The 144,179-nt window shown below is 38.2% G+C and overlaps 4 protein-coding genes across 10 annotated transcripts; 1 reads left to right on the forward strand and 3 right to left on the reverse strand.

Annotated features, from left to right (window-relative positions):
* Window positions 1-1,817: 1,817 nt before the first annotated feature.
* On the reverse strand, window positions 1,818-16,735 carry efhc2 (EF-hand domain (C-terminal) containing 2; the record flags this gene model as incomplete). The annotated part of the gene is made up of 15 exons (XM_079820709.1): window positions 1,818-2,050; window positions 4,497-4,599; window positions 4,694-4,786; window positions 9,112-9,306; window positions 9,836-9,969; window positions 10,139-10,335; window positions 10,421-10,563; window positions 11,324-11,489; window positions 12,578-12,716; window positions 12,871-12,978; window positions 15,232-15,480; window positions 15,549-15,772; window positions 15,863-16,013; window positions 16,106-16,294; window positions 16,706-16,735. The coding sequence occupies 15 exons, from the start codon at window positions 16,733-16,735 to the stop codon at window positions 1,940-1,942; spliced, it is 2,232 nt and encodes a 743-aa protein (XP_079676835.1). The 3' UTR covers window positions 1,818-1,939.
* Window positions 16,736-17,382: 647 nt separating this feature from the next.
* fundc1 (FUN14 domain containing 1) lies at window positions 17,383-20,905 on the reverse strand. 2 transcript variants are annotated; one of them, XM_079821696.1, is made up of 5 exons: window positions 20,610-20,905; window positions 19,349-19,511; window positions 19,162-19,237; window positions 18,931-19,059; window positions 17,383-17,980 (listed from the first exon to the last, which is right to left on the reverse strand). In XM_079821696.1, the coding sequence occupies exons 1-5, from the start codon at window positions 20,617-20,619 to the stop codon at window positions 17,903-17,905; spliced, it is 456 nt and encodes a 151-aa protein (XP_079677822.1). In that variant the 5' UTR covers window positions 20,620-20,905; the 3' UTR covers window positions 17,383-17,902. The 2 variants fall into 2 exon arrangements, with proteins under 2 accessions (XP_079677822.1, XP_079677821.1); XM_079821695.1 differs by lacking the exon at window positions 20,610-20,905 and adding an exon at window positions 20,088-20,143.
* Window positions 20,892-93,138, forward strand: kdm6a (lysine (K)-specific demethylase 6A). Of its 5 annotated transcripts, none has more exons than XM_079821677.1 (31): window positions 20,894-21,373; window positions 21,511-21,574; window positions 39,540-39,648; window positions 39,733-39,782; window positions 43,820-43,878; window positions 46,822-46,866; window positions 57,487-57,607; window positions 67,486-67,540; window positions 67,993-68,027; window positions 70,420-70,513; window positions 72,181-72,307; window positions 72,724-72,822; window positions 72,918-73,137; window positions 73,429-73,563; window positions 74,844-74,984; window positions 75,072-75,149; window positions 75,265-75,369; window positions 75,527-75,913; window positions 78,694-79,466; window positions 82,094-82,223; window positions 82,494-82,599; window positions 83,804-84,009; window positions 84,434-84,495; window positions 84,584-84,658; window positions 85,699-85,847; window positions 85,971-86,085; window positions 86,182-86,369; window positions 89,225-89,366; window positions 89,486-89,612; window positions 91,870-92,040; window positions 92,168-93,138. In XM_079821677.1, exons 1-31 carry the CDS (start codon window positions 21,204-21,206, stop codon window positions 92,198-92,200), a joined length of 4,371 nt encoding a protein of 1,456 aa, XP_079677803.1. In that variant the 5' UTR covers window positions 20,894-21,203; the 3' UTR covers window positions 92,201-93,138. The 5 variants fall into 5 exon arrangements, with proteins under 5 accessions (XP_079677805.1, XP_079677803.1, XP_079677804.1 ...); XM_079821678.1 differs by having other exon boundaries at window positions 74,847-74,984; XM_079821679.1 differs by lacking the exon at window positions 46,822-46,866 and having other exon boundaries at window positions 20,892-21,373.
* On the reverse strand, window positions 92,871-103,151 carry dipk2b (divergent protein kinase domain 2B). Of its 2 annotated transcripts, none has more exons than XM_079821694.1 (5): window positions 102,874-103,151; window positions 100,841-101,105; window positions 99,026-99,199; window positions 98,382-98,670; window positions 92,871-93,981 (listed from the first exon to the last, which is right to left on the reverse strand). In XM_079821694.1, exons 1-5 carry the CDS (start codon window positions 103,131-103,133, stop codon window positions 93,635-93,637), a joined length of 1,335 nt encoding a protein of 444 aa, XP_079677820.1. In that variant the 5' UTR covers window positions 103,134-103,151; the 3' UTR covers window positions 92,871-93,634. The 2 variants fall into 2 exon arrangements, with proteins under 2 accessions (XP_079677820.1, XP_079677819.1); XM_079821693.1 differs by having other exon boundaries at window positions 93,503-93,993; window positions 102,874-103,135.
* Window positions 103,152-144,179: the final 41,028 nt, after the last annotated feature.

Here is a 144,179-nt window from a genome sequence, read left to right on the forward strand (position 1 = left end):
TTTGCTAACAAATGAATAACTAAAGCAATATGACTGGCTTTGACTATAATACACTAATTAAAATGTTTAGCAACCACCAATAGACCTTTAAAAAATTCATTGGCGATCTTTTGCACCAGAGACTTTTATTACATTTTCCTGTGCAGGAACTTAAGGAGACTCGACTAGAGACTGAATAAACATCAGTTAAACAAGAGCCAGGAAACATTAAAATGGCGAACACACTATTGGTTAAAGCTCTGAACGACTGTAGGTTTAAAAACTGTAGCGAGTGTTCCTTAAGGACGGTCTTACTACTATGAAGCATGACACTTACCTCAGTTTGATTTGGGTGAATTGTCCCTATAAATGATGCACTGATGTTTATTAATAATTTGTACTAACATTGGACATCTCAATAATTTAGTCTAGGGGTTCTGTAGACGTATGCCACAGAAATGACTTATGAAGTGCGGTCACATTTACCGTTGCTCGTGGGAGAAATTAAGCAATTTCTGGAGGAATCCAAGAGCTCGGGAGTTTCATGCGAGGGCGAAGAGGTTCCAAACGCAGATTTCACTCATGTTCAAGTTGGTGCTGCTGACACACAGAAAGCTGCTTGATTTGAAAGTGATAATGGAAAAGCTGAAATATCATTAATGTGACCTTACCCTTAAAGTCTCAGAGGTAGCCTAATAAAGATAATCTTATAGGCTATGTGGCGTTTTTTTTATTTGGAGTTTTATATTGTTAATACAATATATCTTATTTTTATGATTTCACCTGTTCAGTGACATTAATATTTGATGCTTCAGACAGACATCAAATAAACCGCAATGATGATATGGTAATACTTTACACCTGGCAGTATCTTTGTTGATGGGAATTTTAGTCTTCGTGCTGATATGCAGTTATTTTAGTTGATTAAATGAACATGTGCTTTATCTACATGTATTAATTTACCAGACTTTGTTTTGCAGACAATATCTGGCTATTCCTTGTTGTTGCCTGTGACGCATTAACATTTACAATAAAAATACATTGTGGTCGCACGATTTCTGACTATTTCAGAATGTGGTTTGAGTGATCAGATCCCAAAACAATTTGGACCCAATTTTATACCTGTATTAAATTCTGACCACAGCAATGGATGTTAATACCAGATGTAACCGGGGTCATTGTTGCATTCTAGGATGTCAAAGTGTGGCCTCATTCCCCATTCACTGGAGCCAGACTAAATATGTCCTAGATGCGTCAGCCTTTGTGTTTCAGACAGAAGCCTGCTAACTCATGAGGCTAATATTTTAGTAAGTGTGAAGGCTAGGAATGAAGACTTGATAATGCCGGTGTGATGTAATGCACTTCTTCTGTCTTGGCCAGGAACTGAGGCCTTGAACGCAAAAGCTCTGATTACATACACGCTTAACCTGTCTTTTTATATCAGAATTTATCAATTGCATAATGTGTCAGATCAGAGTGTGAACAGCCAATGCAGGTTATAAAATGAGGATGTTGGATAACACTCGCTTTCCTTTAACTAAATCACGAAAAGGCCTTTGGGAAATATGAATTGAATGGGTACTGTATAGCAGGCAGTTATTTCTCTCATATGGCCATGGCATGTTGTCTTATTATATTGACAGCTTTATCCACGCAATCACAGCAAATGTGCATGTCTGTCTGCCTGTATATGAAATATGGTTTGATTTAGCGGCTCGTATTTTTAACTGCTCCACGCTTAGTCCCGAGGCACATAAGGCACTTCCAAGCAGCTCTCTCATTCCAGCATGTTTTTGATTTTAAGTGGAATAAAAAAAATACACATAAACGGTATTATGACATTCATGCAGCACAACAGAAACAACAACGTGCAACAATGTGAATTTAATCAGAGCAATAAACAAAGTCGAGCGGATTTCATGACTTTTCTCATCTTATTGAGGATCCCATCAGGCCGTTCTCAGCTGTCATTAATGTTTGTGGCGCTGCCAAAGACATCCTCCAGAAAGAGTGAGTAGTTGATGGTTTTAACTGCAGGGTCTGCAGCTTCTCCCCTCCAGTCTGCGTCAAACTAAAAACAACAGCAAGACAGGCTTTGAGAAACAGTTCGCAGAGTTTCCTGGAGCACATGTGTTTAGCTGGCACTCTCATTTCATGTCTCTGCAAATTAAGGCGCACTGAAAGATAGATTTATCAGGCCGGATTGACTTTAGCACATGGTAAATGTCTTGTACTTGCTATTTAAAAATGTATGAAAAATGTTTAACGACTATGCGTGCTTCAGTAAATCAGACCCGTAATCGTCTTTTAAAAAGAATTGCTGCAGATAAGATTTTTATTGCTCAATATGTTAAGATGACCGGATTTCTGAAATGAAAACTGGGGACATTTCTAGTTCAGCAGTCTATATATCATTAAAATATCCAATGTAATTATCAATGAATTCAAAAAGGGGGACAGTTTTGTGTGTTTTGACCATGGTAAATGTAGTACTGTGATAAAATATGGTATATCATACTCTAACATACTACCATAAATTAGTGTAGTCATCAACACGCACTTATGAACTATAATAAACAGTTTAGAGTAACTCGCAGCACCCTCATTCTCACAAAGATCTCTAAACCTAAAACAATTAAAAATCTAATTCTAATTCATATTATTAATAAATACTATATTTAGTATATAAATAGTATTAAAATAATACTGGATATGAGGGCATTTTATATGATATATTTTAAACAAGCATGTGCAATAGGCACTGAAAATCATCTGATCACCCTGTCATATGTAATATATACATAATTCTTATGCACAGAAACATGGCTCTATCCGCTTGTTAAGTCGTGACGTAAGGAACGCCGTTTCTGGGTCCAAGCCTCAACTCGTTTCACTTGAGAATGCCATCGACGGCCGTTTATGAGCACTATATTATTCCTATTAAACATCAAACATTTAAAAAAGTTAAACATTTTAAATGCTTACAGTCTACACAACAGTCACTGTGCTCACAGCGTCACAGATATTAATATTTTATCGATTTATAAAAGATTAATCACTGTCTGGCCATCTGGAATTTTGGTATAGAGATAAAGGTTATGATTATAATTTTTTTTGTAGTATTACACCACATTGTGTGTGTATATTATTAACACAGTTTGTTGTTTTTCTTGTGGTATGAGATAGAGCGTTTGGACCCGGAAGCGTTACCGTGTGACGTCAGACTTAAAGGGTTAGTTCACCCAAAAATGAAAATTCTGTCATTCTGTCAATTCTGTCAAGAATAGTTTTTGTGCGCAAAAAAACCCTAAATAACGACTTATAGAGTGATGACGATTTCAAAACACGGCCGCATGAAGCTTTGAAGCGTTATGAATCAGCGAGTCGATTCAGCGGTTTGAATCGCCAAATTTCAGCAATTTGGGGGTTTGACAAGCGATCCGAATCATGATTCGACTCACTGATTCATAACGCTTCGAAGCTTCATGAGGCCGTGTTTTGAAATCGTCATCACTATATAAGTGGTTATTTAGGGGTTTTTTGCGCACAAAAACTATTCTCGCCGATTCATAAAGTTATTTTAGAACCACTGTAGTGAGATGGAGTTTGTAACAACGTCTTTAGTACCTTTTAAGGGTCTTGAGAGTGAACCGTGCCATTGTGCCAATGGAGGCCTTTCAGAGCCATCAGATTTCAACCAAAATATCTTAATTTATGTTCCGAAGATCAACGGAGGTCTTACGGGTGTCGAACGACATGAGGGTAAGTAATTAATGACAGAATTTTCATTTTTGGGTGAACTAATAACCCTTTAACAACCGAATTCACTAGACTAACCCGATTAGACAGATCAATCGATCCTTACAGTTTCAATGTGCAGAGGCGCATATTCTTCTTTCTTTTATACTAAGAAGTGTTTGATGAATGCAGGGTAATTCACCATTGTGATGGCTGCTAATTTAGGTTCAGCGAGGGCCAGAGGAAATGGCTGGAAACTGGCAAATTTAACAGTCAATAAACAACATGAAATGAGCTATGAGAAATATGATCAAAGCAAAAGAATTGCACAGTCTGTCTTACTTCTTCACATTACTATGTATGCAAGCCCTGATTAAATAGAAAAGACAGCAGAGAGAAACTAGAGACAAATCGACTGCTAACTCCCCCTGCTGGTAGAACTGGAAGTCTTCTCATTGCGAGTCAGTGAGCAGATGGTTCTGCTTAGGCTCCAAGCAGGCATGCTAAATTACTGCGCTGTAATAAAAGCTCCACTTCAGAGTAGTTGTTGAGTGGGTTTTCCCAAGGCTGATTTACTTGAGATGAGGCTTGGAGGTGCTCAAAGCTTGTGGGGCCCACAGGTTACCATGGCCTGGACCCTGACACAAACACTCTCATGTGCATGTGGCGGCTTTAGCAAACGACAAAGAATGACGTCTCAAAGTATGTGTTCGGTGACAGAACAAATGGACTATTTTTCTTGAGAGTCGTCATTGCATCCAGACCACATTCAAACTCACCTTCACGGTGACATCTGGAAGCACAGCAGGGGCGGGGTTTTCTCTCCAGTTGATACCTGATAGGAAGGCGTGATAGTCAATCTTCTCAGACTCGTCTTGAAACCTGGATGCGAACATGAGAGATGCAGGAAATATGGATGCTCTGCGTTGAAATGTTTAATGGATAATAAATGGGAGTTTTGCTCTTTTGACCCTACTTCTCGAGAAGGGCTCGTAGTAGGTCATCAGCAAAGGGCAGCCGGAAGGCTTTACAGATGATCCATGCTTCTTTAGAAGAGAGGTGTCCAGATCTACAGCAAAACAGAAATGAGACAAAATGATGAATAAGCAATTTGTGTCAGTACATTCATTAATAAATATAACTTATATATATCCTTCCGAAATCATTCTAATTTGCTGATTTGGTGCCCTTATCAATGTAGAAAATAGTTTCACATTTTTTCTGCTTAACATATTTGTGGGAACAGTAATACATTTTTTGATGAATAGGAGGTTCAAAACAACAGCATTTATTTGAAATAGAATTCATCATTTTGTAACATTATAAATGTCTTTACTGTCACTTTTGTAGTTTGTAGCTGTCTGTCATGAACTCCAATGTTTTATCAGTTATATATTACTGTATCTTATAATATATACCATATTATAAGATACAGTAAAATGTAACTGATTAAACATTGGAATTCATGACAGGCAGCTACAGACGTTCTAGGTTCATTATTTTCAGAACATTTTGAACATCTTAAAATAACTAAACTTTCCACAGGGTGACATAAACAGGACAAGCACGTTGACCTGCCGGCATTCTTCCTCATCTATTTCCTCTGCCTGCAACATGCCACAGGTCTTCATCTGTTTCCAATGCTTCACTTGAACCGCTGGAACTAATCGCACCCCCTCAATCCAAAGCAGATTGATGGTTATTATACCTCACTGTGGTTGTTAGTGGGCCACATCAGTGCCTGCATGAGAGCGTGTGTCTTTAAAAAAAAGTGGGAAACGGTTTTGTGGTTCTGTATGAATGCATGTTTATGTCAATGTTGATTTCGTATTATAAACATTTGGTCATGTAAATAAACTGCAACAGAGTGCTTAATACAAGAAGAAAACAGAAGGAAATATATACTTAGACAAAGTAAACATGTTCATTTATGAGATTATGTTTAAATACAGTGGTGTGTATATTTTAAAAAATCTAGTATTCAAAATTTTAATCTGGAAACAAATGTAAAACAAAAAAACATAAAGTAATGTGCATCGTAAATAATTAGGACAGACTATTTTGAGGTTATTATTTGTAAAATTTAATTCAGATTTTTATGCAGATAATATGACTTGTGAATATTTCTGAAAGATTTTTTATTTTAAATGTAAAAAATACAAAATAGAAGTGGTGGTCTCAGTGTCACATTTTAATGTTATCAATGGTAGGAGAAGAAAGCCCACGGGATGACATATTACTTTGTTTCCTTTCCTTAAAAGAAGAACTGAATGCACAAAAAAACGCATCCCGTTTTAAAACTATATATGCAGAAAAATCTCCATTTAAAATGAATCACGCTATCCCACTAATAAATCATAAGAATACATATTTTAAATATTTTCTCTGACAGCCCTATTTGCACAATTAACCCTTAAACAGGCACGACTGGAAAATGATCAGCAAAAAATCATTTCATGTCACTTCTTATTTCATCTGGACTTAAGTAAAAGATATCCAAAGGAATTTTTTAAATATTTGAAGTAGTTTTGATTTTATGAGTTGTAACTCCCAGTTCACGTCGCTTGTTTAGGGTATAAAAAGGGATTATCCACAGTATTGACAATGAATGGTGTTTCAAGGTAAACTGGACTCCCTGTACTGATTATTACGAATTTCGGGGTGACGAGTTAGGGGTCGGCTGTGGGTGGTGGGAGGGCCAGTAGAAATCTCGTTACAGGACCCTTATAGGGCCTCTTCTCAATCTATGTATTTTGAGTAAAACATTTTTTGCTAATGTTAATATTCACATGTAAAACTGATATTATTACTTTTTGTTGACTACATCTTTGCATTATTTTTTTTTTATGTTGTTTTTATTTTCTTGCAACTGTGCAGGAAGGTAGCCCTCCAGGAGCAGGGTTGGACACCCATGTTCTACTATAAAATGAGTGTGTGAAACTCTGTAGTCAACTAAAAGTAATATCAGTTTTACATGTGAATATCAACACTTAAATATGGGCAAGTTTCACAAAAAAGCAACGTTTTGAAGAAAAAGCTGAGAAAATCACGTTTTTGTTAAAGACTACATCCTGATCAGATTCAGAACGATGATCAAACACGGAGTAGATCGAGTCCATCAACACCCCTAAAGCTTGCACAGTCCTACAGCTCATCCTGGGTCGACACATTCAGTAACATTAGGCAGTTTTGATTTATATGATGTTTAACGTTGATGATCACGTTATTTTACATATGCCTCTGCTTACATACGCTTGTTTTTTTTGCTTCTTCCTCGCTTCTGTTTAGATCAGGAGATTCTGTACTCTTTCAGAAGATGCGTAATAGCGCCCCCTAGCATCTAACAGTGTAAACACGGAAACCCAGAAAATTCTGTGTTTGGCAGGCAAGCGTTTTTCAACATCAAGATGTTGGGTCTGGGAACACACCATTGGCAGGGCTCAATCCAAGAGGCGGGATAAACGGTTGTCTTTCAAATTCCCTCTGCACGCAATAGGATATCGCTACAACCAACCAGAGCGCTATCAGTGGTGACAATAATCACAAGCGGGTTGTGGCTGAGTCCCATGCGTTTTCCCACCAGCGGAGCTAGTTGATAGAATAAACTTTTGCTCTATCCGGTCGGCAAAACGCAGAACACATCTTCCTTTTTTAAGAATGACTTCAGTGCCGTAACGTTCTTTGTTAGCAGGGAAGTAGCAGGGATTTCACGCGGAACCGTCACAACCCTGTCGTCATTATGTTAAGCCCGCCCACCAACTCTATACACACTCTGATTGGCCTGACAAGAGTTTGGTTTTTCAAGCTCTTAAGTCTATAGAGAGTTGCTAGACGACCCTGGCTGCATCTAGATTTCTATGCTAGAAAATTCTGTGTTTGGTGAGGAAAGAGTTCATTAACACTTTCAAGGTCTAGAAAGGTAGTAAAAACATTGTTTTTACAATAGTCCATGCGACTCCAGTGGTTCAACCTTAATTTTATGAAGCAATGAGAATACTTTTTGTGCGCAAAAACAAACAAAAATAAGGACTTTATTCAACAATTGCATTCTAGACTGTGCCAGTATTCTACGCAGTTTACATTGTAAACAGTGCAGCGCTTTCAAGTTCTACGGCAGCCGATGCTGTTCGCGTGAGCACCCCGACGCATGTGTGTGATGATGACGTGGAAGCTGCACTGTACTTACAAAATAAACTGCATAGGAGACTGGCACAGGCTAGAACGAAATTATTGAATAACATTGTTATTTTTGTGAACAAAAATTATTCTCGTCGCTTCATAAAATTAAAGTTGAACCACTGGAGTCACATGGACTATTTTAACAATATTTTTACTACTTTTCTGGACCTTGAAAGTGTTAATTACATTGCTGTCTATGGAGGGATCAGAGAGTACTCGGATTTCATCAAAAATATCTTGATTTGTGTTCTGAAGATGAACGAAGGTCTTGCGGGTTTGGTACGACACAAGGGTGAGTAATTAATTACAGAATGTTCATTTTTGGGTGAACTAACCCTTAATTACATAAGATTAAAAATAAATATATTAAAATAAAATGGTATGATATAAAATAAAAAGATAATTAAAGCTGCAAGCAGTGATGAAAGGGCCCTCGCACCCCACCACCCGGTGGCCTCAGGAAAACAGCGAATAGTGAGCAAGATGCATTTAAGCGGGTAAATATAGAAAAATACAGCAAAGTCATTTTGATGTGCCACACTTCCTTCTGCCAGCAGGTGGCACTATGACTGTAACTGAATATTGGTGTGTAGATGTGTTCAGGACATGACTCTAATAAAACATGTTAAGTGTGGGGCAGATTGGACATTGTATACCCGAGTTACAACAACTTCCTGTTTTATGGCGAAACATCAAACTTTGCGAGGCTGCCACGAACACGCACTTCAGGGAAAACTCAAGATCTTCACAATTTAACATAGCTAAGGCCTTTAGATTAGACTGACCAAATATGATGATGATCTGATTAAATCTCTTGGAGGAGTTTGTTAAAGTACAATGTCTGGAAATGGCAAAAACTGCAAGAAATGTACAGAGAAAATTCAAAATATCTCACTTCCTGTTGGGTTTTTAGATTTTGCTCCCATGTGCTTTTTTGTAGGTATTGGGCTGTTACATATATCTACCGAATTTCATACTCGTATGTGAAACGTAGCTCGAACGGCACTTAATTGAAATTTTGTAGGTGGCACTATCGAGCCATTTTGCCATGCCTAATTCTGAAACCCTTATCAGACATATATTTTCACCCCTTCTGACGCGAGAAGAATAATAATAGGTTGAGCAATTCCAATAGGGTCCTCACACCATCGGTGCTCGGGCCTTAATTAATAAAAAAAAATATGATTGATTTGAGACTGAAATGGAAAGCTCTACCTGCCCCGGTCCTCATGTGTGAAAGCACGGATCATATCTGAGAAGTTTTCAAAGTTTTTCTTCTTTAGCTGATCCTGAGCCACGGCAAGCATGAGGCCCACGTCCACCTCTGGCTGTTCCCGCACTGAATAATTGCGACCCAGCATCATGATCTCGTGTTCAGACAACTGAATGTCCATATCTGCCAACAGAGTCCTGTAAAGAACACAGTGAGGAATTTAAGTTTGTGTGCAATTTCAAACTAAATTGTTTAGCCAGTACTTTTAAGGCCAATGTACAACAATGGCAACAGACACATTCGTTGAGTTCTGTCGAATCAGTGTGTTACTGCTGTTGTTAGCGTTGGTCAGCATTTGTTATTGCTGATTGAACATGTTGCATCGTTGTTTGACTGGTCTTGGAATGTCTGAGAAGTGATGTAGACCTACTGTAATCTGGTGACTATCTGCATTGGTCAATTGATTAGTGTAAATTAGCCTTTACTGCTTCTATTTGACAATATTTGTTTTTATAACAATGTCTTGCAGGGGCAACGACCAATAAAAAGTCTCTTCTTTTTTTCCCCCAAATCTGCCATGACTGCAAAAGGACATTTTGCCAGTCAGTTCTATTTCTGCAGGTAATCCCGCCCACAAATCTCATTCAGTTTAACTGTATAGTATATGGCAGGCTAGAACAGGGTGTTATGTACCTTTTATCTGTGAATTTTTGGCCGGCTCCTTACCTGAATGACTCATATGGAATGAAGCCAGTGCTGCTTGGGTCAATCATCATGAAGAACTGTTTTACTTTCTTCTGCTGTTCCTCACTGATGGATTTTACCTTGCTGATAATGGTGCCAATATTGGCCTTGGGGAACTAAGTAATTGAGAAACATAGGACTTTCAAATAAAGTTTCTGTGTAGACTCATATCTTGGCACGGCTTAGCAAAAAGTTGGGTGATTTATTCATTAAACAAAGTTAATCAGAATAGGTTGTGGAAAAGAGAAGAGACAAAATGATTTTGTGTGTGTGTGCGCGTGTTACCTCATCAGCATGCTGCTCCATATAGTTGAATGTAAATTCATCAGCATCCAGCAGCTGGAAAGGCTGATTGTTCAAATCCAGTCGTGCTCCCACATATAAATCCTGAGCTGTGAAATACTCAGACATCTCACTCTTAAACAGCTCCTGTCCTGGCTTCTTCACTTGACCTCTCTCTAAGAACTTGCCCCCAATCACACCTTAAACACAAGAACAATGGAATAAAATTAGACAGAATCTTAATTATGTTTTTTTCTGATCTGAATTTCAACAAGATGGCAGTACCTGAGTTTCTCTGAGGAGGTTCAAAGACAGCTATGGTGTCATCACTGAGGTAGACGCATATGATAAAAATGCGTTCCTTGTCGATAGGACTGTCAGTCAACATTTTCCCCACAAATCTCAACACATTGCTCACCAGACCTTGCCTAGAAGTTGAGGAAAAAAGCTAATTTATCATCTGGCCGGAGAATGTTCTGTTACTGTTATAGAATATTCACTAGTCTTTTAACTTTTTACATTCCCAAAATCTATGAGCATCCTAACGTTTACTAGAAAGTCTGAAGAGCTGCCCTCTTTCCAACTTGTTATGGCTATTCTTTAAATATTTAGTCACCAGGCTGACAAGAACAGGATGGGTCTTGGTTCCTTACTTACATTCAAGATGTTTCCTTGCTTATTCAGTGTGGGTTTAGTCCTGTCACTTAGCTGCTTTGAGGTTATTACTATCTATAAAAGAATCCTTTATTTAGAAGATTTTTTTTTCTCTCTTAAAACTCTACGCCTGCCAATGTATGACAATGTATTGTCCAAAACAAATTGAGCAAGAGAATAATTTACAGCATGATACTGGTTCTGGGATTATATTTGGAAGTGAAGCACTGTGAAAGCAATGTATAATAATAAACTGACTTGCAAATGTGGGTTTTAAATCAGAAGTATCATGAGATTCCGTTTGAGCCTCTGATTATTTATGAAGGCACTTTCGTCCACTTCCTAGTGCTGTACTGCAAAGAGCTGCACTTAACTGATGAAGGATGACTTTAGTAGAACAGACAAGGGTCTAAACCCTTCTGTCAAAATGATCAGGAACCAGTAAGGGTCTGTTTTGAAATAATATTAATGGTTTTAAATGGAAGGGAAGTATATACTCTGGACGTCCTAAGGGAGATTAGTGCCACTGGTTACCTGTCTTTCTCCATAAGCTTCTTGAAATCTTTCTGTGGAGGTTTAGGCAGCAAACCCTGACAGGAGCAGAGCGAATCTTCCTCAGATCCAAATCCAGTGTAGGGTGGCACCTGTTTGGCTGGTTTGGGAGGGGACGGGGCCTTGTATGAGACAGGTGTGAAGTCCTCTATGAAGCCACACAGGAAGAAAACATCAAAAACATCTCCCACACACACAGTTAAGCAGACATAAGGCATGGAACACCGGAAGTGAGGCCATACAGAGTTGCGTTTACCCTTATGAAGTCAATCTGTAACCTCTTAAAACGAACAAGTGCTTCATCAGAGCCTGTGTCAACCTGGCTCCATTAGGCTCATGTGCAACTAATGCTATGATCTCTTCAGTCGGCATAACGCCGCAGCAGACAGATGCACGCGCACCCGTATTGTGTTACTGTTGGCACGGAGCTTGTGTGCTTCTCATGTCCGGGCTTTTGAAGATAAAGAGGCCGGGCTGGCCATTGCTCATATCTGCTGTCCAAAAACTGAGTCACCTTGAGGTGTCAATCAGTTCTGCTCCTTTAGTCTTCTGCTGTTCAATGTGTGTTATTCCGACAGTTATTCACAGGGATGAAAGCACACCGGGGAGCATTAGTCTCTCATAGAGACATGGGATTTACGACAGGATGACTTTGAAAATAATGAACAGCTTGTCAGACCACACAGATGAGATGCGTGCTGAAAATGAGGAGTTGAGGTATGTACATTTGCTTTTTACTTCACTGCAAAAAGCAATTGAGCACAAGAAGCACATGTTGTAGAGAGTTTGTTTGTGGCAAACAAAATAAATGCGAGTTCATTATAGCTTCAGAGTAAGAGATGAAACTCAATACTGACATCATGTGGTCATTAATAGCATCCGGAAAACAGTCCTCCCTCTGAAAATCTCCAAAACGTATAATAATATTAACAACAATCTATCAATTCTCCAAACCATTTGTCCTATATAGGGTCTTGGGAATGCTAATAATAATAATTATCATTCCTGCGGCCCTGCATATTATTATTATTATTAAACATTTATATTTTTGTACTATTAAATAAATGATAAAATGGAAAGAATGGCTCCTTTGACTAAGGAATTCGATTATTTGCATTGACACAAATTTATTACAAATCATGAAATATGATAGATTAATCAATATAACGTTAAGCCAATATCTCAACATCTTTAAAAGCATACTACTCCGTCCACTTGAGTGATGATGTAACTCACCAATACCATATTTGGAGCGATAATACTCTTTGGTGAAGTTGTCGCAGTCGCATAATAACACCCTACGACCCCACACGTTAATGACGCCTCCAATCGTCAGGTCACAGTCTTTATAGAATTCTTCATCTACAGCTCCAGTCTGTAAGATGTAAGGAGACATTGACATACTAGTCCATTAAAATTGAAACATTTGTCCACTAAAATTATAAAAAATGGTATTGGTAAAAAAAAAAAAAAAGTAATATGAATGTCATGGGGTGTTCACAATGGTCTATTTTTTAATCAGTACTTACTTTGAGGCTATCCAAAATGTAGCGTCCTCCTTGTCCAACTGGTCCAAATACATTGAGGACTGTGCGGTCTGTTATTTCTCCAGGGTGACGTTTGGGAATAGGAGCATTCTGTTTGAACAAAAAATAATTGCAGTTTTTCAATACTTGAAGGACATACGAAATTAGCAAATGGGTTCATTATTATTTTCTCACTGGGGGATTCCTGCAAACCTTGTCAAATGACATGTAGTGAAAGGCAACAGAAAACAAAACAACATGACAACAGACGAAAAAAAAAAAAAAACCCTGAACAAATCCATCCTTCATAATGAAATTAGACTGAAAAACAATAGCAGAGAGGAAACTGAAAAGTGCTTTAGGGAAGTTGGATGTTCTTTCAGCCCTGTCAGTCTAGATAAAAGCTTGGCATGGAGGATGGAGAAATTTGTCCAAGCGAAAGAGGAGAGAGGAACTGATAACCACTTAGTCTCGTCTAAAGGTGGAACAAAGAGTAAAAACTCATTTTCATTCAATTTCACATTTCATTCCCATTAAAATCAACACCTCTGTAGCACATCAGCTTTAGTATTTTTACCATTTGTATTACATACAAATTGACTTCCTGTTTTAAGTTTAAACCTTATGCTTATACACTACTGTTCAAAATGTTGGTGTCTATACGGTTTTTAATGTTATGTTAAAGGGATAGTTCACCCAAAAATGTAAATTATCCCATGATTTACTCACCCTCAAGTCATCCTAGGTGTATTTGACATTCTTCTTTCAAACGAATACAATCGGAGTTATATTAACACGTCCTGGCTCTTACAAGCTTTATAATGACAGTGAATGGCTGTTTCTGTTTTGAAGTCCATAAAAGTGCATCTTTCCATCTAAAAGTGCTCCACACGGCTCCGGGAGGTTAATAAAGGCATTCTGAAGCGAAGCGATGCGTTTGTGTAAGAAAAATATCCATATTTAAAACTTTACAAAATGTAATCTCTAACTTCCGCTAACTGTCATACACGCGTTCAAGAGAGACTGGCGTTCCAGCGTATGATGTAGGACACAGGTAAGTAAGTTCCAGGTAAGTTCCGGTGACAAATGCGGAAGCGCAGAAGATACAAAACAAAACTTGGTTCTCGCGAGAATTTGCATATTCTCACCAGAGCGTCCTACGTCATATGCTACGGTCAACACCTCAAACTCATTGTTGTGCTCCTCCAACCATTCTTGAACAATTTTTGCTTTGGCAGGGCGCATTATCCTGCTGAAAGAGGCCACACCCACCAGGGAGTACCATTTCCATGAAAGGAAGTTCTAAAAGAAACAATGCTTAGGTGGTACGTGTCAAAGTAACATCAACTTGGATGGCAGGACTCAAGGTTTCCCAGCAGAACATTGCCCATGGTACCAGGAGTGCCCCAGGTAAGCGACGCACATGCACCCGGCCATCCATGTGATGTAATAGAAAATGTGATTCATCAGAACAGGCCACGTCTTCCATTGCTCCGTGGTCCAGTTCTGATGCTCACGTGGCCACTGTTGGACAGTGGGTCAGCATGGACACCCTGACTGGTCTGGTCCCATACGCAACAAACTGAGATGCACTGTGTTTTCTGACACCTTTCTATCAGAACCAACATTAACTTCTTGAGCAATTTGAGTTACAGTAGCTTATCTGTTTGATCGGACCACATGGGCCAGCCTTTACTCCCCACGCGCATCAATGAGCCTTGGCCGCCCATGACCCTGTCGCCAGTTCACCACTGTTCCTTCCTTGGAGCACTTTTTATAGATACTGACCACTGCAGACCGGGAACACCCCCACAAGAGCTGCAGTTTTGGAGATGCTCTGACCCTTGTCTAGCCATCACAATTTGGCCCTCGTCAAACTCGCTCAAATCCTTATGCTTGGCCATTTTTCCTGCTTCTAACACATCAACTTTGAAGACAAAATGTTTACTTGCTGCCTAATATATCCCACCCACTAACAGGTGCCGTGATGAAGAGATAATCAGTGTTATACACTTCCCTTGTCAGTGGTCATAATGTAATGCCTGATTGATGTATATTCGAGTATAAAGGCTTCATCAAACAAGGAAAATTTAGGGCAGGACTTGATTTTTTCCATTGGGAATTAATCGAATCGTTGTGTTTTGCTATTGCTGTGATCTGAGAATAGAAGATGTTGTTGCAAGAGGGAGGGTAAGTTATTTTGATTAAAGATTATTTTGCAAGGATAAATCGTTTATAATAAATACTGCAATATTCCATTAAAAAAAACAAGGATTTGTCCATTTTGATTCATGGTTACTTTAATAAAAAAAATAAGAATATGCTAAGAAAATTTTTTTTTCACTGTGCTGATTTTTAACTAACCTTGGGAAGCTTGCCCCTGTGCAGGAATTTAGGGATAGCATCTCGACCGGTGTTTGGAGGGACAACTTCATAAATTTCCATGGTGTCATCTGCCAGGAAGTAATGCAAGATCATCTCTCTGGAGTCTCCAAACATGCTCTCAGTATCATCCCAGTAGCAGTAGAAGCGCAGGACTTTGCGGTCAAGTTCCAAAAACTGCTTCAGGGTATCCAGTCTTTCATACGGCCGCAGTGGCTTCATGTTCTCCATCTGCAAGGGGTAAAGAAACATTATAATACTGAAGTATTGATTTGGCTTTTTAGACACGCGGTGCTTACCTCTTGTCGAAGTGTGGTATATGGATCTGTTGGTGCAGAAGCAGGGGGGTTTATGCGCACCCCCATTTTTATCAGGAAGTTGCGTGTGAAGGGGTCACAGCCCGTAATCTTAAAGGTCCTAGAATAGAGCACTATTTCCTGATTGATGTTAAAATGGTGCACATTGTAGAAGCAATCATCTTTAGGAGCTGGCAGAGGAATACGGTGGCGTCGAATCAGAGTTCCTACATGGAAGGAGAACAGCTGGATTTAAACGGGATGTTTTTACTGGCTTCTCATTTATCATGATGCTATGTATGATGTTGATAGTTTACCCTGTGGGATCCCACTGTTTTTGAATTCTGGCTCCACTACTTGTATAGTGTCATCCTCCAGGTAGAAGTAAATCTTGCACTTCCGTACTCTATATTTTTCTTCCCTCCTCTGAGGTACAGTTTCTTGGAAATAAGCATCAAAACACAGGACCTTCAGGTAAGAAAATAGTGGGGGGAAATTAATATACTTTGCACAACACTAGGTAAAAAGGTATATTATATTCCCTTATAATGATGACAAACCTGTTTGTCAAAGGCAACCCATGCCGGAGCATCACTTCCTTCTGTCTTTAGAAAAAGTGAATTCTTGGGTTTTGCGCTCTGCCCCAGAAGCAGTTCTCCTCCAATGCCTGGCTTCTCTGTCCCAACCATCATGGCTACTCCATTTGAATAATCAAAATGCTGAGATTTGTGAAATTTTTCTTTTCCAAGCTGGAAAATAGTTCATCAAAAATAAAATAAAATGTACACTTTTCACCATTTCTTTACAATCCTGCTTTCCACACTATAAAATGTTTTCTTCAGCAGTAGCCTAATGTATATATATATATATATATATATATAGGAGGAAAATAGTAGTGTATGTATATTATATATATATATATATATATATATATATATATATATATATATATATATATATATATATATATATATATATAAACCATTAAACTTATAACGTTATATATATATAACAGTTACCTAGTTACACGCTCTAAATGTTTTTAAAAGTAAACCGCTCTAGCCGCTAACATAGCTAACAATACAGATACAGCTTTTATTCACAACATTTTGTCCTCAACACATACAAAACATTTGTATATACTTAACATTTCTGTTGACTGAATTTCCAGGAAGCATTGGTAACGCCATGTTTAGTAGCAAGCGATAATGTAATATTTCCTCAGTGCGGGACGAAACCAGACTGCACAACTGGTTGCCAAGGTAATAACTTGTTTGCGTTTGCAAATGTCATTGCTAGGCAACCAACACAGATCACGTGATAATGCATTAAATACGTCTTCATGTGATGAAACTGTTCTGGGTTAATCTATTATGTTTTAGTTTAAAATAGATCAGGAAATTAAATTAATCATATTTCCGGTATCTCAACACATTTGAATATCACCGTTTCGATTTATAACGCAAAACGTCAATAAATAAAGTCAATTGATAAATTAATTTGAGCTAATGACATACACTACTTCTCACTCTTCAGCCAAGTTGTTGTTACATACTGTAAACGACGTGATCTATGGTTATTGCTGCGTGCAATTCCTCATCAGTACTTACCCTGTAAAAAGTGTTAGGTAAAAGAAGTTCATGCTTTTGTCTATATAGCTACATCACTATAAACATCTACTATAAAGATACACCTAATTGTTTTTTAAACCTTTTAAAGTTTAGATTTTTTCCTCCTTGCACCACTGGAGAAAAAACAGATTAAGGTAAAAGCAACAGGACAGATGCACTTAAAACTAAAAAAAAATTAATATGAAAAGACCGCAAATAACCAGAAAGACATTCGTTTTTTTTTTATTTGCACAAACATGTTATTGGTGGGTAGTATATATATTAATAAAATACATCACGAAAGTAACTCTCAAAAAAAAAACAATGCATGCTTTTTGACAAGTATATTAAGGAAATTATACAACTAAAATATTGTACAGTCAAAAACAAAATAAAATAAGAAACACTTTAGTAGTTGTATACGTAACAGAAGATGTTAATGTCTTACTGATTAACAATAAGCAAAATAATATTAAAAACAACATAATAAAAACCACACCACCAATGTTCCATAAAGTTATTGGCATAATATATCACTCTCTCTCCTTCCGGTTGTTTAGGCTATGTACAGCTACAACATTTTAGAGGAATATGTTCAGAAGAACAGTTCAGCAAATGTCCCTTGAACTGACTGCTTCTGACAATACATCAGGTTCCAGTGCTGTATCGCTGTGATACCGAAATAAGGGAGAACATTACAGTGCAAACTACTTATATCAGTGGCAATACAGTAGATCCAGGTTTCATTTAGGAGGCCAGGCCCAGCAGAAATCCTCCAACAAATCCACCAGAGATAACAATATTCCTCTTCACAAATTCTGTGGACTGTAAAGGATAAAAATACCATTTATATAATGTAGGTTGTTATATTATATAGTAAGAACTTAAAGTTTATTTAAAAGTGAACTAATCCTTTCGCTGATAATTTACTCACCCCCATGTCATCCAAGATGTCCATGTCTTTCTTTCTGCAGTCAAAAAGAAATTTAGGTTTTTGATGAAAATATTCCAGGATATTTCTCCATATAATGGACTTCAATGGGCTCCAAACGGTTCAAGGTCCAAATTACAGTTTCAGTGCAGCTTCAGAGGACTTTAAACGATACCAAACGATACCAGACAATGAATAAGGGTCTTATGTAGCGAAACGATCAGTTTCTGTGAGAAACCGAGCAGTATTTATGCTATTATTTTACCTCTTATCAGACGAACGTGATGATCTCTGAGCTCCGTCTTAACTTCCGCTAAGTGAGGTCAAATACGAGCGTGGTCATAAAAATATCGATTGTAGATGCCTCAGTCTATTGATCCGTGCAGGCGCTAATGAGGCATCTACAATCGATATATCTAGGACCACGCTCGTATTTGACCTCACTTAGCGAAAGTTAGGGCGGAGCTCAGAGATTATCGCTAGATAAGACCCTTATTCATTGTCTGGTATCGTTTGGTATTGTTTAAAGTCCTCTGAAGCTGCACTGAAACTGTCATTTGGACCTTGAACCATTTGGAGCCCATTGAAGTCCATTATATGGAGAAATATCCTGGAATGTTTTCATCAAAAACCTTAATTTCTTTTCGACTTTAGAAAGAAAGACATGGACATCTTGGATGACATGGGGGTGAGTAAATTATCAGCAAAAGTTTATTTAAAATTGAACTAATCCTTTAAAGCATTATTTGCATTCACTAAATAATAATACACAATGTTTTTTTTTTTTGAATATTTGTATACACTGGTATATGATTGTATGAATAAAGTATGACAGAATACTTACCTCTTCTATAAAGGAATTCAGCTCAGGGGCTGCTTTGTTTGCATTTTTCTTCAAATGCTTTTTAGCTTTATTGACATCCTTTTCCACTTTCCTCCAGTCAACCTGCACATAGCCACTGTGGTTGGCAATCTGAAATAAGAAAATATATTTCCCCCCATAGGTAAAATGACATTGAAGCGTAATCCTTAAAATGGCTAGGCTATATGATGTATGCATTTTAATAATCCATACTTGTAACAAAAGGAATCCCCCTCCAACAGCAGTAGCCACAATTTTTCCAACTCTCTGAAAGAGATAACCAGCACACCTAGAGGACAGAGATCTATGAGTGGACTGGACATACTAATCAATGCATTTATTAAGTTATTTCATGCATGTAGAACAACCTAGAATATTGGTTGTCTATATTAACACTAACCATCCGGTCACTCCACCCATCATGATCTGTGAAGCCACAGAGTACTTTTCTGCAATGGGTCCAGTACTGTTCCCAAAAACACGACTCCACCATTGATGCCTCCTGGCATAATCTGTGATGTTAACCACCTCATACAATTCATCTTCACTCTCTGCATCTACATCTGAAAACAACAGTAATTGTCATTATACGTAATAATTTTATATTCACGGTCTAAAATCACAAAACAGAGATGCATATAATTCATTAGGATGGTTTGCATTGGTAAACAGTTTCTATACATATTATTTATGCATTTCCTCCCAAAAAGCAATTGTAGGTCCAAAACCTGTTTCACATCCTTTATTAATTTAGATTAACCCGTTTATGATCTGATACAAAAACAAAATAAGTGGTGAGAAACGGCAAGAACCATTCTTTAACTATTAACACTGATAATAGCCAACCATAACCATCGCACCTTATTGAAATATAACCTGCGAGCAGAAGATGTTTTAAATGTATTCACCGACGTGCAATTAGAAAGCCACGAATGAAAAAAAAAGTAGGCTATATGGTTGAATCTTCCACGAATTAGCTACATGATATCTGTATCAGTTAGTCTGCTGACACAATAAGCGAACACCATGCTACTCATTGGAAACACTTGCAATGTCGTTGCATATAACCCATGTAGTTAAATAAACACGTTGTCAATCAAGACAATTCTTTCTAATGTTTGGTTAGCCAGTTTATTTACCTTCACCGCGATCCGCCATTTTATGAGGCTGTGTTCTCAATGTTCGCAACCGCTGCAGCTCTACGCAAAAATCCTACGTAATTTACGTGCAATCACTGCCCACATACCCATACGATTGTTTGAATGTGTTATTCTCAAAATATTTGAAATACTTTGCAAATAGTTTCAAGTGAAATGTTAGAATATACAATATTGTTTAACTACACAATCAAAGGTCTGCTTGTCTGAAACTGGCTTTATACAATAAGAAACACGGTAGTATAATAAGAGCCTAATAATAATTATCTTAATAATTTCCTAAAGTTATTGGATAATCTCTCCCTCTTTCGGGATTTTTTAAGAAAGAAAGAAAGAAAAATATAATTAAGAAAGAAATAATGGAAGGAAGAACGATAGGATTATGGGATTTGATTTGCATAATGGTATTTATTATCTGAAACTGAGGCATTATACAGCATTATACATTAATCATAAATAAAAATAAATGCAATACAATAATGTACGGTGTATTTGTATACTTACATAAATACATACATAGTAGCAATACGTAGTGGCAACGTTCTCATTACATCCTTAAAACCCTGGGTTGTTAAACAGACAGACGCTTGAACCAATAATGCGGCTTATGGTTGTGTTACGTAATCATAATAAATCCAGGTGAGCCAATCACAGCAGGCGAAGACATGGCGTAAAGTTGAGGGGTTTGTTATTTACCCTCCCCCTTGAAAGTTTATGTGAAAAAAAAGGATCCCAAGACAAGGCCGCTCACGTGGTCCTCGTCGAAAGCAGCGATTGGCCAAAACCACAGAGAAGGCGTTCCGACGGCGGCGGCGTGGGTTCGCTTGAGTGACACAATTATAACAAGTTTGAGCTGGCGACTAAGGGGGAAGTTTGAGACATTACTAAATAACAATTTAAACCGTTAAACCTTGCATTGCTCATTCTGCATGCATTTTGGTGTACCTGCTACCTGCGACTCATTTATGTCGAGGACAATGTGAAAAAGGGGGTGTTGAGAGGAAATTATTTTCCGTCTATTCATTTTTGCGTGTAGATCTACGCAAAAAAGGTCCTCGGCTTGCGGTGCGTAAATATTTTCGCTGGAGTTTTTTGTCTATGAAATCGTGCGGAGTGTCGGTGGCCGCTGTAGCTCGCGCTGCTGCTGCTGCTGCTGCTGCTGGTGGTGATGAGGAAAAGAAAATGGCGACGGGAAAAGCGAGTGAAACCGAGGAGGACTTTCCGAAGCTTACGCCGCAAGAAAGGGAGCGCTTAGCCAGCATAGACAGGTCAGTTAAAGCCCCTTTACCTGCACCGATGAACCTCCGTGCATTTTTATGAGCCTTCTCTGCATGTTAAAGCGGTGCAAATGAATGCGGTGCAGGTAAAGTAACACGGAACCGCCTGTGTTGTCCTCTATTTGCAGCACACTGTTTGGATTTCAGAGGCTTCATGAAGATGGCGCCAGAACGAAGGCCTTGCTGTTAAAGGTATGAGTGTATGACACTGATGGGGGTCTATAGACACACAACTCTGCTAATCATATAAGGGAAATTGCAATGCAACATCGGTCTGCACAATATAATCAAATTGTACAGGAAAAAACTATACACTGACACCTCTCTATAGATGTAAATGTATACTTTATTAATCAGCAGCCATATACAGCCAGCATATGTACATATTGCACAGAGACAAACATTGCATAGTACAGAATAGTGCAGTGTGCGTGACACTTTTATGATGCTGTAAACAGATATTTATAATGTAACAAGAAATAGAAGCTGTATGCGCAGTATTACACGTTGTACTATACAGCCATAAAGTCTATATATAAATATAAACCATATTATCGCCCAGCACTATAGTTAAAGTTGGATATAGTAACGTTACATCCGACGACACCCGCATTTTCCGTATACGTAAAGCAATATCGCAAATCTGCGTGATTATTTACATCGTTGCACAATTACACTAAATTATCACTTAGCTCTAATCTGCTAAATGCGACTAGGTGTTATAGTTTTTACCATCATGACTTCTGTAAATCTGCTCTGAAACCATGCGTATTATATTTAAAGCACTATACAATTAAAATGGATTTGCTTGCTCTGTGCATATCATTAATACGGATCTGTATTGCTTATTTCAGTTGCCTAAAGCAATCATAGTGTCATTATATTAGTTTGGGGACTGACTTATCGAGTCCTTGCGCATTTAAATTGCAGTCAGACTTTTTTCATGTTGTGCTTTTTGCACTCGCCACCCGAGGAATAGACTGTTAAGAAAATGTATTTATTTTTGTCAGTCCATATTGCATGTTATTCGCCTATTGTGACCTCGTTCCCCCCATTGCCACTGTTGCTGTGAAGTGTGGCAATGAAGAGTTGAGGGCAATGAGGGTGTTTGTTTTTATTTTTTTGCATACATTTGAATATCAGTTAAACAGTCGAAGGTTTTTTTAATTTTATTTTTATAAATTGATCGTCTTAATTATGGAGAATTGTGTCTTAATATCTTTACATCGAGCCAGACGGTGCATCTGTCGTCTGATGATAATAAACCCTCTGAAGTGTGTAAGTTTAGCTAGCTCATATGTTCATACTCGGTTAGGCCAGAGTTGTGAATTATTGAATTTATTTGCCTATCTTAGTCCAGTCTGTTGGCTATTGTAGTGTTTAGAGATGAACTGGGAAGGTTAAATCTCTGATCCCACCAGTTTCACCCGGCAGTGGCTACATGTTAGCTGGTTAGCATGATGCTAACCAACTGTAACTGCATGTGAGGTGAACGCTGGTCACATTTCAGTCTTTTATCAGCAGCCAGGCTTTCAGTAAAGTAAACAAGTTGCTTACGAGCGCTTGTATGTGGTTTAACAATGCATTTACCAGATAATAGTGTTTTTCATTTGGCTAAATTAGTTGACTTATGTTTCTTTGCTAGGTTGCATGCCTTTTCCTGCATTTGCAAGCATTTGTTGCAGTACGTCAGTACTGGATATTTTCTCATCAGCCATCCATTTGCTTTAATGGTTGATGTTTTATTTATATATGTGGCTGTTGTTACATATGGACAACATATTTGTATTTTTAAAAATTAATTGTCATTTTGCAGGACTCTTAATATAAACATGAATTGCAGTAAAGTTGATTGTAATAAAGATGGGGAAAAAACGTAAAATATTTTGGTTTTCTTTTAATCCGAAGAATGGAAGTGAGCTTGTATTGTCAGCTGCGCAAATACAACTTTGATGCTTCAAAAAGTCAATATAGGGACCATAAAACTAATCCATATGAATCAAGCTGTTAAGTCAAAAAAATTTAAATAAATAAAAAATGTCTGGGTTTTTTTTTTCAGCTGAGGAACGATAAAAAAATTGACTGAAAATTTGAATCCAGCAAACCTTAAAGCCTTGTGGTTTGGCTTTTTGTATGAATATGTTAACCATAAGGTAATTTGTAAGCTAGTGTGCTCCTATCACTCTGCACTTCAGCTTCTCGTCAGATTTTCTGTCCAATCAAATTCTCCCTAAAATCTAAAGTGTCCCGCTCTCTAAATGCGACTGAAATCGGTCACTTTTCTATATGGTAGGGGTGTGACGAGACTCTTAGCTCACGAGACGAGACACGAGTTTGGGTTCACGAGACAAGATTTCTGCAAAGTATTTTTAAGAAATCCTCAATGACAAAATTCATGACTGGAAAAATGCAGGTGCATTTTGAAACGTTTTAACTAATCATCTTGTAATGTAATTTCAGTTCTACTTTCTGAGTATGAATGATCAAATACATTGATAGACATCAATACTCAACCGACTGGCTTCTCTCCTGTATGTTTTGAAATTAGTCTCTTCAGACCTTACTGTACATGAATTATGAGCTTCCAGAACTTCTAAGGCTGTGTGTGACCTCACAATTGAACTCATTTCCACAAATTGAACATAGAAATAAAAACAGTATAAATAACAAAAAAAGACAAAAAAAAATGTTGTTTAAGTGCAAGCAATAAGCAACCATAATAAAAGTACACTCTCAATATTCAAAGTGCAAACAGAGACCAAAAAACAGAGCAGAGCTAAGAGGTGGTTACTATAACTACACAGCCCAGCCTAAGATACCTGATATTGGGAGACAGGCTATTGTATGTCACCTAATTTGCGCAAATAAGGCGGCTCGCGTTTACTTTCACTTTCATGTGGAAATATCCCTAGACAGCTTTTCACTCGACGAGGAATCTCGTCACATTTTAATCTCACACCCTTACTATATGGTGAATGGGACATAGTGCGCTATATAGGGGATAGGGAACAATTCAGACAATGTAAATATGTTTTCATTTGGGCAAATGAAGTCTGGTTTAACGTTATTGTCGTACAAACTGCCACAGCTCGCACACAGTCTGCTCCGGTCCAGAGACACGATAGAATAGAGCGGATCATATGCGTATGTCGGCGCAGACCACAAAGTGTATCGTACCCATTTGAATTCTACACAGAATGCCATATTTTTAAAGCGATTTGGAGGAGAGCCGGTTAAATAGACTTGGCATTAGAGTAGAAGAGAATACTTACCGTAAATGACACACTTTTTAAACTACACATCCTCAGCAGTTTCATATAAAATCTAAAAGGGGAATCTTTGTCAAATGCAGCTTTGCCAAGCTCTATGGTTCTGGCCGAGCTGTTATATAAACAAAACACTATTGGCTATTTTGAAAAGGGGGAGGAGCTGTTTGATATGTGCCCTGTAGGGATGTGACGGTGAGGAAATTTTCCCATCGGTTAATCAACGTGTGACAACACCGGTAATACTGGTATCACGACTCGGCTTTTAAATCAATAATTCTATCTAAACAAAAGTAACATGCACACGACCGCTCAGGCATTCATAACGCAGCGGAGCAAAGTGAGTGGTTTCAATGAATTCCTATGAAAGTTAAGCTTCCGTTTGCATGAACTGCAAACATGCCAGTGCGCACACACTGTGAATGACAGTTCGTCCGTAAATAAGGGTGTCACAATTTCGTTTTTAAATCGACATCGACCGAAATTAAGTCACAATCTCGAACTTCTAATTAAAAAATGGAATCGTCGATGCTGCCACGCCCCCATGTCACGTCCTGTTGCTTGCCAGCCAAGCGGAAAAAAACAATCGTGGTAAAGTGCTGCGAGTCAACCTCCGCTACAGCCACTCAAAAGATAGCATGGCAACAACAGATGCAGGAGACCCATCGACAGAACTTGAACCCTGTCCTCTTTCACTGAAGTCGCCAGTGTGGAAGTATTATGGATTTCTAGTGAGTTATGTTGGCAACGCTCGCGTGCAAATGCAATTACGCGCGCGTTACGAGTATTCATAGCCGCAGACATGCAACCTTATTCAGTGGTGGAAAACTCCGGTTTTAGGCATTTTAATTTGCGCGCTAGAACCACACTACGAAATCCCAAGTAGAACGCATCTCACAGCTACGGTGATTCCCTCCATGTACAATAATGTAAAGGAGAAAGTTATTGAAGGTCTGATCACCACACATTTAGTTGCCTTTACTAAAGTATTTTAGCAGTTCTCTTTCCATATTCTTCTTTAAGAAAATTGTTACAGTTGTCTTGTCTTGTCTTGTTCTATTATAAAAAAAAGTGTTTGACAACTCAAAGAGCAGCTCTAAATAACATATCTGTCTTTAGGAAGAACATGAAAGAATGAAAAAATACAGTCATCATTCTCAAGGGATAAAAAGTAGTTATCAGTGTGGTATATGTTCAACTGTTCGGAAATAGTTTGTTAAGACACTTAATTGTTCAGAGAAGACTATGGACATGGCTGTTTTATTGTCTTTGTTTGTTTTGTTGTGAACTTGAATGTCATCTGTGAAGAAGACAGCACTTACAAAAGAGAAACTAGATGCAGGTTATTTTGCTTAAGTTTTCAACTGAAGATATAAGTTGTTAGATTGTTGTTAATAAATGTTAACTAAAATAAATTTGACAATGTAGTGTGGTACATTGCGAACAAAGGTCAGATATTATATTGCATAAAAATCTAGTGTAAAAATGGCAGCAACCTGTGCTTTAAAAAAAAAGAAAGAAGTAAAAATCGAGAATCGAATAGAACCGTGACCTTTAGGATCGAAAAATTAATCGAATCGAGGATTTGGAGAATCGTGACACCCCTATCCGTAAATGCGCACTCTGTGCGGCCGTGCACATTATAGTTTCAGTTTTGAATTGGCACCAGTTCGGGGGCGGGTTGCTTGAATTGTGGGTTCATTAGCCTATTATTCTTAATGAAAAACGCAACAACAAAACAAATGACAAACTCACTTAAATAGGAACTTTTACGTTTCGCTTTGAAATCAAATCTTCTGCAATCATCTCAGTCAGCTTCTCACTCTTGTGATGAATGAGATCTGACTCCTGCTGCATTTGTGCTGAGACTCACGGTCAGACACGTTCAGTTTTTATTTGTATTGTCTGTTCTCTAACTGAACTAAATTATTTTATTACTATAAAAAAATCTAAACGACGGTGGGGGGCGGTGCCACGTTGGGCAATTGATGTAACACCGGCAACACCGACTATCGTTGCAAGCCTACCGCCCTGTCTTCCTGTTTCAGTGGAAATTACGTCAACACATTGAGCAAAGCTGTGCGTTTCAAAACACTTCAGTGGGCCTTTAAAGAGCTCAAGTATTTAAAGTGTAGCGCAACTTATAATTAACAATGTTATTGTGCATTGGTGTGAATGCTTGTAGTTATCGCTCTTGGTGTGAACAGGCCTTAACAATAGTCATCTGTGATGTATCACACGAAATGTTTTGCAGCAGACCCATTTCTACAATTTCATCTAGACTGTTTTTCACATCTTCCTTTGTAAATCACAAGTCTGCATGGCCAGGCATTTTGAAGTTCTGGTGGCTCTGAAAAGAATGAGATGATTAATTTTGAAATAGATGTGCGCATCCCTCTGTCACTCGGCTCAGCGCTGTTGGTGAGCATTGCTTGCTGTCTGTCTGCCTCTGTGCAACTCTTCCCACAAACTATCCATGTCTGTCAAAACGCGGTGTCCCAGATACAGGTCTCTTCAAAGACCAGAGTGCAGCGGTTAAATGAACGCTTCCTTTTAGTTTAATCAAAACATGTATTAGTATGTTTAGTACTAACATTATTGGCCAACATATTCTGAAGTTATTTTGGTTCCTAGATATTGTCTGTCTAAAAAGATTTGCACAAAATATTTTCTGGTAAACAATTATTTAAATGAACCGAATTCTCTCATGATCTCTGTAAACAAGTCATAAATCGCGTGTGTGGTGATTTCTTAATCTCCAGCCTAATGTATGTTTTAGCAATTTAACACATCAAGTGAGATAGTCCTAAACATATAACCAAGAATACAAACTAAAACCTCCTGAGCTGCTTGTGTCATAGAAAATGACCAGTGTATTTGTGACCCCGTCTGTGAAACCCCGGCCAAAGTCGCATAATCTAATGATGAGATATAGAGCGTCAAAGTAGTCATAGCCATAAAAATGACCAAAACAGGTGATTTGTGTTTATTCCTGTAAATGATAGATTATACCAAGGGCTTTGAGATGCAGTACTCAATTTTTCATTTATAATAATATAAATACTGAAATAAATGATTTTATTGACGCTACATTTTATTATTTTGCACCAAAAAATACAGGACGTGGGCTTCTTAAATATTGATTTAATGTTTACTTTCGACGCAGAAACAACTGCTGATTCTTATATAATTCGGTTCAGAAACACATTTTTTACAATTACAAAGTGCAAACAGACCATAATATCAATTCGCACGAGCAACGATCAGGTCAGTGTCGGGAAAGTCAAGAAAACGGCGACTTAAAGGGTTAGTTCACCCAAAAATGAAAATTCTGTCATTATTTACTCACCCTCATGTCGTTGGACACCCGTGAGACCTCCGTTCATATTCGGAACACAAATGAAGATATGTTTGTTGAAAGCTGATGGCTGAGAAAGGCTTCACACAGGCCTCCATTGGCATTCAGTACATTGTCACTTCCAAGATCCATGAAAGGCACTTAAAACCTCGTTACAAAGTCTATCTCACCACAGTGGCTCTACAATAATCTTACAATGCGACGACAATAGTTTTTGTGCGCAAAAAAAAATCAAAATAACACCTTTTTCCAACTTGTTCTCGACTTCCGTGTGTGCCTCCACGACGCATGCGCGAGGATATGACGCAGATCCGGCGTTCGGACACATGACCCAGAAGCGATTTGTTTACGAGCAGAGGAAGACGCGTGTGTCTAAGCTGTTGGATTCTACATTGATCGTGCTTTAGGTCTCGGCGTAGTGCTCAAAATGGGGCTTAAGTGTGTATTTCATGGATTCCCGAACACCGGCGCTATGTCATATTCTCGCGCATGCGTCGTGGAGGCATACACGGAAGTCGAGAACAAGTTGGAAAAAGGTGTTATTTAGATTTTTTTTTTTTGCGCACAAAAACTATTGTCGTCGCATTGTTAGATTATTGTAGAGCCACTGTGGTGAGATGGACTTTGTAACGACGTTTTAAGTGCCTTTCATGGATCTTGGAAGTGTCAATGTACTGAATGCCAATGGAGGCCTGTCTGAGGCCTTTCTCAGCCATCAGCTTTCAACTTAAATATCTTCATTTGTGTTCCGAATATGAACGGAGGTCTTACGGGTGTCCAACGACATGAGGGTGAGTAATTAATGACAGAATTTTCATTTTTGGGTGAACTAACCCTTTAAGCCTGGTTCCGATTTCTGTGTGGATTTCTTTGTGCCATCACCGACATTTCAGGAACAGCTTATTAGTTTTCTAACTACACCTTCTGCCGATATATCCATCTTATTTTAAAGATATTTAATGGCTGCGACGTGTTGAAATAGTTTGGTTTTTGGATGCTGATGCGCTGGGTTTATGAATTCGCTCTCTGACCGGGCAGCCGCGGGCACGCGAAGCGCAAGGGACAGAACAGCTGATAGTTGAATTAATAAGGATTAATATAGGCCTACTGTTTTTTGTAGGCTAAATAAAGAACCCGTATTGTATATTAATATAAAAAAGTTGCGTATGTCCTTCGGAAGCAAAGCTCTTGCGTCTGATGTTTCGGTTTGTAAGCCTATACGAATAGAACATGCATGAATATGAGAACATAAAGTGCAGGACGTGCTTTATGTAAAAGAGTTATTAAGCGCAATGAGCCATGAAAAATCATAATGAATCATAATCTAATCGAAAAGTGAAGATTCACAGTTATCACTAACTGTACAAAGTTTAAGACTGACCTGTTCACTTGGTAGGGCATTAGATTTACTTTACAAATGTTACACAGTGAGATTTTCTATGGATGTTTTATATATTAATGGATATATATAGGCCTATTAATGGCATTTTCTACTGAGATTTCATTTTACTAATAAAGTTATAGTCTACAAATCATTAGAGTGAACTGACTTTGTAAATCAAGCTCTTGTGGTACCCCCATTCGTTTCAATGTTTCACGCTTTTTGGACATGCACATTATAATAAATAGACTTGTTTTACAAAACTCTAAGAATTTTCCCATAAATGTGTCCTATATCACTGAAAATGGGAGAATCTTAGCTTTTATGTGGTATATGGCACGTAGTCAGAATAATAATGGTTAAAATGTTTTGCAATTTTAAAAATAAGCTTGATTTTAAAATTGGAATTTCTCAAAATCATGATTTTCTGAGGCCGAAATTCAAATAATTTTTGACATGGTCTTACTCAGTCAATATTAAAGATATCAAGGTTATATTTTCACAGAATGTTCTTTACATTATGTAGGGTGATTTTATGTATAAAATAGTGAATCACCAAAAAATTACTTTAGCTGGGTTTTCACAGACAGGGTCACATTTAACCTTTTCTGTGACTTTCAGTTCTGTTCAATTCGGGTGATTGATACATTGTAGGGTTATCAGAGCTTTAAAGTAAAATGATGAGGGACAAGCAAACAAAACCACCGGTTGAATTTTGTGTGCTACATTATTCTGTTTACAATGATGGCTCCTTTTTTACTCTATACGTTGCTTTGTCTCCAACATTCTACCAAAGCAGTTAACAAGTCTTTAAAGGAACACTCCACTTTTTTTTAAAAATATGCTCATTTTACAAGTCCTCTAGAGTTAAATGGTTGAGCCGATCTTTGTATCTGGCGGTAGCACTTTTAGCATAGCTTAGCATACATCATTGATTCTGATCAGTCCATTAGCATCTCATTCAAAAAATGACCAAAGACGCTTTCAATATTTTTCCTATTTAAAACTTGACTCTTCTACAGTTAATTCGTGTGCTAATACCAACTGAAAATGAAAAGTTAAGATTTTCCACACCTATATGGCTAGGAACTACTTTCTCATTCCTGCGTAATAGTCGCGGATCTTCGCGGCCGTACCATGGCTGCAGCGGCGCAATGATTCATTGGTATTCTGTGAAACATGGTGGTAGTATACACCTTCGACTTACTATCACAGCCCTTTACAACACACAGAACCATGGTAAATCCACAACACAATTTGTCGGCTGCAAGCCTGAAACTTTCTCTGCAACTACACGAACTTAGTGCCGGTCACATTGAAAGTTACCTAGCTGGGGGCTACTTTCAGGCGCTGTAATATCATTGCGGCCATGGTACGGCCGCGAAGATCCGCGACTATTACGCAGGAATGAGAAAGTAGTTCCTAGCCATATAGGTGTAGAAAATCGCAACTTTTCATTTTCAGTTGGTCTTAGCACACGATGTAACTGAAGAAGAGTCAAGTTTTAAATAGGAAAAATATTGAAAGTGTCTTTGGTCATTTTTTTGAATGAGATGCTAATGGACTGATTAGAATCAATGATGTATGCTAAGCTATGCTAAAAGTGCTATCGCCAGATACAAAGATCGGCTGAAAGGATTAAAAAACGGTAAAACTCAACTATTTAACTTTAGGGGACTTTTAACATGAGCCTATTTTTTAAAAAAATTGGAGTGTTCCTTTAACCCTTTAAGACCTAAGGGTATTTTTACAATTAATTTTCCGCCTGGTGTTATTTACTAAAAAAGCTTGTAAAACATCAACCCTGTTGTGCACAGACAATTGACACACCTCTTTTTTTTCAAGACAAGCTGCACTGTCAGTATTTTTGTGTTGCATTGATGTCACCTGAATGTAAAATAAGTTATGGGACCATAAAGACAAATGAAAACATAAAACGGAAATTGAATCACTCAAATATTTATTGAAAACACACACAAATAAATAAAAGCTAAGCATATTTCCTCTGGAAAACAGTTTGTTCAAGTCTTTGGAGTCCTGGAACTCAGGAATAAACATGATAACTTATACAGAACCAAAACTATTTACATTTTTCCAAAAAAAGTCCAGGCGCTTTTGGCCTCTTTGGATTTTGGATATTTACTGGTGCCAAGCCTCAAAACAGTTCCTATCAGGAACTTCTCCACAAACTTTCTTCTCAAACTTTTTCCTCAAACTTTCTCCACAAAACTGCAGCGCGTCTCTCTCTCTCTCTCCTCAACACTAGCCTGCGTCTCTCTCTCTCCACAATAACAGAGCTGTGGTAATGCGTAATGACGCACACCAACGTGGATGACGGATCAGCCTGTCATTGGTCAAACCCTCATCCAAAATGGCAGCTAGCATCGCGCTAGCAGCAAAAATGACGGAAAATTTATAAATTATGGACATCAAGTGGATATATCTTGGATGTAAGCGTTTTGATTTATTGCTGAACAACTCCAAAAAGATACACATGTTCCAGGCTGGATAGAAAACCTTCTGTAAAGGCTACAAAGACACCAAAGACACCCCCGTGATGGCTAGCTCGTTAGCTTTCTGCTGGAAAAAACGGTAAGAAAATCGATAAAAGTTTCATGAAATAATATAGATATTTATCGGAGGTGCCGTGTGACGTCGTGGGCGATGCCGTCGGGCTCTGAGGGTTAACGTTGCATTAGGGTGCTTTCACACTGGGACTTTTGGTGCGCACCCGGGTTCAATTGACGTCAGGGTTCGGTTCGTTTGGATGATGTGAACGCTGTCTTCCGAACTTGGGTGCGCACACGTGAAATGTACCCGAGTCAGCTTAAAAAGGTGTTCTGGGGTTCGGTTCATGTGAACTCCGGTACGGTTCGCTGCTGATGTGGACGCAATCGTAACTAAATTGCAGAAGTGAACCGCTATTAATGACTTATGATTTGATAAAAAATGTGTTGATGTGAGGTTCACTCATTTTCCTGGCGAGTGTGACTGATGTACTGCAAGCAGAGAGCTGTATTCTCATTTCTGCTTGCCTTCATTCTTGAGAGCATTTGCAGTACATTCGCTGCATATAGACGCAAGTGCCATTACGTACTGAAGCTTTGGTAACAAAAACAACGCTATGCATTTTGCCACCACCTCGCTCGCCGTCGTTTCCAAGAACAGGGGAAACAGCTGCTGCTTTTACGCAAGCGCACCACGGTCCAGCGGGGGCAGGGGGAGGGTGGAGCAATTGAACTCTGGTTCGGTCCAGGCAATCAAACCAAGTATGAAGGCACCCTTAGTCATTCACGTTTAATTTGGATTTAAGCTTGTTAGATGTAATGAAGTAAATATTTGACATGTTAAACGAGTTTGCCTTTTTTAAAGGCACTATGAGGTTGGGAATTATTTTTTTAATTTTTTTTACTCAATAAGGGAGTAAAATATTATTACAATTTAAGGCAGGGCTGGCGATATGGCAAAAATGTCATACCACGTGTTTTTTTTTTTTTTTTTTCAGACAGGATCACGATCCACGATCTTATTATGATTCTTTCTCATGTTGGTTTTTAAGACTATTTTCACCGAGCAGTATAGCCAAACTTGTTTCCCTATTTTAAACATTTTGCCTTACAAGGTTATAAAAAAAAAAAAAAAATGACAGACCATTTAGGACAAAGTAAGGTGGGCAATACAATCAAAATCATATTATTTTATCTTTCTTATTAAAAATAAGAACAAAGATGCAAATGACAAATTATAGGACAAAAACAATATAAGATGCACATGAAATAATGACTGGATTAATATTCCCAGCTACAGTTGGTATATTTACTCTAACAGTAGCATTCAAGTAAGAAATTGATTAAACAAATGTAAAAATAAAACAACGTAGACTTGCATGTTGTAGACAACTGTATGAATGAAATATACGCATATTCTTAAAGATACTGTTCTGAAGTTATTCAGTCAAGAGTGATTTTCTCTTTCTTTGTGTTTTGTTTCTGATTAATGTTAATGACACAGACAGATGCCGGTTTATTAGGCTGCTGTCACTTTAAGACCTGATGCACGGATCTGACATGCATTTAAAATGTTTACATTCGTTTAAGATAATATTATGATCTGTCTTCAAAGGTAGATTGTGGAGACATTTTAATCATTCTCGATCTAAAATCGTACACCCCTAATTTAAGTGTTTAAAAAAAATAAAATAATGACAGCTTAATTTTCAGCATCAGTACCTCAGTCTTCATTGTCGCATGATCCTTTGGAAATCTTTCTAATATGCTGATTTGGTGTTCAGGAAACATTTGTTGAAAATGGTTGAGCTGCTCAATATTTTTGTGGAAACCATGAAAACGTTTAATGGTTCAAAAGAACGGCATTTCCAATTTGAATTGGAATTTTTATAAAAATTATTATTATTATTATTCTATTATAAATGCCTTTATGGTCAGAACATTTAATGTGTCCTTGCTGCTTTCCCTTTTTTGCCCAAAAATCCAAACTTTTAAATGGTAGTGTTGTGGCTGCTGCTAAATTAGAAAGCATGTTAAATAATGCAGATATTAGGCTACAGAATATTTTATAATGTGATGTATGGTTGGATTGAGCATTAGACTTGTTTAAGTGCAACTAACTGCTAACAGAAGTATCTCAGAGTAGATATTTTTTATATCATTATATATCAGCGTTGCTGGAGTATCTAATGGTAAATATGACTATGATAAAGTTGATTGAAAAAATGATGTGACAGGCCCAATTAGTTTGTCGTGTAAAATTGTTTACCAAGTTCAAGACAAAATGGGCTGCATTTCCCAAAAGCATTGAAGACCCAAGTAGATTGTAGAACCATTGCTACAAATGGTCCCTGCGAACAACTTAGCTCGCAGTGCTTTTGAGAAATGCAGCCCTGATCGATTTTTCCAGGTGGCAGGGCTGTACTTTAACTTTTTTTGCACATAGTTTTGTAGCACAGCCCACAAAATTGTAGCACATGTATAAAACGTCTGTTACCATGTCTGAAAAATGCAAAAAGTGCTATACAATACAAATATTTAAGAATAAAAATAACAATTATTATTATATTTTACAGAAAACATAAATCATTAGAAAGGTCTAAGGTTTTATAATAAAATATTAAATAATGATTAAAAAATGTGCCTGTAATGTCTTAGTCCCTCCAGAAAAACGCGATTATGCGATCGCGTGATTTAACGCATAATCAGCCAAAGTCCGCATATTCATGCGGGGGCCGCATTTTTTCAAATACGCCGCACTTTTGCCGCATAAATTGCCTATTTCCGCGTGCAAAATATGCGGGGCTATCATGATTTCATAATCCCCGCATTTTCGTTGCAAAAAAAGTCATATATATTAGCAGAAAGTTGAAAAAATTTCGTTTACTTCACACAAGAGCCGCCATTTCCGCCTATTGCCATGGGAACGTTTTGAAGTGACGTGATTACCCGACGCGAACGTCATCGAAAAGCTTCAAACCCCGTGGAGAAACCATAGATACCGGTGAAACCATGATGAAGCACAAACTCCCATTGGCCAACAAAAATAACAGCAAAAGAGCAAAGCAGTTTCCCTGTGTGCTGACTGATTTCAAAACACAGCTTTGAAGCGTTATGAATCAATGAGTCGATTCAGCGGTTTGAAGCGTTATGAATCAATGAGTTGATTCAGCGGTTTGAAGCGTTATGAATCAATGAGTCGATTCAGCGGGTTGGATCGCCAAAGTCACGTATTTCAGCAGTTTGACATGCGATCCGAATCATGAATCGACTCGATGATTCATAGCATCATGATGCTGTGTTTTGAAATCAGTCATCACTATATAAGTCGTTATTTAGTTTTTTTGCACACAATAACTATTATCGTCGCTTCATAAAGTTATTGTAGAACCACTGTAATGAGATGGACTTTGTAACAACGTCTTTAGTAGGCTACCTTTTATGGGTCTTGAGAGTGTACATTGTGCCAATGGAGGCCTTTCTGAGCCATCGGAATTCAACTAAAATATCTTAATTTGTGTCCAACAACATAAAGGGAAGTCATTAATGACAGAATTTTCATTTTTAGGTGAACTAACCCTTTAAGAGATTGCACTTTGTGCATTGGAAGCACTCAAATGTCTGTTTTGTATAGCGACATCTGTAAAACAGGAAGTTATTTATAAATTTTTTTCACAAGTTGTAGCATATTCCTTTTGTAAAGCTACAGAACTTGATTGACTAAATGTTTTGTAAATTTGAGATGAGAACTTAAATATTCCAGCACTTTCTGTGATGTAGTGCTTTTTTTCTCTTTCTCATCAAACCGCAGTTTTTGCAAGTTTCCGCAATTTTATCGCATAAAATTGCATAAATATCCCGCATTTTTCATCGCATTTTTTAAGAAAACGTGCCGCATAATCAAGGATTTTTGCCCGCAACAATCACAAAAAAAAGCCGCATTTTTCTGGAAGGACTGGTCTTAAGACAAAAATTATTTTATCTTATGTATTCACTGAGAATGAAAAAAAGTACTGTACACGTCTCAACACCGCAAATCTATCACTGTACTACAGAATATAATAAAATAATTTCTGCATCATTCTGTGATGTGAAGCCTTTCAGATTACAAAAGTAGGTTATTTCAAACACTCGATTAAATGTTCTCTTTTGTTGGACAACAGGTTTGTAAACGCTTCTCATTACAAGTTCGGAAAGAGGTTGTTGCTTTTTTCTAATGCACATTAAGGGGGCTTTAACACTGGCCACGTTTGCTGTGGTCATGCCCAATCGCGGTTGTTCCCGGCGCCCCCCCGCAGCGCTGGTCTGGTTTCACACTCAACTTGATTCTATCGAGCCCTGGTGCACTTGTTCATCTTACGTCATCAAAAATGTGCACGGCGGATGATAGAAAACACACTGCCGTAAATATATTTTATATTTTAATTAATTTGGTGCTATTATGCGCAGCTGAGTAAACAACTCTTGGGTTTAGCCTACTGTATGTGCGTCGCATGAAGTTCATTTGTTGCCCTGATGGCAAGCATATGCGCGAATACACTCGTTTCCAAGGTAAATCATCAACACCATCATCCCTTACATGTGTTTTATTGAACTAAATACATTGTAATACGCTAAAACACTTATGCAGGTTACGTTTCTTCCTGAACAAGTGCACACCCGGGTCCGTTCCACGTGAAACGCGGGACAGTTCGAGGTCCACCTCCTCCAGATAGTCTCGGGTACCCCGGTGTGCACCGAGCCCACGATTGACAGCTTTTACATTAGCAATTTTTCATGCAAACCGTGCCTCTTTTCGAACTAAAATACCAATGAATCCATCTAGGGCTGTAACGATTTGACCAAAAATAAAAACCTCGATTAATTGAACATTTGACCTCGATTACGATTAATGAACGATTATTTTGCTTTTCTTTTTTTTTTTGCCCTCACAAGTTTTTTGAGTAAGTTCCTGATAAGGTTTGTACTGTAAATATTTTCTACTATTAAAGGTGGATTTTTTTTTTTTTTCTAATGAAAAAGTGCATTTCTTTGTGATTTTAAAATACTTGAAGGAAACGGTTCACTTTCAGCAGTTATTGTCTATGGAGCAGATTTCTGATACAGATAAAGATACAGATAAATTAACACTGTAGGCCTACATTACATTTATTTGAATGCATTAATGAGAGAGTGATTGTGTGTGTGAATTACTCATACTGTCTCTATTCATTATGAAGCTGTGGTTTGTACTTACTTCAAAGGTATTAAAATAACGGTTGAGTTTCTAAGCTATCTACTTTAGTGACTTTACTTTAGTCACAGGACAGCGTTGATCCTGCGTTTCTGTGCTCCTCTGTGTGCGATCTTCACGTGATGTGCGAGCTTCTGTCTGAGTCTTCGTTTGTCACAATAAATCAGGCATTAGTTCAACATAATACACATCTGATGGTCGAAACTTGCTTTAATGTTCAAACTGACAGGGCTTAAACCACCTACAAATGACAACTTTGCGAGAACGCAGGTGAAAGAGGTCTGCCTTCAGGGCGCGCGCGTTGTCGCGTTTAGACGCATTTACTTGACAAACTTTAAGAGCACGAAAGTGAAAGCGACTTCGGGGCTTGCGCGCGCCGTCTCTGTGTGTGTGTGTGTGTGTCAGCGCGTAGGCTATAATAACAGCAATTAACTGACCTGTATAAACTGTGTAAAACATGCAGTTACTATAGTGATTCTGGGCATCTATAAACACAGATAACTGCTCCTGCATCTCTGTGTGCCTTCAAACTGCACTTGATGTGACTGACGGGGCGGAGTCATGTGAAAACCGAAATATCGGTTTCGGTTATTTTTCGATTAATCGTACAGCCCTAACTCCATCTCACAGTGCATGCAGAGATAGAGCAGCATTTATTGCGAACCGATCGCCCTGAACAGTGCTGCGTATCATCTACACATATATATATATATATATTTATTTATTTATTTATTTATTTATTTATTTATTTATTTAAAAATTGAAGCGGTTTTTCATAATTTCACAAAGACAAATCTCGTTTTTGGTTTAATTTCAGTCAATCGTGCAGCCCTAGATTAACCTCACACGAGCACAAAACAAATTCTCCCTTCACTCAAACAAGCTCTAGTCTCACATGCTAAACTGTATTGCACGCGTGCTACTGGGGTAAATATATTCAACCAGTAAATTTGCCTGCTGTCGGTACTGGAGAAATTAAGAAAATACACTTACTAATTATAATTGATAGATGTTATGTCTGGCAAATTCTATCTTTGCCAGCCGTTTCTATATGAGATAATATTAAACCATTTGTCCGTGATGCATTTTTGCCATTCGCAATCCAGAAGAGAGAGAAAGCGAGCGAGCTCTGTCACGTGGAGCTCCAGCGAACACAACACCACCGTCAGCTTTAATGAGTGAGGATGGCCAAGAGAACTACACAAGAGTGTAGTCTTCTTAAACTTTAGGGATGTGCTGTGATATTAATCTAATTTTATTTTCGATTTTGGCTTTCAAGAATTATAAAAAGATGATATGAGGTAAAACTATTCCTATAGCCGTGTTCCGTCGAGCGCGACATCCTTCCCTTCACAGCCTTGCGCTGTCATTTCTCCTTAAACCTAACGTCAGATTCAGTGATTGTTGTAAACTGCAGTTTCTACTGTTGCTAAACGGCGGGATGTTTGATAATAAAGAGCTATTAAATGCACAATAATCCGCGCAAGAGACGCTGTTTCCAACTTCAAGGCGGTATATGTGTGTATGCTGCGAAATTGACTGATTTGCACATTATATTGTAGGCTTCGTGTGCGCATCTAAACCATCAAATAAACAACAAATAGCCGGTGTCAAAATGACCGGATTGGAGAGTAGTTATTTTAACAGTTTATATCTTAAATGGGCGTAAATAGTTTGGAGAAATAGGAGAATATGATATTAGGCTATTAGTTCTACATTCGATCGGTCTTAAAGGGGCAGCGTCTAATAAACCTGCTGACGATTGAGCCATTAATTCGAATCGAACAAAAGGCAAATAGAAAATATTCACATGTCTTGAATTAATAACTTTAGCTTTTATAAGCATTAATCTATCAATTTATACAGTGAAAACTATGCAGTGTTATTTTACATTTCATTGCTTTATTAGATTTCTTTGTAGGTTTGTTCTTTCTAAGTAATATTAATGTTAGCAGACCTTCCGAATGCCTGCACACTGGTCCATTTACAAATAGATGTTTTATATTTTTGTTCAAACTTTGCGGTTTCTTTTGCTATAGATATTTTACTTTTCAGATTATAAAGCCATGTTAATTATGTTCTTAATTATGTTTTTTTTTTTTATATATAAAAAAAATATATAAAGTATAATAAAAAGAACCGTTAAGAATACTGTTAAAGTACCGGATCGATAAGCAGTATCAGTAAGAGTAGTAATACCATTAAAACCTTAAAGATACCGATCCCTATTAGTAATACAGTGGAAATTAGTAGATTTGGTTAGCATGTTGATTTACGGTGTGCGCCCCTAAAATTTCTGGTTGTGCCCCTAAAATTTTCAGTTGGGGGCCACTGTGCTCCTAGTGAAAAAAGTTAGTCTGGAGCCCTGGGTGGTCATTCTGACTTGTTTCGTATTTGCTGTTCACTTCACAGGCTGTTCGCTGCTATGACGTCTACATCTTAAAAGCTGAAGGAAAAGTGGAGCCAGAGGTGTTTTGCCAGTTAGGGCACTTCAACCTTTTACTGGAAGATTATTCTAAAGGTGAGTTCTGACTTGAGGAATATTTATGTTATTCATTAAAAAAAATGTGACAATCAGTCTTAATCTCTTTTATTCTCTCTTCAGCATTATCTGCATACCAGAGATACTACAGTTTACAGTCAGACTACTGGAAGGTGAGGGATGCTTGATTCTCATTTATTGCACACTGGCACAGTTTACATTTGCTGTTAAATTCCTCTATCAAGTAGACCGCGCTAAATACAGGTGTTGACAGGGTCCGGTGTGTTTTGGAAACTAATTTTGATCCTATCACAGCCACTCTCTAATGTGGTCACGGACAAATGCAGAGTTTCAATTTTGTGTTTTGTTTGGGGTGGGGGTGGGGCACCTTGGGGTATAAATAATTTTATATTATTATAAATAATAATAAAAGAATTTAATAATTAAAGGATTAAAAGGGATTTAAGGGAATACATTAAGAATGGTAAATTAAGTTCTGGGGCTAATTGTAGTAGGCTAATAAAGTAATCTATTTGCGAATAACTTTAAAAAAAATGTGCACATTCACTCTTAATCGTATGTGTAATATGTAGGAAATGAAGCGGGGTTTTTTTGCCTCGTCGTTGTCACATTCATTTATGAATTACATGAATCATGACCGCATTGTTTAATTAAAAACGGTGAAATTCCATAAAAAGTAGTTTGCATCACTACATAACATTTCTATCATATAGAACAGTTGTCTAAGACTTGCATCTACTTACATCTTTCCACAAACTCTTGTTGCGTTTTGAGTCGTGACAGTAAGACCCGCCTTCTTTGATTTAATTGGCCATCTCGATCATTTTTACATTTTAGGTTAGACCACTGAGCAACCTAAAAAAAATTACAAATAATTGTCATCCTAAAAACAATCAGCCTTACTTATTCTACACTAAAAGGATCTAATATTACCAATAAAATGAGAAAATATGAATTATTTTTATATATATATATATATATATATATATATATATATATGCGTAGAGCATAATCATGTGTCAAACAAGGGTTTTAAACTTGAAGTAAGCGAAGTGATAACAATGAATTGATAAATATTTTACACCAGGGCTACTTGCATTCGGCGCTACTGTAATAGATGGTAATTCCAGGTGTCTGTTGTTAGTGAAAGCAATACTGTTTGATGTGTTTGGCTAGGTGTAGCTGTCTGTAAGAAGGTTTTTGAATGTGGAATTAGATCCTGGGGGAGTGTCAGTAATGGCCTCTGACAGTTCTGGGTTCCAAACACAGTTTCCTCCTTGACGTTCTTGGCTGTGAAATTTTCATGGCAGAGCAAACTTTCACCGTGATGGAGTGCTTTTCACTTCAGATACGGCTGTCGACTGTAGAAGTGTCATCTCTCACATATCAGGCGCTAAGCCTCAGCATACGGCTAATAGAAGCTGATTTCCAGCACAGATGGACTGAATGTTCTTTTGTGAGTTTTCTTACCGTTTCTACTAAATTAATTACATTTTTGAATTGACACTATTAAGTTTGGATGGCTGCATGGAAAATTTGCCAATGGAAACATTGCAGAGCGCACCTGTGGAAGTTGAAGATTTATTACTTTCTGCAAAGTTTTTTTCTTTTCCCCTTCTGTTTAGGAGTCAGAATAATTTTTTGTCTTTTAGAGTCAGGGCTGGTTCTAAATTCGTACATGCACTGAAGGGGTTAAGGGTGCTGTCTCAGCAGTCAGACAGCTGTGTATGATTTGTGCAGGTGTGAGGAGCAGCCATGTGCAGTACTGTCAGCCTGTCAGAGTGATGCACCATGCGCTTTGCAGTCAGTTCTTGTCTGGCGCTCTCTTTCCCCGCTTATCCTGATTTTCTCACTGCTGTTTTTTTAGAATGTGAATAAGTAGCGTGTGCTTTCATGCCAGTCATTAAAACCCCAGATCATTGTTGCATTCCTGATAGGATTTGAACAGAGCAGGACTTCATCTAAAATCCAAAATCTGGTTTATACTTTCAAGACAGTCTTGTCATTTGTAGTTGAACTCCACTTGCCTACCGCGGCACTAGATCGTTTTTTTTTATTTATTATTATTATAGTAATAAAATCATTTAGTTCAGTTAGAGAACAGACACTACAATTAAAAACTGAACTTGTCTGCTTAATACAGTGTGAGCCAAACAAGAGTCGCAGCAGGGCAGGAGTCAGATTTCATTTATCACGAGAGCGAAGAGCTGACAGACAAGATGATCGCAGAAGATTTGGTTTCAAAGTAAAATGTTAAAGCGTCTATTTAAGTGAGTTTGTCATTGTACTGTTTTGTTGATGTGTTTTTCATTAAGAATAATAGGCTAATGAACCCACAATTCAAGCAACCCGCCCCCGAATTGGTACTAATTCTAAACCGAAAGTAAAATGAGCACAGCCACACGGACATTCATTCATGGCTGCACTGTCATTCATTCACGGCCGCACATTGCGCATACATTTACGGCTGCACTGTCATTGAACTAAAATGCCTATGGAAGCTTAACTTTCATAGGAGTTCATTGAAAACTCTTGCTTGAATGTTATTCCTTGAATGCAAAGTCGTTTGAAATAAAAGCGTCTGTCAAATTAGTACATCTAGCTACATCTACCCTGTTTTTTGCAGTAATGCTCTGGTTAATAGAACAGGCTGACATATACATTGGCATTAGGGGCTTTCGCACCAGGTAGTTCTAGAAACTAGCCACCAGGGTGCTTCCCTGAGAACTAAAAGTTCCCCATGGAACATTTTCCTGGTTGCATTCGCACCACCAGTAGGATCTCTGAAATGACATAAGCCACACTTGTCGTTGTGACTTTTTTTATTTTGATGGCACGCCGGACCTTTTAAAGCTACACTGTGTAACTTTTTTTAGTTTATACTTAGCTAAAAACACTTAGTTCTTTCAAAAATATGTGCTCATTAATGTATATTTACTTCTTTCAAGTAATAAAGTATTCTCGTAAGTTTATAATATGCCATTGAAAATACATATGGGTGAGGGGTTCGAATGCAGGTCGCCATGTTGCCCCTCCATCTTGAAAGTACATTAGCCAAAGAGGGACATACCCGTAAATTCAAGCTTTGCCTTTCGCGTTTTACCACTGGATGGCACCGTGTCGAATGTGGACGAGGTCGAACTGGAAGCCATGCTAATCTTGGACTAAATCGGCCACCGTAGGAGTTAAAACTAAATCGGAATTGAGAGGAACAGAAACTAATATTCTCTGGATGGTCATATACCTTTTCACCGCTAGATGGGGGAAAATATCACACACTGTAGCTTTAATTTGATGGGACTGAGAGCGCTTGAGCACACAGCTCTCACATTCTTCGTTTTCATTAGTTTATAATCTGTTTAATGGTTCTCTCTAATGCATTATTAGATACTGTTACACAAAGAAAGCAGACCGTATATAAAAAAGTATTAGCGTTTGAGTATGAGCTGTCATTGTTACATCACTGTTAGGGATGGGCGATATCTTATTGTTTGCGTTAAGTTCTCCCCACAATAAGAATGTCTTCCTGCGATAATAATGATAAAGCCTAGTTGATGACGCGACCCATTTGCAGCTCAGGTGCAGAGCGAAAACATCTATAGTGGAAGCTGCAGGGGAGCTTTTTGTTAAACGAGGAGCTATCTCTACAATCTGAAACCTGTACACACTGGGTGACTGGGTTTTTGTGTGTGTGTGTGTGTGTGTGTGTGTGTGTGTGTGTGTGTGTGTGCCCATACAGCCCAGTCCTATTCTACTTGCTAAATTACTTTTTCGTCAACTTACTATCTAGTTTCATCAGCTAGCGAAAGTTCATTTGTGGGGAATACAAGCCGCAGTGGCTTTCAGTTTGAGTCACACTCTGCCTCTAAGCACAGATGATAGGTTAAGACACGATAATGTTTAATTGATCCATATTGTCTTGTGCATTCAGTTATGTAAATATAACCTTTTGTGGTTGCGGGAGATGAAGACTTTCCACCTATAAAGTTGAACACTTGCTCATTAGCCGCAGCAATTTCTATCCCCTGCTGAGTGCAGATGTGTCCTGCTGTGTGGGTAAACCATCTTTACTCATGCTTAACGTGCCATCCTTTATCAGAAAGTCATTTTGCAGGTTAATTCGAATATGATGAATTAATGAATAGTTTGTTTTCTAAGTTTCTAACTCTCAGCTCTTTTTTTTTTCCAGAATGCTGCCTTTTTATATGGCCTTGGTTTGGTTTACTTCCATTACAATGCTTTTCAGTGGTAAGTACACAATTACAATGTATTCTGTGATGCATTTTTATTTGTTTTCTTATGCATTCCATCTGGTTTCTTTTTTCATCTGTAACAGATTGTTAAATTATCATCCCTAAAAGCATTTTTAATGACCTGAAGCATGATGTTGATGCTTTCTCATCATACAGACTGATTTCAAATTCTATATTTTATCCTACCCTTGCTTGTCCTGTTTTAGTTTTTTTACATTGAGCCTTTTATGTTTTTCTGGTGTTAAAGATTGCAGAATGTGTGTGTATTGTTTTTCTGTTGATGAATAGCAGGTTTGTGTAAAGTAGGGAAATGCAACTAAATTGATTTAAAATCATATTTGCGGTATGTGATTAAACCACAAAATGTTGGCAATTAAATATATGGCTTCAAAGTAAAGGGGCTCTCCATTTGTTTATAGTCTTCTACAAATACAAGTGTGTATGTTGTGGCCGGTTTTCAGTGTTTTTAGAGTGGCTTCCAATATGGGCGTGATCCGCAGACTCTCTCTCGGGAGGTGATCTGAGTTTGGTTCACTTTGGGCCGTTATGATTAAGTCAAGCTTAAAGCATGGTTGTTTGCATTCATAGCTTTGCATTAGTGTGTCTTTGTCGTTCTGCGAGCACAAAACTCTAGTAATTTATGGTTTATGACCTTCTCTGTCCTCGGTTCTTTAATTTGAAGCTTAAAATTGCGACACTCTATTGCAGTTTTTCAGCTCCTTTTGCCATGAAAGACATTACTGTATGTGCAACATAACTGTAGTATTTTATAACCAAGTCATAAAACTGGGTCAGGATTGTGTGTTTAAAACATGCAGTATGCATTACGCATGGACAATATCTGTCCATGTTACTATAACATTGGAGATTTACGTTTTTTTGGGATGCAGATTTTCTTGAATCAGTTTAATGTCTTTAATAGTTAACGCAGGTTTTGTTTTGTCAAATATTGAGGATTTATAAGTATATGCTTATACTGTATCTAGTCAGGTGAATTTTAGATTACATTTGAGATCTGCCAAAGACTAGGGATGCACCGAAATGAAAATTCTTGGCCGAAACCGAAAACCGAAAAAGAGGAAACCAAGGCCGAAAGCCGAAAACCGAAACACCGAAATAAATTATGCCAAATATTAGTACCATTGCATTTATCGCTATGAATGTGTACTAACTTTACTAAAATCAAGGCATTGCAATTGCATACATTAATATTAAAGTTTCAAAGAATAAATCAATTACAAGTTATGCCAATATTTATTTAGCACATTGCAACAATGCACAGTATAAAATAAAATTCAAACTAAAATGTTTAACTTGACCCCACTCATTTGTACATTAAATAATAATGTACAGGCCTACAGAAAGGTTTTTAAATTAAATGTTCTCTCATAAAAACAAAGTGCATTTAGGTCTAGTGCATTTAAAATTGTTCTCTGTAGGACTACAAGAAAGTGCATTCAGAACAAGTGCAACTGCTTAAAGATACAACTATTTTCTCTGTAGGCCTTCAACATAATAGTGTATCAAAGCAAAGACTGCCATAGCCCATATGTTAACTGTAGAATAGGGGTGTAGCAGTACACAAAACTGACGGTTCGGTACAGCAGTTTTACAAAATTGCTTTTTATTTATTTTTATTGGTTAACTGAAGAAAAAAAAAGTCTGTCCTTAAATGAATTAAATTATAACTAAAAGTTTATTGAATATATTGCTCTAAACTATATAGGGAGCCCTTACTTGCACATTAATATTAAAGGTTAAAAACAGAGCCCAAACTATTAGCCTAAATTCAGTTGCTATGTATTTTTAGGTCTAATAATCAACACTCAAATAACATAGTACACAAACATGTACACTTCACATAAGGCAGTTTTTGCAATAACTTCTAAATCTAATTATAAAATAGTTTTTTATCCAATTCGTTGTTGAAATATAATCATTTATACACAGTGTCTGTCATTTTATTTAAACATACATGAAATAATCAAGATATCATTAACAGGTTAAGTAGAATATAATGAATATAACGGCTAATATAGGTCATTTATTTAGTGAAAGAGTTGATTTCTCTAGTGAACTAACAGCTGTGGACACTGAGGTGCCTGAGGTAAATGTGATGCTACATGACTGTTTAGTTTACAGCAGTTATATTGAGGTCTTTCCGCCGTTGAAACACTGATTGAGCGATTACACCACATATATACACATGACAGTAAGTTGTAATGTATCCTCAACACACCTTAGATGTTCATTCATGTTTATTCTTTAGGAAGAGATGATCGATCGCGCTCACAGATGATCGCGTTCACGCGCGCGCGCTGCCGCCAGATTGAAGTGTGTTCCGCGCTTAAAACATGCCCACTGTTAAAGATTGCGTTCGGTTTCACAGTGAAGTCTGGTTCTCTTCTCATCGAGAACATGAGCTCTCGCTGTCAGTGCTTGTGCATGAAGCAGACGTGGGTGTTTCTCAGATATACTGAAACACGTCCACACCGCAGACATGTTGCTTCAGACAAGCACGTGCAGGTCGCGGTTTCTGTTTGCGTCATCACAACATTTCGGCCATGTTGTTTCGGTGATAAAAGTCTTTCGGCCGAAAACCGAAAATGCACTTTTGGGGCATTTTCGGCCGAAAATTTTCGGTGGCCGAATATTCGGTGCATCCCTACCAAAGACCATTATTGTGTTCAGCTGGTGATCTTGTACCATCACTGGATGGAGGTCCGGGTCTTAAAAGATAATGGGAAAAGCATCACATTCCCTCATTCATGAATCAGTCAAGTTTTTTTTCCCTCCCCAATAGCTTTTTAAGGTAAATTTAAATATTATTTTACAGTCTATGAAATTATATTAGATATTGGTATTGATTTGGCAAATGTATGTACTGATGGTATGGTGTGATATTTACTACTGGAGGTCCCCTCTTTTCTTGTCTTAGGGCAGTGCAGCGCACCCCCTCAGATGCCCATTCTGGACAGAGAAGGTAGGCATACCATGTTGGTTTTGTAAGGGTATGCCTCAGACATGCTCTTTAGATTTGTTCAGCTTGCTCCAGTGGCAGGAATTGCATTAACTTGGCATATGTGGAAGTACACTGATGTGCATATTGGATAAAAAAGGAATGATGTGTTGATAGCTGATAGAAATAAAGCATCTGCATTTTTAAAGGTGATGTAAGATTTTTTTTAAAATTAATATTAGGGCTTTCAATGTTGACGTATGTGATTTATTTATTTTTGTCATATCCATGTGATTCTGCTCTTTGCTGTTTGCTCTTAGCTCTGTACAAAAAGGGTGATTAATTGCAATTCAAAATGATCTATTGTCAGCCCTAGTTAAAAATATTCTCTTACCCCAGTCTTAACCCAGTTTATTGTCCATTGACTACTATTAGTATGCCATTTATTGGTTTATCTCCCCCAAAATTTTAAATATTGAGCCTCACAGGCACCAACAAAACATTGAGAGCGGTCCCCTCAGATCTGTCAATCTCTTTCCAACTCAACCTATAGTGAGAGTTTGGGGCATGGCTACTATAGCAGGCGGAGCCAGAGGGTGTTTACTTTGATATGTCCAGTGTAAAATGTGCCTGTTGCAGATATATTAGATGGGTTTATTATAAGTGAGACGCTTGCGTTCCCTCTAGACAGTGTACTGCTTACTCATGACACCTAGCGACTACTTTCAATAAAAGGTCAAAATTATTAGGAATACTTTTAGCTACTTTTACCTGTTGAGACATGCCTTCAAATGTACGGGTAAGAGCTGAGTTTGATATTTGAGTTGAGGGAGGTGCAGCAGGCGAAAGGGCCTTTTGCCTGGTTGCTTGTAAATATGGTTTATCTTTATAATTCCGCTAGGTACCACTAGTGTTTCTAAAAAGACGTACCCCGTAATTGTATTTAAAAGTAGAAATTGTGTAGCAGTTGGATTTAAAAGCAGAAATTTCAAGTTTGTATATTGTTAAAGGTTTTACATTATTCTGTAAGTGAAATGATATTTAATGCTGTCAGTGTCTAAATAGTCATTTTTAGTTAGGGATTCATTTTTTAGGGGGGTGTACCTCAAGATTATTATTTACAGATGTAATTTCTTTTGGTGGTGTTTGTGCCATGTAAAAAGTGCTTTATTTATGCTGAATATAGCTTTGCACAAGCATGGTTAATGTTGGTTAGGGTCATGCTAACGCATATGTTAAGGTTTGGGATTGTACTTTTAAAATTGTGTATTTTAACTTTTTTTTATGGGGCTGTGTCTTTTCCCATAGCCTTTTTTTTTTTTTTTTTTTTGATTGTCAATTATTTTTCTATGGTAATCTACAGCATGCCACAAATGCTGTTGATAGAGTGTAACTCTTATTGAATGTGTAACATTCCTTTTAGTTGTCTATTTTGACCCCATGTAGCTTTCAGGGCTCTGAATCAATTACTCATTAAAGGTCTGAACGGCTTTGTCACATTTTTGTCCTGTATAGGTCATATTGTCTGTTACTTAAATCATTAATTTCAGTGTGCAGTGACTGTAGAGCACATGACCCTGTCACTACTTCTTGCATGCTAGTAGCTGATGAGGAAATCTTCCCCTGTTCGATTCTCGAGCAGGAAACTTCGATGACCTGCTTCCCATTTTCTGTCTCTTTCATTCTTGCCCACTCGCTCAGCATTTGGGATTTTCCTTACTTTGACAAGCTCAGTGCATAAACTTGCTTGCAGTTATTTAGGGCTCTGCAAGACCAGATAGGTTGAGAGACAGAGAGTCCATACTATAATAAAATGATCTGGTCAGATTTTTTATGTGTAATCCAAAAGTTTATAAATCTGTTCTCTGGAATTTGTTTGTTGTTAAAGTATTCTTGTGTGCCTTTTTAATTTTCTATTTTTGCTGTTTTGGAATGGAAATAACTAATTTGATTAGCTAGTTGCTTATATGCTAGGTTGGTTGTGGCATTTTTTTGTGGGAGTTTTGACTGCTAGAACTTGTGACTTATTGTTTAGTTTGCTAGTTTTTGCTTCCATTGCTTTTAGAAAATCAGTTATCCTTCATACAAATGGAAATAAATGAAAAAATAAAAATTATTCATGTGAATCTAGGAATGTACTGAAATTTCAGCGGGAGGAAACAGCAATTTTAGGTTTTGGGGACAAATTTGGCTGAAACAGTTACGTTTAGTTAACGCTTCGTGCACACAATGTGGATAAACTACAGGGTCAAAGACGAGATGTAACAATTTTGGTGTCCACATCAAATTAAATTGACAAAGTCATTTTAGATACATAAATTTTTTTTAAATGCAAGTAAAGTGTCTACTTTAGTATCAAATGGTCAAGTAGTCAAATGACTAAAAATGTCAACATATGGGGGAAACGTTCCAAAGTGAAAAAATTAGGGATGGGGCCGATCCGATCCAGTATCGGTATCGGGACCGATACCAGCTTAATTCACGTATCGGATTTTCCCGATCCAACCTGCGGAGAAATCCGATACCCATGAGCCACGTCTGCGCTTTCCAAAAGTGATTCCCGCCGGCTTGTCTGCAAACTATGGAATGGATTTTCTGAACAGAGGCGCGGCTCAATGAGACACAGAGTTATGAGACACGCCCCACTCAGGAAATCCATTCCGCAGTTTGTAGCAGGATAGCATTGAGCAGCATTGTGGCTAGCCAATGTCAGCTGTGTGGAAATACTTCACACTGGAAACACCGCAGAGAGAGCAAGACAATGTTTACTAAACCGTATTTCAGAGAGGTGGAAGCTCCATCGCGTCGTACAACACAACGAACGCAATCAAACATTTAAAAAAGCAGACAAGACTAGGGTGACATTTAAGAGATAATAATTAGGGCTTGACATTGACAATCGCCATCTGCGGTTGTATTTCGGCTGTGTAACACTCACGCCAGCCACTTTGAACTTATTATGGTCTTCTCAAAAGCCATCTGTTATAATCACGTTGCGCATTATAACCAATCACACGTGTTTATATTGAGTTTATTAATATAATAATCAGAGGCGTTCAGATTAGCGGAGTTTTGTTCAGAGCGCGCGGCTCTCACGCTCGCTGAAATCTACACTCAAAGCAGAGATAAACGTGCGATGCACGCAGGAGATTAATTCATCATACAGTGATTGACAGTTTGTTATATTTCAGCACCGAAAATAGTTTCAAACAAAACACAGCAGAACCACAGCGCATTTTACGACTGGCATTAGGTTGGCTTGACGTTCGCGAATCTAGGGACCGTCTCTAAAGTTACATACAACATTGGTAGGCTATACACGTTTCTAACTTAAATGGCATTTGAAGAGAATGACTTAGTCATAAAACTGACTGTAAAGTGTTCATCTAGGTGTTAGGTATGATGCACACCTTTTGGATTTTTGAAATTTAATCAAATAAACTGTCAAATCATATGAAAATGCTTTATTTCACTAGAATACTGTATGGGCTCTTACACAAAATATGCTAGATTTAAATGTGTCATAGCTGATAGAACACTGATGAGAATATTGCTTGAGAATATATTTACAGATATAATATTAGAGATTTATGCATTATACGTTGCCATTGACGACAGCCATTATAAGGAAGGAAATCCCACAGAATCTAGCTTAAAAAAATGCGTAGAGCTGCTTGATTTATTTTTTGTTTGTTGATTTTCAAATATAAATTGATAACCGTGATAATTTGGGTCACTATTATGTTCATATTATACTTGCCTGTTGAGTGGAGTTTATGTCAGCATCATATAAAATCAACAATAATGATAATAATAATAATATTAAAGCAAACACAGCTCTGGTATCGGAATAGTATCGGTATCGGCCGATATCCAAATTCAGGTATCGGGATCGGATCGGAAGTGAAAAAATGTGGATCGGTGCATCCCTAGTAAAAATGTATATAATGTATATAAGCATATAAAATACCAAGTTAAAAAATATATTTGTTTTCTTGGCATCAAATAATTTAGTTAAACGTGTCAGCTGTGTGGACTCAGAGGCTGGGTTGACAGTATCGTTCTTTTAGTCTATGCTGTTTTCTGTCGATGCATTATTAATAGTGGTGGGCATAGATAATTTTTTTTAAATCTAGATTAATCTCACTGTAATCTTGGAATTAATCTTGATTAAAATGGCTCATTTGAATTCTGCTGAAGGCCTTCAGAATATGTGTGCTCGTAAGTGATTGTTTGTTTTTTTTGTAGTTTGAATGATAAATAACTTCTGTCTCTTTAAGACCTGACACATGCATGGATCCCAAACACTGTTCCTGTGAGCTTGTTACGACTGTTTACGACTGTAACTCACCAAGATGGGCATTGAGACATTTTTGAGTGTATTTGACCATTAATAAGATGGAAAAAGGAGATAATTTCTGCACTTGTATGTCAGAGGCGGCTTTATTACAGTATGTGTGTGAATTAGTAGAATTCATGTTATGTGCAACCCTGCGCGAAATTCAGACCGGTCACACCAATACTAAAACGCGGTCATGAGGAAAAATCCAGCAGAACACCTGTCAACTCGCTGTCGGTCGGAGAGGAGAGGAGAGTGTAGCTAATATATCGATACTGTAGAAAATGAGTATCGTATAGTTTCAGATATTTCAGTATCGATACATATCGAAATATCACTATTTTTGACAACACTAGTAGGCATACACACAGGTTCAAAGACTCGTTCTCTCGCCCCCTACAGTGCAATTCGGCTAGGTATACATCCACGCTAAAATATCAAGGTGAAAGTCATCATAGCTTGCGTAGTATAGACCCAGCTCCCAACCCAACTTCGAGAATAGATTAACGGCGATATTTTTTTTTCATCGCCCGATAAGTTTCACGTTAACGCAGCACGTTAACGCCGATAACGGCCCACCACTAGTTATTAACAATGTCACCTAAACATTTTTAGCATGCATACATTCCAGTAACTGCAACAAGCCTTTGTTAGTTTCAAGTTCTGTCAATTTTATCATGAAATGTACATTTACATCTAATCATTTTTGCAGATGCTTTTATCCAAAGCGACTAACGCATGAGGAGAACAATAGAAGCAATCAAACCAACAATATCAGGGCTGTAGACTAACATTTGAGAATAAGCATGTGACGGTCACGGTATCAAATTTTCATGTTGCGATTAATTGCTGAAGCTTATCACGGTATACGGTATTATCACAATATTGAAATAAGGTGCAGAAAAAGTGGTCACATTCTAACCGGTTTAATAACTTTTTTTTACTAAAATAACTGATTATTCAAATCCAGTAAACCAATACACAAAAATCTAGACTATATAGTCAACAGATTGAAGTGAACCAGTTAAATATATTTGTTTATAAAGAAAATAGGTGTCCCTACAATAAGGTCTCATCAGGTAAATCCATTAATAGGGACCTATTATGCCCATTTTTACAAGATGTAATTTAAATCTCCGGTGTCCCCAGAATGTGTCTGTAAAGTTTCAGCTTAAAATACCTCACAGATCATTTATAAATCCATTTCTGACTACAGTCAAGAACAGGCTGTTTTCGTGCATGTGCCCCCTCTCCACAAAGTTCCTGCCTCAATTGGATTCTCTGCCAAAAACTAACAATATCTGCTTGTTTTTTTTTACTAAAAACAAAGCTTATTATAAGCAAGACAAGTTAAGTGTTTATTTAAGAGGATAAATGGATCAAACATGTGTTGTTAACTCACTCAGTCCACTTGGTCGTTACTTTAAAAAACAAAAACTTTAATTTAACAAACAAAAAAATGCTTTAAACATTTTCCTAAATTAACTTAATAAAGAAACGAAGTATAACTACTTTGACATTAAAAACAAAACTCAACTATGTTAATGGCTGCAACGATGTGTAATAGGGAGGAATGTTTAATAAAATAAAAGGTTCTATATGGCACTAAAATCTATATCGCAGTCACTCTCATGGATAGCATAGTTCTTCTTTCATTATTAAAGTTTATTATTTCCATGCGTTTTAAATTCTATATTAGTTTAAACATCTAATGGATCGTTTTCTGAGTGTAAGTCTCAAGTCTCGTGAGTAACTTCTCTTTCTCACAGTAACGTGCAAAAACAAAATTTTATAGGGAAAATTTAAATATTCTATCTAAATATTTATTAAATGTACCATTGTTCTTCTGTAGTATCATACTGAACTGACCGACAGCTTCAGTGATTATAAAGGAGTGCTCTTTAATTACTTTCTGTGTAATTCAGTCATAATTTGTAGAAATGTTTTTTTTTTCATGAGACTTCCATGAGACTTTCCTCAATTTCCCTATATTAAAGGCCCACTGAAGTGCCTTGAAATGCACAGTATTATTCAATGTGTTGATGTAATTTCCCCTGAAACGGCTCCAGCTGTAAGCAGCTCCTCCTTTTTTTTAAAACCGCTAATAGTGTTTCGTTAATATCACTGTTTGACTAGAGCCTTTCTGTTTGGTAAAGCCACAGTTTCCTCAATCATAATCTCTAACCGTTTATCATCATCTCCATATCGCTTTGAAATGCAGCACTCTGTGCCGAATTTAAATGGGTCCAATATGTTTTGTTGTCTGCGCCGACTTGTGCAAATGATCCGCTCTTCACTCTCATATCTCTAGTCTAGACCAGAACCGTGTGTGTGTACTGCGGTGGTGCGTGTGAAACTAACGTGAAACCAGACTTAATTTGCCTCAACTGAAAGCATATTTACACTGTGAATTGTTTCCTATCACATTTATAGTGCGCTATGTATGTCCCATTCACCATGTAGAAAATAGTAAATGTGTGAACAACTGACGATATCAGCCGCAGCTTCAGTGTCTATTTATAATGTAGGGGGCGGGATGCTTCAGATTCTAAAGAGCATTTGATTGGACGGAAGATGTGATGAGAAGCTGTAGTCTGCAGTAATGTCATAAAAATCTGTGCTTGAATTTCACTCTCAAAAGGTTGTACTAACCCGGAGATGAATATTGTAAAAACAAAACATTTGACTATTTGCAGTTGGCTACATTAAATCCATCCATGGTTGTGAATGTTGATGATTTGTGGGCTGAAAAGCCTTCTATAATTTGCTATAATGTTTCTCCTGGTTTCCACATCAGCACTGTTAGATCTGAAATCTGGTCTATAATGGAGAATTATGGAATTCAAATGCTTTCTCACTGGATCTCGCAGCGCTGTGTAGAAACGGTGTTGCATGCTCAAGAATGGCCTGTGAATACCTTTTCTGAGCGTTCGCTGACTGTTTTTGCTCTGAGCTGATAAATGGTCTGCGCTGCGCAGCTCATATGAGGAGTGCAGTTTTGTTTTGTTTCGTTTGATGTTTTTCATACGCAACAGAAATGCCAGCTCTTATCATTTGAGAAACGTGGTGGTGGCACCATTTCAAATTCTCACAAAATTGAGTTGCACCGGAAGAGAAATGCTGCTGTGACTAGTCCTAGTTAATCTAGCACAGTACACGTAGCAAGTTTATATATATTATATTATATTATATTATTATTATACATTTTTATTTATAGGTGCCTTTCATGGCGCTCAAGTGTTAGGTTTTGCTTTTAGTTCTATCAAACCAATTTGAATGTATTTGGCAGCAATGGCTGTAATGTTGTCTTTAAACCATTTCAGTACAAATTCTTAAATATTCAAATAAGATTTTGCTGTATAGCCCTTGTTAGCCCAAAAAACTAAAAAACAATGTTAAATGTTTTGCAAGCCATTTATTGCTATTGTTTTTTAAAGTCAGATTTTTTTTTTAAAGGTCTCAGTAAAATATTGTCCAAAACGAATTGCCCATATGCAAAGATGGCACATTTGAAATCGTAATCTTATCTGGGTTCTTGCTACCGAGCTGAAATTGAATGCTAACAGATATCTTTCTCAAGCACGAAAAAGCTTTTTTACTGTTTGAAATAACAAACCTGTACGTTTTATATCGATAAACAATAGGCTCTGATTGGCTTGTTTTTTTTTTATGAAGCCAGCAATATTAATTGATCTATTGGACACTTGCATTGCATATTTATTGATCTTTTTGTTTGCCTGCCTTATTGCCGGTCTTATATAGCTGCAGCTCATCTGAGAGCAGGGGTGTAAATCGCGGGGGGGACGGGGGGGACCGGACCCCCCCAATCTGAGGGCTGTCCCCCCCCTAAAAACCATGCTGCGTATTGTAAATAATATAACAATATATACTTAAAATAAATGTGTATGTAGTAAAACAATACAAACGCAAACGGGACAAAAAAATGCATTTTAAGTTTAGAAACATTGGAGTCCCCCCTCCCCCCTTGCCCCACAGTGGTTTGATCCACCGCGCACCTCAACTAACCTAGCGTTACCCATAGACCGTAAAAAACTACCACAAGTTTGGGGAGAGAACAAAGCTCTTCAGACAGCAGTTGTGAAACTCCAGTAAGCCTTTAAGGCTATTTTATTCACTTTAAACATCAGATGAAGTGATTATATTCTCTTTAATACAGATTAGGCAAAACACTGTTAACATCACTTGCCCACCGCGGCACCGTCGTTTTAATTTTTATAGTAATAAAATAATTTAGTTCAGTTAGAGAACAGACAACAATTAAAAACTGAACGTGTCTGCTCAATACAGCACGAGCCGAACGGGCAAACAGCTGACAGACAAGATGATCGAAGATTTGGTTTCAAAGCGAAATGTAAAAGCGCCTATTTAAGGGAGTGTGTCCTTGTAGTTTTGTTGCTGTGTTGTTCATTACGAATAATAGGCTAATGAACCCGAAATTCAAGCAACCCGCCCCCAAATTCTAAAAAGTGGCGCTAATTCTAAACCGAAAGTATATGCGCACAGCCGTTCTGTCAGATCTGTGTAGGGTTTTGCTCAATATGAATCTGAATATCATCGTATAAAATACTATGTGGAGGACGCAAGATAATTGTATAATTATAATATGACTGCGTGGTGAACCTTAATTGTGTTGATTGCAATGTAAGTCGCTTTGGATAAAAGCGTTTGCCAAAATGCATAAATGTATTTAAACAACTATCGCTTTGTGTTGTTGCTGTTCTGATAAAATTACAGAGTAAAGAAAAAACGGACATTAGATAATTTTTCAGTACACCAAAAAGCCAAATAAGTAGGTACGAAATGTTGTTTTTTTTTTTTTTTTTTTGTGGTATACATATCCTTACAAGTACGATTTTGGCTGTATTATTTGTGTCCCCTTCAAAAATTGCTCTTGAGAAATTTCATGTTTATTGTCCCCCCCAACTATAAGATGAAATTTACGCCCCTGTCTGAGAGTAATACAATTCACAAGAATAAAGAAATAATGCTAAATCTTTCGTTCTGTCATGCAGCAGAGCACTCACGCACTGCAGTTCTCTGCAGAGAGCAGAAAAGACTGTTTGGAGAGGGGAGGGGGGGTATTGGTGCCATTGGGTTCATTGGGCTGTGGCTCAGTAAAAACACCCTCTGTTTGCCTGAGCAGACACTGTATAAGTAAGCAAAACCCACTGCTGTGAGCCGACCACATGTTGCAATATCAGAGGTGGAGATCATGTGTTATGGTCCACTTTGTGTGGCACTATTATAAATTTGAATGTCCTACACGTGCATATATATATATATAAAATGAGAGAGAGACGGGTTACAACAGGGTCAACCATGCAGCACAATTGTTTCACTAGCCTTTCCATTGGAATTATGCTTCTGCTGCTAGCTTTTCTTTTTAAAGGTCCTGTTCTTCGTGATCCCATTTTTCAAACTTTAGTTATTGTGTAATGTTGCTGTTAAAGCATAAATAATACCTGTAAAATTATAAAGCTCCAAGTTCAATGCCAAGCGAGATATCTTATTTAACAGAAGTTCCCTTTCAAAGCCTACAGCGAACGGCCGGTTTGGACTACATCCCTGTACATCCTCCTTTAATGACGTCAGTAGAACAGTTTGTCAACTAACCTCCGCCCACAAGAATATGCAAAAAAGGGGGCGTGGTCTTGTTGCTCTCCCACGTGGAGAAGAGGAAGTGTTGCGTTTGTAGAGTGTGTTTGTCGCCATGTCGTCCAGACGCCGTTATTTTCATCCCGGAGTCAATTCACCTTTGTTTGGCCTTCAGGGACGCTGTACTTTGAGCACATGCATCTCCCCGTTATGGGAAGAGGCGTGACCTTTCCGGGCAACGTGCGCTAAACTGCTGTAAAATCACAACACGGGGACCGCTGGCACAATCAGAACTCGTTACGTATTTCTGAAGGGGACTTCATAGAATAAGGAAATCTTCGAGCCGTTTTTAGGACAGTGAAAACAGCGGTATGCAGATAAGTAAATTGTGTGAAAAATACTGTGTTTTTTTACATGCGAAACATGAACACATGTTATATTGCACACTGTAAACACAATTAAAGCTTCAAAAAAATCAGGGAAAAACGGGACCTTTAAAGCACATGGACCATTTCATTTTATTTTATGCTGCTTTTCATGCAATTAATTTCACATTTTAATTCCAGATGTTCTTTTTCCTTGAATTATAATTTAATCATTAATTAAGCATTAACCACATTGTATGCATCTATGAATTAAAGTATATCCCTCCTTAAGGTTTCTTTTGTTGTTGTTTTTGTCTTCTGCAGGGCGATAAAGGCATTTCAGGAGGTGCTTTACATTGACCCCAGCTTCTCAAGAGCCAAGGAGATCCATCTACGACTCGGCCTGATGTTTAAAGTCATCACAGACTATGAGTCAAGCCTCAAGGTATGTTTGTTAACAGCTCTGTCTCCCTCTCTATATTACAGTAATGTATTTTGCAGACACTTTTATCCGAAGCGACTTTATTTACAATTTATCAATGCTTGCATTCCCTTGAATTGAACCCTTGACCTTGGCATTTCTAGCTCTGTGCTCTTCTGTTGGAGCTAAAGCTACAGTCTCTGAATATGTATACATTTTATAATTCTGGCAGGGATGTGTTTTTTCCGTATTTCAGTATTTTCCACCCTGTAAAATTATGACCCACGTGAGTTGCGTATATCTAGGGCTGGACCAGAACATTCGCTTGATGGGTTGGTATTCGATTTTCAAATTTGTGATTTGAATATTCGTTGTTGTTTTTTTCTGCGAACACCTTGCATCCCGCTCAAAACGGCTCTCATTCACGCTTGCATATGTTAACACTATAAAATCTTATAATATCTTATAGCCAAGCCATTTTTAATAGTCTCGTTATACTTAATAAATATATTTGCTTCTTCTTAGTGTTCCCTGCACCAGAGCGCACAACTGCACGAGCTTATATGGCAGAAGCCATGTCTGAGCTTGCATTTTGGGTTAAACTGCGTTCGTTTGACATTGTGGAAAATAGAATAATAGAATCAAAATGTATTATCCTTTTTACACGTTAGGGATGTGACGGTGAAAAAAATTTCCCTCACCGTTTCCCTCATTGCTTGGACACTGAGCGGCTGAACGAATGCAGCCGTGCACCGTTTACTTTCGGTTTGCCAATTCAGGGGCGGGTTGCTTGAATTGTGGGTTCATTAGCTATTATTCTTAATGAAAAACATAGCAACAAAACAGTACAATGACAAACTCGCCTTAAATAGGCGCTTTTACATCACTTTGAAACCAAATATTCCGCGATCATCTTGTAAGTTAGCTCCTCGCTCTCGTGAAGAATATGATCTGACTGCTGCTGCTGATGTGCTGAGACGCCCGTTAATTTGGCTCAAGTGGCACGTTCAGTTTTTTAATTGTAGTTAGTCTTAGAGCCCTGCACGGGCCTCAAATCTGACCCTTAGCCCAGCCCTGTCCGACAGCTTACCAAAACTATCGGCCCGAGTCCCGTGATTTTTTTATTTTATTTTTTTTATCCTCCCTATTAGGCCTACACATCGTTGCAGCCATTAAAATAGTTCAGTTTTGTTTTTAATGTCTGCAACGATGTGTAGGCCTAATAGGGAGGTTCTATTAAGTAGTTATATTTCGTTTCGTTTCTTTATTAAGTTAATTTAGGAAAATGTTTAAAGCATTTTTTTGTTTGTTAAATGAAAGTTTTAGATTTTTAAAGTAATGACCAAGCGGCCAACGGCGGACAGTGAGTTAACCACATGTTTGATCAATTAAGCCTCTCAAATCAACACTGGACTTGTCTTACTTATAATAAAATCCATAGATATAAAACACTTCAAGCATCACAATGTTGGTTTAAACATTTAGCCTACTATCACCACCACCACCACCACAGTAAAAAGGCATTTTTGACAAGCTGAGGCAGGCAGATGCTGCTCGCAACGGCGCAAATGAATCAAATAAAGTGAAGTGACGTGTTTTTTTTATTTAATTTATTTTTTTATTTTAGTGCCATATAGAACCTTTTTTTTTTACTAAATAAACTGCAAAACGTTCTCTAATACTTTTATTTCATGCACGGGTTGCTTCTAACAGCGCTGCATGAGCTCAAGACACTATCTGTGGGACACCCATAGCATGTTAGCCAGGGTTCAAAGAAAAAATTGCGAATTTTGACAATGCATGGTGGTGAGAATGTGATATGGCGATCATCAAATAGCAGCGGTTGTGATAAATTTATAGTCAGATGTGCCTCATGTTTCAGAGTACTGTAACAGCACTGTGTTTTCGGTTTTGATTCACAGTAAATGCTACTCTGCAGTGCTGTGTGTTTGAATAGCTTCTAATTTGCATTTGTGAACTTTAAAGGAATGGTTCACACAAAAATGAAAATTCTCTACTCACCCTCAAGTTGGAAGAATGTTTGTAACCAAGCAGATCTCAGCAGCCATTGACTATCATAGTCCCCCCCCCCCTCACTATGGTAGTCAAGGGCAGCCGAAATCTGCTTGGTTACAAACATTCTTCCAAATATCTTTCTTTGTGTTCAGCAGAACAAATAAATAAATACAGGTTTGGAACAACTTGACTAAATGCATGACAAATGATGACAGAATTTTCATTTGAGTGAACTATCCCTTTAACATGTTGTCAGCAAAGAAAAACGAAAGGTCTCTCTGCGGTTTCCCACCAAAATAAAAGTTAAATGATTTAACGTTTAAAAAAATGTTGTATTGTAATTTTACTGAAAATAAGTGTTTTAATTAATAATAATAATAAAAAGTATTATTATTAATATTTATATATTACGACTATACTACTGTCCTTGTATTAGTTAGGGATGCACCGAAATGAAAATTCATGGCTGAAACAGAAAAATCTGGCTGCAATTGGCAGAAAACTGAAAATGTTTTTTTTTTTTTTTTTTACCTATTATCCAAATAATATATAGTCCTACAAAACAATTATAATCAGAGCATGTGAGCAGAGTGTAGCGGAGAGCAGATCAGTGAACAAGAGAGTAGCGTCATTTTACCAGCGTTGCTCTGCTATACCACACCATGTAACAGCACAGTTGGGCTATTGCATACAGAAAAAATACTACTACATAGAAATTTCATGTTGACTTGGCTTTTCTGATGAGCGTGAGCGGTACATGAGTGGAACGTTTGTATGGGCTATTTGCGACTGAGCTCTGCATGTGCATAGAGCGGAATATTAAGCGAATTGTCACACCGGCCAGTGATAACGGTTAGAATGAAAGTGAAACCATAGCGATAGCACCCTGAGGGGCGGGGTAGCATTCTTTTTTTTTCTTTTCTGTCGACGTAAAATGATTTAACACACACTTCCTGCCTCAGACCTACGTTGGTCATCTTAGGGTGATTTCACACCTGAGCGTTTGTTTCAGGAACCTGGTGCGTTTTCTCCCTTGGGTCGGTTCGTTTAGGTATATGTGAACACTGCAACCACGCCAAAACAATCGCTCCGAGACCGCCTTAAAGGATTAGTTCACCTCAAAATAAAAATTTCCTGACAATTTAGGTAAAGTTTTTTTTTGTCTTTAGCTGATCACATGCCAGTTCTGGGTTTTCAGACACAGATGTTTAATCAATTCTATCCATGTACATTTCGGGCCATGTATTGTAATTTTCACTACTGTTTTAATAATATAACTTTATTTACAGTGCAAGTCATTGATTTCAATGTGCTCCAAGAACTGTCTTTTACGAACAGGCTTTTGATGTTGGTTAAAATGGACCTTAATATACAAAACATTGGCCTGCTGAATCTGCTTTTAAATATTGCAATGCTGGTAGTTTAGTTCCGACTGTTACCATTATCAGCAGCTCATTGGTCAGTTATAGTATTGCAAATGTTTTCAATTTGAGATAGCAGGCCTCATTTATACAACAATTTTTAAAGCAGTTTCCCAGCAGCATGACAACTGTTCTAAAAGGATCGCTTGGTTATACTTTGCTGTTGTCATATCTGTGGGTCAGTTCATTGGCTTTACATGTTCAAGACGGGGGTTGAAAGATTAAATATAGCTTTGCATTTATTAAGTTATGTGTATATATTCATCTATTAAAAATTTATTAATTGTATATCATTTATACATTTAAATTGTAGTTAAAGAGTTAATAGGCTATGTGCATGTGGTATTAGGAGTCTTTATGGCAATGAAATTATTTCTTGATTAATGATTATACATTTTAAGGGCAAATATGAAAATTGTAAGTGCATTACTTTTAAACTTGATTTTTTGTTCTTTTTTTTCACAAACTAAGGAAAAGGTTTATCTAATTCCCTTATAATTGTTAATATGCCACAAATGCTATTAATAGAGTTGAACTTGTTGAACCTGGAACATTTCTTAAATGTAATATTTGTTTGTACTTTATTATATGGTGGAGATGTATTTATTGTTTGTTTGCTTATACTAGGTTGATTAGCAGGTTTATAATTAGCTCTTCCTTCTACTCTGGTCAGGGATTACAGTGCTGCAGGCTGTTTTTGGCAGACTGTAACTATTTTGTAGGTCACTGAGTCACCAGTGAATCTTGACCTTACGTTATGTGATTTTTGTTCAGTTTCACAGTCATAACTGTTAATACACTGGCATCGTCTTTTTACTTATTTGTGTTTTGTAGCTTGTGTTTTTGTACAATTTTATTGTCCTTTTTATGAATCTCACTCCTTCTATTGACACCACGAGGGCAGGGGAGAGTGTGGTTTTTACATCTCTACATGCTCTTCTAGTGTGAGTGTGCATGCTGAGTAGCCATCTGGGCTAAAGGGAAGACAACCTCTGTGCAGAGGATTTGATTTTTGAGCTTATCGGCTTCCTCCTTTTTGAAAATGTTTCCCTTGTTCCCAACCTCTCATCTTTTCTTGCTCCCACTCCATGGTCTTAAGGACACCAGCAAGAACTCTGAGCCTTCGGTGCTATTAGAAATGGAGAATGCAGCTGTCAGCTTTGCAAGACTGTTAACCATCACTTTGAAAGGATATCAGTGAAGCTTTTTTAATATTATTGTGTTCTGACGGATTTAGTAAGTTCATAAGGTTTGACATCGAATCTTCTATCGGACATAACTGTAAACATTGCATAAAATCGACTGTGATTGGTTGTTTTGCTTGCCAGTCAGACAGTCTCTTCCTGTCTTAGTGGGAGGCTCCTAGATCAAACTGCAGAGTCTGAAAGTGTGGAATGCAATGCATTAGACATCCTCAACCATCTCTTACTCTTCAGGGTATTGTGAGCCAGAACGAGTGAGTGCTAATAAGTCGCAAGAGCTGCATGTGCAGCACGTCCTCCCTCTGCTCTGGGGAAGGGGTGGCAGGGGCTGCTTACCAGCCAGCTGAATGCTCTCCGGCTCCCTGTGTGTCCCACTTATGGGAACAAAGCAGCAGCTCTGAGGGCATGCTCCCGTGCGGCCCTGTACTCTTTGAGCATAACCCTTAGGGTTACGCCTGTGTTTTAATACATTCTATCTGTACCGTTATGCGTCGTAAATATGTTGCAAAAACACCATGCTTCGTTTACTGCAGTCATCCCTTTTGACATTGCATTGACAGAGATGGACGGATACTGATCAGTGTTTTAAAAGTTTGATCACTGTTCAGGAGTGTTGTCAAATGTGTAGTCAACATCAATAATATTTTTGCATAGTTATTTGTGGGATTTTTATTTTTTGCTTCCTCATATATTGGCTAAAATTACAACCAAATGATATCAGGCTTATTACTTATTACGAAAGCTTAACCTTAATAATGGCCATAACTAAAACTGTTTATTGGCTATAGCATTTAGATTTAAATATTTCAAAATTCCAGTTGATAGGAGCTTTACTTGTATGCTTGTAAGGGGTTTCGGGTCACATGATTCTTCTAATATGCTGATTTGGTGCTCAAACATTTCTATAGTGATGTAACTATTCACTGAACTCACGATGCACGATATGATTGTCTCACGATTTTTTTTTAACTATAATATGCTGATTTGGTGCTCAAACATTTCTATAGTGATGTAACTCTTCACTGAACTCGCGATGCGATTCACGATACTAATTTCATGATATGATTGTCTCACGATTTTTAAAAAAATAAAATGTAAGACAAATTACAAAATGAACGTGTGCTTTTATTTCTCAGACACAATTCTGCATATTTCTTTCGAAAATTTTAATATTTATATTATGTCAAATAATAACTTTATTGCAATTTTAAAACAAATCAACAAACAAAAAGTCCCTTCAAGGAGATCTTCCAATGGTGTTTTCTTGGGAGGAAGATGTTTCAGATTCTTCACCCTCATCCTGCACTGAGGAATTACAGAAATGAAAAGACTAAGTCAAATTTAAGTTCAACACTGACAGGGGTTTCACAGTATTATAAAAGCAAGATTTTAATTATAATTTGTATTTTTACTCTTGCAAGAGTTAGAAAAACAGAACAAATTTAGAAAAATACGCCATAATAATTAACAAATTATTGAGAAAAAAAAATCTATGTACACATTTAGAGAAAGAGAGTCAAGTAAATACAACATCTGGTTCTGCAGCAGAACAGATTTCTCCTTCAGTCTGTGTAATACATCCTCGCGCTGGTCTTTTTCTTGATTAGGAAGAGCCTGGAATCAGTTTACTACGGCAGAAAACAGCCTTGTATCTTTCGCTGTGAAAACACTGATGCACCTTGTGATCTCTGTGGCAATTGCCCTCTACGCCGCGAGTGGGTCTGCAAATACGCCTGTCAGTGAAAAGTCAAAATGCCGCCACACCTCCGATTTGAATGGATCAACGTAAACTATGTGCTTGCCGTCATCATGCTTCTGTTTGACGGTGCGTGCACACCGGTGCGCTCGTGCTCAACTTCCACACTGATTTCACTCTTCTTTGTGCCAGTGTGCATGCACAGTCCGTAATGCTAGCTACAGCTTGCTCGTTGCGATCGTGCCTGTAAAGCGCAGTATATGGTATATGGTTTCAGCGTCCCTGCTGTTTAAAACGTGTATCGCGATTCGTTTAACATCTCAACCGACTTGAATCGTCACACATTTGTATACATTTTCGGCTCAGATTGAATCGTTACATAAATAATTATCAATGTTGAAATAATATTTTTTTGTGGAGAAACGGTGATGCATTTTTGATGACTATAAAGTTCAAAAGAACGACATTTATTTCAGATGGAATTTTTTGGTAACATTATAAATGTCTTTAGTCACATTTGATCAATTTAATGCATCCATTGCTAAATGAAGGCATTTTCTTTAAAAAAAAAAAAACAGAAAGAAATGATAGGGCGCTGCAGCATGGGTTGCTGTTATTTCACTTTTTCTCGACATCATAAACCATGTTAAGATGCTTTGAGTGGCTTTTTTTAAAATAAAGAACTCGTCCTGAGAGCATGTTGGTTCCATAGAACTGTTGTAATGCCTGCTGATATGATGCACTGAATAGTCTGCCTCCTCTTCTGCTTTTTCATCTTGTTTTTTCCTTATTCACTCCTGTCCCTCTGTCCCGATTTCCTGCAGAGAGTGAAAGCTTACGGCAGGCGTACGGCAGCGTGTCATCTCTCAGCTGCTGCCGCTGCTCTCTTGAATAGTAATCAGTATTAGAGAGAGAGAGAGAGACACACTGGTAATCCTGCTGCATTATCTACTTGCCAGTGGAGAGCCATAGAGAGAGAGAGGGCAAACGTGTAGGATGCAGTTGGTCAATGGAGACCCGCTCAGCACAAAGGGCTTGCTATGGTCAGTAATCCGTGTATTTGTTTGCTGGAGGATGTCTGTATGAAGCGGATAGGTGTGTGTTTGTATGTTTTCCTTGTTTCGACTGAGAGCATTGATTCATTGGCATGTAAGTGCTGAGATTGTTAAATGTTTTACTTTGAATGGTAATTCTTAGCAAAATTCTCTCTTGGTTACACACTTTTATTTTTCTATTCTAAAATATGAATTTGGTTCCTTTGATGGTTGTTGTCTGTTAATTTGACTCGAGTGATTGTATTATACTGGACAGGCAGGCTGTAAATGTGGACTGTTGGAAGTCTTAAGTCCTTTTATAATCTGTCTTTGAGGTCTATACGCTGGACATCGGATTCAGGACATTGTAACGCATGGCCACGTTCCTCAGTTGTGGCTTTGCAGGTGGATGGGTTTCCTCTAGGTACCTCTGTGCTATGACGGGTTTCAGTGCTTTATTTAATAAGGAGCAGAGGCTTTGCTTTTGGGCTGGTTCCTTGGTATCCCGAGCAGCTGGTAGTTCATGTCAAAGGGTTCGTGATTGGTGTTGTGATCATGCTGCTCACAGAGGGTGTTTCTATTCCCTGCGCCCATCTTAATATACTACAGTAACTGTCTCGATGACTGCAAGATCACATCCTCTTGACCTTGCTGTTTCCTCTATGTATGCATAGACCTAAAAAAAAATGGCAGTATAATAATGGCAACCATTGTCCCCACTGTCTCATTACTGTAATGCATTTGTTTCTTGTTTTTTTGCTATAGTACAGTAAAAATTTTAGTATTTAAATTTCAAATAAGCATATATTATAATCAGTACAATTTATATTATAATTGAATGTATACAAATATGGTAACACTTCACAATAAGGTCTCATTTATTAACATTAGTTAATGCATTAACTAACATTAACCAACAAGGAGCAATATATTTAAGCATTTATTAACTTTTAATGTTTGTTAATAAAAAATATTCATGTTAGTTCAGTGCGTTTACTAACGTTAATAGATACACCTTTTGATCTTAATTTATTAGGAAATGTTGAAATGAACAATTTTCAATATTGTACAAGTATTGTTTATTGTTAGTTCATGTTAACTAATGTAGTTAATATTACCAAATGAAACCTTATTGTAAAGTGTTACCAAAATGACATGTATACCAAAGCAAAAACTAGTGTAACTCTTTTAAATATTTTGAAGTATTTGAAAATAAATATATTAAATGAGTTCATTATTAATGCTATTAAAATTAGACGTAAATATGTTGAAACATTAGCATGTAAGCTTCCAATATTGTTAAGTTAAATGAACATTGCATTAAAAAGATCAATTGAAAAATTAGTAATAAAATGAAAAACAAAGATGTGCCTTACAGGTAACAGAACATGTGGAAGATCTATTGGACTTACGCTGCGAGACTTAATGTACCGATCTAGTCCCATCTTTTAATAAGGTTGTCAGTCCCAAAACTTTGCTGTGTGTACTTACGAGCATGAAAAATAAAACTTTTATTTAAATTCTAAATTGTTTATACAGAAACCAAGCAAAGAGCACAGCGCAAGCTCGCTGAATCAATTAACTCCCATTATAATAGAGAATCTATCGCTACTGTACAATGAATCTCTTATTTATGTGTTGTTTATACTTTGTTGGTTATAACAAGACATTTCGTGAGCATGCAGAACTCGCACAAACTCTGGCGTATTGAACGGATTCTGAACAACTTAAACGCCTCTGATTTGCCATTGCTTTCACACGCTCAATCATTTTTGTTATTGGACACAATGCTCAATGCCGCTAAAACCAGTGATGCACTTCACAGAGCGCTCGCTCAAATATGCACAGGAGCTTTTAAAAACAGTCACCTATTTGCGGTTAGCAGATTGACCCGATGCTTGATACTACCGGTACTGAAGAGAGGCTAGTTATCATGACCAGTTATGTAAGGATCACCCACGTTGGCAGCTGGTGAATACATAGTACTGAGGCATTTTCTGAATAGAAAAAACTGCAGTTATTTAAGACAGCTGGGGTTCATAAGTTTATGGCCAACATCCAACTGTCCAATGATCATTGTCTCACTAAATGTGGAGCGGATAGTTTGATGGATGGAATTGTGATTTTAGGTTATTTAGGGAAAACCGTGATCGATGCATGTCCTGACTTTGTCATAATTACATTTTATAATGATGTAGCTGAATTTAGTCAAATCTGTTTTTGATGGCATTATAACAATGGAGGTTTGTGTTATTCCCATATGGCTCTTCCCATACTATTAGAGGCAGCAGATTTATTTTTGGACGTACAACTGCATTGGTTTGAGAATAATCAGCACTTTCATTGTAGCCAATTTCGTTGTATTCTTTTTGGGATGGACCGTGGTTAGGTCGGTATTGTTTGGATGTAAAAATGAATTTGGTCATATCTAACAGTAGGACTTTAGAATGGCAATTCTAACACTACAAATACCCAATTTCTTTAAGTGTTACTAACCATATCCAGTCTAATCAAACTTCACCTTGTCTTGCAGCATTTTCAGCTGGCATTGATCGACTCCACACCCTGCACTTTGTCCAAAGCTGAAAGTAAGTACCCTTCTAAGCATGTTAATTTTGATTAAATATCTTTTTATTTGCCAATTGCATTGTCACATTTTGCTTGATGGCTTTTATAGCAGACAAGGTGTTTTCAAAGAAAAAGGTTGGCACTTCTTTGCTGAGTCTTTCCTCAATTAGATTTTTCCTTGTTCCATCTCCATCCTGCCTGAGTCTCCAGTTGCCAGGGAAACTGCATGACTAAATTCAGTCATGTGTTGCCTTGCATACGGGCAGTAATGACATGCTTGAAGTGCACAAAGGGCAAGCTAATATTCTTCCTTCCCGGTGTCTGTACACCCATAAGCTTATTAACGCTCAAGCTGAAACGGTGAAGACAAAGAATGCTGGTTTCATTTTTAACCTGCTAACAGATTTGGATGCACTGTTTCCATCAGAAAAGGATTTCCAGTATTGATCAGTTCCTCTTTTTGTCTCCACAGTTCAGTTCCACATCGCTCATGTATATGAAATTCAGGTGAGTGTTCTCCTGTTTTATCAAAAGATGCAGTGTTTCATTGATACTCATGTTTTGGGGGTATAATGTTCTATCTGTCCTGTATGATAAAGACTGCGACACTAGCCGCGTTTCCATTACAGATTTGCGCAAAACGTTTGCGATTATTTTCTAAATGTCGATAAAAAACAATTGTGAAATGACGCCGTTTCCATTAACCGATGTTATCACGAGAGGGAAAAAAGTTGTTTTAGTCGCATAAGTCATTCAATACAAATTATGCCACATATGTTGGTCGGTTTATGTATATCCCAGTCACCGCACTAGTCATTATTTTTAATCGAAGGAGACGTAGGCATGTTATCCAAGCATTAATGGCAAGGAAAGCACCTTATACTTGGGAGTGGCCACGGATGGGTGTTTGTAGGTGTTTCTCCCTCATATCTGTCTTAATGATTATTGTGGCATTTCTTTGTTGTTTAGAATTACAGGAATACTGGATTCTATTGTCTTTTTTGAGTTTAATAAAGAACTCTCTCGTCTTCTGTCCGACATACGGCGTCATCTTTATAGAATGATTGTCTTTTACGTAGGCCAGGTGACCTGTAAATGCAAAAACTGTTTCCATTACGGTTTTAAAAAAAAAGTACTTTTTTGAATTGCCTGAAAGACCACCTCGCACAAGGGTAATAAACCTTTTGCGATATATGGGAGTTTTTGCAAAATTGACGCGTTACCATTGGCTGTATTTCCGATTCGAAATTTCAATTTGAAGGGTAATGAAAACGCTGCTAGTGAGGGACTGTTTGCTCTGACGGAGACCTTGGTTCCTGAAGTAATTTCCCATCCATAGACCTTAGTCAGAGTAGATGCCATATTTAATTTGAAGGAGATTAAAACAAGGCTGAGGAATAGACAAAGAGTGTTCAATCTGTGACATCAAATATTTGGATGGAAAAAAATTTTGAAAGAAAAATCAAACTTTTTTTTTATTTCAGAAACTTTTTATTAACAAAAACGGTGTATTGATGTGTTAAATTAACCACAACGCATTTCATGATTCCAGATGTTTGAAGAATCGTATGTTCTTCAAATACAAACAATATTGAAGGTTTCAGTTACTCATCTTGTTTTTTTAATTGCATTTTAAAGTAGTTATTATAATCTTAATACAATGTATTATAACCTAATACATTTTTTTTATTTTTTATTAATGTAAAGTATGAAGTAATCCAAACATTGTTGAGAACCACTCATATAATGTAACAATTTAATCCCCAAGGGAATGTTTTTTTTTTTTTAAATCACAATTGAAAATTGAAATTAATTTAAAATTAATTACAAACTCAAAACACCAAATCAGATGTTGTGAGTTTGTTTCAGAAAACACTACATAGCATTACTTAGCTAGCCTCCACTAGTCTGTGAAAACTCCCCACAATCCTACTTGCCCTTATCACAATTTTTATGCTAACATCGGCTTCTCTGATTATTTGATCTCGCAACTACTTCTTCACTTGGAATGTGCGATTAAATATGATTTGAAAAAACTTCCAGCACCCCACAGTTGTGGTCTATAGATGTTGTAAAGGAAGCAGGCCCTAGAGGTTACAGGGCAGTGTTGTTGGACCATGGGGTTTTCTTTTGCTCACAGTTTAGTGCTCCTGCAAACACTCATGATTGATGGATTTGCTTCTAGGGTGCAACCTTGACTGTTTGTGTGTACAGCCAACCAGAACCCACACTGCCTTCCCATTTTTGCTTATGTTCTCTGTTATGGGTGGCAGACTCTTGTCACTCAGTCTGTTCTTTCTATTCAAGTAGGATAGTTCTTATCTACCTGGTCTTTTATATTAAATTCAATTTGGATACAGTTGTATTATAGCAAAGTTTTAAAATCTGTATGAGATTTAAGCAATGACTGCTGCACTAGCCAACCAACCAACCAACACTTCAGTTTTACAATGGGTTGATTTTATTGTCCACCACACACACAGATGAGATTGCTTTCATGTTGTTAGACCCATGTGTGTTTGGAGTCGGGTTGCTCAGGTCTGTCAGCTATGGTGGTCAGCCATCAGCTCCAACAAAGATCTGTGTCAAGGTCGCTAAGAAAAACAAACACTTATTCTGAGAGGGCTTCTCAAGTTACACTGATACAGAGCATGTCTGTGTTTGTCTGACTTGTTAAGTCTAGTCTGGCCTGGACTGACCCTCCCCCTGCGTCTGTCTGTGTGTTTGTCTCCTCCTGCGTCCCTGTGTCTGGCCTGGTCAGTGTCCAGTGTGTTTCCTCTCTTCCTGAGACTGTACATTGTGGTCAGTCTGACGAGGCCCTTTGTGTTCGACCAGAGGGGCCATAAAAGCGCTGACCCTTTTGTTTGTTTAAACATCTCTCCTCTCTGTTTGTCTGCAGAAGAAATACCGCATCGCAAAGGAAGCTTATGAGAGTCTGTTACAAACAGAAAATCTCCCTGCACAGGTGAAGGCAACTACGCTCCAACAATTAGGTAAGTGTGTTTTACTTGCTTTCTGCTTTACAGGGTTCCCACAGTAATGGAATACCTGGGAATATCAGGGAATTTGGGATTTGCATGCCTGGAAAAGTTATGTAAGATAATAAAATATTAAAATCCATGGAAAATCCATTTCTGTCATTAAAATAGTTTTCCGGTTATGCTCTGCTATTAAATATTTCATCAACTGGAAATTGCTGTAGAGTGCAGTGTTTATACAATTATTTCTATTTGTGATCTCTATTCAGTTATCACAAACTGCTGGGAAAGTTATGAAAATTCCTTGGTCAAAATGTTAGGGTTAAATGTTATTCAGTAGTATGTTTCTTATGTAGATTTGTTGTTTGTTGTGATTTAAGTCTTGAGCTAGTCAAATATTGAAATGCGCGCACTTTCTTCATAAAATCTAGATTTGAATGTGTAAAAATGTCCTGAATATGGTAAAAACTACACTGAGAAAATTACAGTCTTGTTAGTAATGTTAAACACAATTAGGCAAAAAAAAAAAAGTATGAAGAAAGAGGGCGGGGATGTATCAAAGTATGTAAATAACTGGATTTTGAATTTTTGTAATTATGCCCTGCTGTCTGTGAAGTTCTGCAACCACAGTTCTGAAGATGTGTAATGAGACATATTTTCTAATAATTGTAAAACCTTTAAAGTAAGAATAAATCAGGTTTTTGAATAACCTTTCAGTTTCGATAATTGTAATACATTAGTGTTCAGACAATCCACACTAAGGCATTACATCATGCTGTATCTACAAAAGATGTTTGTGGCGTTCTCAATAACACCATCCCCAAATGTACTGTCCAGGTTTTCTCAAATGTGTCCCAGTTCTCCAGGGCATGCAAATTTGCTAGATGCATGTGCTAATGTTAAATGTGCAAATTGCTTTTGGGATGCTGTTGTGTGGTTAGAAATCTAAGCTAAGGCCATTCGTTGAACTGGAATTTGGCACAAATGAGCAAAGCTCTCCAGGATGAAACTGTCTGTAAGGTACTTTGAGTAGAAAGCATCAATAAATAATGAAATAATAATTTAAATGATTGGCACAGTGGTGAGTTGTGAATTCTCAAACACCAGCTCCTCGTCACTCCAAGCTTCTTTCGTTTACCAGTCCAAAAAGAAAGCAAAAAAAAAAACAGCTGCCATAAAACCATTGCCACGTTTCCCCTGCAATTGTCGGCAATGGTCTGGTTGCTGTAGTAACGGGTCCCGGGTGCAGGCGCTTGCCACAGGTGTTAAGAGCTCGGCTGGGATCAGTGCCTAGGAGAAGCCAGGCCACATGGGGGAAGTTCTTTGTCTGCACACTGTCTCGTTCTCCTTAACAACCTCTGGCTGGGTGGGAATTATGAGGAGAGGGGCTGTTTGGACAGAGCCATATCTGCTGGGACCTTTTGAAGCGGCTGGTGGTAGTAGACCCCCCCCCCCCCCCCCCCCCAACATCCTACCAACTCAAACTCATCTCCCCACCCTACCCTGAAGACAACAAGCACAAACCATTTGCTCCTTTATAAGCGCCAGTGTAACAGCCTCCACAGCACACACCGCGGCTTAGCGTTGGGTGGAGAGAGTGTTTGGTTATTGATGGTGTTCCAGTTGTTTTGTTAAGAATGCAGTTTTTGGTTTAATCCTCATGTTTCCAATCACTCCCTCAGGCTGGATGCATCACACAGTCGAGCAGTTGGGAGATAAAGCCAACAAAAACAGCTATGCTATTCAGTGTCTGCAGAAGTCCTTAGAAGCAGACCCCAGTTCGGGACAGTCTTGGTACTTCTTGGGCAGGTAAGCAAAAAAAATTTACCTCTTGCAGTATTATGTCTTATTTAAATAAAATTAATCTTCCACATATCAGTGTAATTTTTTTAGGTAGTTTTTTATTTTATGTATAATTTTATTATACTTTTTGTAACGATGCATTAATCAGAATATTAGCTGTTATGTTATTTGACCAAACTTTTTTGCTTGTGTCCTGAGGTAATCCTGCCTAATTGTTTAATAAAACTTCCTTTTTAATTTGTGTTGCTCGAAACGTTAGAGCAACGCATGAAACGATTAAATGTATATCTTAAATCCTTGGATATAAGTGTCTTTGGACATAAGTGTCTGTCAAATGAATAACATATAAAAGTAATTATCTCAAATGTAAGCTTGTGTGCCTTAAAGTGTCTGGATTTGATTAGTTTATGCTTGTAATGCAGGTGCTACTCAAGTATTGGGAAGGTCCAAGATGCCTTCATATCTTACCGACAGTCTATTGATAAGTCTGAGGCCAGTGCAGATACATGGTGCTCAATTGGGTAAGCTCTTAATGATCATTGTTACTGTTGCATTATCATGTGGCAGCTAGTTAGGAACGCCTTTTTTTGACCCCTCCTTTCTGCTGTGCCTGCAGTGTGTTGTACCAACAGCAGAACCAGCCAATGGATGCACTGCAGGCGTATATCTGTGCAGTGCAGCTGGACCACAGCCATGCGGCCGCCTGGATGGACCTGGGCACGCTGTACGAGTCCTGCAACCAGCCACAGGACGCCATCAAGTGCTACATCAATGCCACGTGCAGCAAGTCCTGCAGTAACATCCCAGCTTTAACCGCTCGCATTAAATGCCTCCAGGTAGAGAGAGTGCTCGCACGTGACATTATCAGGAGAGGAAGCGTACATGTTTCATTTGAATGTGCCTGTCATTGTTATTTTTTTTCTTTTTGGAAACCGCTTGTGTACATTGTTCGTTTTTTTTTTTAGTTCCTTGTTTGAGTTGAATCACGTCCCCGTGTCTGACATACTATACACTGAGAATGATATGAGTGTCATTTTCATCTGTGATTTGATGCATACCACCATTGCATTTACTCAAGCTTAGCCGAATCCGACATTGAACATGTTTTCTGCGCAATCTTTTTCTAGGCTCAGTTGTGTAATCTTCAGCAAGGTAGTTTACCAAGTAAAAGTAAAATGCTCCCTAGTATTGAGGAGGCGTGGAGCCTACCAATTCCAGCAGAGCTCACCTCCAGACAGGGAGCGCTCAACACAACACAACAGGTGAGAACAGATCAGCTAGACAAGCCAGTAGAAATTATTACACCATCTAATGGTTTAGACTTATAACAATGTTGTTAGTGGTAGCTTGGAAATTGTGGCGTTTTAAAGGAATGTTTTGAGCTCAGTACAGGTTGAGCTTAATGTCATTTATGGCATTGTTTACCACAAAAAAAGATTTAAATTATTTTGTTTTTCATTTAAAAAATAAGTAAATGTTGCGGTTAAAACTGGGTATTTACTCTACAGTTCAAAAGTTTGGCGTTAGTAAGAATTTTTGTTTTTTAAAGAAATTAAAAGGCCTACTTTTATTCACCAAGGATGCGTTGAATTAATTAAAAGTGACAGTAAAGAGTATTTATAGTGTTAAAGTTTTATATTTCAGATTTCTATTCATCAAAGAATCATGGGGAAAAAATAATTGCAGTTTCTACAAAAATATTAAGCTGCACAATCGTTTTAAACTGATAATAATCATGAATGTATTCGAATGATTCCGATCATTCTAATCCAATCATTTAAGGATCATTTGACACTGAAGACTGTAGTAATGGATACTGAAAATTCAGCTTTGCCATTACATATCAATTAAATGTAATATAATAAGGAAAACTTTGCTGTTTTTACAGTAAAGAGATCTCTTTTTAAAACATAAAGACTTTTGAACGGTGTATGACTGTACATTTGAGACAGTTTAAGCACATAATAATGTTTATAATGCCCAATGAGATGTATAAATAAATATCAATCTCTTCACAGATCTGTGACGTAACAAATACAGTCATTGCGCTTAGCTTGTATTGAACCTGTAACATTCCTTTAATGAAACATCAAAATGTGTGGTAAGGCCTGACTTCATGATTAAGTACCACTAAAAGGTTCTTAATTTCCAGTCATGCAGAACAATGTTGTCGTTAACATTGATTCTGGAGAATAATCTTAAACTGCTAAGGTTTAAAGTTATTTCCTCTATTTCATTGGACCATAGCACTCATCAGCACACATCATCCTTTGTTTCAACATATTTGTCACTAATTTTGGGGAACCATTTAAATCTTCTAATTCTTTATATATATGTCATATATTGAAATGATATAATTGAGAGTGAGAAAGGTGGCATAAACTTTCTCTTGTCTGCCCGTTAGCAATTTGACACTGAAACTTTAGTGTTGATTATTGTCAGACAGTGGTGCAAAGTAAAATAAACAAAAAACGATTTGGGTTACTTTAGTGATATGTTTGTGCAATTGTCCTAGCTGCAATTCTTTATCTGTTGCCTATAGCAGACGACCTGCAAAGCTCATCAGAGCAATGAAGCCCAGTCCCAAATCCCAGGCCAGTCACTTCCTCCTCAAATGCTCTCTGACCAGACAGACGACCAGTCCAGCCCAGCCAAAAGGAAGAGGATCGCTAGTCCAGCCAGGGTACTGAGAGACAGCATTTAAGTTTGTTTAATCTATTACAACTGACAGGAAGTTTGATTATTTACTTTTATTTTCTTGTCTCGCCAGAGTTCACCAGATTCCTGGGCAAATGATCCAGGTCATCATCAAGTCCCCAACTTGAGTTTAACCCCACAGAAACTTCAGGTTGGTAGATTCAAGTTTTATATCTGTAAACAGCTGAATGTGAATGATTTATGTATTTATTATAATTGGTACTAAACAAACTATTCTTATGGTTTGGTTTGGTTTGTTTACATAGCTTCTGGAACAGTTACGGACCAACCGGGCCAATCTGAAGCCATTGCAGCGGCAGATGCTGGAACAGTTGGAAAAGCAGCTCAGTCTAATGCAACAGAATCAGCAGGTATGGGTCTTTTTATAGTGCCGTAAAGCAGGTGTATTAGCAGTTGTAAAAGTGAAATCATGATTGTGCCCTCTCTAAGCCTTCGTTTCTTTACTTTACTAAGATTTTACTATTGATAAAGGTGCCTTGCCTAACGCCCTCTTGCTCACCCCAACAGATGAGACTGAATGCTATTGGTCAGATACGACCCAATGTGTCCAACGGTCCCGTAGCCGACTCCTCACTGCCTATGAAATCTAATTCCATATCGTCCCCTCACCATCCACACATCTCTCTTTCTCGCACACCCTCTGCCCCCTCACGATGCGCTGCTCAGCCAATAGCCAACGGACCTGTCCCTGCAAGCCCCACCCCATGCAGCACGGCTGGAACCCTGGGTAACACAGATGCCGTCTCTGTGGGCAATAATCACCTCCCAGGATTGAGGAGCAACGGAAACGTGCCTTACTTGCGGCAAAACGCACTACCTCATAACTGCACAACCCCCACCAGCAGCAGCATGGATGATGAACCGTGGAAAAGCCAACACATCAACTCCACTCAGGTGAGATTAAATATCCTGGCCGATATGATAAAATCATAATTATTTTCATGTTATGGCCGATATTAAAAATTCTATACCGTTTTGTTTTAGAATTCCTTAAAAATAAAGCATTTTAAAACTAAAATCAACAATTTTAAATTAGATTGTCACAACGATAACGTACACTACTTTAAATTTTTTTTTTTAGAAATAAGTCCCTTATGATCTCCAATGCCTTATTTATTTGATCCTATTGTGAAATTGTTTTAATTAGGGCTGTCACTGTTAACACGTTAACGCATGTGATTCATTTTAATTCCTTAACGCATTAAAATAATCTAACGCAATTAACGCAAACAAATTACAGAAGTACATGAAGCTACATCATTAACGTAATTTCCGTCACGCAGTTAGATGATCTTAACTCATCAGACATATCAGAGAGAATAGAGACTCACATTGCATTTTTAGTTAATTTTTCCAGTGTGTCGTATTCTGCGATTTTGTTTCTGAAGAACGCAATTTTTGCGCCGTTCAGTAAGCACGTGAGAGTCTGGTATATTGATGCATAAAGAACAAACCATGTAAGTGCACGCTCTAGATCACACACAGTACATTTGCTTTGTTTCCACACACTGATGTTTGATTTGTCATGTGTAAGTTGTTGTGTTTAGTAATCGAAGGTTAATGCAGTCAAAGCGGTTAGGGCTGTAACGACGCGTCGACGTCATCGATGACGTCGACTACGAAAATACGTCAACGTGCGTGAAATGCGTCGGCGGCACATTATTTACGTTCTAGAATAGAACAGGAGATCTAGAATAATGGCAGCTTCTGCTCCCGGGCATAGTGAAAATGATAATTTATCATATAAAGCCAGACCGCGACATTCAAAAGTGTGGGAGTACTTTAAACAGAAGCCGATTAAAACTGTGCTTTGTTCACTCTGTAACGCCGGTTTCACAATGCGCGCGGTGGCAGAGCAGAAGCTGTGCGCGCGAGAGCGGGAGCTTTCACTCTGCCAGTCAGTGTTGCCAGGTCCGCGTTTTTATTCCGCGGAATTGGGCTACTTCTACACTGTTGCCGCGGGCTGTGTGTCATGTCCGCGGGTTGAAGCGATCCCAATTATGTGATATTTATCCCCGGGAATGAGAATTTTAGCAGGCAGCCCTGCAAAAAAAAAACACATATTTAATCCCCCGAACGCGAAGTTTACCGGAGAACCTCCCCAAAACGCGATTGGGCATGTTTTGGGCTAGTTTTGAGTAACGAATGGGTGGGTTTTGTTGTGTAAACCTGGCAACCCTGCTGCCAGTGTTCTCTTGCGCAGCTGAACCGTGGCGCGTGTATTGCAACAGACGGTCACATTTTCCGGGGTTCTTCTCCAATCCCAGTACGTCTCGTGCCTTTATTTATTATGGGCTGCATATATCTCCTGTTAATGTGACCTGGTTCCCCTCTGTCCCAAACACATATGCATAATAACATGCTTTATATAGGTAGTTTACCTGATTAAAGTAACATTAAAGTTAAGATATGCCTCTAGTTTTAATCATTTAAATGTGTCTTTGAAGTTTGGGCAAAAACTTCTGGCAGCTTTAGTCGTTGTTTTTGCACATGTATATCTTCAAAATAGACGACTAGTTATACATTAAAACTATGCTGAAAGCTCCTGTATGTGAACCTTTTGCAAATAAATACAAGTGCATTTTCGTTTACTATTGACACAAATCAATAAGTAAATCATACTCAACTACTATAGTAAACAACTTTTCCTAATTAGGCCTACTCTGTATACATTTTATGATGAATAGTATCATTATACATGATGTTTAAAATGCTTCTTGTGTAAATATATTTCATTATAAAATGGCATACTATGTACACCCTTCCTGAAATACAATTAATATTGTCATCATTCATTGATTTCATGTTACAATAATATACAAATTCTCTACCCTCTTTGAAATACAATAATCAGTAAAAAAGAATAATTAAATTAACCCGTAAAAATAATCGTTAGATTAGTCGAATAATCGAAAAAATAATCGTTAGATTAGTTGACAGAAAAAATAATCGTTAGTTGCAGCTCTAAAAGCGGTTGATTTAAGAGTTTTTTTTGTGCAGTCTCCGTTCAGCTTGACTCGTCTAAAATGAAAACAATCTCTTTGTTGTTGCTCTGTGCACACACTGTACACTGTGAATTCTGTAAAGTTTTTTTTCTGTAATGTTTTTTTCATGGGTGCTTAGGTGTGTATACGTTTATTATATAATATAATTATATGGACTCCTTATATTTGGTTATTTGGTGTCTTTTAGAGTCTACACTGATCCTTGAAGCTTGCAGAAATTACAGTTTTCTGATTGTTTATTTTGCTGAATATAGCAAATGATGACAAATAGAATGTGTTTAATGAGATAAATGGCGTATGCTTAATTTTTACGATAAGTGTGCGATTAATAGCAATTAATCACACAATGAGTGCGATTAATCTCGATTAAATTTAATCGATTGACAGCCCTAGTTTTAATAAATTTCTAAATGTAATTTATTCCTGTGATGGCAAAGCTGAATTTTCAGCAGCCAATGCTAGTCTTCATGATCCTTCAGAAATCATTCTAATATGCTGATTTGTGCAGTAAGGTAATTTTTAAAACACTTTTATTCAATTAAATTTGTCCTTGCATAACAGAAGTATTAATCTTACTGACCCCAAACTTTTGAATGTAGTGTGTAGAGTATGAAAAGTTGAATAACAAATGCACTCGTTGATCTAGCATTTCCTTATTCTTTATCACAGGGGCTTCAGAAAAGTCCAGGTTCATATTCAGCAGGTCCTAACAGTGAGCAGCCTTTCTCTTCCGCTGGGACTTCCCAGCCTACCCCGGCAGCCGGCACTGGCGTTCCAAATCAGGTCGGACGTTCGGCCACAGCCAGCGACACGTTAGCGCAGGAGGCCAGTCACAATCACCTCCCCTCCCCTTGCTCCCCTCACTCTGCTACCTCAGGTGGACAGCAAGGCATGGTGCACACCAAAGAGAGCACGCCTTCAGGAAACGGGCATTCCGCAGGGACGCCTAACAGCACTGCCACTGCAGAAGGACTGCCTAATCACGTCCATCAGGGCCAGGCAGACGCTGCTGGGGCGAAACCCTGCTCACCAGGTGTACTTAGTTCAGACAATCCTCAGCTCTCTGCCTTGTTGATTGGAAAAGCCAATGATAGTAATAATAGTAATGGCGGTGGATTGGCGGCTGTCGGCACAAAGGTTAACAACGTTCACCCGAGTCTGCACCCAGGGCTTAAGGCGCAGGAAAACTCGGTGGCCTCCTCTCCGTGTTCTGCCATGTCTACGGCCACACCCTCACCCAAATCTGCAGATCATCACAGCACTCAGAACAGTGTTAACAGCCTTAACAGCCCCACGCTCAACGGCAAAGGTCTGGAGGACTCTCAGAGCCCCTTGAAGGTGGCATCTCCACTGGTTTGTCGGAAACCCACACCTCCCTCGTTCGCCCCGTGGTCCTCTGTCTCCATCTACCCCAGCTCCAGTGATGTGCTCAAAGCATGCAGGTAAGCGACCCCTTCCATGTATGCAGCTAGTTGTCAGAATTCTAAGTAGATATTGTGCTGCTGCTGTTTTTTTTATTTCATTGATGTCTTCAACCACCACAGCAGGATTACCTTTTGGGTTTTTTTGGTTTTTTTTTGCTTGCTGTCAAATGACCCAGACCAAATCCTCACTCTCTATGGTCTAATACAGTGGTTTTCAAAATGTGGGGCACAAGAACATGCCAGGAGAGGCTCAGAGTAGGGCTGGGCGATATGATAGTCAGTCGATAGAGATTATCTGTATGGAAATATATCTGTGCAGCGCAGAACTGACTGGATCCATGCAAAAGCCTCATGTAGGGCTACCTGCTGCTGTCTATGTTGTTAATGCTAATCAAACAAAAGAAAAATAAAATAATTTGCTTCCCTTAACTCAATGTCTTGCATAGCTTTATTAAGAATCTGTGTAGCCTATATGCAATTCATACAGTGTAATTAATATAGGTGGTGTAATTAATACTATTGGGGGGTTAGAAGCGAGGCTCACTGTCTTTGAATTTGAAAACACCGGGTCTAATACTAATCCGTCCTAGTTGATTTAGTTTAAACCTGACGTAAAATGATTTAGGTTGATGACTTGATGTATTGTTCTGAATTGTGAGTTAAATAGAATTGTTGTGGTGTTTAGCTGTTAACTATTTTGATGGTAGTGGAAATATTGCTTTTTTGAGCAGAAAACGGCAATATTTTGTCATATGATGCAAAAGATATCAGCTCAACTCCATGTTGGGGTTGTGTCTGTAAAATGTACAGTTGTGTGGTTGTCTTCAGGATGGTGTGATTGCTTTCAATACACTGCCAATAAAGTAGTTATATACATTACAGTTCAAAAGTTTGGGGTCAGTCAGTATTTTTTATAAATTTGTATTAATACTTTTATTCGGCTAAGGATGTTCTGATCATTGATCAAAAAGCAATCTTACAAAATATATTTTTTTTTTTACAATTTAAAGGTCCTGTTCTTCGTGATCCCATTTTTCAAACTTTAGTTAGTGTGTAATGTTGCTGTTAGAGCATAAATAATACCTGTAAAATTATAAAGCTCAAAGTTCAATGCCAAGCGAGATATTTAATTTAACAGAAGTTCCCCTCAAAGCCTACAGCGAACGGCCGGTTTGGACTACATCCCTGTACTTCCTGCTTTAATGACGTCAGTAGAACAGTTTGTTGACTAACCTCCGCCCACAAGAATACGCAAAAAAGGGGGCGTGGTCTTGTTGCTCTCCCACGTGGAGAAGAGGAAGTGTTGCGTTTGTAGAGTGTGTTTGTCGTCGAGACGCTGTTATTTTCATCCCGGGTCTGATTCCGGCTCAAATTGATACGGTAATATAGACATGTTTACAATAACATTGAGCGCATGCATCTCCCTGTTATGGTAAGAGGTGTGACCTCTCCGGGGAACGTGCGCTAAGCTGCTGTCGAATCACAACACGGGAACCGCTGGCACAATCAGAACTCGTTACGTATTTCTAAAGGAGGGACTTCATAGAACAAGGAAATCATCAAGCCGTTTTTAGGACAGTGAAAACAGCGGTATACAGATAAGTAAATTGTGTGAAAAATACTGTAAACACAATCTAAGCTTCAAAAACAAAGAAAAAACAGGACCTCTAATAAATGCCGTTCTTTTGAACTTTTCTATTACTCAAAAAATCTTGAAAAATAGTGCATCACAATTTCCACAGAAATAGCATGCATAACTATTTTCAATATTGCTAAAAATAAATGTTTCTTGAGAGCTCAATTAGCATATTAGAATGATTTCTGAAGGATCATGTGACATTGAAGACTGGAGTAATGGCTGCTGAAAATATAGCTTTGCTATCAGAGCAATCAATTTATTTTAAATTATATATTAAAATAGAAAAGCAATGGTTATTTAAAATTGTATTAATATTTCACAGTATTATTTTTTTATGTTTGTGTTTTTCTAAAATAAATGCAGCCTTGGTTAGCATGAGAAAAATATTACTGACTTTTTTCCTTTCTTTTTTCTCTCTAAAGGAAAGTATAGAGCCTAGTAATGATAAATTCCTTTTTGCTAAATAAAATTGTAATGTCTCAGCATTTTAAAATGAGCTATTCTATCATTTGAAATTACAGCAAATTGCCACAGTCCCAACAACGGAGAGTCTAAGCAGCATATAATGTCAGAATGTCAAACTTGTACATTTTCACCAGCACAAAGGTTCCTCTTCCAAACAACAGCTCCATCCTCACAGCTGTAATTATTTAGAGACATTTTAGTTACTGAACTTTTAACCCTCTGCCGTGTTGAGTGTACTGTAAAGTGTTTGCTACACTGTTTGTTTTTACTGGAATGACTGTTGATGGGCTCCATCTCTAGTGATCTGGTTTGTCGCTCCATCTGTGTCTAGAAAAGCAGCAGAGAAAGCTAGACCCTGTGTCCCTGTCATGTTGACAAGGATACGTCAGTAATTACGGTCTCCACTGCAACATGCAGTCTATCAAAAGGAGATTTCAATAATATGATATAAAAATTGTGTGTAACAATATTATATAAAGTAGTATAGTATACAGCCATCTGAAAATGTGACAATGAATATCTCGTGAAAATTATTTTCCAGAAACTTGGGGAAGAATGGTGTGTCCAATAACAGCATCTTACTGGACAAATGTCCCCCTCCGCGGTTACCACCTCCACCCTTCCCTCCTCTGCCAAAGGACAAACTCAATCCTCCCACCCCTAGTATTTATGTAAGTAAACGTCATTGGCATCTGACATGGTGCAGTCTGGATGCTCCTCCTCAACTCTTTGAAGTATTGCTGCCGGCATGCTATTTACAAGGCAAAGTACATAGAAAAAAATTCAAGTTTCACTGATTGAAAACACTTTGTTTCCAAGGGAAAGACATTTAAGTAAACCTTATTTAACCTTAATTTATGCTTGCTCATTTACACCCTTTTTCAAATTCCAAGCCGTTATTTCCTACAGTCACCTAAACCTACCTTTTAAAACCTTGACAGTTGGAGAACAAGAGGGACGCTTTCTTTCCGCCGCTGCACCAGTTCTGCACAAACGCAGCCAACCCCGTTACAGTGATCCGTGGCCTGGCTGGAGCACTCAAGCTAGGTGAGTGCTTGTGCACATTTGAGAGCTTGCCAAAGCACTGCGTACATGTGTATCCATCGAGCTATGGTCTGTTTTATTTTAATTTTTGATTGTGTTGTGCATTAGCACCTTTGTTTAAATTGAGTGCTCAGTCATTTGCAAAACTACAGCAGTCAGGAGACCTTTAACTAGCACTGCTACAGACTGAGTTTAAGAACACATTTCAATATGACTTTGCTGCAAATGACAACAGCACCCTCTGCATGCTGAAAGTGTCATTACATGAAAGCATCATCACAGAAAAAAAACGGTTGCACTTTATTTTACAGTATGTGCACTCAGGTGTACTTACAGCGTTCTTACCAAAAAAAAGTACTGAGGCAACTACATGGATTATAAGGTTAAGTTCAGGGTTAGTACCTAGTTATCACACAGATATTGTAATCACTATAAGAAGTGCATAGCATGTACGTGTGGAACAGAATTGAAAAATAAAGTGCTACTGAAAAAACAGCAGTAGCTGGATTCTTCTGAAATTGACTGTTTATGTACCTGCTCTTCAAACCTCATAAATGACATGATGGAATATATAATTTTTTTTAAAGATAGTCTCCTATGGTCAGCTTTCTGCAGAAAGTAGAAGTACGTCAGTAGTTTTATTTGATTCTAACTGACATTGCATGTTTTATTGTGCCTGTCAATGGCTGAAATGGCAACTTGACTCTTCTGTAGTTGCATTGTGTACTTTTCTTGGCCGATATGGCTAGGAACTATACTCTCATTCCTGCTGTACCATGGGTGCAGCAGTCTTGGTACACAATGTAACTACAGAAGAGCCAAGTTTCAAATAGGAAAAATATCGAAGCTCTTTGGTCATTTTTTTGAGCGAGATGCTAACGGTCTAATCAGATTCAGTGATCTATGCTAAAAGTGCTATCGCTAGACCCGGAGATTGGCTGAATGAATTCAAGCTCAACTGTTTAACTCTAGGGGAGTTGGAAAATTAGCCTATTTTCAAAAATAGTGGCGTGTTCCTTTAATACTAAATTTCTTATTTAAACTTAATCATTGTGACCTCTCAAAGAGTGCAGTTGACTCACTTGATCAAAGTGTCAGATCACAAGCGAGAGATGATGTTCCTGGATATTTCATTTATATCCGTTTTACCCTTTGTATTCATCATTTGATAGTTTGTTGGCTTTCTCTCCGCTTCTCTTCATGTCAGACCTAGGATTGTTCTCCACCAAGACTCTGGTGGAGGCCAACCCAGAGCACCTGGTGGAGGTGAGGACTCAGTTATCTCAGCCCACTGATGAGAACTGGGACGTGGCGGGCAGCAGGAAGATGTGGCGTTGTGAGAGCAGCCGGTCTCACACCACCATCGCCAGATACGCTCAGTACCAGGCCTCGTCTTTCCAGGAATCTTTGCGGGTGAGTCGTCATTCCATAATGAAGAAAAAAAACATACATCTTAGATAAACTTGTAGATTAGAGAAATATTTCATTAGTGTCATCAGTTTGACATGGCTCCAGTTACCCTGGTCACCATAATCATTTCTTCATCATTCTACTTGAAAATAATGAACAGAATCTTGCGCTCTTGATTGTTGACAAACTGGCTCCAGTTCAGAGCGAATGCACAATCTACATTTTCTCTTCATGCCAAGAGTTTGGATGTATGTGTGTATTTTTTACTGTCATTGTCATGTTCTTTGGCACTTCAAAACTCGAAGCGTTTGGTCTCAGCCAGCTGTGTTACAAGATCATGACAATGCACTATTGATACTGAGAAGCAGTTCATGATTGGTGCTTTGGTTTCTAATAGTTCCTTTGCACAATTTTTTTTATCCAACAGGAGGAAAATGAAAAGAAAGGGCAAAAAGACCACTCAGACACAGAATCTGCTCCGTCAGAAAAGTAAGCCCTTGTTCCATTAAGGCCTAAATGTTTTAAACACTTTTGACAGAACCATAGTCTTTAACTGGATCCTACATTTGTGTTTCAGTGTGTTGCGCAGAAGAAAAGGTCCCTTTAAGCACATCAAATTTGGGACGAACATTGACTTGTCAGATGAGAAAAAGTAAGTGCTTACTGGTTTTGTTCTGCATCTGGGTGATTTTTTTATTCAAGCCCCAACCATCTAACATGAAATGCATGTTATGCATCAAAAGTCCCAAACTCATTGTAAAGCCACAGCTTGAATAAAAAATAATTTACAGCAACAACATTTGGTTGTAAAATATCAGATTTACTCACATCTGTGATCACGCATCAGTTGTATTTAGTGACAGTGTATATATACGCTGCTATTGAACCAGACAGTTTAATTAATCAAAATACTATTCAAATGGTAATATTGATTATTATTACTGTTTACAATAGCTTTTGCTGTATATATTTTAGCTGTGATTGCAAAGCTCCATTTTCAACAGCCAGTCTACTAAGAAAACTGTTATATAATCCATAAAAATCTTAGTGCTAATTTTGTACTTGAGATTTTTTTTTCTTATTACTTTTCTTTTTAAATATAAGAAACGTTTATTTTGTAGAAAATGATTGTGCTGTTTCATGAAGTGTGGAAACAGCAGTACAGTATATTTTTCTGTTGATGGTGTGTTGAGTGCACTTGCATTTCTTGTACATTTTGGTATTTGCCATTTATTTGAAATAGAAATAATTGCAATAATTTGTAACATTATAAATGTCTTTACAGTAATTCTTGTTGAGTTGAATGCATTCTAGGATAAGGCACCTAGCATAATCTGAAAATAAAATCTTAAACACTTTTTATTTTCTAATGGTCAAACGTCCTTTGAAAAAACAGTAAGCCACTGAAGTTCATGAATTGCAGGGATTTTTACCATGGTGAAAAGAAGTCTTAGGCACTTTGCTTCATGTTGTGCCTAACCTTCTTTAACAAAAATAAAATCACGTTAATGCATGCCTCGTGTGGTTTAGTGCTTCATCAAGGTGCTCTTGAGAGTTTCATTGTGGTCTGAAGGAGGATTGTGTGAGAATGAAATGGACCTCTTCAGACCTCTTGCAGCGTTCAGAGTTGTGATGGAACAGGAAGACATATTAGGTCATTACATCTGACCTCTCTGCCCTGTGGCTTTGCAGGTGGAAGCTGCAGCTGGCTGAGTTGAGTAAGCTGCCTGCCTTTGCGCGGGTGGTGTCTGCAGGGAATCTGCTCAGTCATGTGGGCCATACCATTCTCGGCATGAACACAGTCCAGCTCTATATGAAGGTTCCAGGCAGCAGGACACCAGGTCAGTTTATTGGCACGCAAGCACACACGTCTCGATGTACTTTTACTGAGGCAGCACTCTCAAATACAGACATTGACAGTGATTGTGACTGTGTAAATGTTAAATGTTTCTTTGCTCATTCAGGTCACCAGGAAAATAACAACTTCTGCTCTGTCAACATTAACATTGGCCCTGGAGATTGTGAATGGTTTGCCGTTCCTGAGACATACTGGGGTGCCATGAATGATTTCTGTGAAAAGTGAGCTGTCAAAAATGCATGAATTTGTTGAACCTTTCTGTTAAAATGAGTACTTATCTTGCACATGCACTGACTGATATGTTCTTTGTTATGCAGGAATAATATTAATTACCTAATGGGCTCATGGTGGCCAAATCTAGAGGACTTGTATGAGGCCAATGTTCCAGTGTACCGCTTTATCCAGCGACCAGGTGATCTGGTCTGGCTCAATACAGGCACTGTGCATTGGGTTCAGGCTATTGGCTGGTGCAACAACATTGCCTGGAATGTAGGACCACTCACTGGTAAATTTCAAGCTTCTTATCACTGCTGTTGGACCACCATATCTGTTCTAAAACCTAATGAGCTGCTTAAGGCCTACTGCCTACATATGCAGCTGTTTTCTGTGACAGTATCCAAACCATTATTCATTGTCTTAAAGGGTCATGAAACCCTAAACCAAATTTTCTGAGATTTTAACAGAGTTATGTGTGTTGAGCATCATAGAAGTCAATGTAACCATCCATTCATTTTGATTGTAGGGGAAAACTAGTTAATTTTAAACATTTTTGCGCTATATTCAACTTCCAGGTTTAAATTCATCTTTGTTTCAACGTCACAGAATGTGACGCTTTGTCGTACTATAGTACAGCGGTGACTCATCGATGTCTCATAATTATTCACTAAGTCTGTGTGTCCTTATCCTATGAGAAGAGGCCTCACTTAATTATTCATGAGACTGCGTGTCCTTATCCTATGAGAAGACGTCTTTCTTAATTATTCACGAGTCTGCGTGTCCTTATCCTATGAGAAGTTCCTTGCTTAACACAGCAGCACGCATTGATTGAGAGGCGCTTCAAACAGTGAGATCGCATTCAGTAAGTGAGGGACGCATTATTGGATCCAAAACGAGTGATTATTTTTGCTTTGTAAGAGTTTCTGCGTCCCATAAGTTCTCTTCAGTAGATCCTGAGTCTTCGAAACAAACGCGATTCATCCACACTGTGAGTGTAACCGCTCTTTAAGCCCATTAACCGATCCAACGGCTCATAAGTTATCAATGATGCAACAGCGTGTTTGTATATATTTTCTATGCAGAGAACATGCGGATTGCTGTGCATTTATTTGTGCAATAAATGATAGCTGTCGATATGTACTTTATGTATTTGTGTTATTTAAGGTGAGCTTACACAACCATGTGCAGTCAGTTAATACAATACAATAGCTTTGATGCATACAATAGCTTTGATGCATACAATAGCTTTGATGCATACAATAGCTTTGATGCTTTTAACTCTGACTGACAACAACAGAACAACGGCTTCTGATTCAGTCTCCCCTCGTCCCCCTCCACTCCGCTGCTTAACCACGCCCACTTTTATAGCATTTTTCAAAACTGGTGAGAACTGACGGCTGCTAAAACGGGGTTTCATGACCCTTTAAGTGACTGATTTGGAACACTCTACATTGGAAGCAATTTGTTTAAAAAAATCTTGTTTTAGCTGTATAAAAGTCAGACAACATTAAATAAATATTTAAAAAAAATATATATATTATTGTGTATACATATACATATATGCCTGATACAGGAGATCTCAAAGATCCAGCAATATATTTAACTGTGGACATGGGGTACTTTTTATCCCCGTTTGCACCAAACCCATCTTGTGGTTTTGCTGCCAAAAAGCTTTTACTTTCTTTTTTTTTTGTCTCATTTATTTTTTCATCTGACAATAGAACCCTGTTTGAAGTTCCAAGAGTGTCTGATGACTGAACATGCTGGAGTTTTTGGATGAGAGCAGAAGATATTTTTTTGAATTCAATACTTTAGCTATTTCCTTACAACCACTTTCTATTTTATGAGGCTCAACAATCTTTCAATTGATTTACTTCAATTAAAAGGGTAGAGTTTGTAGAGGTTGACTGAAAGATCTAAAGGATAACGAAAGGCAGATTTATTAATGTGTGTATATAAATTTATTTGTATTTTACATATTTATATTTTTATCAGATTTGTGCCTTTATATTATATGTATATTCATTATTTATTTGTATTTTACGTATTTATATTTTTATCAGATTTGTGCCTTAGATGGTGGTAAAACAAACTTTTGAATAAGAACACGCATGAATATTGGGTGAAATAGTTTTTATGCTTTAAGTGTATAAAGGGGTCATCGGATGCCCATTTTCCACAAGTTGGTATGATTCTTTAGGGTCTTCATGTAAAGTCTGTAACCATAGACCGTAAAAAAATATGGACGACACGACTTCATTGGCTTCTGCTGAAGTAACTGAAGCCTTCGGAGGTCCAAATATGGCGCTGACATCTCGGGACCGGAGTCTGCGCAGTAGAGAGCAGGAAGTATAGCCGTGATATCAAAAGCCCGCCCACACTCTCGCAGATGAAGAACAATTCATTATGTTGGTGTGAAATAAACAGTTATGGAAGAAATTAAAGCTAAAGCTCCAATCTCCTCCCAAAAATCCAGAAAAAAGTCTTAGTGCCTCAGTGACAACTTCACTCAGAGAAGCTGTCAATCTCAGCTGTCAATCATGACGTCACACCCCCCGTTTTTATAGCATCAAATAACTGACTAAAACTAAACTTACTTAAAAAAAACGAACACTTGAAATGAAATCATCGTGATAAAAACTACCTACAATGACAGAAACCAACTTTTTGGAAAACATTTTTTGAAGTAATTTGATTGTTAAGTTTGTTTCGCGTCCATTAGTAAACACAGAGGGGCGGGTGTTATGAGCTATTCTGGGACCAACTACCTGGGGGCGATAGAGTTGTGGAGGATTCAGTTTCTGAGAGGAGTGCTACAGGCTTGTCTTGTTACATACTTTGGCTAAAATTTGGATGAAATAAGGTATCTTGCGAGGCAGGATATTTGTGCTACCTGCATTTTAGCTTTCAGGTCTGGAATATGCCTATAATGCCTTAAATGCTGTCTATTGTCAGGCAGCTCATTTGGTTTTAGAACAGATGTGCATATCAATTTTGAAGAAACTGATGTTTTTCCATCTTTTTTCAGTCTATGTATATGTATACTGATATTTAGATTATTTAACCTGTAGACCTTAAGTTAAAATACAGTTAATCTATTTGTTAACTGACCGGAGGGTCTAATTCTTATCCATCTTCCTTCAGTGCATCAGTATAAGTTGGCTGTAGAACGCTATGAGTGGAACAAACTCCAGTGTGTCAAATCCATCGTTCCTATGATTCACCTCTCTTGGAACATGGCCAGGAACATCAAAGTGTCGGATCACAAGCTCTTTGAGATGATCAAGTGAGTCTACTGATCTACATTTATGATTGTGGTTCTTTGAGTGGTCACGATCATGCAGTTTGTGACTGAAAATGCAAGCAGTTTAATGGAAGTGTTACATATGGTCTGTTCCTCCTCAGGTACTGTTTGTTGAGGACACTAAAGCAGTGTCAGACGCTGAGGGAGGCTCTTATAGCTGCTGGAAAAGAGCTAGTTTGGCATGGAAGGACCAAGGACGAACCTGCTCACTACTGTAGCATCTGTGAGGTGTGTATTCTTCATTAATGTTTTCTAGCACAACATAAACATGAATGAACATCAGAAGGTATGTTGAAAGATACAGTACAACTTACATATAGTAAGGCTGGGCATTGGCACTATTTCTCGATTCGATTTCGATTATATATATCAGGTACAATACATGGCAATTTTTCTCAAGGAAAACAAATCTCTTTACTAGGGATGTTAATGATTAATCGATGATCGATTCAGTGTCGATAATACATTTAATCGATAAAACCTATCGATCATTGATTAATCAGGGTCATGCGCGTGCGTGCTGCTCAATAGCAAAACATGTACTGTAAATCAGACACAAGGAATAAAGCCGCACCATAGACTGTAAAAAGGGTCTGCGCAGTGCGCGAGGGAGCGCACGACAAAAATGATGTCATCATGCACAGTCAGCCTCCGGAGGCTCGCGCGGCGGAGCCATGCAAAAGTATGAACAAGGCTTAATGATGCAAGCGTGCCGGAGCTCTGTTTGGGACCATTTTACAGCTAGAGTGACACCTTAATCTTGACTACAAGTTTGCATGTGCATTCGCAGCCTTTTGCTTTCTGCAAATGTAAGTTGTAATATTGTGTTGATTCTGTGTGGGCCTATCTATAGCTGATTTTTTTAATCTCATATAGGATGCATCTGGCTAAAAATTAATGCAGTAGTGAAGCGTGCCGGTGATCAGCGTCAGTGCATGCAGCTCTAACAGCAATGCACTTATACTAAACTTATAGTGACTATGATTGGGACTGTCATGTTACATATCATTATAAAGAGAACAATATTGTAATACATCGTTGTGAATTTACTGGGTCTAGTTGGCGTTTTTTCAGCGCAATGTTTCAGGAAGAGCGCGTCCACACATTCTGAAGAGCACGCATCTGAGGTGGAGTTGGTGACACGTTGACTTGTATTACTCATATTTGATCATTTAATTATATTACTTATTTAATAATCAATCACATCGATTCATTGTATAATCCTATAGCCCTTTATTTAGATTTAAAAACCGACGATCGATCATGGAAATTTGTGTAAATTGACATCCCTACTCTTTACTAATGCTGTAAACTATGGGAGTCAGTTGGTACTACATTTAGCCTACTATTATATTGAAGGTAAAAATGAACTGATTTCTATGCAAACACTTAAATTAACAATTATGTTTTTTTATCATAATAAAGTTATAATATTAACTTTACAATTACATAATCATATTACTATTTTAAATATAAACATTTAAATTGTGGCTGTCTTAACTTGCCAGATTTATTCGTACATGCATTAAATATTGAAGAACATTAAAAATTATAATGAATAGCCTATGTAATATGGTGCATATATTTAGCAAAATGCTCCTTGAGTTTTTCTAGCTGACTAACGAGTTTATGGACACTGGATATGGTTTTTCGGAGGTAAATGTGACGGTACATTACATTGTTTACAAGCTGTTTTACTGACGTCTTTCCACGTTTGAAACCGATTGAGTTATTCCATGTGACATGATATGGATTCCGGTAAGTTGTACTGTATCTTCTAACACCTTCAGATGCTCATTCATGTTTATTTTGCGCTGTAACTGGTATTAAGGCGGAAGAGAAGATCAGTTCATGTGCGCTCCATGCTGCCGCTTCTCTTGAACTGAACTGAACAGGGTGACTTGGGATTTAAGAATCGATATCGGTTTGTAAAAATGAGAATCGATTAAAATCGAGAAATCAATTTTTTTTTTTTACCCAGCCCTACTGAAATCCGTGTCATGTCACGTAATTGCTCAATCAATTTCAACCGTGGAAAGATGTCACTAAAAGAGCTTGTAAACAATGCCATATAATGTTACATTTACCTCAAAAATATCTATCCAGTGACCATAAACTCTAGTCTGTGAGAGGAAAAGCTCTAAACTTTCGAGAGGAACATTTTGGTAAATATTTATAATAGATTATTATAAAACTATATTATATATTATAGTATATATTATAAAAACTTCCTTGTCTAATTTAAATGCAAGTAAGAGTTTTTGCTCTTTGTCTCGTTCTCGTGAACCCAATCTCGTGTCTCGTGAGATAAGTGTCCCGTCACACCCCTAAGAGGTGAACATTTCATTTCAGTTTGATCAATCTTTGTCTTGACGCTTGACATTTCTAGTTAAAAACTACAATTAGGAGGGGGGTCTTTTCTATCCATGCTTGCTTCATCTTTTTGTTTTTTGTTTTTTATTGATCTTTTCCATTGCTTTCCCAGGTGGAGGTATTTGATCTGCTGTTTGTCACCAGTGAGAGCAACTCACGGAAGACGTACGTGGTGCACTGCCAGGGCTGCGTTCGGAGATGCAGCCCTAATCTTGAGAACTTTGTGGTTTTGGAGCAGTACAAAATAGAGGATCTCATGCAAGTGTATGACCAGTTCACATTAGTAAGTCTCAAAGCCTCTTTTAGATTAATCTCTACATAAACCTTTTATATCAGCTAATATACATACAGTTAATGGTCCCATGTAGCAAGCATTGAGCACGGTTAATGTCCTCTCGCTCTCTCCACAGGCCCCACCCCTGCCCTCCTCCTCCTCGTCTTGACGTTAACATTAACGGTTCTTCGGATAACACCCTGGAACGCAACACATCCCTTTCTGATATTCAGGAGACCTGACCCAGTTCCACACCACTGGTTTCTGTAGCAAACCCCACGAGGCTGCTGGTTCGAAGCTGTTTGTCTATGCAACCTTGCCAAGTATGGAGTTTCGGCCCACTGGAGTGAAGTGGGATCGTCTCCATCTTCAGGACTGTTTCAGCTTGTTCAGCACCACTTTTCTTTGAAACACAAACTACAAATAGACTAATTGCTGAGGAAAAATGGTTTTGTGTATATACCACAAATGTCAAAATCACTCAAAACTACTGACTCTTCCTTTTTACTGTTGCTTTAATCCTTTTTTTTGTTTTTGTTTCTTTTGTGTTCTTCTGTACTTCATGTACGGGCTGATACATGATTTATTTTCTTGAATCTTATTTCCTCTTAAATACTACCGTAGCTGGTCTTTTTTGTTCAACATTTTCTTTAGGTAACAAAAAAGAAATTTGTAATGTGAATTTTTTCTTTTTTTTTCCATTAAAAATAGTTTTTGCCTCTTTTTCTTAAGGGAAAAAGTTAAGTTGGGGGGTGGAGTGGGGGTAGCCAAGTCACAGAAAAATGGGTTGCACATAGACTAAGGAATAAACTTTAATTTGTGTTTTTTTTTTTTCTTTTGTGTTATATTTCTAATCTTGTAAATTTACACTATTTATAAATATTTATTGCTTGAAAATATTTGTTGATGGAATGCTGTTATTTTTTTCCAGAGTTCCTGCCATTAAATTTTATGGAGTAATGTCATTTTGAACATTTCTCTTTTTACATTTTCTATACATGAATAAAACTGCTTAGCAAGCGTTGTACAGATACATGAAGATTGATATGGTTTATGGGTTACTAATCAGAGTTGTCTTTGTAATTAAAATATTCTCCTTTTGTGATGAAATTCCTTGTCTCGGGTGTGAATAATATTTACGCAATTATCGATGTATATAATTTTATTAATATGTCTCAAGGTTTGTTTGCTGGCTATATACGTTAAGATTCACATTCTTTATTCGATATATGCTGATGACATTGCACAATCCATTTTGTATTTGTAAACTGCAGTGCTTTAGAGTAGTGCCAAGAAGATACTACCAGGTTCAGATTGTATCTGGTATCTCTGAACTTCATGCAGTCAAGACTTAGACATACTCCACCCAAAAATGAAAATTCTGTCTTCATTTACTCACTCTCATATTACAAACCTCCATGACTTTCTTCTGTAGCATACACAAGCTATTTGGAAGAACTTTGAAAAGAAAACAAAATGGGCCCATTGACTTCCATTGTGTGGACCAAAAAAAAAAAACATTAAAAATATTTTCTATGTTGCATAGAAGAAAAGAATGTCATGTAGGTTTGTAAATGACAATCTTCATTCATGGTAGTTGTGTCTAGAACTTGTCACTGTAGAGGCATTCAGGATATCTGTATTCATAGAGAGCGCTGCATGCCCTGAGTGTCTGTAAAATGGCTTTTAAGGTTTGTATGGCAGTGATTATTCTTTGGTCAGACTGAGATTGGTCTGCGCAGATAGCGAGCTCATTGGCTGCTGCTTTGGGAAGCTGACCTGACTGCACATCACTAGGGATGAGCAGTTTGTTAAGGATATGTTTGCATAGTAGGATAAAACTCTGTGTGGCTCGGACAGTTTCACATGGGGGAGGTCTCGCACAAGATCCACTCAGACAGGAGAAGACATCGACGTGTTCTGGAAGCAAGTCTTCATCAGGAGGATGTCCTGCCGGAAAGACTAGATTTGGTTAATAAGGAATGATCACTGTCCAGTAAAGCTGCATCATGAATGATTAAATGGGGGAGGTAAATCTCCATTAATTCTCACAAAGTGGTTGCTAGTCATCCTGGGGTCAACTTTAAATTACATAAATTAAAAGAAAAAGTCTTATGCCCACCAAGGCTACATTTATTTGATAAAAAATAAAGAAAAACTAATATTGAGAAATATTATTACAATTTAAAATAACTTTTTTTATAACATATTTTAACCCTCTATGGCATGTGTTGCCCTCAGGCAACAAACTGCCTTTTTGGACCTCACACGCCCCTTTAACTTTTTTATATATACAGGTGCTGGTCATATAATTAGAATATTATCAAAAAGTTGATTTATTTCACTAATTCCATTCAAAAAGTGAAACCTGTATATTATATTCATTCATTACACACAGACTGATATATTTCAAATGTTTATTTCTTTTAATTTTGATGATTATAACTGACAACTAAGGAAAATCCCAAATTCAGTATCTCAGAAAATTTGAATATTATTTAAGACCAATACAAAGAAAGCATTTTTAGAAATCTTGGTCAACTGAAAAGTATGAACATGAAAAGTATGAGCATGTACAGCACTCAATACTTAGTTGGGGCTCCTTTTGCCTGAATTACTGCAGCAATGCGGCGTGGCATGGAGTCGATCAGTCTGTGGCACTGCTCAGGTGTTATGAGAGCCCAGGTTGCTCTGATAGTGGCCTTCAGCTCTTCTGCATTGTCGGGTCTGGCATATCGCATCTTCCTCTTCACAATACCCCATAGATTTTTCACAGATTTTTCTAAATGAAATCTGCATCTCCCTAAAGTTGGTCAGCAGCAGGAAGCATGAAGTGCTCTAAAACTTCCTGGTATACGGCTGCGTTGACCTTGGATCTCAGAAAACACAGTGGACCAACACCAGCATATGACATGGCACCCCAAACCATCACTGACTGTGGAAACTTTACACTGGACCTCAAGCACCGTGGATTGTGTGCCTCTCCTCTCTTCCTCCAGACTCTGGGACCCTGACCCCAAAATGTACTTTCATCAGAGAACATAACTTTGGACCAATCAGCAGCAGTCTAGTCCTTTTTGTCTTTAGCCCAGGCGAGATGCTTCTGACGCTGTCTGTTGTTCAAGAGTGGCTTGACACAAGGAATGCGACAGCTTAAACCCATGTCTTGCATACGTCTGTGCGTAGTGGTTCTTGACTCCAGCTGCAGTCCTCTCTTTGTGAATCTCCCCCACCTTTTTGAATGGGTTTTGTTTCACAATCCTCTCCAGGGTGTGGTTATCCCTATTGCTTGTACACTTTTTTCTACCACATCTTTTCCTTCCCTTCGCCTCTCTATTAATGTGCTTGGACACAGAGCTCTGTGAACAGCCAGCCTCTTTTGAAAAATTCAGGCAAAAGGAGCCCCAACTAAGTATTGAGTGCTGTACATGCTCATACTTTTCATGTTCATACTTTTCAGTTGACCAAGATTTCTAAAAATGCTTTCTTTGGATTGGTCTTAAATAATATTCACATTTTCTGAGATACTGAATTTGGGATTTTCCTTAGTTATCAGTTATAATCATAACAATTAAAAGAAATAAACATTAGAAATATATCAGTATGTGTGTTATGAATGAATATAATATACAAGTTTCACTTTTTGAATGGAATTAGTGAAATAAATCAACTTTTTGATGATATTCTAATTATATGACCAGCACTTGTATTTATAATATCACCTGACATGTCTGCTCAATGAAATGAGGGGCTGAAGTGGGTGTGACTTTTTGTTTGGGGGTGGAGCAGTCCTTTCATGAAGCAAAGCCACATGGGACACAGTGTCATCAATTGGTTAGATAAGTATCACTTTTTAGCATGTTTAAATTGAAATAACTTTTTATAAAAAAATATATGCATGTGCATCAATATTTAAAAAAGTATGTTTGACTGTTTAAATATTTATTTTGTTTTTATTTATATACTAAAATTGTGTTTTTTGTTTGTTTGTTGTCAACACTGTGCAGTTAGACCACTTTTGTTCAGGTAATATCATAGTGTTAGGACCATATGGTGCATTCAAGTTCTCCTGGGAAGTTTGTTTTTACAAGTTCAGAAAACTCAAAGAATGAGCATTATGTGTGTCATTTTTTATTTTTATTTTTATTATTATTAACACCGATCAGCCATAACCCTAATATTGTGTTGGTCCCATATTGATGCCAAAACAGCCCTGACCTATCGAAGCATGGACTCCACTAGACCCCTGAAGGTGTGCTGTGGTATCTGGCACCAAGATTTTAGCAGCAGATCCATTAAGTCCTGTAAGGTGCGAGGTGGGGCCTCCATGGATCGGACTTGTTTGTTCAGCACATCCCACAGATGCTCGATTGGATTGAGATCTGGCAAATTTGGAGGCCAAGTCTACACCTCAAACTCGTTGTTGTGCTCCTCAAACCATTCCTGAACCATTTTTGCTTTGTGGAAGAGTGAAAGAGGCCACAGCCACCAGGAAATACTGTTTCCATGAAAGGCTGTACATGGTCTGCAACAATGCTTAGGTAGGTGGTACGTGTCAAAGTAACATCCACATGGATGGCAGGACCCAAGGTTTCCCAGCAGAATATTGCCCAAAGCACCACACTGCCTCCGCTGGTTTGCCTTCTTCACATAGTGCATCCTGGTGCCATGTGTTGCCCAGGTAAGCCACGCACTCGGCCATCAACGTGATGTAAAAGAACACGTGATTCATCAGACCAGGCCACCTTCTTCCATTGCTCCGTGGTCCAGTTCTGATGCTCACGTGCCACTGTTGGCGCTTTCTGCGGTGGACAGGGGTCAGCATGGGCACCCTGCTGACCCCTCAATGAGCCTTAGTCAATGAGCCATGACCATGTCGGCCGGTTCACCACTGTTCCTTCCTTGGAGCACTTTTGATAGATACTGACCACTGCAGACCGGGAACACCCCACAAGAGCTGCAGTTTTGGAGATGCTCTGACCCAGTCGTCTAGCCATCACAATTTGGCCCTTGTTAAACTCGCTCAAATCCTTACGCTTGCCCATTTTTCCTGCTTCTAACACATCAAATTTGAGGACAAAATGTTCACTTGCTGCCTAATATATCCCACCCACTAACAGGTGCTGTGATGAAGAGATAATCAGTGTTATTCACTTCACCTATCATAATGTTATGCCTGATTGGTGTATAAATATAATACATGAGGTGTTAGTTGTAATTAGTAGTAGGGTTTTTTTATTGTTTGATGTTTTTCAAAATAAAACTTTATCTAATGCACATATTGCTTGTTTTCTCTATTCCACCTATGTTGAAAACCTTGGAGTTTTAGTACCCTTACAGCACATTGTTGCCGTGGCAACAAACTAAAATCTGTTTCATGGGAGGGGGGGGGGGGGGTGACTCTTTTTATGATGGATATATTCTCAAAGATGGGGTGAAATAATTTTTTCCCAAAAAAATTAAAAATCATGCCATAGAGGGTTAAAATGTAATTTTTCGCTGAGATGGCAAAGGAGAATTTTCAGCAGCCATTGTTCCAGGCTTCAGTGTCACATGATCCAACAGAAATCATTCTATCTATATATGCTGATTTGGTGCTCAAGAAACATTTCTTAGTATTATCAATGTTGAAAACAGTTTAAGCTGCTTAATAATTTTGCGAAAACTGACACATTTTTGTGAATGTGTTGTCCTATTGTACAGTTTTTTACTTTTACTTTTGATTAATTCAGTGTGTCCTTGCTGAATGTATCATTTATAATTATAGATACAGATCTCCTGAATTATATAAAGTATAATTTCTGTTTTATTTCTTTTTTTTATTTCTTTTTTTATCTTTACCCCAAACTTTTGAATGCTAGTGTATATAGTGAATATTATAAAATATACTTGAAACTTGAAAAAAAAAACATTCATATATAAATATAAAGAGCAAATAAGAATATATTAACCCTATGCATACACACACACACACACACACACACACACACACACACACACACACACACACACACACACACACACACACACACACACACACACACACACACACACACACACACACACACACACACACACACACACACACACACACACACACACACACACACACACACACACACACACACACACACACACACACACACACACACACACACACACACACACACACACACACACATAAACTGTTTGAAGGAATATGTACTTTTTGTTTGCCTTATTGGTGAAAAGCTTATTCCAAGTGGCAGTTAAACTCTTAAGTTCATATGGTTTGTCTGTGTACATGGTAAAAGGAATATTTTACCACAGAAAACTATTTACAGGTAACCTGTTATTAAGCCCAAACTGACCTTCCTGTAAGTCAATGATCCCTATGGTACTGGCATCCACAATGAAGACCCTGCTATCATCCAAGGTGCCAAACATGTCCTGTGAGACACTGGTGTAGAAGAGGCTGAACCGGAGGCTGTTGGAGCTCAGGCTCTGGGTGATGTGAAGGAGCTGGTAGGCGATGTCTGCGCGGCGCTCTAATGGAGAGGAAAACAGGCTCCTGAGGGGTCTGCTCCCTGCCCACACCATCATCCTTCCACAGGAGCCGTGGTAGCGAAGGAAGGGCCAGCCCTCCGTGCCTGGAAACATCTGTAGGCAGAAAAGTCAAAAGTAGGGCTGAAAACAGGAAGCGAGGGAGCTTGAGCGGGCAATGCCAATGTGTATTATTTTCATTTTCTTTATATATATAGAGGTAGACAGTCCCTCTTCCTGTGTTTGAAAACAATGATATTGAAATGTCTCAGATTCAGCTCCTTTCCCTTGAAAGGCTGTGATCACTAAATTCTATGAAATACATTCAGATTTATGCCTTTATCCAAAGCAATTTGCATTGCATTTTTAATGTAGGTATATATTTTGATCAGTTGCATTCCCTGGGAATTGAATCCATGACCTTGATGTTGCTAGTGCCATGCTTATCATGTTAGCCCACTTGTTATTATACCTGCAGTATAAGGGGCTGTTGATTAACAGCCAGAGTGTACAGAAGTCTGAGTTTGTCCTTTTCACTGAAGTGCTTCATCTGCACACTGCACACATCAGCCACTTCGAAGTAGCGTCGCACAATGCGGTCCAGCAACCTCTGAGATGGGCAGCGCAGCATCGGGGTGACCAGACCCTATAGAGAAAGAGTTTTGATAAATAATACTCATTATAAGCAGTCAAATGTGACGTATATGTTTCTTCAATTATGGGCTGGTTTGATACTGTAGACTTTGTGAATGTAAACACTTTTTATATTCTCACAGTTTAATTTGTCCACTAACAGAGTATAGCCTATAGGCCTACACCACAGATTTAAAAAAAAATAGTTAAGATTTTAGCATTTTTAGAATAAGCAAAATGGCAGCACAGCTGAAAGGTTTGTTTGATATCTACTTTGCAGACGTGGAAAACAATGTTTTGTTATGAAGAAACAAGCAAGCAAGCCCAGCCCAGCCCAGGTGAGAAAAATAAATATAGGTTTTACAATTATGTTTTGCGAAGTAATGCAATTTGTTTTTGTTTTTTTTAGAAAGTAACGCAATATTGTAACATTATTTTTAAAAGTAACTTTTTCTAACACTGTTCATACGGCATTCATCAAGCAAAAGTTTTCAAGCATGCTCTTTGCTGTCATTTCATTGTTAACCAAGTACACTTAATTTGAAGCTTTTATTTGTGTGTGTACATATACACACACTGATCAGGCATAACATTATGACCATTATAATGTGAATAACACTGATTATCTCTTAAAAATGGCACCTGGCCCGTGTGGTCCAATCAAACAGACGAGCTACTGTAGCTCCAATTGCTCAGTAAGTTAATGCAGGTTCTGATAGAAAGGTGTCAGAATACACAGTGCATCGCATCTCAGTTTGTTGCATTTGGGGCTGCTTAACCGCAGACCTGTCAGGGTGCCTAAGCTGACCCCTGTCCACTGCCGAAAGCACCAACAGTGGGCACGTGAGCATCAGAACTGGACCACGTGGATGGCTGGGTGTGTGTGGGTCGCTTACCTGGGAAGACATGGCACCAGGATGGACTGTTGGAAGAAGGCAAGCGAGCGGAGGCAGTGGGATGCTTTAGGCAATGTTCTGCTGGGAAACTTTGGGTCCTGCCATCCATGTGGATGTTACTCTGACACATACCACTTACCTAAGCAGACCAAGTACACCCTTTCATGGAACACACACACCTTCAGGGGTCTAGTAGAGTCCATGCCTCAACTGGTCAGGACTGTTTTGGCAGCAAAAGGGGGACCAACACAATATTAGGACAATATGTGGTCATAATGTTATGCCTGATTGGTGTAACTATACATATAATTTATGATTGCTATATTTTTGGTATAGACTATAATAGTTTTAAACATTTAAAAATTTAAGACAATCTGGGTCTGAGACAAGGGTACAACCAAAAAAATCTATACATTAATGTCAAAATGTAAAAGTTTCTAAGAGTTTTAATGTGACCATCCTTTAAAAAGAATAAAGTTGAGATCTGGAACACTAAAGTGCCCAAAGTTGAAGAAACACCCTTAAAACACTGTTTAAAGTTTGTCTACAAAGGAAGAAGTACACTTGTCACCTTCATCCTCACCAAAACTTGTCTTTAAGAAACACTGACAATGGAGAAAAAATTGCCACCTTATAAGGGGTAAATTGGCACCTAGTTTTCAAATTAATACTGCTTTGAAATTTAATTGTTCAGACCTTAAATCCTGAGCCACTGCTGACCTCAAATAGACATCAGAATACAATGACCGAATGCAGACCTTCACCATGCTGGGAAGCAGTATGTTGGAGCGAACCCAACTTTGGAAGCGTGAAGTGGCCCTGAGGACGGCTTCAATGCTGCAGGATTTCCCTTTGCCTGCTGAGGTGCAAATGCTATTGTCTGATATCTTGTGCAGGTGAGGCGACATCAATTGGGACAGCACCACAGGTCTCCAGCCCGCTGTGCTGTCTGTATAGTTTCCCTCATATGAGCGCACATCTGCTGAGGAGAGATTAGACTGAGCAGTCAGCCATCTTTCAAACCTGTGGTGAAATAATCAGTGTCCACGTTAGCTTCCTGTTTTTGGTTTCACTGTTCATGCTGCTCACTCGGATCAATGATTAGATATTACAAGCTGGCCATTTTGCAGACAAATTTCGCTATAGAAAAAGGTACCCTTCTAGTGCTGTTTAATTTCTCAATAGCATTCAATACACTTTTTTGTGTCTCAATACTTTTATATACATGCAAGCAGATGCTATGAATTTGATGAAGCATGTTTTCTCTTGCTAATTGAGTTTTGTAGTAGGAAATATATTAGTTCTGTATGAGGATATACAACCGTTTTAAGTGTTTTATTTTTTTATTTTTTTAAATCAGATGAGCTACGTAACAGAACATCAATATCTTGACGTTTTTTCGTTTTTTTTATTTGGACATTTGTATAGGCATAGGTATAATTTTTTAGGCAAATGTGATCACGTAGTCACGTTTTATAGAGGCCAATGTGAATAAATCTATATTTTAAATTCAAAGAGACAAGGTGGTCTATGCCTGACCATTTTATTCTGATCCAAAACAAGACGATATGAACATTATAGAGTGGTCACTTTGTAGGCCAACCAGCAGTTAGCATCGCACTGGTTCCCTCGACAAAACTTTTTCCCACAGGCTTTTGGATTATCGCAAAAAAACAAGCTATGTGGTCTATTATGTTTATGATACTTACACATTTTGTCCATCAAGATAATTATCACAGATGAACACATCTTTTATTAATTTTGAAGCCTAAATGAAGTCGTAGGCCTATAAACGAACTAGCCTATACCATGGTCCCGTGATTTCAACATCACCTTCACTAAGCTTCTGATAACTCTTTCAGTTTTTAACCTTAAAAAAAATTTCCCAGAGCGTTTGAGTTATACTAGTTTATAAGAGCACAATTATGAACATAATGAGGCTATAAAAGCGGACTGAGTTTACCTGAGTAGTCCCATTTAGCCACTTGTTAGCAACCACCTTTTTCAAGAAATATCACGAGTAGGGTAATACTGATCTGTCGTAGAATAAAACGTGAAAGTGTCTTGAGCTTGTGTTTACCGCAGACCTTATTTCAGCCATTTAACCAAAATCCCATTTAAAAAAAAACATTGACTTTGGGACAAGGGAACCGGAAGTGTGCCAAAATGCTAACTCGCTTCCTTGTTTTGGCCTGCAAAATGATGTCATACCTGCACCACTTTACTGGAACGCTAAACACTCTCATATAATGTCTATTTTATTCATACTGGAAGCTGGAGGGTGCCCTTGCACAGAAAGTCCACAAGTGAGGCTCATAGAAGTCATTACACTTATGATGTTCCAGGAAATCCCTTATATGGACAAAAGCATCCAGCTATCACTGTAGCGGAATAAAAATATGAAATTGCTTGGCTGATAAAAGACAATAAGCATATGACAAGCCATCTTGGGGTATTTTCATAACAATAAAGTACATGAAAAATGCAGTGCTAATTGACAGCCTTAATTACAGTACCTATAGAAACTTTAAAAACTGTAATTGATAATTTATTGAAATGGCAGAAAAGCCAATTAAAAGCAAGATATAAGAAAAAATAAAACCTGTCTATTAGACAAAGGTCAGAGAATTTTTTTTATTACTTGTCCACCTCACTTCTGAAATGTTGACTTCACCCCTGGACATTTGGATAGTTTGTTTCTACGATTCTATAATAATCTATTGTAATATGAATATCTCAAAAAAAAAAAAAAAAACGATTATTTGCATAAATAGGAAATATCTGAGTTTACCTTATTTCATCCTTGAAAAACTTCTTGCAAATGGATGTTCCAATGCAGGCATTGCATTTATCCAAACCTAGGAGGATCCTTCTGAAGTCATGGGATTTCTCTTGGGGTGCTCGTGATGGTTCTGGAGTACCAAATGCCAGTATGAGGTACAACGTCCAGACCTCTGACCACATCCCTGCCTTCACTGTATCATAAACCCCAGAATCACAGAACCATAGTGGCAGCCCAGCTGCAGCCTTAACACGAGTACACCAGCACATTAAACAATAAAATGGCCCCTCTTCAGTGTTAACCATAGTATATCTGTTATATCCCCTGCACCAAACTCCTCACTTAGACAGGAAACACATGGAGAACAAAGATAACCCTTGTCGTCATGGTGATACTTCCTCCTGCATATACAGTCTAGTTTCAAAGCCGTACATACAAACCCTGTTTCACTTATTGAGTTCTTCTGAAATGGTCAATTTGAATCCATTTTGTGAATATTATTGATTGCACCTGCACAACTTGATTAACCCAATATTACATTTTACAGATTGCATTTTAAAGTCCATATAAATTGATTTGAGGACATTTTATTTAAATGTAATAACATACTAAATATTGCGAGAAATCTTTTACAATGTTTGTTCATATTTAAACAGAGTGTTGTGGGACTATCGTTCAGAATAGCAGCTCTGCAGTATGCACACAGTATGACAGACTGTGTTTTTGTAAGGTATCCTACTAAGGAAAGGTTTCAGACGGGCTTCCAAGGAACCATAACATCAGGTCTAATGATATAGGCCTAGAACAAATTCAAGACAAGCAAATATTTAATGTCTTTTTTTCCCTCTCAGCAGAAAAGGAATCATAAACCAAAAATAACACTTTTGATTTCACATCAATTCATTCAACAATTAATTTACTTCTTTCAACCACTCCAGAAACATTTTAATTATTTCAACCAACAACATATGAGTCGGGTAAAGCATGCAAAGTGACCAGAGCAAAGGCTTATCGTTGCATAACGTGTATTTCACATAGACCTAAAAAAATTGCCCAATTGGTATTGTGCGGTTGCTGTCAGATATTGCACCTTTTCTTCACAGAAACTGTGACACAAAGCGGACAGTAGATGTCAGTCGTGAGACTGAAAGATTCAAGTTTATTCCTCTCGCGTTAGTCACGCGCGTGATTCATAGAGCAACATGCTTGTGTTTTTACTTGCGCTGAATCACCGTTGTAGAGAACACGAGAGATTATTTAAGATAAAAGGAAAATATCAATATGTGGGAGTACATTCTGGAAGTTTTCTTTGGTCTACTCATCCGACCGCAGGAAAACATGGTTAAATTATAGTAGGAAGTGGAGTAAACTTAACAGCCTCTTATTCAAGTCTGTGTGTGTCAACGATGAATCATTTTCTGAAAAAACTTTTATATGAATGGCGGTGTTAACATTGCCCCATCAAAATAAATAATATTTTACGACGTTGTAGAATATAGCTATTGACTTAAATATCCTATAGAATACAATTTTTGGAGGATTTGTTTCTAATTGTGCGTAGTAGGCTATGCTATTACAGTCATTTATACAGTGATTTGCAGTTCACTTGCTACTAATTGGCCCAATCCCCGATTCATCGAGGGTTCAAAACCTGTTACCAGCCCACATCATCACAGCAGGCATATTTATAAAAAATTAAATAAAAAATTAATGAATAAACACATTTTTTTGCGCCTAGGAGTGTAAAGCAGTGACCTGCGCTGCACTGAGAGTGATCGGCTCGCGACTCTATATATAGGGGGCATAAATAGTCCACTGCGCGTTTGACTCACTGTGTATTAATCATCAGTGTTTCAGTCGAGTCCCGGGACGAGCGGAAACGAAGTTTATTGACTAAGTGACTAAAAAAAAACTTACTAAATGAAGCAGTTGCACTTGCAAGCGTCCCTATTACAAATAGACAACCCTCATTGTTTCATAAGAAAAATATAAATATGCTCATATCCGACCGATTCGAAAATATAAGGCTATAGCCATTTTAATCTTAGGCATTTACACCCATTATAAACTTAGTTTACAAACAAATTCTAGTCACTCACTACAGTTGTAGCTTAGAATTATCAGCACAAAATGTCAAAAGCAGCTATTACCAATATGAACGATGCTTAATTTATTATAATTATGGTATAGTTGATGAATAGGTGCCTACTATTCATCAATTTCACTTTATTTTAGCATAATGAGCCTCTTTAAAAGAAATATCCGTGACTTCGGAAATTGAATTGTCCATTATTATAGCCCTGAGCACAAAATTCCCCCAAATACCAGTTGCGTTAGTGTTCATGCTGATGATCTTACTCATGTGGCATCAGATTATATTTCCGCTATTATGTCAAAGTGCAATTAGCTATCATAAACCAAAAACGGATTGTTATGTAAATCTTTGTTATGTTACGGGTTATGAAATACTGACTAATGTCATTTAAAACTTGTTTTGCAATTCTAGAAAAACGATGTGAGGAGGATTTGAGGTTTGAAACACCTTGTATGATCAATGATGTAGGCTAATTGCATATTTTATAGGCTACAAGATTTTAAATTCTTGAAGTAAAAACCAATGGTTGCAAGATTTTTTTTTGTAAAAGTTTGATTCCAGGCTTTGATTCTCAATACCGACTCATATAGTGGCTTAATTACACTCAGCACTAGACTTTTCTCTGGGCTGCTCGAGACAATTAAAACAACGCGGCTTCCGTATTTGAAGCGGAAAAACAAAGTTTGAATGGATATCATTAAGTGGTTCAAACTGGATTAAAAGCAGACTTCTGTGGAGAATTAAAAGAAGAGTAAGTAAAAAGATATTTCAACCCAGTAGGCTATTCGCCTTTGAGACACTGTAAAAAGAACATTGTGGTTTGTCGACATAAAAACCACGCGATGGCGGTGTTTACAACTCCAACTGAATTTAGACAGACAGCTGTACAAACAAGAAGCAACATGCGAATTGTCTTTGGAAACTTATTCATCACAATGATATTGCAGTTTAATTATTTGGAGCAATATTAGAATCATGGACAGCGCGTTGCGTTACATTCAAATATGTTTTACATTATAAAATGAACACATAAAAAATAGTAAAATATAGCCTATAGGCTACATCCTCTAAACTTAATTTATTTAATTGCATTTTTCTTCAACGTGTCATTCCTCTTTCATGAGTAAGCCGGCAGGAAGTTTTGGTGGATGAAAGGTCAATTTTAACCGGAGGGAAAAATTTCAAGCAGCTCACTTAAAATGTTGTAGCCTAAAGAGATGGAGATTTGTTTGACATCCTCTTACATTCGTTTAAAAAAAATAAAAATACATTGACTCTCTTGTAGGCCTACCATCGTTAGTTCTATACTTTTCTGGCACTAATATTCAGAGGATAATAAAGGGTTAGTTGTCACACTTTTTATTCACTGAAAACAAGTACATTTCCATGCTGTTGAACAATTTACACTGTTATTGTGCAGGAAAAAGATACAGTCCATTTCATTAAACATACATTCATTGACAACATGCACATTTTAAATTAATTTTTTTTAACACACATTGACAAATATAACGCACACACATATCTTGTTTTCCCAACAAACATTACTGTAATTGATAAATAAAAGTATAACATTTAAGACAACTTTCCCCAGCCTGACATTAAGAGCTCCCTCGTCCTGAGAACACAGTCCAGTCTCTTGTTTAAAAATGTTAGTTTATTAACCCAACAGTAAAATATGCCATTTTAATTTTAGTTTGAAGGACAGAATTGACCATTTAAAAAAAAAAAAAAATTGAATAGGGATTTGAACTAATTAGAAAAAAAGTGAAACCTATAAAAACCTGATAGTTACTGAGATATAACCCTTGAGACAACATCCTTGTTGAAAACTAACCTCATAAACTAAGACTGCTGGACAAAATGAATTAGTTTTGCAGTAGCTGCAATGCACAAACACTGCATTGACATTCTCCCAGTCTGAAGCAACTTCAACTCAAATTCATACTGTAAATATAAGCATGTTTAGGAACAGATCTAAAAATGTTGATGCATCCGCTGTGAGGAATCAGATCCGTATAGGGTGACGGTTGCAGCCACGAGTTAAATGCTGGGGTTTGTAGGAGGGTTTGGGTTGTGGTACATGGTGAATGAATCAGCATGGCAATTTTGGCAAGCAGACAGAACACCTTCAGGGTCCCTGTGGGCTTCAGTGTGGTCTCAACCGCTCCTGATCCGGTCCACACGCTCTCCACCAGCCCTGGCGGATCTGTCTTCAGTAGAGTAGGTAGAGTGAGAGAGCCCATATTTGTCTGCGCTCTTCCTACTATGCTTGGCTCCATGTATGAGTCATTTCTTTTTCACTCGGTCTAGAATACCCCCCAAGTAAAGTTCAAGGAAAACGAAAGCTTCAAGTTTTACACTGAGAGAAATCTATTAGAGCAGAATTCTTTTATGACTTTTAAACTTTAGTGAGTGGAGTTCATGATGGTCCAAGTTCTTGTGACTCTGTGTTCTTGTGTCAGTGAGTTTTCTCTCTACATCATTTATTAAGTAATCAGTCCGAGTTTGGGGCTTGAAGTAATGACATCATTGGGACAATCCGGCTGTGGCTGATCCCCTGTGTCGGCGTCACTCATCTGACGATTGCCGTTGTCTTTTATGGCTGTGCTGTTATGTGTCAACAAAGCAGAGAGGAAAGATCCTGCTTCTAACAAGTGACACCTGCAGAAATGACGTACCAGGGTGTGTGTTTGTTAGGCTGTGGGGACTGTGTTTGTTTACTCGTGTGACACACGTTTTGTTAGCAAAACTTTCCCTTCTTTGCTTTATATTACAGTTAAGCAATTACTCAAATGATTATTCATAGTTCGGCAGCCATGCTTGATGCTGTATTTGCAGAAGTGCAACCGGTTTTCCATCAGTCTATGGAATTTCCCTTGCACTGGCTATCACACATGGATGTGTTATTATCTATTGTTATATGTTTATTCATCCTTATATATATATATACATATTTTAGTATAAAATTATAATTGCAAAAAATAAAGTAGTAAATGTAAACGTAGAAATAATAAACAAATATATAATACAAAATACAAACGAATAAATTCATAATAAAAACTAATTCTGATGATTATTAATACACTACCATTCAAAAGTTTTGGCTCACTAACACTTTAATTTAGGGTCCAATTCCACTATTAACTAGTTGCTAGTGGCATGCATATTACTGGTATATTGGCTGTTTATTAGTAGGCTACTTATAAAGCACATATTAATGCCTTATTCTGCATGAGTCTATAATCTACATCCCTTAATCCATTCCTGTCCAATACCTTAACTTAACAACTACCTTACTAAACTATTAAAAAGCAGTAATTAGGAGATTATTGAGGCAAAAAAACTTGACCCTAAAGTGTGCTCCGATTTTTAAATGTTTTTAAAAGAAATCTCTTATGCTTACCAAGGCAGCGTTTATTTGATCAAAAATACAGTAAAAACAAACTCAAACATTTCTTATCACTATCAATGTTGAAACAGCTGTGCTGCTTAAGATCTTTGAGGAAACTATGATGCATTTTTTTCCCAGAATTCTTCGATTAAAATAAAGTAAAAAAAAAAAAAATTAAATAGATTTTTTGTTACAATCTTTACTGTCACTTGATCAATTTAATGCATCCTTGCTGAATAAAAGTATTAAATGTACACACACTCTCTCTCTCTCTCTCTCTCTCTCTCTCTCTCTCTCTCTCTCTCTCTCTCACACGTATGGACATTCATTCCTGTTACCAGGCGTTCATTCCTGTTACAAAAATTCACTTTTTTTCTTTAAAAAAAATAGTTAAACCACTGTTTTCATCAGTTTTGTTTGGTCCATCATTATACAATTGTTTAATAAAACCATTTAAAAAAAAATAATAATAATAATAATAAACTTGTGGCTTCAGTCTTCTTTAAAATGATTTTTTTGTTTGTTTTTTATTAAAATACGCAATTTCTTCATATAGAGTGTTTTTTAATCACAAATATTAATTATTTGAACATATAACCAACCATTTCTTTAAAATATGTACTATCTTGAAGGGAAAACAAAGGAATTCATTGACATGGTTTTAAACATGCTTTTTAAATGGCACATGAGTTTTGGTAACAGGACTGAGAAAACATACATCCATCTTCTGCTTAGAAACCTTGTAAATAACTAAATAAAGTTACCTGAGATTGACCAATACACATTTTGAAGAGTTAAATATGTGTAGTATTAGATTCAGTGTTGAAAAAAATAAATAATAAAGTTTAATTTTTAAGAGTTACAACAAGCAAATGTCACCCATTCGGTGGAATGGCTCCAAATCTAACTGACCCCAAACTTTTGTACAATGTATAGCAAAAATCAAGACCAATATAAAACCAAGACCATATATATCACATGCATTCTGAGTCATTTATTTTGAGCAGCCCTCGGTTTTATTTCCATCTAGGTTTATTCATCTTGCGTTTGAGACCAGAGTGGACTCATTGCCTGCTCACTTCTTCCATGTTCCGTCCCTTTAACATTTTAAATGTGGGGAGGGGAGGGAGGACAGATCAGTTTGTGGAGGAAGCACTGTCATATCCAGGAGGAAGTATGACTCAGCCGTTGCATTTTTCAAGGCTGATTCAGCTTTGCCAAGGAAATGGGGTCCTCAAAGTAGTTTGAGTGCCAAGAAAGTGACACCGATCCCTTTTGTGGTCACATTTTGCCGGGTGGCGTATAGCAGTCGTTGCGGTGTCAGTCCAGCGACGCTGTTAATGGCTGCTGAGGAACAGAGCTGTCACTTTTGTGGAGTTGAGCAGCTGAAAGCCTGCGTTGAGAAGAGAGAAACGGAGAAAGACGGAGACTATTCACCCCGGTTCCCTGAAATTCCCCCCATGCCCTCTCTCGCTTTCCTCTTCCTCGTCAGCTCGTGTTTCAATGCTTTAGCACTGCGTTTAACTCTTTAGAGCCCAAAGTCTTGCACTTGAATTAGCCTACAACTGTTTTTAACATTGATAATAAGAAATGTTTCTTGAGCACCAAATCAGCATATTAGAATGATTTCTGAAGGATCACGTGACAGAGTAATGATGCTGAAAATTCAGCTGTGCCATCACAGGAATAAATTACATTTTAAAATGTATTAAACTACAAAACACACATTTTAAATTGTAATAATATCAAGTAAATGCAGCCTTGGTGAGTATAAGACACTTTCAAAAACATTTAAAAAATCTTATTGACCCCCAAAAATACAATGGTTTGTCTGTGAAGAAAAGTTATTTTGCATTCAGTAAATAAAAACAACACACATCAAATATTAATGGATAGAGTTTACTGCCAATACTTGATCCAGACGGCACCTGCATTCATCTCACATGGCCTAAACCTTTAATAGATCATTTTAGCAATGGGACAATGTGTTTTACTGTCCCAAAGCCTGGCATCAATAATGTGTTGAGGGGGAAGATGTTTTCCCAAGAGATTAACCCTTAGGATATCCCTGCACTGGAAAACAGGCTCACAGCTGATTTACACACACACACACACACACACACACACACACACACACACACACACACACACACACACACACACACACACACACACACACACACACACACACACACACACACACACACACACACACACACACACACACACACACACACACACACACACACACACACACACACTTATCCAGAAGTATGTGTTGTAATGCTGTAATGCTGGGTAGTCGCTAGGCAACAGTCTTATTCTTAAGCTACTCGAAACAAAAGGACACACTCAAAATCTTGCTGTGTGCCGAGTTGTAGAGGATCTTCAAATAAAGGAGAGTGAGAAGCACAGATTCAGCTTTAGTAGAGCTTTCAGTGGAGCAGCCATTAATAAAGGGTGTAGTTCATCTTAAAAAATTTATATTTTGTCATCATTTACTACCTTTATGTCGTTCCAAACCTGTATGACTTCCTTTCTTCAGTGAAACACAACATATTAATCATAACGTTCATACGGATGTATTCCAAACAGTGAATGTGGAAAAAACTATTGATTGAATGAAAAAAAGAGCATTGTGTAAAATACCTCGTCATATTTGATATTTCAAGTCATAGGGTAAACGTACCTAAGCTCACCAAAATCTACATTGAGACATTTTAGTGCACAGGGTATTGGTTTGAGTACAAGAAGTTATGTTAAAATAAAATATTAATCTCTCACACAATAATATTTAATTTTAAATGACAAAAGCATTTAAGATATACATCATTAAATGCAAAAAGTCTGGCTGTGCTGAATGGGTACATGTTTGTACCATTTAAGCACACCCCTGTTGCCATTAAACTCACAACATGTTTTTTTGGGGGGGAAATTCTTGTTTATTTTAAACAACATTTACAAAAAAAATGTTATAAAGATTAACTTGAAGTGACAACCATGAGTTAATATTTGAAGTCTGTTTATGAAGTATTTACATAGACGTGTAATGTGGATGAGCTTAAAGAGAGCACACTGAGCTTTATTGGAACAGCAAACCTTTTTTATAATTAATAAATATTATTAAATTACATTTAAAAGGACAATTTTGCTAAATAAATAATCAATAGGTCATGTATTAAGTTCATATATATTTTCATTTGAACAGCTATTATTGAAAATATCTATGAAATTATACTTTTTCTTATCACACTGAAGCTGTGATTTTCATAGGAGAGCACACTTTAAGCTCACCTTACAATAATATGAACTAAAGTCTTTAAAAAATACAAAAAAGCAGTGTAAAACAACACAACATCAATAAACTGTAAATTTATAATATAATGAATTTAAAAGTACAAGCCAGTAATTCCTGTGAAGTAATATATTAGTGTAGCACACAATAATATACAGCTAGTAAGCTAACAATGTTCTGTTCTGCATTTTTTGGATCTAACTGTAAATATTTCCCACATCCAGGTTCCAGGTTATAATAGCTAAACATTAATCTCTTAATTTTGCAGTAAGAAGTTATACTTATTGAAAATAAAGGCTTAAACATAAAAAAATTAAAAAAAGCACATTTAAGGGGCTACTCTTTTGGTGAAAGTTTTCAGACAGCTTTCAAAACAGCCACCAGACAGTGTGAACACATGAATATCCATATCTCAGTGTGCAATGGACTGATTAGCTTGAAATTACAGGAGGTATATAGTAACAAACACATCAATTGGTTAAGACATCAAGTAGGATGATACATTTTTATTTTTATAATCTGAGCTCAAAGATAGTAGTGTGCTTAATGGGTATTTGAGCTTAATAGGTTTACCCTGCAGTTTTAGAAAGACACAAGGTTTGAGTAAATTATGATTAAAATTTTGTTTTTGAAATTTTAGAAGAAACATCTGAAATAAGTGTAAGATGTTTAGTATAAGAGATAAATACTTTCTTTTTATCAAATGTAACACCAGTGATTCATGGTTGTTGCTTAACCATTTTGTTGTTGTTGTTGTTGTTGTTGTTGTTTAGCATTGAAAATTGTGTCTTTTACAACCCATTATGCATGCACATAGGTCTGATTTCCTCTATTAAATCATTGTGCAACACAATGCATGTTTTGTGCTTGATTGAAATGGTGTGGATGAATGAGATTGTAGCTACCCAGAGTGATTAACATCAAATGGATAGCTTGAGTCTCCTGCTTCTCACACTTGTCTCCTGGGACAAAATTTTTTTGAACACGCTCACAATGGTCTCCTTTAAAGTATTAGAAGGGATCTCAACAACCTCACACACTGCTTAGATTTTTCTCCTAAACTAAAGACTCCAGGGGTCTCATATTTGTCTCCTCCTAAGCTTCAGAAGAGACCTCAACAACATCACACACTGTGCTCAGATTTTTCTCCTTAGCTAGAGACTCTGGAGCTTTCACATTTGTCTCCTCTAAAGTTTAGAAGAAATCTCAACTTTACAAATCAAATGTCTCAGCATGAACTAAACACATGTGTATCATATAATATGTATTAATAATCAAATTGGTCAAGGATGAGTTGTAAGCCATTTAATGTACCTTTCAGCAAAGTAAGCTCCAGGGTTACTGTTCCTGTAGTAAGACCTCTGTAAGTCAGTTTTGATTCAATTTCAAAGAACATGCCCTATGCACATAAACTGTACAGCTCTGTTCTCTTATTGTGTCAGCAATTAAGATTAACGTTAACCTTATTTCTGCATAACTTTACTCTTAATATAGGTTTAAACTGTTTTTTTTTTTTTTACTTTAGTACCTCTGAAGTACTTGACTTGGTGTACAATTTGTAAAGTTGTTTTTTTAAAAGAGACAAATGTGAGAACTCCAGTGTCTCTAGCTGAGGAGAAAAATCTTGAGATCTTGTCTGAAACTTTGGAGGAGACAAACGTGAGACCACTGGAGTCTTTAGGGAAAAAAATCTGAACACAATGTGTGATGTTGAGATTTATTCTAAACTTTAGAGGAGACAAATATAAGAGCTCCAGTTTCGCTATAAATCCGAAGTGAAAACATCTTAGTACAGTGTGTGATGAGACCTCTTATGAAACTTTAGAGAAGACAAATGTGAGATTGTTAGGGTGTTTGTCTCAGGAGACAAATGTGAGAAGCAGGAGACTCAAGCAAAAGTCTCCATTTGATGTTAAACTTACCTTATTTATGTCTAGGAGAAACATTTCAGATATTAAAGAGATCTTGTTTTTTATTTGTCTTTGCTTTTTAGCATAAATAGATAAACAAGTGGACCAAAAAGATGATAGATAGGAGGTATACTACTCTTTAGATGGTAAAAAAGACTTTCAGAGAGCGAGAGAGAGAGAGAGAGAGAGAGAGAGAGAGAGAGAGAGAGAGAGAGAGAGAGAGAGAGAGAGAGAAAGAGAAACTTGTAAACCCTGTACGATGGCCTCCTGTCATGTGGTGTTCATTTCTGTCATGCCTTCTTCCTCTTTTTCATCTATCAATGATGGCTTCTCTCCCCTCCTCCTCATATTGCACAACAGCTTCCTTTCTACAGGGCTCAGGGTATGAATGAAAACCTAACCCGTGTCACATGCCACTGGCTGGGGTCAGATGCTCCCTTGACTGCTGAGTTGTGCTGCCTCGCCAGATCTTGTTGTGGACAGCCAGACTACTGTCCTGCACTATAGGGCATCAGGGACCGCACCAGGGTCATGTGGTCAGATTCGGCTACAGCTATGAGCAAGAGCACTGCACAGTTGACAGTCGGACGTTACCTTTAGTCGCTCTTAGTCTGCTACTGTGGAACTGTGACACAAAAATGCATGTCATATTTACTCACACTCATATTGTCTACTCTAAGCCAATGTTATTTTTTACTGTTTGTACATTCGTAAAAAAAATGACATACTGTCTGGAAAAAAAGGTACACTGGGGCAGTACCTTTCAAAAGGTACACCTTTGTAGTTTGTACCTAAAGAGTGCATATTAGTACCTGAAATGTACTTATTGGTAAGTGTACATATTAGTATCTAAATGGGACATATTAGAACCTTTTTAAAGGGTACCGTCCCAGAGTGCAAGGTAAAATAAAAGCGTACTGCGTGGAAGCAATGTGAGGGAGAATAAATGAGTACATTTGGTTGCACTGTTCCTTTAAGAGAAATGGATCTGATCATCACAATGACATAGTTTGCGTTCTGCTACATGAGGGTCAAAAATAACATGATGTCAGAGGCAAGACATCCGCAATGACTCTTGTTAAATTTGACTTTATAGTGACAAGATTGTTAGTCATCAAACCTGGTGCCATATTTGTTTTGAAAACTATAGATTTTGTTTATTGATAAGTGGGCATGTGGACCTTTGTGGTGTTTTTTTTGTCCTTTTAGATAGAACTTGGTCACTAAAAACTGTTGTAGTAAGGAAACAAGCTGTGTAATTATACTAATAATTACATAAACACAAAAACAACAACATATACATTTGAGCAACATGATGGTTAGTAAATAAATAATAACAGAATTTTCAATTTTTTGGAAATATTCCTTTAAAGATTATTTCCTGGGCTTTTCAGACATACTTAAAGGTTCAGACATACTTGGGGTTTTAGCCATGATAACTTTCTCTTATTGGTTTTTAAAATGGCTGACATAATTCATGTTAAATGTTATGGAAAGTGTAGCAATAATTTTTTGTAATTATATGAAACGAGTTAATACTCTCATCATTGCATTTTTTCTTAAGTTGTCTGAAAATGTATATTAATATAAAAAAATCAGACGATAAAGGTTGTGAACACCAATTTGTTTACAAATAAAATAAAATCAGAAAGCAAATATAGGCACATCATTCTGCATTGTTTCCTTTTTGATCATTTACTTTTTTATGTTTAAATGCTATCAAATGCAGGCACAGCTACACTAAAAAAATAACTTTCACTGTTTTTAGATGCACTCAAATCATCCTTGTTCACATTACTTAAAAAACTCATGTAACTACACAAACTTAAATTTACTGAGTTGTTTCTACTAAAAATGAGTATTGTCAGCTTTACTTCATAAGTGTTTGTTCGGTCAACTTAACATTGCTGAGTGAAAAGAATATACTGGGCAGTGGATCTGTAGTTCCCAGCATGCTTTGCTAGGGACTGCATTAGGAGAGTAAATTTAGGGATTAAAGTGTTATTTGATGTGTTATTCAGTAAATGTGTTGTTAGTTTATGTTAGTGTTATGTTCAGTTATGTTGGACATTTAGAGGAGTTTCTGTAATTTTGTGGTTACCATTATGCAGAAGAGTGGTGCTGTATACACATTTATTGGATGGAATTCCTGCCCTCAATTAAATTAAGTTTGTCCAATTAGATATTTTTGCATTTTGTTTCTAAAAATATGCTTGTTGTTCTTTAATAGTATTCCACTTACACTTGTAGAGCAAATAGTTAATTTAAGGCCAATTAAATCAATAAATGTGTTCACCTAACATAATAAACTTTTATAAATTATACATTTTATAACATTATTAAGTAAACTGCACATATAAATATTATGTAACAGTGACATTCAAATGGTTTGTATTTACTCAAAGAAATGTTTTCAGCTTTACTTGAATTTCTTTTGTTCATATAACTAAATTGTTATTTGTAAAAATTACTCAATATAGTTGCGTGGAACCACTTGACGCTGCTAGTAGCATTCATGCAATTTCTAAATATAAGCATCGTTTTAAACTTTTCGTTTTATGAGCATAGAAAACAATCTTAGAGACAGAAGGATAAGGCAGGTTTTTTTTATTTTTAAGGTAGGTTTTTTATTCAATTTAATGCAAAATCAATTGATACACCATGTTCGGCTTTGGCATAGCAAGGCAGTGATGTCAGTTCAGAAAGAGACATGAGGACATGCTGCTATATTAAAAGACAATTAACCCTTGACTGTTGACCTCTTCTCAGATGTCTAGCAGCTAGTCCTGTCTGTACACATATTCACTTCCATCAGCCCCTAACCTGCGGGGTCAGGGATGACCGCTTGAGTAGACATTTGTATTTTTAGTAAACCGTTTAGCAAATGTTCAGCGGAAAGATGTTTGCAGTCATCATCATGCATGGGCTCCTCTTGCACTTTGGGATGTAGAATGACTATATGAACATATTGGGAGTCAGCTATGCCAACTAAGAGGATAAGGATGCCCAGAACTGTCTGTAATCCAAATAGTGTGTGCAGTGATCATCTCTCTTGTGGTTCATGTTTGTCTGTTTAACCTCCCCTTTTTTCCAGCGGCAGGATGCAGTGTGGAATTTGCACACCTTGGATCATGACAGAGAGAGAGAGAGAGAGAGAGAGAGAGAGAGAAGGAAGGAAAGGAGGGAAAGAGGAAGTGAAGCACATCCGCCGCATGCATCTGGGCTTAGGGGATCTTCTTCCTTGGCCGCTGGTCTAGGACCAGGATGCTCATTGACGAATCACCCAGCAGTTTTGGTCTACTTCAAATTGTATGATTCTGACTTTTCAGGTGGGACATATCGTTCAACTTTCATCTATTGTCAATTATAATGCAATAGCTAACTTGAAATAACAATTAACAATTCATTAACATTTATTCTTCATATACATTTTTCACATTTCAAGTTTACTTTACAATCAGGTCTCATTTGTTAACATTTCATGTATTCTTCAGTTCATTTAAATCCAGCTGTTCATAGTTTGTTCATGTTAGTTCTCAGTGCATTAACTAATGTTAACAAATACAACTTTTGATTTTAATAATTTATTAGTAAATGTTGAAATTAACATTATAGATTAATACATGCTGCAGAAGTGCAGTTCATTATTTGTTCATGTTAACTAATGAAACCTTATTGTGTGTGTGTATGTATGTATTATGATGTATTATGAAAAAGTATGAATTAACAATGAACAATATGTATGTGTATATACAGTATACTACCCTTAGAAAGTTTTTAAAAATAAAAATAAATTAATTAATGCTTTTATTCAGCAAGAATACGTTCAATTGATCAAAAGTGCCAATAAAGACATTTTTTTAATATATTTATGTATTTCGGAAGGATCATGTGACACTGAAAAGAAAAATTACATTTTTAAATATATTCAAATAGAAAACGGTTATTTTAAATTGTAGTTTTTTCACCACAATATTACTGTTTTTCAGTTTATTTTGTCATACAAATGCAGACTTTGTGAGGATATAAGACTTATTTTAAAAACATAAAAATGTACCGACCCCAAAACTTTGAAAAATTATAACAAAGTTGTGTAGAAATTCACAGTAAAATTAATAAATAAATGTTTTAAAAAATTGTTCATTATTAGCTCATAATGTAATGCATTAAATAATATATAAAAGCCATAATTAAAATAATGAAGCAAATTTGAATAGTTATATTCAATGTTTTATTTGGTTTTTGAATCTCTCAGTTTTAGTTAGTTTCATACGTAATTTTATTTTCTCGGTTTTATACCTTATGGTGTAAATTATTCCATCTGCCCACAATGAAACATAATGAATGATCATACTTAAAATAATACCATCAGTGTTAAAGTTAAAAGTTTCATACATCAAGTTCATTATAACAGTTTTTCTCACAGTTTTTTAATTTCTTTGATTTTGTCTTTGAAATAGTTTTAGTAGCAATACTAACCTTGGAAGCAACAAACAAAATGTTTTTTTTTTTTTTTTTTCTGACAGTTGAGGTGGCGACAGCCATTGGACCCATAGGCACCGTTTCAACCCTGAGCTCCTTCATATGGTGAGGTCTCATGTATACACTTAACACATTCCCACCCTCCACCTTCTTCCCACCCTGTCTGCCGTGGTCATGAGACTAGCCCATGTGTGTATTGTACACTCTGCGTGATAGCCAGCATTGCCTACAGGATAAAAGTATAAACCCCTACAACAGGACAAGACTTGCAGCGTGTTGATGGAGTGTATCATGTTGTTAAAGCTTCACAGGTACTTAGTACTGAGTAATGCAGACAGAATGCATTCCCACCCACACAGGGGGCCGCCAGAGATGCTAAACGGTCACACCAAACCCGTAGCACAGCCGTTAGGCACAGGTATGAGTCATATCAGGGTTTGGATGTAAGACATCAGTCTGTATGGAGATTTGGTACAGGATAGGCAACTTCCAGCTCCCACGAGATTCTGTTATCATTCACAGCAAATTATCTGCGTCACGTGGCACAAATGTGTCGTTAAAGGAAGTCATACAAATTCTCTCCATTTACTCACCCTTTTGTAGTTGTAAATCTGTATGACTTAAAAAAAAAATTTTTTTTTTAAATAACTTTTTTTGTTCATACAGTAAAATACAATACAAATATCTTTTCCCTTTAATGCATCAGGCATCACGAACTAACAATAAACAATACCTTTACAGCATTTATAGGTTAACCTTTAAATTAATGAATGTTTTGCCAATCATTATTACATATTCGTGACCCGGATATAACACGGATGGATAGCTATCTGTTGCGATAATATAAAACTCTCCTGATATAATTAGAGTAACAATTACAGAAGAATAAAATAAAGCATAGTTGGAGCTTGGAAGGGTTCAGTTTGAGCAGATGTTTTATACCATCATCACTGTCTCGTCTGAGCTCATTTCCCAGTACATTCAGCATCTGGCTCAAACATATTCTCATTTTCAACATCTTCAAAATCAATAATTAGATCGCTGACAGCTTCTTCACCAGATCCACCGTCAAGTGACAGTGACACTAATATTTGATTGCGGTCAGTGCTTGCTCTGCAATAAATCGCTGAGCCATTTCAAGTTTTGCTGATGATACTTCCTGTTCTTTTGTTTGAAACGTCACTTCATCATTGTGTGTATTAGACATTGCCACCGTCTCGAATAAAGGTGAATTGCACTTATTCAGTCATTAAAGATCAAATTATTAACATGCAGAAAAAAAATATACTTGCACTGTTACACACCTCGGGTCGTTAATGATTTTCTTGTGATATTGTTTATAATGAATTGATCGAGGAATCAAAGGTTGATGTCTAATTTAAAAAAATGAATGAGGAAGATGGTGGTGAATAACGTCCCGGGTCACTAAAGACCCGAGGTATGCGTTTAAGTATTAATGTTCTACATATAATAATACATTTTTAACAATTCAAGCTGTTTCAATAAATATTAATGGTAACTCTTTACAATAATGTAATTTTATACATTAACATAAACTAACAATGTAAATGTTCCTGTTCATGTTAGTTCACAGTGCATGTTAACAGATAACAACGTCTGATTTTAAAAATGTAGTAGTAAATGTTGAGATTAAATAAATGCTGTAGAAGTATTCTTAGTTCATGTTAAATATTGTAGTTAACTAATGTTGACATATGAAACCTTTTTGTAAAGTGTTATTAAAGGGATAGTTCACCCAAAATTGACATTTTTATGTTTATCTGCTTACCCCCAGGGCATCCAAGATGTAGGTGTCTTTGTTTCTTCAGTAGAACCCAAATTAAGATTTTTAACTCCAACCGTTGCAGTGTGATAGTCGTATAATGCATGTCAATGGGGATATTTTAGAGTATGAGAGCAATGAGAGTAAAAACACATAGACATTCGAATCCATATTAAACCATGCGGCTCGTGGCGACACATTGATATCTTAAGACACGTATTTTGTGTCTTACTTGTGTCAGTATTTATGTTATTTTTTTACCTCTTATCAGACGAATGTCATCTAGTATTCTCAGCACCATAACTTCCGGCGAATAAGGTCAAAATACTAGCGAGATCAAAGATATACGAAGATGCCTTATTCGACCGATCCGCGTAGGCACTAATGAGGAATCTATGCATATATCTATGATCGCGCCGGTATTTTGCAGGTATTTTGACCTTATTCGGCGGAAATGATGGCGCGGGGACGGCTGATGCAGAGCCATAGAAAAACATGAAATACATTTTTAAATATGGATATTTTTCTTACACAAACGCATCGATTTGCTTCAGAAGGCCTTTATTAACACACCGGAGCCGCATGGAGCAGGTTATTTGATGGACAGATGCATTTTTATGGACTTCAAAAACAGAGCAACTATTACCGCTATTATAATGCTTGGATTAGCCAGGACATTTTTAATATAACTCATATTTTTTTAGTCTGAAAGAAGAATGTCATATACACCTCGGACTTGAGGGTGAGTAAATCATGGGCTAATTTTCATTTTTGGGTGAACTATGCCTTTAATATTAACCATATTAATGTATTAGCAGCTGTGAGTTAAGTAACAACAGTATATACAATTTTTTACATTAACCTGTATTAATAAATGCTGAAAAAAATGCTCCTTCGTGATACTTAATGTGTTAATAAATTGTACCTTATTTGAAATTATTACCGATTAAATTTGTGCAATTTTTGTTATGCAATATCAAAGCGTAAGCGGTGTCTTAAAGGAAATTGTTTGCTTTTGAACAGCAATCTTTGGGAGTATTAACACACTTTTTTTAATAAAAAGGATTTATTTGCCTATATAATTATTGGCTCATCTTTCAGAGCATTTGGAGAGAGGCAGTTTTCGCACCAAGCGCTCTCCGTCCAGAAATATTCACAGTCGAGACAAGGCCTCGTCTCCATGGCACCCGAGCGAGCAGATGGAATGGAGTCTATGCAGCTAAAGTGAAATGCAGAAACTTTCGTCAGTTTCTAATCTGCCCTTGGCACTGAGGTCCACGTAAGCTGCGCTGATATTAAGAGATTCTCTATGAGTCACTCAGGTATTAAGGGAAAATACAATGCTCCTGCGAGCACTCTTTTAATGTGGAGTTTTATTATCAAATGCATTTGCGCGCCAAAGAAAATTTCCACAGTGCCTTTTAATGCCTGGTGCAAAGACACATCCAAGCGCTCAAACTAATAGCCCCATATAAACCACATTTCAAGTGCATGCTTGGGATCCCCTGCTTTGCCTTGTGTTTTATATGTAGCGTTTCCATATTGTTTTGCATTACAGTCCAATATTATAATGCACTACAAGGACGGTGGGAGGTAGAGTGAATATCTATAATGCGTTTGAATAGATCCACTCTTGTGTGTGGTGCGAAAAGGTCAGGACCGACTGAGATTAATGTCGCTTTATGACCTTTGCAGGTTATCTGGGTGTTACACCACATTCAAATCAACTAGGGTGTGTGTGTTTATGTGGGCTAGACTTCATATCTGAGAGAGAAAGTAAAATGCTTGGAGTCGGAAAACTGCAATGCAGCTCATCATGCAGATATCCTGAACGAATGACGTCGGTCAGCCCTCACCCCACACTGCACCCTTCACCTTTGACCCACTAAAGAGAAGCCGGGTAAACGCACAGTCCAAGGCGAATCGTGGCAATGGCCAGATAAATGCGTGGACGGTTCTCTGCGGTTAATCTGCCCCATCAGTCCTTGCAGCTCCCCAAGGGAAGCCCTGACAGAGCATCAATTATCATTCCACACAAGCCCAACCATGGCCCCGGAGGACCCCCGCTGATGTCATCACACAGCTCTTGCCGCACAAGATATCAAACGAGCGATTTACTTCCATTACACGCTATTCAGAGGTTTACATTACTGGAATACTTTCACCCTGGCCACTTTCCCCTCTAGAAATGTTTGTGCGAATAAACCCGTCGCTGCAAGGGATTGGATAACTGCGACGTCAGAGTTTTAGCTCACAAAGAACACAAGTGTTCTTGTCTGTGAAGGGGAAAAAAAGCAGTGCCCATTTATGATTTGTGATTTAATAACGGTTAGTTAGCAGATATGAGACTTCCTGTAGCGCAACAGGTGTTAGCAATGCCATGGGTTTGATTCAGAGGGGAAACAAAGTGATAAAATGTAAACCCTGAAGCATCTGCCAAATGCTCTTTAATTGTTTTGTATTATTAATAGTCTTTGCATTTCGATTAAAATGTAACTGTAATCAGACATTTCAATCACCGTGAAGCAGTTTCGTCCCTCGTCTGGTGAATTTAGCGCTTCATAAAGAGCGTACAGTCACATGATAGTTGTGTCTGTTGGGGTGAGCAGACAGATGGGAAGTGGCTGTTCCTGGAGCAGCTCGAGTGTGTTCTCCCTGTTCCTGTTGTTTTATTGAAGTGATTCCAGTATCCGCTGGCTAGGCAGTGGGCTGCAGTATAGAGCGCATACAGAGGCGCATGACCACCTGCCTCCATATTCCTGTTGTACAAACAGTAGTGCAAGGGGAAATGGCACCATTGGAAGCACCTGTGTCTGATACCATAATGGCCCGCTGTAGTAAGACCCCCCTCCACTTTCATTTCTCTCTTCATTCTTCAGTGCTGCCTAAAAGTCACACTATCTTTGAGCATGTGACGTTACACTGTGATAAATATCAATAACAATATGTGATGTTGATGGGGCTATTCAAATAAAATAAAGGATCAAATAATTCAAGTTTTTCAAATAATAATTCAAATAGTTTTTATTTAAATGTGCTAGACTTTCCTGGAACGTTTTAGCATGCAGCTCTGAGATTTCTGTCCGTTTTATTTGACCCATGAGGTCAGTCTGTGACTTTTAGCTTCTGTATTGGTCAAATAACTTTCTAGGTCAGATTTTATCATTTTGAACTTTGGCGAGCAACGAAAAGCAAAACTTGCGCTTGCATTTCAGCCTTCTGGCTCACATGCATATGGAAGTGGATGGAGCTCAAAGTCTAAGTGTGATTGATCGCACCTTAACACTGTGTGAAAATGACGTGCGACAGGACATTTCGTTGAATGTGTCATGCTTGGTAGCCTCGTCCACTGTGAAATCTCATTGGTCCAAAATCTCACTCGCTAGTTTACTGACTGTTATGCTTTTCTATTGTATAATTAACAAAATGTTGCATAATGTTGTATAGTAAATTGTTTGTGGTGCTCCTCAAGTTGCTTTTGATGTCATCATAACTACATTAAACAACAAACATCTTCTGATTGGGCAAATTTGCTTTCAGTGAAGAAAACCTGGTTGTTTCCAAACATGCAGGGACAACACAATGAATTTCAAATGTTCACTTAAATGTGCTTCCCTAGAATCTTATTAGAACTTAATGGTAACAAAGCGCTATTTGCTGCGTTTACAGATATTTTGTCTATAAAATTGCATTATCATGCAGCGTCATAAACTTGCTGGACTCATGCTTTTTATATTATGCAGTAATATTTAAAATGCTGGCAGCGGGCATTCGGTGCTGTATGAATGCATTACGAAAAGACACATAACACAAAACTGCGAGAGATGTGCTAGAGCGTTCCTGCAAGGCATTTCTGTCAATATTGCAGTCAGATTGTGTGAAGTCTTAATGAACCGAGTTCTCTGAGTGCTTCAGGCTTTCTTCAGTTCTTCATTAGTTCTTCTATGCTACGAGTCCCCGAAGACATAATGGTACGCAATATAGAAAGATGTCAGAATGTGATTTTATATTGCATGAATGCTGAATTTTTCTCCTAACTTTTATTGTGTGTGTGTGTGTGTGTTGTGGGCGGATGTATTCAGACGCAGATGGGTAATAGTGATAAGAAGCTCTTCTGGGTGTACGGCAGAAATATCTTGGATGCCTTTTTAATCCCTGGTGAAATTTGACAGTCTGTCATTGGATGGAATCTGTGCAGCCCTGCGAATATCAAGCTGAACCCACGGTAAGAATAAACACCAAGAGAAATAATTGGACACATCATAGTTTTGTATACTTTCAGTACTTTTTTATTTTATTCTCATAGTAGAAATATGTCTTTTTCAAGCATGCATAATGACTAAACGACTCACCTATTCAGTTTCCAAGCGGAGTAGAATTTTTCTACTGGCCTGAAACCCAGCAGACAATGTAGCTGTAGATTTTACCACACAGAAATCTACATTGTATGCCAGGTTCATGACAGCACAAAAGAATTCATCCTTCGCTTTCCAAATCTGATGCGATTCGGCATGTCTGCGCATTTAACTCTCATTATTTGTCAGCCTTCAGCAACTCAAAAACATTTGCACAAAGACAGCCCCTTGTGACAGGCAAATCACAAAGGGAATGTGACATGTCGCCTTGTCCTTTGTTACCTAATCACTTAAACCAAATCTTCAGCAGTCAAACAAGAAACAATGTCTTATTCCTTCCATTCAAAGACGAACGGTTTCTCAATACTTTTAGCTATGCTGTGAGAGTTCACTCACCTTGATCGAATTGTTTTGAGGGGGGAAAAAAACCTAATGCTAGGTTTAGGCTAAAAACCTCAGCAATTTAAACCTAGGCTAAAAGTGCAAAATCGGTCTGGTCAAAGAGACAGACTGTTATGACAAGGGCCCTCTTTAACGTCCATGAAAGAGCGAGTCCTATTCTGACAGGATGAAGCACACGTTGTGATAACATACCACACAATCTGAAAGGAATGTGCCAACAGGAAGCAGAAAATGCCATCAGAGACCCAGTAGCCAGATGTAGCTGCTGATTGCAACACAGGATCTACACTGACTACTGAGCACCTCATGAGCACCCTAACAAGCCACTGGCAGCGGTCCTCCACTCGAGCCGTCCTCAGCGCCTGAGGAAGACAGAGAAAGAGAAGCGAATGGTTAGACAACCCCAAATCAAAGTGTCTGCAGCTTCGGAGAATGACAACAGCCCTCCTTTTTGCTCACAGCACCGGGGAGGGGGAGCTAATCTCGCCATGGGCATTTTTAAGCATAGCCAGGGACGGATTTATGCAAAGGCATTCTAGGAATGTGCCTATTCTCACACGTCAATGGTAAAATGGTCTAATGGTAAAAGACAATACATTTCTAAATCAACAAAATTTCAAATATCAGGTAGAAACCTAATATTTCGTCATTTTCTTTCTTCGTAAATCATTACTATTGGTCACCTTTTACATCTGTCTGTTTGTTTCGCAAATATTTAACCAATGAAACGAGAGCTTTTTATTAAAAAGAGCTTGTGACTAAACCTCGATCCTCCATTGAATCCTCAAACGATCGGTCAAACCTCATAACTCCACCCGCCTCTATCGTGAAAGACAGTTTGAACCCTCTCTGCTTGTTTGCAAGAGCGTCCACATAGCTACAATAAACTTTAGAACCTTTAAGTTGATGGAAACGTAATGCGATCCATTTTAATGGTGGACCAAACACATACTGTATGTCAGACATTCACTGGTCAAAAACTCCATTTGAGCTTGATTTTGGTGGAATTTTAATAATATAATGACTCATGCAAGCGTCTGACCATATAAAGCCACAATATTAACTTTGACAACACAGTGTTTAATTAATTAAAAAATACAGTTTTTTTTATTTATTTTAATTTCCTGAAAAATAGCAATTTTGGACATTTGAGGTTTCCGCTGTTGGGAGGGTATTAGGGGGCGCCCAAAATGTATTTTGCCTATGTCACAATATGAGGTAAATCTGGCCCTGAGCATAGTGTCAGCACTCTCGCAAATATTTCTCATTCTTTCCCATTAGCCTGGAGGCAGGACGGCAGTCAGGCAGACTCATTTTAAAGGCGCTCATCACACCCTTTTAACTGAACCAGACCCGCATTGTGCATTTTTCTCATAACAAACAGCACCATAAACCTTTGTCTGACCTGTTAAGGCTGTTAGATATTATGAAAATTTAAGCCTGGATTTGCAACTACTCCGTGAATCCATTAAGTGGTTTGGCAAGCAAAAGTCCGCCTCAGTCAGAGCACTCAATTCAAGTCTTATTAATTAGAAGTGGGTGCTTGTTAGCTGCCCAAGGTGCACTTTGATTGGGTCGTCATCTAATTAAATCATCCTCATCTAGACAAACAAAAGAGAGCGACTCACATAGTGCTAAATACATCCTGTTGACAAGGATGCTGAGAGCGCCAGGCAAATAATGTACGAGTTTATTGTATTGGTTAACAATAAAGCCTAATCATTTGCTTTTTGACTGACAAGGAGAAATACTGTATGGCTCTTTCCACCCTCCTGTAAAGGCTCCAGCTCTGCATACCTGAGACCTTGTGACTATATTGATCAAACATACTTCGACCAGCTGATGGTCACTTGACTCAAATTTTTCTCCATTAGGGAGTTCATTCCTAACCTGAATTCCAATGCTCGCTGTCAACGTTCAGCCCTCTGTAAGCAGTCTGATTAGACCGTGGGACAGAGGCAGCATGAGGTCTGAGATCTACTGACAGTTTTTATCCAACAAGAGACAGTGGATTGACTAACTGTTTCTGGTTGATTACAGAACGGTAAAAGGATTGACATTTGGGGGTAAATCATGCAAAAGGGAACCTTCCTGCAAAAAATGACCATGTTAATCAATCAAGTTTCTTGGAGTACTATATAAATAGCTAATTAAATGAATGGTATATGGGTCAAAGATTACCAATAAGAGTGTCTATGGCAAAGAAATGGCATAATCAAGTAATCATAATTTCCCCCCAAAAAAGAGACAGGAAGCAGGAAAACGACCTTGAGCTGGCTGCTCAAAGTGGCTACTGCGCTATATGTCGGAGCACTGTCCAGAACACTATGGCTCTCACATTACAGTCTATTTGTGATCAAATAAATGCATCCTTGGTGAGAATAAGAGACTTCTTTTTTTTTTTATCTTAAAGGCCCCAGACTTTTGAACTGTAGTGTAGATAGACAAAAAGATAAAAACAAAAAAAATGACCCATATATCAAAGTACGACAAGATACTATCACTGTACCATGGTACGGCCACAGTACTCTTTTGTAAGCGAGTCTTTATGAAACAGTTAAGGCCATTTAGTGAGCAGTGAACTGTCATGTGAGAGTGGCCTTAATAGAATGGTGCTGGTAGAGAATGGATCTCTGTGTTGTTGTGCCTTGTAAAAATGGGCTTAGTTTATGCTAAACTAAAGTTATGATTATGCGGTTTAAATGAAAAATCTGTCCGTCTGCCTTGTTGACCGTAAAGTGCTTTGGATTCTAGGGTTTAAAAATTCGCTGTTAAATTTCCAGAGTGACAGCTGATGTTGACAGCTATATTGTTTCATTCTGTCCCATTTACATCATCATTGTATTTTTTTCTGGCAGCCCCAACAGCGGGCTATGAAATTACATGCACTTTGTAAAGACGTGAATCACAAAAGCAATGCTTGAAGTAAACTAAACAATTCATGGGATGAAGTTACAAATACGCATGCATCTACCACCCCATTAAGCCTTCCTAATTTGCTTCGTGCTACAAAAGGGTGGGGGAGCGTGCCGTGAGGCTCTCGAGGGAGGTATGTGCTTCCTACTGCAACACTATTGTCTGCCCCTAAGGAGAAGCCCCAGCCCGCGACTTCACATGAATGACCTGTAAACATTAGGAGAATTCCGGCACATTCCATTCATAACCTTCCACAGTCACTGCTCAGCCCAAGGGCCTGCTAGTCAGCACATAAGACACGGCTTGTGTTGTAGATCCTAAAGTTCTGAGCTAAGGGTGCTGCGGCAGACATTTCTGCACATTTCATATTAAACGTGTAACAGCTTTGCAGTATGTGGAAGCCTGAATTTGTAAGGAAATATTAATATATATATATGCATCTTAAAAAGACTGAAGATACTGAAAAAGTCGGCAAATGCAGTGAGGCAAGAAATTTGCTGCAATTTTAAATTATATATAACAATCAAATATTAGCATGTGCTCACCTGAATTGAAATGAAGACACGGAGCATCACGTGATCTGAATAGATTGAGCCCATCTGAATAACCCTGTAAGAAAAAGGAGAAATTTTGTAATGATTCAACTTACATGGCCATGATAATCCAAAACAGATACAGAATGCATTATTTTAATCAAACACAATAAACATATCTAAAATGCCACACAAGTCCTCTGATTTCAATAAAAATGGATCTTTAGAGGGCCCCTTACTGAAAGAGTGAGGCCCACTCTACCCCACACCGGGCTTTTCTTTGAGCACACAAACGAAAGGCCCCCCCCCCAGTGGACTAAACAATGAGATGATACCACCTTTGTTGTCACTGTACGTAGAATAAAATATATATGAAAATGTCCCTAAAAAACCCAGCTGGAGATTGAGCTAAAGACCTCTCGCTTATGACTCCTGTACAGCACCGCAACAGCACTTTCCATGCTTTTTGAATTTTTGTTAGTGATCAAAGAGAGAAATGCACAAGGCACGACAGGTAAATTCATGATGTTTCTTAAAAAGCGAAGGCCTTTAGGTGGCCTTATGAACAGACATCAAAGTTAGGACTTGTCAAAGCCTTGAGGGGAAATCCAGAACGATATATCAAGAAGAGAGAGTGATTTCTCTCTCGGCTCCGTAATGAAAACCGAATCAAATAGCAAATGTGATTTATATAGCGCCGCTTTTGATGAAAAATGTTCAGCAACATTAATGATAATGATCAATCATCTCTAATGAAGACGTTCACTCCAGGCAGAGCCCAGATCACAGCAGGCTTTGTGTTTATTGATATGGATCCAGGTACCGGGGCCGGTCCAAAACCAGAACTGATGAGCCTCTACTTGTACTACTCACTATTTACAAGACGTGGGCCAGGGCTGTCTTTTAGGGGGAGGCTGAAGATTGGAGGGGAGGAGAAAGGGAAGAGAGGAAGCTGCCAGCGTAACCTCCCTGAGCTGGGCTATTCCTGGAGCACCAGCGAGTTTCAGTTGATGTGGGTTTCCTCCTGGCTGCCTGGGAGATGACTGGCCTGACCACATCCAGATTTTGAGAGGAGCAGCAGCCGAGCCCCTGACCAGAATGCTGTCAACGTGGTCGGTCACCAAACAGGAACTGAATCATTACCCACAGCAGCCCTGAGCACAGGAGGAAGGAGGGGAACCCAGGCAAGTGTTCAAGAGGGTGTATGTGTGTGTGTTTCTTTATGTACATGCCAATGTATTTGAAGGAGAGCACGAGCAAATCAATATGTGATGAATGATTCATACCTCATAGAATCACCATTGTTCTGGTCCTGACACCACTGAGGACTACTTTGTTGAACTTGAGGTACACAGTATCACTTATAAGACTGTCAAATCTACTAACAGAACTATTTTCGATCTCTGAGGTGATCTGTCTGACAGCCGCACTCATGCCTCAAGTCAGAAAATCAATTTTCTACAGAAGGCTCTGGCTGTGTTTTGTCCTCGCCGCCTTTGACCTCCTACCTACATGGGGAAATGCTTCTAAAGTTTGCTTTGAACGTGGTCTTTTTGAAAACAAGCATTGAACAGGCCTCGGGTTCATTTAAAACAAAAAAGATATCGCTTTCATGAGGAGGTGGTCTCCTGTCACTGAGAAAGCGGGCGAGTTGGTTTTAAAGTCTAATTCGATTTAGAGTAAGTAGTCATGGCGTACCAGGCTTGATGAGGGATTGCATCTGGGTCGCCTAGTGTTGATAATCAACCTCGATAGGGTTTCGGTGAGACGATCGTACTTGCAGAGTTTGGCCCCAGCTCCGTAAAAGGTGTAAGGGAGATTCATTTAATTTCCCCTAAGCCCACTTGCCCCTCACGGAGGGAGGGAAAAATCAGATCTCCGCTTTCAACCAACTTTCTACGAATCAACATGTAATTCCATTAGCCTGACCGATAGATCAGATAAGGGTGCTCGATCTGCCGTCAGGAGGGTGAGTGTAATTGGTTCTGACCGGCTTCTAAAACGTTGCTAACCAGAAAGAAACCGGATTAAAGAAAGAGGCTCCATTTCCCTTAAAAGTTCAGGGAAGGTGAGAGGTTTCTGCCATGCTGCCATTGCGCCGGGAGTTCCCCTTTTTGCCAAGACCTGACCGACTCCAGAGCCGGGAAGTCCATTTGCTTTATGGCTTGTAATGTGTGTCCCATTAGATTGAAGCCCTACAGATGGGTCAGGTTTGAAGTGAAAGACGATCCCGTAGCACTCCGAGAAGGACGGTTTAGTCTCACGCCAAACTACCATACACACGAAAAGCCGCACGCAAGCACTTTCCTGCCATTCGAAGACCAGCTACTGGAAGCTCTGCACTGGACTCTCGGCTTTCGGTGAGGAGAAGCGAAAGACTCTTTCCAGAGGGCTGTATTGATGGGAAAGAGCTGGCACATAACAGCGCCTGCAGTCCCTTTACAAGGCCTTGGCAGAAAAGCAGGCTCGAGCGAGAAGGGAGAGAAAGATTGAGAGAGAATAAAGGAGTCTGGCCCACAGCACACCCACTCACACGCTGGCCTGGAGAGCAAAAGCCTTCTATTCCCCAGCGTGAACAACTCCCAGTGCTGCCCTGGGCTCTGTCCCACTCTAGAAGCACACTGAAGCATATAGCATTACACCTAAATGAGGGCCGATAAATTCTTCTCCATTAGGGCAACACAACACTCTTAAAATAGCTATAATACTCACTCTGTTTGAGAGAGCACTAACCCTACCGCTGATATGTAAACCCCGGAGCACAGATCGCAGAGGCCGTAAAAAGTTTGGATGCAGGTCTTCCGGGGCATGAAGCTGGGCTGCTCTGGGTTTCTGCTTTACATGCTGCGAGTGCTCCAGCTTTTCTAGAAGCTTTGTTATTAAAGCCGTTTCAGAATAGGATCACACAGAAAGATCAATACTGCCAAAGCAGTATTCAAAACACATCAAGACTTCAGTTTTGCAATGCAGCACCACAAAATGTCCACCCCCCCCCCCCCCACACACACACCAAATTGCATCATTACACTTATATATTATATTTTATATGTATATAAAGAACATCAAAACAGTCTAGAAAATATGGAGCACTGTGGTCAATAAAATAAAATGTTATTTTAATTAATATAATGAGATATTTAAAATTACATTCCTATTGGTGTAATTTCAAACATTAGTTATTAATAATAAAACCTAATGTGTGTATTTTATACTGAAAAATGACATTCATTATTAAAAAAATAATTATACAATATATATTTTGATGCAATTTTTCTTTTTATAAGGTTTTAAAGAAACAACGTGGTGGACATTTTGTGCATGGCAAAGTTACATAAAACTATATAAAAACCATACAATCAGCTACCTGCTTTATAATTTACTCTGATATGACACTGGAAATACAGAATAAGAAAAAAGAGAGAGGACACGTTGTGATCACCACTGATTCTCATTTCCATGACGTGTAGCCACACGTACTACACTCGTCGCTTATTGGAATTCAATGCACTGCCTGCACCTTGCCCAGGTGGGGAAACACTGCCCATATATGGGCACAGCTACACAAAGCCTTGGGTGTGCGTGTGTGTAGTGCCGTTACCTGAGCATGTACGTCACACACACACACCTTCTCTCTGTCTCTACTGCGTTACCTTGCAACTTTCATTACATCAGGACTAGTAGACCCATAGACACAGAGCTGGGAACAAAAGCAATCTCTTACGGGAAATCTGACTTCTGAAGACCAGATTTTGAGCTTGAGACAGAATTGTGCTGTTGTTAGATAGATAAGCGCAAGAGATGCAAAGTAAGAACGCTTGCATAACCTGACAAAACTGACCCTGTGGCACATTTACGGCAGGTATGTCAAGGTTGTCATGCACACAGCGACATAAATGTTGCCTATACACACCCATGGATACGAAAGCACTCCACATGGGTGGAACGTGCCAGCGGCTCCCCACACCGGTCACTCCCACCACTCCCTCAACAGGGAGTGTAAGTCTGACAATTCTTCCTCTAAAAAGCCACCTGATGATTCACAACTGCCACTGAAGCTCTGTTTGAAAAAGCATGACCTAAAAATCTGAGTGGCATCATCATGTTGATTTTAGGCTCGACTTCAGCCTTGATTCCTAATGAGACGGCATTTGTGCAAAAGGCGGCAAGACTTCTCTATAAACTAACACTTAATCGTCTCATCTAAATACCTTTTGGGCATTGCATTGCACTATCATGCACATTTCAGAGACAACGGAAGCCCTTGATATGATAAACCCGGGTTTTACACGAGGACCACACTGGTGAATATCATGACAAAATTCCCAACGACAAAAAACGCTACGAAAAAAAAGCTTGAAGGGATAGCTCACTTAACACAAAAATTTAAATTCTGTCATCATTTACATTAGGAAAACAAAAGATCTAACATATTTTAAAGTAGTTTTTTTCCCCCCAGTATACAAACAAAAACATTCTTCAAAACATCTATTGTGTTCTTCAGAAAAAAAGACATATAGGTTTGCAACGACATGATGGTGAGTAAATGACAGCATAATTGTCATTTTTTGTCTCTTTAAGCCAAACTTCCTTGGGTGGGCATGAGAACTTGCCCGATGTGAGCTGGAATAGAGGGAGTGGTAGATGTTGTATAGTTTTAGAAACACAAAGACACGGAGGATGCGTGAGCACGTTGGTGGGCGTAGGTTTTACCGCCGCACCCTTCTGCAAGCACGGGGGGTCAATGTGTGACCGGCACATTCCTTCGGCTGTATGAGGCGTCAGTCTCGCATGCACACGCGCACACACCCTCTCCACGCCCAACGCCCAACATCCTCCAACTTCACTTCCTGTCAGGGCCTCACATGGTGGCAGGTAGCCTTGAGATCTAATTTTAGGGTATCTATTGTTTGCAGTAGTTTCCGGAAGGCGCCTTTGTATAGTCGGCAATAAAATAATTAGGTTAGTGTGAGGTGACGGTTTAAGGGACTTTAACTGCACTTCCTGTGTCTGCAGCACACTAGAGAGACTGGGTGAGAGAGTTAGTGGCATGCTATGGAGATCCGCAATATAAAATTAAATCTCCACAGATCAAATCTTCACAGTCTCCTACTTGTAATATTTTAGTTTATGTTTTGATAAATTAATATAGTGTAACTTACAATTGTATATTGTATTATATATTTATGAAAAAATATAATATAGTATACACACTACTGTTCAAATGTTTGGAGTCTTCTTATTTGATCATAATTACAGTAAAAACAGTAATATTGTGAAATATTCTATTTTAATATATTATATTTTCAGCATAATTACTCCAGACTTCAGTGTCACATGATCCTTCGGAAATCATTCTAATATGCTGATTTTCTGCTCAAGAAACATTTATTAATATGCGTAATATTTTTGGTGAAAACCGTGATAATCTTTCGTTTTCTGGATACTTTGATGAAAGTTCAAAAGAACCGTATTTATTTGAAATGGAAATCTTTCATAACATTATAAATGTCTTAACTGCCACTTTTGATCAATTTAATGCATCCTTGCTGAATAAAAGTATTAAGTTATTAAAAATAAATATTACTGACTCAACTTTTGAAAGGTAATGTTTTAAAATAAAAAAACTAGAATTTTATACATATATTTTCAACAACAACAAAGACAAAAATCTGACTCAAAGTCAGAAGCTCAACTCGACTCCATTGAAGGTCATTCACGTACAGTAGATCCTGAAGGACAACAGCTGGGCAGAGGGCCGAATCTACTGTGTCTCTACACGCACACTCTGATTGGCTATTCACTAAGATAAACATATGCAGCCCTGAGCAGTTTTTTGTTCTATGTACTCACACACAGCCTCACAAATATCACTACAAATATATCTACACACGAACAAACACTCTGCCTTTATTGCCCGATATTACAGCAACAGCTGGTCAAGAAGACAGAAGGTAAATCTAAACACCGGTGATTCCACCCACCGGCTGGCCACTAGTGGGCCGGCCGGCAAACCAGAGAATGTGTCCTCTGATTACCCAAGAGCAGCCGGCCAATCAGAAGTGATACTCACACGCTCCATTCATAAGAAGCAGCATTGTGTAGGGTACTCTCTATAAATTCTTCCTCCTTCTGTGCTTGCTAGCCGTAGCTGCAACAGACCACTCTCTCAGGGGTGGAACGTAACAACCGCTCTCCCAGGGGAAACCCCAAAATATGTTCTCAGCCTCCAAAAGGCACATTGACAATTCTTTCTCAAAAACGACCTGCATGTTGTATCTGGAGAACAGCTACTAGAATTAGCCCAAAACAGCGTTTCAACACATTAGCATCGGTGATAAAACTGAGATATTTTCCATATCAACTCAGCGATTAGGTTAAAAACAAGAATTTTCCTCAGTTAAGATCGGTCATGTGACACAGATAGAAAATGAAAGCACATGTAATGAATGGCAGTTCTATCCACACACATACACACAAAGTTAACACACAAACAAACAGACACTCGGTTTAACATATATATATATATATATTCTCAAACACTGTTTGTAAAAATTGTAAGAATGCATTGCCTGTGTCGACAATTTCAGCCTATGAATTTCTCTGTCTAGTTATTGAAAACCTGCAAACAATTTCTCAGTTTTAAAGCACACCATATGATATCCATTAGTAGCAAGAGCTCTCTGTCTTTTTTCCCCACTCATTGACTTACTCTGTCTGGGTGAAAAGAGTATTTCCTGATGGCTGAGCGCTGCCTGCATGTGCGGGGTCCCCGACTTCCCCTTTCGTCCAGCCTCTTCAGGAGCCGCAAATTCAGAGAGAGAGAGAGAGAGAGAGCGAGAGCTCCTTTAACGTCTCTGAACTGCTGGAAAATAAAACAAATCTCTACTCAGCTCAATATTATCAGTCTTCTCCGTATGAGTTTCAGGCTCCAACGCTCTCGGTCTGTCTCTCCCTCCTGCCTCTGTCCCTTTTTTTCTCTCTCTCTTTCCACTCGCATTCTTTAGCGACTAATCAGTAACACTCTTAAAGCGATAGAGACAGAGGAAGCGTGCCGTAGACTCTGAAAGTGTTTCTCCGTTTCAGCGGAGACCGAATAATATCATTATCACTGTCACTGAATTTAAACTCTCTACCGCCCCCTCCCATTTTCTCTCTATCTGCCCGTCTTTCTCTCTCTCTCTCCCTCTAAACAGTCAGTCATACACTGGAGACGGACTGCCAGAGTACTTATAGTGTTGAGTCGAGGGGCTGAGCGATTTGCCCGCAGCCTATCAGTGTTCAGTGTAGTGTCCTGTTTCAATGCTGCTGTGAATTGAGAGGTTAGAGAGAGGACACCCATTCAGAAAAAAAGAAGGGGGAGAGCGAAAGGGAGGAAGGGAGAGAGAGAAAAGCCGGCAGTCACGGTGAAAAACGCCTAGGCTGTGCCTCGGATCTTTAGGAGCAGGAAACTCCCCTACTTATGTGACCGAGGAACGTTAGTTAGTGTCTTTCAGGGAAGAATTTGCTCCCGTTCTACCAAGCAGTCTAAACACTTTTCTAAACAGGTCCACCATTGTCAAACATGCACATGCCGTTCATGACGACATAAAACAAAACTCTTCTCTTGATAGCCCCAACAAACTGATATTAAGTGTAAGAGTCCAATTGAAATCAATACAGCTGGATAAATCTGTTTTTAATATTAGAAGTTAGTAGGGAAACAATTTTATCACTCCAAACAACTTAACAATTTAGTTTTTTAAAAGCTTAAATACCTTATATACTAATATTAGGTCCTTGCTTTCAAATTCAAATGTCTCTCTACTAACTTTTTCAGGATCATTTATGGAAATAAAAATGAAACGATTGGCGTTTTTGATCCAGTTCCAGCATCTCAGGAGCTCTGCTACAACTCATCCCGTCTCATCATCTTCATAAACCCCTAACTCTCCATCTTGGAGAAAGTACCTGAATTCTCATCAGCTCTGGGACACCCGACACCACAGAGGGACACTCGTCTGTTTAATATTTCAGAGCGTCACCTTTCCAGTGAAATAAAAGACAGACTTAAAGAAAGAGATATGCAGAGGGGTGGAAGAAATGACAACTCCACCTGCTCATCTCCCTTTCTATACAGCCGTATGGAACTAGGGCACCGCTGAAACTTCTTTTAAACTGCCATATTTTAGTTGTTAGTCACCGAAAGAATAGTGAGTCATCTCCGTGTGCCGTGGACCGGGCCGCGTGGAAGCTCGCACAAGCCCTGTATTTTACCCCCGCCGCCTGAGAAACACAGCGCAGCTCTGTGCTTCCCTACAGCCCGCCTTACAATACACAAACACCGGCCGGTCAGCCAGCGCTGCCACCCCTCCGACGACCCACCGGCTCTTCAACCACCGCTGATTTTACAGGACGCTCAAATGAGACTCAGTCATGAGAAGTGAAAAGAGGGACTATAAGTCTCCTCAGAGAAACATTTCTTAGCCATGCTATTCAATGGGAAAGATAAAAGATTAAAATAAAAATATTTTCGAAGATCACTAATTAAACAAGCAAACTTGTGACACTGGTAACAAATGGTCATATTTCATTAGCAGTTTCAGACTTTTAGCCCCCATTTTATGTTATTTTTATTTGATCTTAGAAAAATCTATTGGAATTACAAATGTCTGTGATTTCAGATATTAGGTCACTAAAGTTAATTTGCCTTTAGTTCATTTATCTCTCTCCTATGTTCCCCATCTCTTTTCAGCAATCTGTACACAACATTCAGAATGTGTTCAAGCTCCTGCTGTGTCAGTCTGCGTGGTGAAACTGAGCTTGACCACAGTACAGACAGCGTGTGTTCCAATAGAAGGGAGGAGGTGACGATGAATCACACGTCGTAACGTGTCAACATGCCGCTTTGCCATTTTAATTTTTTTTGCAAACAATTTAACTCACTCTCGTACATTTTGTTGTCAGTGGGTTGAGAGCTTATGACTCAGGAACATTACAGTGTAACCACAGGACAAGAAGGGGCGATTGTTGTTGCAACCATGTGCTTCCCAGTCCTTTCATCTGGGAGAGGAATTTGAAAATGCTGTTCCTACGTTCCTAATCTTAAAAGCCACCTCTGATATTAGATAAACTAAGTTTTTTTATTTTTTTATTTTAGTTTTGGAACTGCTTAATTGGACAGAATTACATTTTCAAAAGTACTTAAATATTGATATATTCAATATTTATCATATTTAAATACACATCATATTAAAAAGATTGAAGGTTGACATTGAACAATTTCTTGAAGTTGACTTGAAATGACTTGATAAAACAATAACTAACTGATCCTAAACCATAAAATGCTGTAATTTTATTCATATTTATTTGTTACTACAGTGTCTTTTGAAGCTTTGAGCCCCACTCTCTTCATGATACATTCTTTTTTTCTTCTTCTATTTCTTCTGCTATTCTTGAAATGAACTAAAAACAATACAAAACACAGTGACATGCTAATGCTGAATCAAAAATACAAATAAACCACGATTAATTCTTAAACTATAGTGCCATTTAAATGATTTAGATTCTGATCTGTAACGATTTTCTTAAAAACAATGAATTAATCCTATGTTTTGTGAATCCCAGTCAGTAAGCATTACATGGGGGGGGGGGGGGGGGGGGGCTTCTATCTATAAGCACATAACGATGACAACAACGACAGCTCCATACCGGAACACAGAAATAGCTTCACATTGCTGGGGTGTAAAAGGTGTGAGCTATAGCTGCCAACACCACCATAAATGTAAAGATGAAAGCCTGCCAAAACTGCCCTCAGCAACCTCACTGGAACCTGATAAACTAGGACCTGATGCAAGACGGGTCAAGACAGATTTAGAAGGAATGCGAGACCAGCATTATTCATGAGCCCAATGGCTCAAATCAATTTTTGTAACTAACTGCTCCAAAACAACCTACAATTTCCACCTTAAATTGTATGAAACTACACTAAACTCAAAGAAACACTGACACGTTAGTCTCACTGCAAAGAGAATAGTGTTTTCCTCTTTTTCTATGCACAAATAAGCATCACCTGCAAAACAAGCAGCTCCATCTCAGCAGGTTAAAAGTGACCCATGCTGTAATCAGACTCATCCAGGGTGAAATGCACAACAGGTACAGCAGCTGCCAACATCAGGTAACCTCATCAATCCTAAGGCACACAGTCGATCGAATGGCGACAGAGGCAGCAGATATGTGTGCACCCTCATGTGTGTGAATGAGCTGAAATCACATGAGTGTTCTGGGCTCGCTTGAGCCACACTGGAATTCGGTTGAGAGACGTCAGGGTGACGTGCTGCTGCCTCCCACACCCGTCTCCTCGAGCGTAGTCCCGTGGCTTGTGTGCATGCTTGCCGGGTCCCGCCACGCCGGTCTCTGCCAGTCTGGCCCCGGGCACTGGATGGCTATATTAGGTGGCCGCCGGCAGGCAGAAGAAAAAAATGCAGAGACGCAGCTGTGATGTCATTGTCATGCCGCTGAGGCATGACTTCATGCGTCTTATCGGCTGCAGATAGCAGTGCATGCTTGTGTTATATTCTGCCACATGCATTCACACGCTCTTCCTCCATCACTTCACCAGCATGCAGATGCAGCTTTTAAAAAGGCACAAGACCGTGCACCCAGATACCTTGTAACCATGCCAACCATCTGTTTGACATACTGTAGCTGACAAGACAATGAGGGATTGAGCCGGTGAGTGGAGGCGAATCTGACCCTGATCCAGGAATGTGAAACATTCCTATCTAGGAAACGAACAGTCTATTAATGATTAGCCTTACAACTGCAGTTATAATTGTCTGACACTTTGGGTCTATTGGAGATGCCTCAAAGAACAACGGGACACTTCTGCATGTGTGGAGGCTATTTTCATTTTTCACTTCAGTCTGACTGAGCGGCTAATATGAAACACGATGGTTGAGAAAATCTATCATGTGACTGATTTATTTAAGTATGCGATGGAAGTGCTCGTAAATTTCTGTTCTTGGACTGAATCACGAAACTGGACTGTGCGATAAAAAAGTGTGTAGTTCAAAATAATGGCAAGAAATATTTTACAAAAAAAACATAACATAAGTGTAATCCGATAAAAACACACAGTTTAACCTGGATTCCCAAACGAATGAATCTAGTTTTCATAAATGATTAGACTAGACTTTTTTTCTTTGAGAATAGTAGTGTAAATATTAGGAATATTTCTTTATTTATTGCAAAAACATTGCTAAACACTATTCTACTAGTTTCAAGACCAATTTCAATTCATGAACATAAAGAAACCTGACTCTAAAGAACAATGAGGAAGCCTTTCCTTTTGTGAGCAGTAAATCAATCTAATAAGTCAAATGTTATGCCTTTCCTGTCCCATTTGCAGGGGTTTGGGTGGATGCTAGGTGGGACACTATGAGATACGGATACTGACCGGCTCCTTCTCCACCCCTTGGCTGGCCCTTTAAAAGTTGTCAGATGAAAAGCAGCAGAGATTGTTGCTTTCCCTCACTCTCTCTCTCACTCTCTCTAGCATTCTTCTGTCCTCGCCCCCTCAACACCCACGTCTTTTCTCTCCTCCTCAGCTGCCCACACACTCCCTGCTCACGCTCACACTGACACACGCCCAGGACCCTCGTTCCCCCAGCCTGCCGCCTCTGGTTGTCCCTATAAACTCAGGATGCGGGACCCCCGCCTTGCGCCACAGTGACCCCATCCGCTCTGGTCCACGCTCTCCCCTTGCGTATATCCTGTGAGTGGGCTGGCCCGCCAGTGAGAGAGAGAGAGTGCGAAAGGAGAGGAGAGCCATCGCTTCCCTTTTCCGCCCTCCTCTCCTGAGCCAGCGCTTCGAGCGAACGAGAATGACCAGCGGCGCAGCGGCAGACGCCCTCGTCCTGGAAGTTCCGAACACGTTCTTTTGAAACATTCCATTCCACGCCAAGAAGGGTTTCCTGCTCTCACGCCCAGCCCCCACCCTAAAGCGCTCGGCCTCCCCCGGCCCAGACAAGGGCTCTTTCAGGGCTTCCTGGAGTACCACCTTCAATTATCTCAAGGCCGGAGAGAAAGTGCTGATGTTATACAATGCTGATAAAGTTCCCCTCAATGCATTCCTCGCAAAGGCAGAGTGGCGTAATCAAAGGCGGGACTGATTACTCTGGCTCAGGATCGCGCTGGACAACGGCAGGGGTGACAGAGAAAAGGAAGACTCCAAGAGAGAGAGAGATAAAGAGAATGAGAATTGGAGCGAGAGAGTAACCTTGGACTGGAGGATCCAGCAGAACAAGAGAGCCAACGGGAGTGAGCGAGTAAGAGAAGGAAGACATGACATTAAAAAAAGCATGAGATAGAGTCGGGGCTCTTCTCCAGCTGTTTACAGGGCTGCGGGTCACCAGAGTTCATTTCCTCCAGAGCACACACGTCTTTATCTGGCTCATCTGCCGAAGGAGCTGATAGGAGCCTGGGGGACACTAGGGGTGTCTACCAAAGTCCCAGCCTGTGTCCCTTTGTCTTTAATTTAAGAGGGGCGCACAGTCCGCCATCACACATCCCCTGCAGACTTCCTGGTGCTACTGTATTGTCCGCCTTTGCCCTCGCGTGTGATTCAGGGTAAAAACTTCTCTTGGACTTCTCTGATCCACAGCGAGTCTCCGTCAGTGTTATGACTGCCGACACACAATCGTTTTTACACATACACTGATTTAATGTAATCATCTCACAGAATTTACTCTCTCAAGTCAATTCAAGGACTTATCTGATGAATGACGACTTTATCTTTTGGATCAAAGAATACCAGGGATACACAAACTCCAGGGGGCATTTATAGACCCCTAGAAATCAAAATGGGAGTTTTGAGGATTTTTTTTGCACGTCTATGAGCATTAAAACCATCTATATGCTAGCATTTTTTCCCGAATTGTTCACAAAATGAATATGCAGTAGATGAATATGCATATCAAATTAACTGTTTCTCTCTAACAAGAAAATGGAACAAATGGACCATCATCTTGCACTAAACAGTTTCTTCCCAATCAAATGCTCTATAGAATGAGAGGGTCCCTCCCATTATATATATATATATATATATATATATATATAAAGTTGTCAGTATGTGTGGAAGAAACATTAGCACATATAGCCTATGAAAACACCAGATGCCGATTTCTTTAACAGCGATGAGTCAAAAGCAACACATTTCTGGTTTGGTGTTGATGGAAGGCTACCTAATCCTAACTGATGGAGCTGATAAAAAAAAGTTGTAATGGATTAATGTAGTGATGCTCACCATGCACACTATATGAAGGAATAAGGACTTCACAGCCTTGTCAGGGAAACAAAAGTCTTCTGTCTGAACAGCGACATATAAATAAGGCCTAAAAGAGAGTGAATACAATAATCTTTGACATATGACTCACAGCACTGCCTCATTCATGTGTAATACTACTCTCTTGAAAGAGCACAAAAAAAGATACTAGTCACAGGTTGAGTAGAGGGGATGATGTGTCATCGGTTAGATTAAATTAAATAAGTGAATCGATTATTCAGCTGCATATCATTAACATCCACAGCCAGTCTTACAACACATTAGAGGTGAAGAGAGGTGGAAGAAAAAAAGTAGAGGAGAGAGGAGGAGAGGAGAGGAGAGGAGAGGAGAGGAGAGGAGGAGAGGAGTTGCCCCTGTGTGGGTCTGAACAAGGATGAGTCACAAGTTTGCTGCCCACTCAAACACCCACACAAACCAGAGAGTGGGTGTGAAAACGCTGGGCTCGGAGCCTACGGGCTTTACACTTAGAGAAAGAAGGAGAGAGATGATCGTTCTGTCTCTCTTTTCACTTTCTCTACTCCTCTGCACACATACACCTCTTCTACCCACGAGCTGAGCCCACATCGAGGGAGCATTTTATGATGTCATCTCCTTAGATCTAAAGAACCACGGCACTGAGGATAATGTGTGGGCTATTATCCTCTATACGTTTGTGCCGCGTGCGTGTAAAATATTAAATATTTTCAGAGGATACACAAGATTTCTTTGAAACTTTTGTCTTTTTGCACAGATCTGAAACAATTGATCACATTTCTTTTCAACACCACCTCCTGCCACACACTGATCTCACTCTTCGCACAGACCCTGGATCAAGTCTGGCACCTGCCAATCATCACCTTGCAGACCTAAACTTTCAAAAGCACACCATCAGAGTCTGGTGATTTAAAAAAAATCCCACTGCAGCTCACTCGCCCTCAGGAAAGGCACCAAGAAGAAAATGTTGAACCTACCGGCGCAGGATGAGTGTGTTTTTCAGTTTTAGCAAGTCTGTCCTGATTCAGGAATTGTCATCTGAGGCTCTACAGGAAAATGAGAAGGAGAAGAAAGTGTGTTATAATAAGCATCATAATCTTGATCGTGCTAACACTAATATCACTTTCAAAACCGTTCCAGCTATCACGGACCAAGAGTATGTTGTATAACATGTCCAATTCAAATTAAACCCTTCAGTACTGTGAAGGAACATTCTGTTGAAACGGACCAGCTAGATGACACTCAAGTGAGACAGATTGCTCATTAGAATATTTCACATTTGCGTGTGGGCGATCACCAACAGCCATTCTTCATCACAACTCAAATAATCTCCAGAGACGAGCGCTTCACTTGCAAAACAATCTCAAATCACATAAACAATCACGTAATTTCTTCCTTTTAATAATTATGCATTTTATATTAATTATAACCCCTGTAACAGTGAACTGTACATTATGGATAAAAGGTTTAAAATACTATTGTGTAATTGAACATGAAAATGTGGCAATTATACAGCCGTTGCTATAAAAGGGAAGCTCTTTTAAGGCACTTTGAGGTACTTAACTGAAATATACTGTGGTATGAATCATTCACATCCTTATCATTATGCCAATTGAGGAACTGGATCCATTAACAGCAATTTTGAGGGTGAAAAGAAAAAGAATAAAAAAAATAAAAAAAAAACCCTGACATGTCTGACAGCACAAAGAGAAGACTCTGTTAATGCACTACTTTGTAACTGATCAGGCGCACCATTTGCCGAAAACTGAAATTACATTTTGACATAGGTTTACTGAGAAATAATCCAATTTCTCCAGCACAGCAGTGTAGAATTTAACAAATAAGACATAGCCGGCACTGAGCCTTTTAGTCTACTCAAAGTAAGCTCAAAAGCGGATTATAAAAGCTAATAAACAAACAATATGTGAAGAAGACAAGATCAGGTGCAGAAAAATGTTACCTGTCAGCATAGAGTTATTGTTGCTGATAAGCTGCAGCTATATTTTACAATATCGGGAAATCAAATTTTGATATGGCCAATAGGATGGGATTTATTTGACTGCTTTTGCATAAGGCTTCCTCCTTTCACTCTGTGCATATTAACATCACAGTGTCTCGTGTGTGCCCCCTGATGGATATTTGAAACAAAAAGAGTATAAATTCACACTAAACCGGTATTTTAAGATTATTAAACTAATGTTTTGTGGGTGCATGACCTCATTTTCTGACACAGATTTTTTTTTAAATGGTGGACGAGATTTTTTTTTAATAAGAAAAAAACATTTTATACTCTGAGCATTAATGGCTCAAACATTTTTTTAGTAGTTCAATTAGCACTAGTTTAGTGTTAGTTTTAGATTATTTGCCCCCCAATCCCTCCAGCTAGGGTGTGTGTAATAGGGTGCGATGAGGGGTGCAGGGGTGAGCGGGTTCCTTGAATCCATGTACATAATATGTCCGTTCAGTCCACTTGCAGGCGTCCGGCCACTGCACTTCATCTTCCTAGGCAGTGGTGTTATCCATGTCATTTGGGGAAAAAAGAGGAAAGGGGAAATGTGTCCCCCCCTTGTTTCCCCTCTCTAAACTCGCCCCTCTCTTATTCCCCAACTCAATTCTTTCAGGCCCCCCGGGGCAACAGCATTCCAAAACACACACAAGAATTTCCTTTTCTTCAGTTCACAAACCCTCCCCTCCAACCTCACTTCGAGATGAGGGGGGAAAAAAGATACATCACCCTCAACCAAATGGTCCTTACACAAAATAACAAAAATAAAGAAATGAAACGTCTGTGCAACTTATGGCAAGTCATTAAACCACTTTTTCACAGTCTCTGTTTCTCTCTATAAAATACATTTG

Source organism: Gobio gobio (genome assembly GCF_949357685.1).
Source record: "Gobio gobio genome assembly, chromosome: 7".
Classification (NCBI taxonomy): Eukaryota; Metazoa; Chordata; class Actinopteri; order Cypriniformes; family Gobionidae; genus Gobio; species Gobio gobio.

Bases quoted from the DNA above. Each gene is read 5' to 3' on its own strand.
- kdm6a (XM_079821677.1), top strand. From the start codon at position 21,204: ATGAAATCGTGCGGAGTGTCGGTGGCCGCTGTAGCTCGCGCTGCTGCT. The intron at 43,879-46,821 runs GTAAGTACACAA...TTCTTGTCTTAG, and splicing joins CATTACAATGCTTTTCAGTG to GGCAGTGCAGCGCACCCCCT. The intron at 92,041-92,167 runs GTAAGTCTCAAA...CTCTCTCCACAG, and splicing joins TGTATGACCAGTTCACATTA to GCCCCACCCCTGCCCTCCTC.
- fundc1 (XM_079821695.1), bottom strand. The intron at 19,238-19,348 runs GTTAGTGTTAAT...TCTGTCCTCTAG, and splicing joins ATGGGTGGAGTGACCGGATG to GTGTGCTGGTTATCTCTTTC. The intron at 17,981-18,930 runs GTAAGTATTCTG...TATCCTTTACAG, and splicing joins TGAATTCCTTTATAGAAGAG to TCCACAGAATTTGTGAAGAG.
- dipk2b (XM_079821693.1), bottom strand. From the start codon at position 103,133: ATGTGCTGGTGTACTCGTGTTAAGGCTGCAGCTGGGCTGCCACTATGG. The intron at 99,200-100,840 runs GTCTGCATTCGG...CTTTCTCTATAG, and splicing joins TGCTTCCCAGCATGGTGAAG to GGTCTGGTCACCCCGATGCT. The intron at 98,671-99,025 runs GTATAATAACAA...TTCTGCCTACAG, and splicing joins AACAGCCCCTTATACTGCAG to ATGTTTCCAGGCACGGAGGG.